Source organism: Salvelinus alpinus, chromosome 19, assembly GCF_045679555.1.
Source record: "Salvelinus alpinus chromosome 19, SLU_Salpinus.1, whole genome shotgun sequence".
Classification (NCBI taxonomy): domain Eukaryota; kingdom Metazoa; phylum Chordata; class Actinopteri; order Salmoniformes; family Salmonidae; genus Salvelinus; species Salvelinus alpinus.
In genome coordinates this window covers 33,854,669-33,976,564 of record NC_092104.1, presented here as the reverse complement: position 1 = coordinate 33,976,564, position 121,896 = coordinate 33,854,669, and the positions used below count along the sequence as shown (strand labels likewise).

General features: G+C 42.1%; 6 protein-coding genes across 12 annotated transcripts; 1 reads left to right on the top strand and 5 right to left on the bottom strand.

Annotated features, from left to right (window-relative positions):
• Window positions 1–231: 231 nt before the first annotated feature.
• Window positions 232–31,253, bottom strand: LOC139545400 (glycerol-3-phosphate acyltransferase 4-like). Of its 2 annotated transcripts, none has more exons than XM_071353125.1 (13): window positions 31,156–31,253; window positions 29,201–29,830; window positions 23,499–23,568; window positions 23,107–23,407; window positions 14,525–14,599; window positions 14,320–14,409; window positions 7,305–7,398; window positions 6,902–7,017; window positions 5,313–5,368; window positions 5,076–5,161; window positions 4,868–4,996; window positions 1,153–1,232; window positions 232–986 (listed from the first exon to the last, which is right to left on the bottom strand). In XM_071353125.1, the coding sequence occupies exons 2-13, from the start codon at window positions 29,372–29,374 to the stop codon at window positions 878–880; spliced, it is 1,380 nt and encodes a 459-aa protein (XP_071209226.1). In that variant the 5' UTR covers window positions 29,375–29,830; window positions 31,156–31,253; the 3' UTR covers window positions 232–877. The 2 variants fall into 2 exon arrangements, with proteins under 2 accessions (XP_071209226.1, XP_071209227.1); XM_071353126.1 differs by having other exon boundaries at window positions 31,161–31,228.
• Window positions 31,254–32,124: 871 nt separating this feature from the next.
• Window positions 32,125–40,274, bottom strand: LOC139545399 (DNA-directed RNA polymerase III subunit RPC4-like). Of its 2 annotated transcripts, none has more exons than XM_071353124.1 (9): window positions 40,171–40,274; window positions 36,668–36,836; window positions 36,522–36,565; window positions 36,246–36,403; window positions 36,011–36,135; window positions 35,741–35,912; window positions 35,380–35,630; window positions 35,135–35,287; window positions 32,125–33,009 (listed from the first exon to the last, which is right to left on the bottom strand). In XM_071353124.1, exons 2-9 carry the CDS (start codon window positions 36,833–36,835, stop codon window positions 32,890–32,892), a joined length of 1,191 nt encoding a protein of 396 aa, XP_071209225.1. In that variant the 5' UTR covers window position 36,836; window positions 40,171–40,274; the 3' UTR covers window positions 32,125–32,889. The 2 variants fall into 2 exon arrangements, with proteins under 2 accessions (XP_071209225.1, XP_071209224.1); XM_071353123.1 differs by having other exon boundaries at window positions 40,116–40,268.
• A 5,043-nt stretch (window positions 40,275–45,317) lies between these two features.
• LOC139545398 (phytanoyl-CoA hydroxylase-interacting protein-like) lies at window positions 45,318–61,679 on the top strand. Its single transcript, XM_071353122.1, has 5 exons — window positions 45,318–45,603; window positions 56,714–56,893; window positions 58,337–58,511; window positions 60,395–60,512; window positions 60,612–61,679. Exons 2-5 carry the CDS (start codon window positions 56,726–56,728, stop codon window positions 61,153–61,155), a joined length of 1,005 nt encoding a protein of 334 aa, XP_071209223.1. The 5' UTR covers window positions 45,318–45,603; window positions 56,714–56,725; the 3' UTR covers window positions 61,156–61,679.
• A 19,115-nt stretch (window positions 61,680–80,794) lies between these two features.
• Window positions 80,795–85,128, bottom strand: LOC139545397 (DNA replication complex GINS protein SLD5-like). Its single transcript, XM_071353121.1, has 8 exons — window positions 84,768–85,128; window positions 84,520–84,606; window positions 84,291–84,404; window positions 84,089–84,186; window positions 83,866–83,954; window positions 83,641–83,731; window positions 81,602–81,706; window positions 80,795–81,228 (listed from the first exon to the last, which is right to left on the bottom strand). Exons 1-7 carry the CDS (start codon window positions 84,873–84,875, stop codon window positions 81,610–81,612), a joined length of 684 nt encoding a protein of 227 aa, XP_071209222.1. The 5' UTR covers window positions 84,876–85,128; the 3' UTR covers window positions 80,795–81,228; window positions 81,602–81,609.
• A 285-nt stretch (window positions 85,129–85,413) lies between these two features.
• Window positions 85,414–93,045, bottom strand: LOC139545396 (AT-rich interactive domain-containing protein 5A-like). Its single transcript, XM_071353120.1, has 7 exons — window positions 92,951–93,045; window positions 91,399–91,481; window positions 88,402–88,567; window positions 88,112–88,164; window positions 87,424–87,521; window positions 87,168–87,327; window positions 85,414–87,042 (listed from the first exon to the last, which is right to left on the bottom strand). Exons 3-7 carry the CDS (start codon window positions 88,553–88,555, stop codon window positions 85,777–85,779), a joined length of 1,731 nt encoding a protein of 576 aa, XP_071209221.1. The 5' UTR covers window positions 88,556–88,567; window positions 91,399–91,481; window positions 92,951–93,045; the 3' UTR covers window positions 85,414–85,776.
• A 9,271-nt stretch (window positions 93,046–102,316) lies between these two features.
• On the bottom strand, window positions 102,317–118,104 carry LOC139545394 (drebrin-like protein B). 5 transcript variants are annotated; one of them, XM_071353115.1, is made up of 15 exons: window positions 117,847–118,104; window positions 114,679–114,734; window positions 110,722–110,834; window positions 110,542–110,616; window positions 108,903–109,049; window positions 108,295–108,372; window positions 107,318–107,469; window positions 107,152–107,206; window positions 106,468–106,542; window positions 105,982–106,117; window positions 105,540–105,656; window positions 105,010–105,126; window positions 104,735–104,814; window positions 104,456–104,537; window positions 102,317–103,796 (listed from the first exon to the last, which is right to left on the bottom strand). In XM_071353115.1, exons 1-15 carry the CDS (start codon window positions 117,927–117,929, stop codon window positions 103,660–103,662), a joined length of 1,503 nt encoding a protein of 500 aa, XP_071209216.1. In that variant the 5' UTR covers window positions 117,930–118,104; the 3' UTR covers window positions 102,317–103,659. The 5 variants fall into 5 exon arrangements, with proteins under 5 accessions (XP_071209216.1, XP_071209218.1, XP_071209217.1 ...); XM_071353117.1 differs by lacking the exon at window positions 105,010–105,126; XM_071353116.1 differs by lacking the exon at window positions 105,540–105,656.
• Window positions 118,105–121,896: the final 3,792 nt, after the last annotated feature.

Sequence of the window (121,896 nt, the reverse complement as noted above, 5' to 3'; positions counted from 1 at the left end):
CAGCTATTGTGAGGTGGCAGACAGCTCAGAAATAAGCTTCATGGTCGATTAGGACGGGAGGCAAAGTGAGTGTTTAGATTATGTAGGCTAGTTTAGATGAGACACCGGTGGAGTATCTACTACACTTCAACAACCCTCAGTCACTGAGAATGTATATTCTCCACATCATAATGTGAACAGTCTTCCACATTCCATGAAGACAAGAACAGAAACAAAAAACAAAACCCAAGCTCCACTTTAACATAACTCCTATATTTTACACGTGAATACAATGCTTAAAATAAAAGGTTTTCATTGAAAAAAAACTATTAAAAAAAGTATTACAAACATTCACGTGGTACCTTGCCATATCAGTCTGTTGGGAACAACATGGTCACAGATTTCCCCTTCAGTACAAGCTCTCCAATACTTCTCTATGCTGCACTGCTACGTCCCCTGGCAGATCACTTGTAACTTAAAAAACAATTATGATAACTGTCATAATACTATTAACAATAAACAGAGACACAGGATAAAAACAAAACATATACATTAACTCAATGAAGGTCATAAATATATTAGTCACTCAAAAGACAGTGTGTTATCTTCCCTGATGGTGAGAGAACTCTTAGTGTGCAGCATCATGACAGGCTGGTGCACTAGAGGCCAGTCCATTGTCAAATCATTAGATACAGAGGACAGTGCCCAGAATGGGCTGTAACAGCAATAAGAACTTAATATGCCAAGCTGAGGCACTGACCGAGGAAGCCAAGTGAAGAATTCCTGACATGAGGGTTGGAGTATTCCAGGTCAAAAAAATCCTTAAGGGTGCAGAAGAAAGTCCATTCTGTTGTCCACAAGTGGGTCTCTGATCATCTCATACTCTGTACGTTTGACTTCAAGAACGACTGCGGTCCTCTTGGGTTCCCACTAGCATTTTGCTGTATAACTTTTGTTGCTCCTCTTTGAATGCATCTTTTACTTTCCCTCGCTTTAAACCGCCGTCCCTACAAAGCAAAATCATTCACAAATCCATTACACAGTACTCTGTGATGCTCACATAGAGATACAGCTGAGCAAATCTAAGCTGGGTTTAAGAATGACACAGACCTGATATTATAAGCCTATAACCCATGTGTACATGTTTACAGATATTTACTATGGGTTACTCACCATAGCAAGTCCACCAGCCCTCCTTGCCTGGCGATAGCTGCTTTGACCCGACTGGCAAACTGGACTGCATCCTCTCCTTCCTGTTCACAAAGGAAAACAAAGATGAAGACCAGGTTGACACACAAAGGGGACTGGGCCACCTGAGCATCAGACATGTGCTGGAAAGGGTCTCAGTGCACATAATGTATGAAGGACCTATCCTATTCAATGGCTACAGCCACTAAGGGGCAAAATTGGCATATTGTAGTACAGTATCAAGTAAATTGACAAACTGGGATATCAAATCAAGCACAGTGCACTTTATGGGCCATGCATCAAGAGGACAGAAGAATCTCTAAATATGGAGTGTTCTGATTCTGTGTGACTATGATCTCTAGGTTACAAAGAGACTGGAGAAGATGGCTGCTCCAAATGTCTGCACCAAGTACTAGTTCCCCTTCAAGCAGCAAGTGGAAAATGTATTCAAAGGTCAGGACACCTCTGAGGACCAGTTGAATTCCTGCCCAAGTTCCTTCAACTCTGACATTTAAAGAAAAATGTCCCAATCTTCCCTCCCTCTGCTTTCTACATCAAAATGGGACCATCGTCGGTCAATGGCCAGGGCCACAAAGCTAGCCAACCCCATGCCTCTGAACATGTTGTTTTAGAAGTGGGTGGTAGTACTCGACCCTTTCCTGTTATTCATGAGCGAGGTCTGACCAAGTTGACATCCACACCCGGCTCAAAATACAAAAATCATTATACCAAGTCACACACATTGGTCATCCACAATCCTGGTACAAATTGCTTTGTCAAACTCTGGTTGTGCAATCAGCATTAAATGTACTGTGAAAGACAACCTAACATGAGACAAACCAACATGTGCATAAGCCAGCGCGTCTAAAGGAGGCAGCCATATTAGCCTCTCAAAATACTGATTTGAATCATATTTCCTTAAAATCAGGGTTGGAAGCTGAGGCCATCAACCTTAAAATGTTCATGAGATGAATGCTGATTTGAAAATCCACTCAAACCAGGATTTATTTGCATCACCAAATGCCAACTCTGGGTAGCTTGAGCATAACCTAGGTAAATCATGCCAGGCTAAGGTCAAAGGAAGGTGTGCATCATATGTATCCATTCAATATGACCTACTGGTGTATTTAAATGATAGATTGTGCAATGGCACTAATATCAGCCACATAAAACAGCCAACTTCAGGGAGGTTAGCTTGACTACACAAATGTTTTTTTATTTCACCCTAATTTAACCAGGTAGGCTAGTTGAGAACAAGTTCTCATTTACAACTGCGACCTGGCCAAGATAACGCAAAGCAGTGCGACAAACAGCACAAAGTTACACATGGAATAAACAAACATACAGTCAATAATACAATACAAAAAGTCTATACACAATGTGTGCAAATGAGGTAGGACAAGGGAGGTAAGGCAATAAATAGGCCATAGTGGCAAAATAATTACAATATAGCAATTAAACACTGGAGTGATGGATGTGCAGAAGATGCATGTGCAAGTAGAGATACTGGGGTGCAAAGGAGCAAAATAAATAACAGAATGGGGATGAGGTAGTTGGATGGGCTATTTACAGATGAGCAATGTACAGGTGCAGTTATCTGTGAGCTGCTCTGACAGCTGGTGCTTAAAGCTAGTGAGGGAGGTAAGAGTCTCCAGCTTTAGTGATTTTTGCAATTCGTTCCATTCATTTGCAGCAGTGAACTGGAAGGAAAGGCGTCCGAAGGAGGAATTGGCTTTGGGGGTGACCAGTGAAATATACCTGCTGGAGCACGTGCTACAGGTGGGTGCTGCTATGGTGACCAGTGAGCTGAGATAAGGCGGTGCTTTACCTAGCAAAGACTCATAGATGACATGGAGCCAGTGGGTTTGGCGACGAATAGGAAGCGAAAAGAGCATACAGGGCGCAGTGGTGGGTAGTATATGGGGCTTTGGTCAAAAAACGGATGGCACTATGATAGACTGCATCCAATTTGCTGAGAAGAGTGTTGGAGGCTATTTTGTAAATGACATCGCCGAAGTCAAGAATCGGTAGGATAGTCAGTTTTACGAGGGTATGTTTGGCAGCATGAGTGAAGGATGCTTTGTTTGCGAAATAGATGCTTAATGAGAGTCTGGACGGAGAGTTTACAGTCTAACCAGACATCTAGGTATTTGTAGTTGTCCACATATTTTAAGTCAGAACCGTCCAGAGCAGTGATGCTGGAGGTGCGGGCAGCGATCAATTGAAGAACATGCATTTAGTTTTACTTACATTTAAGAGCAGTTGGAGACCACGGAAGGAGAGTTGTATGGCATTGAAGCTCGTCTGGAGGGTTGTTAACACAGTGTCCAAAGAAGAGCCGAAGTATACAGAATGGTGTCGTCTGCGTAGAGGTGGATCAAAGAATCACCAGCAGCAAGAGCGACATCATTGATGTATACAGAGAAGAGTCGGCCCGAGAATTGAACCCTGTGGCAACAGGCCCTCCGATTTGACACACTGAACTCTGAGAAGTATTGGTGAACCAGGCGAGGCAGTCATTTGAGAAACCAAGGCTGTTGAGTCTGCCGATAAGAATGTGGTGATTGACAGAGTCGAAAGCCTTGGCCAGGTCGATGAATATAGCTGCACAGTATTGTCTCTTATCGATGGTGGTTATGATATCGTTTAGGACCTTGAGCGTGGCTGAGGTGCACCCATGACCAGCTCGGAAACCAGATTGCATAGCAGAGAAGGTAGGGTGGGATTCGAAATGGTCGATGATCTGTTTGTTAACTTGGCTTTCGAAGACCCTAGAAAGGCAGGGTAGGATAGATATAGGTCTGTAGCAGTTTGGGTCTAGAGTGTCTTCCCCCTTTGAAGAAGGGGATGACCGCAGCAGCTTTCCAATCTTTGGGGATCTCAGACGATACGAAAGGGAGGTTGAACAGGCTAGTAATAGGGGTTGCAAACATTTTGGCAGATCATTTTAGAAAGAGGGTGCAGATTGTCTAGCCCGGCTGATTTGTAGGGGTCCAGATTTTGCAGTTCTTTCAGAACATCAGCTATCTGGATTTGGGTGATGGAGAAATGGGGGAGGCTTGGGCAAGTTGCTGTGGGGGGCACAGGGCTGTTGACCGGGGTAGGGGTAGCGAGGTGGAAAGCATGGCCAGCCGCAGATTTTTTTTAAATTTAAATTCTCAATTATCACGGATTTATCGGTGGTGACAGTGTTTCCTAGTGCAGTGGGCAGCTGGGAGGAGGTGCTCTTATTCTCCAAGGACTTTAGTGTCCCAGAACTTTTTGGAGTTTGTGCTACAGGATGCAAATTTCTGTTTAAAAAAGCTAGCCTTTGCTTTCCTAACTGCCTGTGTGTATTGGTTCCTAACTTCCCAGAAAAGTTGCATATCGCGGGGGCTATTCGATGCTAATGCAGTATGCCACAGGATGTTTTTGTGCTGGTCAAGGGCAGTCAGGTCTGGAGTGAACCAAGGGCTATATCTATTCCTGGTTCTACATTTTTTGAATGGGGCGTGCTTTCCAGTATTCATTTTACTGGGGCTAGTGTGCGCTAATCAAATATCATGTTCCTGCCATCATTAAACAACCCACAATAGCCAGTCAAAAACGCCACTGAGCTTAGGGTCTTGAATCAATGTCAAAGCAAACCTCAAGCCTTTTAGCGATATTTTCAAGAAGATCGATTTTAAAAAGAAGACGGTGAGGTTTTGCCCAGACTAACCTCTCTGGTCATGGGTGGCAGGTACCACACACTGCACACAATGGCCCAGCTGCTCATCATCCTCAGCAGGTAGTTGACCATCCCAAACTGGCTGCTGTTCCAGAAGGCATCTCCAAAGCGGGGGTCATACTGTTGGGACAGGGACATCTGATTAATACTGGGAGACCGGTAAAAACATCACATGCAAGCGCTCGCGACACACACTCACCTTGATGGCCACAGGGTAGACTGTGGAGCCAATCTCAAAGCTGCCTTTTTTAAACATCATTACTGAAGTGTTGTTGATGCAGGTGCCTATGGGGAAAAAATCTGTGTTTACAAATGGGGATAGGAAATTATATTAAAAGCTAACTTATAATCACATTTCCAATGTAGAAATGCAGTAATCAACACTACTGTAACTTATGTTCAAAACAGTAACTAAAGAAAAGCAAAAACGACTTACCTTCGGGGAAAATGAGAATAGGAAGTTTAGTTGTGTCTTCTACATGATCACTCAATCTGCAACACAAGAGGTGTTGTAAGTGTACAGTAGAACTGGGCTATATGGACATATCTATATCCCGATAAATTAACTGAATTCTCACGATAAATAAATAGAACAATAAGTCTAACAATGTGCACCAGTTACTTTTGTATACTTGTAATTGCTACTACTACTTTGAATGTTGTAGTTAGCAATTGCCCAAATTAAAGACTTATTTCAAACTTCACATTTCTCTAGTATAGGCTATCAGTAAAATGTCTTCGATGAGTGGTCGGTTTGGTTGGTGTCAAATTTTTTATTTATCGCCCCAGCTCTAGTGTACAGTATATTGATTAGATACAGCTTGACTAGTCTTTACCAATACACAAACACTAAACCCAAAATAGTCGTTAAATCAAAACATGGTCACAGTAAACCGTCAATGGATTTGTCAATTATCCATTTATACTTAACAAAAAAATGCAAAATGCAACTGAGTTACAGTTCATAAGGAAATCAGTCAATTTAAATAAATTCATTAGGCACTAATCTATATATTTCACATGACTGGGAAAGAGCGCAGCCATGGGTGGGCCAGCCAATCGGAATGAGTTTTTGCCCACAAAAGGGCTTTATTACAGACAAATACTCAGTCCGGGTGGCTGGTCTCAGACGAATCCGCTGGGGAAGACGCTAGATGTGGAGTTCCTGGCCTGGTGTGGTTATATGTGATCTGTGGTTGTGAGGCCGGTTGGACGTACTGCCAAATTCTCTAAAATGACGTTTGAGGTGGCTTATGGTAGAGAAATGAACATTCAATTCTCTGGCAACAGCTCTGGTGGACATTCCTTCAGTCAGCATGCCAATCACATGCTCCCTTAAAACTTGAGACATCTGTGGCATTGTGTTGTATGGCAAAACTGAACATTTTAGAGTGGCCTTTTATTGTCCCCAGCACAAGGTGCACCTACCTGTGCAATGATCATGCTGTTTAATCAGATTCTTGATATGCCACACCTGTCAGGTGGATGGATTATCTTGGCAAAGGAGAAATGCTCACTAACAGGGATGTAAACTAATTTGTGCACAAAATTTGAGATAAATAAGTTTATACATTCTGAAATTTTCTGGGATCATTTATTTCAGCTCATGAAACTAACACTTTACATGTTGCGTTTATTTTTGTTCAGTATAAATTCTTTAAGTCTTTGCTAAGGTACAGCTGAGTTAGCCTGGCTGACACGACTAACGTGGTACACAGCGAGGGAGAGCTGTGCCCCACAGGTCTGCACAGGATTCTTTTTTGTGCGTATATATTTGCTTAGAAATAGAGCGAGCTTTGATTGGTTCTCTCAAACTTTTTATTTTTATTTTTACAAGGGAATAGGCTTCTTTTTTTTTGTGGGAAAGACTGAACCAACCAGTAAATGCACAGCCCCCTTTAGAATTGACGCATCGTGCTGACAACATCAAGCAGCTTCCGAAGCTCTAGTCAGGAGGACAGTTTGGTACCTACCACACTCGAGCGGAGTGACTTCCAACCCAAAAGTGCAGATGTGTATTACTACCTTTTGGCCACTAGATGTCGGTCTTTGACTTCAGAGCGTTCAAACCAAATGTGTGGACAGGCTTTCACCATAGACTTCTGGATTACGCCCATCAAACCACCATGGATTTGCCCAACCTGGAACAGACACACACACAATGGTGTGGTTTAACAAACATCTGATGATACAGGTCAACAATCTCACACCTGCCTCTCTAAAATACAATTTTAATTCTACATTTTTTGGTAAATTCTCAGTAAGAAAATGTGAGTGCTTGCTTCTAAAATATTTTGTGTTATGGTAGTAAGTAGCACACCAGTAACTTTCTAAATTTGACACTAACTCAATGATTGACAGCAGTCATTCAGTACTGTGGTAGGTAAGCATTGTGTCTGACTGCTGTGGTGTTCATCATGGGCCTTACCATTGCATAGCAGCCATCACTGGCCAAGATGATGACGTCGATGGGTGAGGTGTGGTTGGCCACACAGATCCCTCCATTCTTGGGCTTGTTTTCACTGGGAGGATAGATAGAGAGAGAGAGGACAGGATGAGTATCAGGAAACAAGACATTATCAGGAAATGACCATTCCAGTGTAAACTAGATCCTAAGAAACCAGTGGATGATGGAAAATGGGTTTGAGGGAAAAGCCAGGCCCCCTCTCCCCTCCCTAATTAACATGAACGTGAGAGAAGACAAATGATGTTGGCATTCAAAGCCTGACCCCCTGAGCATGTTGGACTGGAATAGGAGGTTACATTCAGGAGATAAATGTTGCTGATCATGTTATATTGTTACCAAAACAGAGCCCCTCTTACACCACTTCAGCATTTTTTGCCCCCAGACTAGGCAGGGGAACATGCTGTAACAGGCCCAGGGCTATATGTAGATTCCCTCAGGGGACATAACCCATACTGAATACACCACATTCTTAGACAGTTTGGCCTATTAGAAACATGTTTATGAGCAGTTATTTTCATACCGATGGATAAGTCTTTGAAAACATTTGCACTTAGGGCCAATTTCATGGACAAAGATGAACCTCCTGGTCTTGGAAATAATGATTTGAATGAGTAGGCCTACGGGTTAAATACAGTCCCTGACTATGGCGGCTCATGTAAAAAATGTTTTTACTGCAAAACAAAGGCTATATTGACACGTTCATATGACAAGTTCCCTCTGACCTAGAGTTGGTGATAAGGACTATTTCTTAATCTGATTAAGACAAGTCTTTTGCAACATTTCCCCTCATTTTCTTCTTTAACATGACTCATTTGAATCAGCATTTAGCTAGTAAGGGCTATGTCAAATAAATGTGACTAATGGTTTTGTAGAGTGTTGCTCTCTAGCATGTATTAAAATCAACACATCAAGCCAAGGCTTTGGGCACTGTCTGGCATTGCCTCACACCACAGAAAATGAGTGTCAATAAAATCAAATCAGAGGACATTTGAACTGTGCAAACTGCCTGCATCATGTCAAAGGGAATGTCCACTTTGTGCTTTTCAAATTTAGCCTATTCAAAACACAAACTGTAGCATAAACTGACTGGGGTAGTGTAGAGTCAGGTAAATATAAATAATCTGATTAACTTCCTGTACTACTTCCTGCTGAGCTGTGCCAGCCAACCCGAACAGTAGGTCTCACCATGGGTCTCTTGACAAACAGTTCCCCCAGAGCACAGGCTATAACACTGTGGGTGTTAAACCCATAAGAGTCTAAGCCCTGTCTAAGCAGGCGGGGGGGGGGGGGGGGGAGTTCTACTAAGTTACATGGAATTGTTTTAAGCAGGTCATACCAAGGATCATTCAGCTATTTGATTTTGAATTTAAAGACCCCTTGAAAGTATTTTTTTTTAAGTATGATAAATTAATTTTGGGTCCTACTGCTATTAGCCCATACAAACATTGAATAATATATTCACTACACGGCACCGAAATCTAAAGGAAGTCTGTTCTAAAGTGTCTGTCCTATATCTGAAAGATGTTTAGAAAATATATATATTTTTAAATGTATTTTGGCACTAAACAGTCTCCATATTCGGAAAGTACAGTCTTGGCCATAAAGATCATCAAGGACAACAACCACCCGAGCCACTGCCTGTTCACCCCGCTATCATCCAGAAGGCGAGGTCAGTACAGGTGCATCAAAGCGGGGACCGAGAGACTGAAAAACAGCTTCTATCTCAAGGCCATCAGACTGTTAAACAGCCACCACTAACATTTAGTGGCCGCTGCCGACATACTGACTCAACTCCAGCCACTTTAATGAATGGGAATTGATGGAAATTATGTAAAAATGTATCACTGGCCACTTTAAACAATGCCACTTAATATAATGTTTACATATCCTACATTACTCATCTCATATGTATATACTGTACTCTATATCATCTACTGCATCTTGCCATCTTTATGTAATACATGTATCACTAGCCACTTTAAACTATGCCACTTTATGTTTACATACCCTACATTACTCATCTCATATGTATATGTATAGACTGTACACTATACCATCTACTGCATCTTGCCTATGCCGTTCTGTACCATCACTCATTCATATATTTTTATGTACATATTATTTATCCCTTTACACTTGTGTGTATAAGGTAGTAGTTGTGGAATTGTTAGGTTAGATTACTTGTTGGTTATTACTGCATTGTCGGAACTAGAAGCACAAGCATTTCGCTACACTCGCATTAACATCTGCTAACCATGTGTATGTGACAAATAAAATTTGATTTGATCTCCAGCCTTGTCCTCGTCAACACTCACACCTGTGTTAACGAGAGAATCACTGACAATGTCAGCTGGTCCTTTTGTGGCAGGGCTGAAATGCAGTGGAAATGTTTTTGGAGGATTCAGTTCATTTGCATGGCAAAGAGGGACTTTGCAATTAATTGCAATTCATCTGATCACTCTTCATAACATTCTAGAGTATATGCAAATTGCTATCATACAAACTGAGGCAGCAGACTTTGTGAAAATTGATGTGTCATTCAAAACTTTTGGCCACGACTATTTCCACATTGTTAAGTTATAGCCTTATTCTAAAATTGATTGAGAAAATATTTAATCTACAAACAATACTCCATAACGACGACGCAAAAACAGGTTTAGAATTTGGCAAATTTGATAAACAGAAATACCTTATTTACTTAAGTATTAGTCCCTTTGCTAGGAAACTCGAAATTGAGATCAGGCGCATCCTGTTTCCATTGATCATCCTTGAGATATTTCTACAACTTGATTGGAGTCCCTTGGTGGAGATGGGAGAACCTTCTAGAATGACAACCATCTCTGCAGCACTTCATCAAATCAGGCCTTTATGGTAGTGGCCAGACAGATTGCACTCCTCAGTAAAAGGCACATGACAGCCCACTTGGAGTTTGCAAAAAGGCACCTAAACAAGATTTTCTGGTCTGATGAAACCAAGATTGAACTCTGAGCTAAATGCCAGGTGTCACGTCTGGCGGAAACCTGGCACCATCCCTACAGTGAAGCATGTATCATGCTGTGGGGATGTTTTTCAGCGCCAGGGACTGGGAAACTACTCAGGATCAAGGGAAAGATGAACGACGCAAAGAGATCCTTAGCGAAGTCCTGAGCGCTATGGAGCAGACTGGGGCGAAGGTTCTCAGACTGGGGCGAAGGTTCACCTTCCAACAGAACAATGACCCGAAGCACACAGCCAAGACAAAACAGGAGTGGCTTCGAGACAAGTCTCTGAATGTCCTTGAGTGGCCCAGCCAGAGCCCGGACTTGAACCCGATCACACATCTCTGGAGAGACCTGAACATAGCTGTGCAGCAACGCTCGCCATCCAACCTGATAGCTTGAGAGGATCTGCAGAGAAGAATGGGAGAAACTCCCCAAATACAGGTGTGTCAAGCTTGCAGGCTGTAATCGCTGCCAAATGTGCTTTAACAAAGTACTAAGTAAAAGGTCTGAATACTTAATTGTTTTATATAAATGAGCAAAAATGTCAACCTGTTCTTGTTTTGTCATTATGAGGTATTGTGTGTAGATGAAATATTTCCCCCCCCTCACATCAATCAATTTCAGAATAAGGCTCTAACAAAATGTGGGGGGGAAATCAAGGGGTCTTAATGCTTTCTGAATGCACTGTACTTCAAAAAAAAAAAATACCGTTCGTGAGTCTTTCCATAGAGGGGTCATAATAGTTTATAGGCCAAACTGTTCGGACGTCACAGACAATTTTGTGATAAGACAGATTGTCGGGATGTCTCATGGTCTGACAAACACTGATCTCTGTCACCTTTCACAGCAGATGTGGAAGTGCGACAGATTTTCATGGGGATTTATTTAATTATGCTAAAACAGATTTCCGCCGGGTGCGAACATCGACTCTAGGGGTTTTTAGTGACTGAACAATGATGGATTTGCTGATGTTTCTCTGCCGCTAGTGCCTTTAGTGAGACCTAGCCTGGTAAAGTCCGTGGCAGCAGTTTGTGCTGGGTTCCTCTCAGGGTAGTCTACCCCAATGTGATCGCCTTGTTTAAACTACCAAACAGGCAAAACATCAATACAGGCCTATGATCAAATCCTACTACTCCGGCTCTGACGCTTGTTGGATGTGGCAGGGCTTGCAAACTATCACGGATTACAAAGGGAAACCCAGCCGCGAGCTGCCCAGTGACTCAAGCCTACCAGAAGAGCTAAATGCCTTCTATGCTCGCTTTGAGGCAAGCAATACTGAACCATGCATGAGAGCACCAGCTGTTCTGGATGACTGTGTGATCACGCTCGCCGTAGCGGATGTGAGTAAGACCTTTAAACAGGTATAATTCACAAGGCTGCAAGGCCAGACGGATTACCAGGACGCCTACTCAGAGCATGCGCTGACCAGCTGGCAAGTGTCTTCACTGACATTTTCTACCGCTCCCTGACCTAGTCTGTAATACCAACATGTTCCAAGCAGACAACCATAGTCCCTGTGCCAAAGAACGCCAAGGTAACCTGTCTAAATGACTATTGCCCTGGAGCACTCACATCTGTAACATCTGAAATTCTTTGAAAGGCTGGTCATGGCTCACATCAACACCATCATCCTAGCCACCCTGAACCCACGTCAATATCAACCCAACAGATCCACAGATGACACTCTATTGCACTCCATACTGCTCTTTGCCACCTATGTGAGAATGCCGTTTTTTGACTACAGCTCAGCATTCAACACTATAGTGATGAGCTTGGAGGGCACTAAGCTAAGGACCCTGGGACTGAACACCTCCCTCCACAACTGGACCCTGGACTTCCTGACATGCCACGCTGGACCCTCGGGGGTACGTGCTTAGTCCCATCCTGTACTCCCTGTTCACCCACGATTGTGTGGCCGCGCACGACTTCAACACCACCATTAAATTTGCCAACAACACAGGCCTGATCACCGACGAAAACAAGACAGCCTATAGGGAGGAGATCAGAGATCTGGCAGTGTGCTGCCAGAACAATGACCTCTCCCTCAACATCAGCAAGACAAAGGAGCTGATCGTGGACTACAGGAAATGGAGGGCTGAGCATGCACCCATTCACATTGACAGTGGTTATAGCGGAGCGGGTCGAGAGCTTCAAGTTCCTTGGTGTCCACATCACTCAGGATCTATCATGGTCCACACACACCAACACAGTCGTGAAGAGGGCACAACAATGCCTCTTCCTCCTCAGGAGGCTGAAAAGATTTGGCATGGGCCCTTAGATCCTCAAAGTTCTACAGCTGCACCATTGAGAGCATCTTGACTGGCTGCATCACCGCTTGGTATGGCAACTGCTGCTTGGCATCCAACCGCGCTACAGAGTGTAGTGCATACAGCCCAGTAAATCACTAGGGCCGAGCTCCCTGCCACCCAAGACTTCTATATATATATCAGGCAGTGTCAGAGAAAGGCCCTAAAAATTGTCAAAGACTCCAGCCACACAAGTCATAGCCTTCTCTCTGCTACCGCACAGAAAGTGTTACATTTACATTTAAGTCATTTAGCAGACGCTCTTATCGATGCACCAGGTCTGGAACCAATAGGACCCTGAACAGCTGCTACCCCCAAGCCATAAGACGGCTAAATAGTTAGTCTGGTTAACTATTTGCATTTACCCTTTTTGCACAAACTAGGGATGCACGATATATCGGTGAACATATCGGAATCAGCCGATATTAGCTTAAAATGCCAACATCGGTATCGGCCCGATGTGTAGTTTACCGTCGATGTTAAAAACCGATGTCAAAGCTACCGTGCATACCTACATGACGTAATGATGCCACGTAAAATTTTGCACTACACGTGCAACACAGCATTCCTAACCTAGCCCACACAATGTCTGCTGTGTGGATCAAGCAGTCAACAAGTCCAGCAGTCATTTGAAAGAGTAAGAACATTTCAGCGAGACAACTCAAAAGGCGAAAACATTAAAAACACCAAGATAATGGAATGAATTACCCTTGACAATCAACCGTTCTCTATCGTGGGTGATGTTGGCTTTCGCCGACTGGTCGAGCACCGGTACACACTACCAAGTGCACTATTTTTTAAATGTTGCCCTACCGGAGTTACACAGTAATAGCGTCACTGCTATTAGCTTCACGACATACATACTCTGGAACGCCGTTTGGGTCTTCACGCGTAAAATAAGATACAGTAGCACTGTCAAAGCTGTACAAAAAAGTCTGCAAACACCGGCCACGAACGATGTGTTTACAATACCGCGTTGGTAATAAAGCATCATTTGTTCAACCGCAACTTCTGGGGTAGCTAGCTTTAGCTTGGTACCTAGCTGGCACCAATACAACCAGCCTGATAACAATGACCAGTAGAAACTGAGTCATTTTCATTATTCTTAGCAATGATTTAGGAATCGTTGTGTGTAAGTATTAGCTAGGTTGGCACCTGTTGTTCGCCTATTGAAATTGATCTTCAGTTCATAAAAACAAATAGCTAGCCAGGTACTTAACCCTGTTGCCCAAAGCTAACGTTATAAGCAGCCAGCTAGCTTCATCTGTCTAGTGAGGCTTGACCGGACTATGTGTTGTGAAGCTAGCCACCGTAAGGTTTAGGCACAATAGTGGAATAGTGTTATTTGACACGCATCTTTTTTGACACGCCAAGACCCAAACGGCGTTCCATAGAAATCCTGGTTGAGAATGAAACGACTTAACGGAACAGCAAATAAGTGAAAGAAATAGGTTTTGATTATGTTTTACTGGTAATGGGGACATACGTAAATGCCAACAAAATAACTTTTTGGTCAGTGTGGTGTGTGTGTGTGTGTAACCTTTATTTAACTAGGCAAGTCAGTTCTTATTTACAATGACGGCCCGGACAATGCTGGACCAAATTGTGCGCCGCCCTATGGGACTCCCAATCACGGCCGGATGCATTAACATGCTTTCTATGTGTATGCCTAGTGGTGTTGCTGCTTACCTGTCGTGGTAGGTGATGATGGCAGTGAGCGCTCTGACACAGATACGGTAACACATCAGATGCACCTGCTCACTGAGGAAGTTCTTCATCCTTCAGGAAGAACACAGAAAACAGCTTGGTACCTAGCAACACCAATGTTACTACCGTAATTACTATGTTACGACTCAGGTAAAAGGAAAGTGTTACAATGATGAGAAATCCTTACCTCCCATTTGGAAGAAACCCGATGATGGATGTGAGAACGACGAGAAGACCCACCCCGGTGAAGGCAAGAGTTACCCTGTCAGAGAACACACAGAGCTCCAGTCAAACACAGCTCAGTACAGCCCATTCAGCCAATTCTAATCATAGGACTTCTGTGTTTGAGCTCATCATGTGCATATCACACAACATAAGACATTTTCAAAGTGTCTTTAACAGACAGTTGCGGCAATGCTTTCACTCCCACTAATGCTAGCTGCCAAGTGGACATGGATTACTCTGGATACAAAATGACGTTGCGGTTATCTGACTGAAACTTTCATGAGGTAGTCACTTGGAATGCTTCTCCAACAGTCTTGAAGGAGTTCCCACATATGCACTTGTTGGCTGCTTTTCCTTCACTCCGCGGTCCAACTCAACCCAAACCATCTCAATTGGGTTGAGGCCGGATGATTGTGCAGGCCAGGTCACCTGATGCGGCACTCAATCACTCTCCTTCTTGGTCAAATAGCCCTTACACAGCCTGGAGGTGTGTTTTTGGGTCATTGTCCTGTTGAAAAACAAATGATAATCCCAAACCAGATTAGGGTGGCGTATCCCTGCAGAATGCTGTGGTAGCCATGCTGGTTAAGTGTGGCTTGAATTCTAAATAAAATCACTGAGTGTCACCAGCAAAGCACAACCACACCTCCTCAATGCTACACGGTGTGAACCACACATGCGGAAATCACCTGCATCTCACAAAGACACAGCGGTTAGAACCAAAAATCTCCAATTTGGACTCATCAGACCAAAGGACAGATCTGCACCAGTCTAAAGTCCATCGCTCTTCTTCTTATTGGTGTCCTTTAGTAGTGGTTTCTTTGCAGCAATTCGACCATGAAGGCCTGATTCACAGTCTCCTCTGAACAGTTGTTGTGTCTGTTACTTGAACTCCGTGAAGCATTTATTTGGGATGCAATTTCTGAGGCTAGTAACTCTAATGAACTTATCCTCTGCTGAGTTAACTCTTGGTCTTACTTTCCTGTGGCGGTCCTCCTGAGTAGGGATGGGTACAGAAACCCTGTATTAAATGGGCCTGGGGCTAAATTATGAAAGACTGTAGTATCGATAAGCTCCGACGGTATCGGTTCTGCTTTCGGTACTGGAGAAATAAAGAAAATACATTTCCTATATATTATTGCTACATAAACGTTATCTTGCACATTCTCACTAACCGTTTCTAATTTGCAATAAGATTAAGACATTTGTCTATGATGCATTTTCGCTATTCCCAATCCAGACGCGAGATCTCGCAGGCGGAGCCTGTGTCTCTCACACAAGAAAGACCCTGCTCTCAATTGTTGACGATGGCGGAGAGAACTAAACATTCAAAAGTGTGGTTACACTTCAGAGTCGATGCTGATAATGCTCGTTGCCACAAGTGTAACAAGACTTTTGCGTGTAAGGGCGGAAACACGAGAAATCTGTCCAAACATCTATCGAAAGTGCATCATGTACAGGCAGAGAAATGCAGTTTGACTGCCTGCTCGTAGTTCATCTCTCATTGTCCAATCTACGTTATGCTAGCAGCCTAGAGCCCACACCTAAATTATGCAAACATGGGTTCATGATCAAAAGTAAACATTAGGTAGCTCATTGTTTAGCTATGGGTGCGTTCATAAATTAAAATCCCCCATTTAAAGATTGAAACTTTTTGGGTCAAGTTGCAGCTACAATGAACCAACCCCCTAATACCGCTGGTCCAAGCCAAAGACAAGCCCAAAGCCCCTTCACACTGGCAGCTAGTGGGAGGATGACCGAGTAGAGGGTGAATGAGTGCCACCTAGCAGTGACCAAGTTCATAGTGAAAGGCCTACACCCCTTTACACTGTAGGGAGATGAGCAAGGCACTCAACCCCAAATATACCCCTCCCTCCTGGAGTTACCTCAGTGACACATTGATTCCTACCTGGTATGGTGTAGAAAAGGCCAATGTGATCGCTGAGCTGAAGGACGTGCCAAAGCTGGCCATCACATCAGACGGGTGCACCGGCCTCTGTCAGGACCACTCACGGTTACAGTGCACTACACAAGCCAAGGCAGTGTAAAACAGAGGTCCTCCACACCAGGGCAGTGTACAAATCGCAAACAGGCGAAGTAGTGGCAGAGGAGATCTCAGACATTCTGGAAGAGTTTGAGATAGAGCCGAGCAAGATTGTAACTGAGTGTTGATAATGCTGGCAATATGCCAAGTTGCCATCAAGAGGCTACACATCCTAAAAATAGGATGCTTGGCAAACACATTGAATCTGGCAGCACAGAAAATCTACAGAATGACTTAAACGGGCAGCCCGAAACAGAGCAGTGGTCGTGTGGTTCAAGAGATCCTCGATGTCCAAAACAGTATTGAAGGAAAAGCAGAAGCTCATTGGTAAGAAGCCAGTTCAATCTATTAAAGTATTATTTAGAAATTCCCACATTTAACAATTTAATTCAATATTCAAGTGTGTGGTAATTAAATGTCTGTTGTTGTTTCAGGCCTTCCGCAACACTTAATCATCCTTGATGTCAAGACCAGATGGAACTCGCACTATCTAATGATAGAAGATTCATGGAGCAGTATCCAGCGATCCAAGCAGCAGCCTTGGACCCACGACTGCGAAAAGCAATGACCAAGGACAACCTGGACCATCTGAAGGAGGAGGACTTCCATAAGGCTGAGGAGTTTGTCCAGCTCATGGGAATCCTCTATACATCCACACTGTGTGTCATGTGAAAAGAATGCCACGTGGACAGAACATACCCGTCCTCCAAAAACTGGAAGAGCACTTCACTGTGAACATGAAGACAGGTTTGTGGCAACCATCAAAGAGAAGGTGTGGGAGAACCTCTCCGAGCACTATCAGGATGAGGACATTCCAGCCTTCCTGCATGAGGTCACAGCAATGGACCCCAGATTTAAAGGGAGGCCGGTGAGTGACACCACCTGGGACAGGCTGAGGAAGGCAACTGTTGAGGCCAATGTGACTAGAGCAACACCAGGGCTGTCAGAGGAGCCGGAGCAGACAGACAGAGCACCAGGAGGAGTCTGAAGGAGGATGAGAGGAAATGGAGGAAACAGTCCCTCCATTGTACAAAACAAGGAGTGCCTTGGAGGAGCTGTTCTCAGAAGAGGACAGGGAGTTGTGAGGTTGACGATCCAACAGGACACCTCGTCCCTCATCGAGCATGTTGACCTAGAGGTCGAGCTCTACAAAGGCCTGCCTCCCATCCCCATGGCTAAAGATCCTGTGATGTGGAGGTGGGAGAAGAGAGCTACTCTGCCCCTCACAAACATTGAAACAAGCTACCTCTGTGCTCAAGCCTCCTCCACCCCTAGCGAGAGGGTATTTTCGACTGCAGGGAACACAATAAGCCAGGAGAGGTCCCGACTTCTAGAGAAAGACCAACATATTTGCCTTCTCTGGAAGAAGAACTGCTAGTCCTTTTGCAGCCTACCTGCATGCCCCAACCGTGTTGCTCTACACCACTGTATTTTCTTTTGCAGGAAAATAGTTTATTTCATTTGTTTTACATTTCCATCATCACAACATGAGTCTATAATAGTGATTTGTTCAAAACATTACTGTTTATTTTGCTGTAAATAGTTTATTTTAAATTTCAGTAAATAAGCAATGTTAATTCTGTCCTTAATTTGTTTTGTTTTTCTGTACATTTTTTTTCTCTCCCCCCCCCCGATAAGAATACCGTTAAAGTACCGGATCGATAAGCAGTATCGGTAAGAGTAGGAATACAGTTAAAATCTTAAGGATACCTATCCCTACTCCTGAGAGCCATCATGGCACTTGATGGTTATTACGACTGCATTTGAAGAAACGTTCAAAGTCCTTGAAATGTTCTGCATGTCTTAAAGTAATGGACTGTTGTTTCTCTTTGCTTATTTGAGTTCTTCTTGCTATAATCTGGATTTGGTCTTTTACCAAATAGGACGATCTTCTGTATACCCCCTACCTTGTCACAACACAACTGATTGGCTCAAACACAAGAAGTAAAGAAATTCCACAAATTAACAACGCACCCCTGTTAATTGAAATGCATTCCAGGTGACTGCCTCATGAAGCTAGATGAGAGAATGCCAAGAGTGTGCAAAGCTGTCGTCAAGGCAAAGGGTGGATAACTTTGTAGAATAATATATTTGAGATTCTTCAATGTATAACTTTTGACTGGTACTGTACGTTCCCTCAATTCTCTAGAATGTAGAGAAAGGGGCAATTCCAGAGGATGCTATGAAATGAATCTAAAAACAGTTATTTTCCCTGTCTTTATAAAACAAGAAATTAATCATTGTTCTCTACAATATTGTAACTTAATATACTTGTACTTGACAGTGTTGACGAAATTAGAAATGTAAATTGCTTTGACCGTTGCTAGTTTAGACTTCCGTCGCATCTCTTCCATATTTGGCATTGGGAGGTGCTCTCATGAAGGTCCACTGACCGAAAGCTCAGCAACATTTAAATATTTTTTTTACTGTTTATCCAGCATTTGGAGATGGAACCATTTGGATAAGTTACCAATGGTTGGACCAATCAAAATCAAACTTGATACCCTCATTATTTTCATGTCCAGATCCATAGCTTTCATTGGCGATCAATCTACATTTAGAGTGTCTATGGCGATTTAAAGGGAAAGAATCAGAAATACACTATGAAAACAGGAACACTGTCTTCGGAGGGTGGATATTGAAATTTAGTCTGTTAGCTTTGTAAATAAATATATATTTAGTACTTATTTTGCATTCCGCAGATTTCATTTAGAAAAAGCCCATGTCAATCACAAACCGGCCGCCGCTAGTTAGCTTGACAGTTGATGTCCAAAGTCAGTCCCGTTGTCACGGAGCAGCGCCACAGAGTTAAGTTAATGCTAAATTCTCTAAACCATATACAGTAGAGGTTGACCGATTAAATCGGAATGGCCGATTAATTCGTGCCGATTTCACGTTTTCATAACAATCGGAAATTTTGGACGCCGATTTTGCCGTTTTCTGTTTAAAAAAAAACACTTTTATTTAACTAGGCAAATCAGTTAAGAACACATTCTTATTTTCAATGACGACCTAGGAACGGTGGGTTAACCGCCTTGTTCAGGGGCAGAACGACAGATTTTTACCTTGTCAGCTCAGGGATTCAATCTTGCAACCTTACGGTTAACTAGTCCAATGCTCTAACCTCACGAGGAGCCCGCCTGTTACGCGAATCCAGTAAGAAGCCAAGGTAAGTTGCTAGCTAGCATTAAACTTATCTTATAAAAAAACAATCAATCATAATCACTAGTTATAACTACACATGGTTGATGATATTACTAGTTTATCTAGCGTGTCCTGCGTTGCATATAATCGATGCGGTGGGCATTCGCGAAAAAGGACTGTCGTTGCTCCAACGTGTACCTAACCATAAACATCAATGCCTTTCTTAAAATCAATACACAGAAGTATATATTTTTAAACCAGCAAATTTAGCTAAAAGAAATCCAGGTTAGCAGGCAATACTAACCAGTTGAAATTGTGTCACTTCTCTTGCGTTCATTGCACGCAGAGTCAGGGTATATGCAACAGTTTGGACCGCCTGGCTCGTTGCGAACTAATTTGCCAGAATTTTACGTAATTATGACATAACATTGAAGGTTGTCCAATGTAACAGGAATATTTAGACTTATGGATGCCACCCGTTAGATAAAATACGGAACGGTTCCGTATTTCACTGAAAGAATAAACGTTTTGTTTGAGATGATAGTTTCCGGGTTCGACCATATTAATGACCTAAGGCTCGTATTTCTGTGTGTTATTATGTTATAATTAAGTATATGATAGAGCAGTCTGAGCGATGGTGGGCACCAGCAGGCTCGTAAGCATTCATTCAAACAGCACTTTCGTGCTAATCCCGAGATTAGGCTGGTGTAACCGATGTGAAATGGCTAGCTAGTTAGCGGGGTGCGCGCTAATAGCGTTTCAAACGTCACTCTCTCTGAGACTTGGAGTAGTTGTTCCCCTTGCTCTGCATGGGTAACGCTGCTTCGAGGGTGGCTGTTGTCGATGTGTTCCTGGTTCGAGCTCAGGTAGCGGCGAGGAGAGGGATGGAAGCTATACTGTTACACTGGCAATAGTAAAGTGCCTATAAGAACATCCAATAGTCAAAGGTATATGAAATACAAATCGTATAGAGAGAAATAGTCCTATAATAACTACAACCTAAAACTTCTTACCTGGGAATATTAAAGACTCATGTTAAAAGGAACCACCAGCTTTCATATGTTCATGTTCTGAGCAAGGAACTTAAACGTTAGCTTTCTTACATGGCACATATTGCACTTTTACTTCTTCAACAGTTTGTTTTTGCATTATTTAAACCAAATTGAACATGTTTCATTATTTATTTGAGGCTAAATTGATTTTATTGATGTATTATATTAAGTTAAAATAAGTGTTCATTCAGTATTGTTGTAACTGTCATTATTACAAATACATTTATATATATAAAATTTAAAAAAAATGTTTAAAAAAAATACATTAAAAAATAAATAAAAAACGGCCGATTAATCGGTATCGGCTTTTTGGGGCCTCCAATAAATCGGTATCGGCGTTGAAAAATTATAATCGGTCGACCTCTAATATACAGTGCATTCGGACGTATTCAGACTCCTTGACTTTTTCCACATTTTGTTAGGCTACAGCCTTATTCTAAAATGGATTTAGAAAATAAATAACACAAAAACCTCATGACAAAGCACAAACAGTTTTAGAAATGTTTACAAATGTATACAAAAGACTGAAATATCATATTTACATAAGTATTCAGACCCTTCACCCAGTACTTTGTTGAAGCACCTTTGGCAGCGATTACAGCCTTGAATCTTCTTGAGTATGATGCTACAAGCTTGGCACACCTGTATATGGAGAGTTTCTCCCATTCATCTCTGCAGATCCTCTCAAGCTCTGTCAGGTTGGAAGGGGAGCATCGCTGCACAGATATTTTCAGGTCTCTCCAGAGATGTTTGATTGAGATCAAGTCCGGGCTCTGGCTGGGCCACTTAAGGATATTCAGAGACTTATCCTGAAGCCACTCAAGCGTTGTCTTGGCTGTTTGCTTAGGGTTATTCTCCTGTTGGAAGGTGAACCGTCACCCCAGTCTTGACGTCACAGTGCTCTGGAGCAGGTTTTCATCAAGGATCTCTGTACTTTGCTCCGTTCATCTTTCCCTTGATCCTGAGTAGTTTCCCAGTCCCTGCCGCTGAAAAACATCCCCACAGCATGATGCTGCAACCCCCATGCTTCACCGTAGGGATGGTGCAATGTTTCCTCCAGACGTCATGCTTGACATTCAGGCCAATGAGTTCAATCTTGGTTTCATCAGACCAGAGAATCTTGTTTTTCATGGTCAGAGTCCTTTAGGTGCCTTTTGTCAAACTCCAAGCGGGCTGTCATGTGCCTTTTACTGAGGAGTGGCTTCCGTCTAGCCAGTCTACCATAAAGGCCTGCTCGGTGAAGCGCTGCAGAGATGGGAAAACCTTCCAGAAGGACAACCATCTCCACAGAGGAACTCTGGAGCTTTGTCAGAGCGACCATCGGGTTCTTGGTCACCTCCCTGACCCCCCGATTGCTCAGTTTGGCTGGGCAGCCTGCTCTAGGAAGAGTTTGGAACCACCAAGACTTCTTCCATTTAAGAATGATGGAGGCCACTGTGTTCTCGGGGACCTTGAACGCTGCAGGAAGTTTTTGGTACCCTTCCCCAGTTCTTTTTCTCAACATAATCCTGTCTTGGAGCTCTATGGATAATTTCTTCGACCTCATGGTTTGGTTTTTGCTTTGACATGCACTGTCAACTGTGGGACCTTGTATAGGTGTGTACCTTTCCAAATCATGTCCAATCAATTGAATTTACCATATGTGGACTCCAAATCAAGTTGTAGAAACATTGCAAGGATGATCAATGGAAACAGGATGCACCTGAGCAAAATGTCAAGTCTAACAGCAAAGGGTCTGAATACTTACGTAAATAAGCTGTTTATTTTTTTATACATTGCTACAATTTTGAAAAACTTGTTTTTGCTTTTTATGGGGTATTGTGTGTAGATTGATTGGGGGGGGGAACTATTCAATACATTTTAGAATAAGGCTGAAACAACAAAAAAGTCAAGCTGTCTGAATACTTTCTGAATGTACTGCATGGTATAGACATGGTTTGTATTGTTAGTATAGTATTGTTTTTCTGACGCAATTACCTATTGAATGGACATTTTTATAAACCTTGAAATAATTATTCATTTTATGGGTGAACACAATACAGGTTACTGTATAGCTCAATTGATAAAAAAAAAATTCTGGTGTTCTTAAGTTCTATGTTGTGTTCCTTACTTTTATTAGTTAGAGCCCTGCCTATGGCCAAATGTTTGTTTGTTTATATGTTCTCAGGAAGAAACATGGAGAAGTGTTTCTGATGTTAGCCTGTCAAACACATTTGTTTCCACATGTCAGAAAACAGAGAGCACTATTATTGAACCAACCAGCACCCCATCTGATCCCTTGAGCTAACCTTGACCCTGTCTTACCTGAGAGGCAGCAGGAAGCCGTAGCGGATCACCACCCCCAGCCCCCAAAGGACCGTCAGCCTCAGGCTGATGTGCTGGAAGTTATAGTTGCTACGGGTCAGCAGGTTCCATGACTCCAGCTCCTCAGCAGAAAACCTCTTGGTCACCTCGTCGTCCATGATACTCTCCACTCCTCGCCGGCAGAAGTAGAAGATGTCAGACATCTCAAACGCAGAAGCGGAGTCCAGGTCCCGGTTACTGCCGCGGCGCCGGATCTCATTAATCTCCTCCTCCAGGGAGGTGGGCTCTTTGGCAATGATGGCTGCAATGCCCCAGGGAGACATGGGAAATGGTTAACACCTATAAACCAGACAAACTCATCAACAACACAGAACACACAGCCTATCACTCACCATTCGAGTAGGGCTTGTACAAGAGATGGTTGTTGTCCTTGGCTCCTCTTTCAATTCTATGCGTGGCCCACTACAAGAAAAGTAAAGTAGACAGGTCAGGGATTTGTCTGTCATTGAAATCCTTGGTCAGGCCACCTAAGTGTTTTTTTGGGTTGCCTAAGTCCAAACTGTAGTTAAAAATATATACACTACCAGTCAAAAGTTTGGACACACTCATTCAAGGGTTTTTCTTTATTTTTACATTGTAGAATAATAGTGAAAACATCAAAACAATGAAATAACACATGGACTCATGCAGTAACCCAAAACGTGTTGAACAAATCAAAATATGAGATTCTTCATAGTCGTCATCTTTTGCCTTGACAGCTTTGCACACTCCTCGCATTCTCTCAACCAGCTTAACCTGGAATGCTTTTCCAACAGCCTTGAGGGAGTTCCCACAAATTCTGAGCACTTGTAGGCTGCTTTTCCTTCACTCTGTGGTCCAACTCATCCCAAACCCTCTCAATTGGGTTGAGGTCAGGTGATTGTGGAGGCCAAGTCAACTGATGCAGCACTCTCCTCCTTGGTCAAATAGCCCTTACACAGCCTGGAGGTGTGTTGGGTCATTGTCCTGTTGAAAAATAAATGATATAGTGGGACTGAGCGCAAACCAGATGGGATGTAGAATGCGATGGTAGCCATGCTTGTTAAGTGTGCCTTGAATTCTAAATAAAAATCACAGACAGTGTCACCAGCAAAGCACCCCCACACAATCCCACCTCCCCCATGCTTCACGGTGGAAACCACACATGCAGAGATCATCCGTTCACGAACTCTGCATCTCACAAAGACACAGCTGTTGGAACCAAAAATATCACAATTTGGAAACGTCAGGCCCAAGGTCCATTGTTCGTGTTTCTTGGCCCAAGCAAGTCTCTTCTTCTTATTGGTGTCCTTTAGTAGTAGTGGTTTCCTTTGCAGCAATTCAACCATGAAGGCCTGATTCACGCAGTCTCCTCTGAACAGTTGATGTTGAGATGTCTGTTACTTGAACTCTGAAGCATTTATTTGTGCTGCAATTTGAGGCTGGTAACTAATGAACTTATCCTCTGCAGCAGCGGTAACTCTTGGTCTTCCATTCCTGAGGTGGTCCTCATGAGAGACAGTTTCATCACAGCACTTGATGGTTTTTGCAACTGCACTTGAATAAACATTCAATGTTCTTGACATTTTCCAGATTAAGAAATGAAGGTCAGTCAAAGTAATGATGGACAGTTGTTTCTTTTTGCTTATTTGAGCTGTTCTTGCCATAATATGGACTTGGTCTTTTACCAAACAGGGCTCTCTTCTGTATACCAACCCTATTTTGTCACAAATCAACTGATTGCCTCAAACGCGTTAAGGAAAGAAATTCCAAATTAACAAGGCACACCTGTTAATTGAAATGCATTCCAGGTGACTACCTCATGAATCTGGTTGAGAGAACGTGAAGAGTGCGCAAAGCTGCAATCAAGGCAATAGGTGGACACTTTGAAGAATCTCAAATATTTTGATTTGTTTAACACTTTTTTGCTTACTACGTGATTCCATGTGTGTTATTTCATAGTTTTGATGTCTTCACTATTATTATACAGACGTAGAAAATAGTAAAAATAAAGAAAAACCCTTGAATGAGTAGGCGTGTCCAAACTTTTGACTGGTACTGTATATAATATTGGAAAAATTTAAATAAAAGCTAGAAAGTCAGGGATAATTTAAAATTCCAAAAACAATGAATTCAGCAGTACTGATTTTGTTATGTTTGAGCAAAAGAACAGCATTAGCCAAGGCAAAAATGCCTTGAATTTCAGGAAATTCGCTTTAAACGGCAACATTCTCTCTAAGCTCCATGACAGAACGTGTACAATTGCAGGAAATTACCTTAAAAATTGCTAAAATGTCTCAGCTACATGGAGAAATGTTTTGAATAGCAAGCAGGAAATGAACACATTTCTCTACACCACCAAAAAAATTTTTAAAGCATTTACACAGCACCAATTTCCACACCCTGCAATGCCCACCTAAACCCCTTTTTGATCCAGAAAAGATCCTGCAGGTGTTAGCCCGTTACTTCCTAGAGAAACATTCTGCCTCAATCTCATTCAGACAATAATCAAATTCTAAATAGACTTTCCATTTTTACTTTATTTCACATAAAATGACCAAAACAGCTTCATGCTTTATTACGGGAATTATGTGGCAGTTTGACAGGTCAGATAATACAATTACAGATAGGCCTACATTGATATGTCCATTATATTTTATCTACAACACTTGAGTTCATAAAGACGTGCAGTAAATTGCGGACATGTTATCAACAAGTGCCATTTCCAATAGGCCAATATTGCACAAGACAAACACAGTATAACATAAAGCAGTTAATTCTACTAGGTTGATAAGGTATTTTGCTATTAGTTTGATATTACTATTCCAGGGCAGCTAGCGATTATGAGGGGAGTCTGTCACCATGGAAATCATTAGAATGATTTGTTCTCTATTTTTTTATTAAATGCATTCACATAGTAATTTTCCGTTTTATGTAGGCCTAAAGGAAAATGCTCACCTAAGCTGAATGAAGTGCAGATGTCCATACTGTATCTGCACACCTAGACAAACACTAAAGTATGAGGCTGGAAATGGACAGTGTTGCCCATACCTTAGCAACAACAGGCAGAGCAGGGAGGAGGAAGTGGGAGGGGATCCGCTGTTCTCAAACTTTTACGTCAACCTCTGGCACTGAGCTGGGAGCAAGTTCACACAACACATCACATCTTTATAGGATCCTGATGTTCACAGACAGGGCGAAGAGCAGCAGAATTCTGCTGCCAGAACATTCCAATCTGCTCAAGCATCTATCTTACACATACATGACACTCCAATACAGTTCTTTGAGCCAAATGGCTAATGGAAGTATCTCAGGGCACCTAGTTAGAAAAATGTAATGTATAGACTGTTCACATTCTAAAAGGCTTTACTAGGCAACAGGCCTTGACAGCAGTTAAGGTTCACCTGATCAACTTCACAACATTCCTCTGACAGGACAGGAAAACTGGACATTTACAAGACTGACCACTTGTGGACAGGATCACAACAACATAGTAAGAGGCAAAGCATCTTTGCTACTAAGCGGTGCCAGGCCAATGTCAACAACACTACAGGACAAAGGACACAGTTCTCTTTAGAAACTGAAATTGACCATCCCAGCTTTTGAAAGGATAACACTGCTCACCGAGGGGAGATTTTACAGTTGGTTGGCCGCAACAAAATCCTTACTGACATGACAATACCATGACATGTGAATCATAAGACTAAAGTGCAGCTTATAGGGACACAAATGTGTTTGCTTTGGTTTAGGCTAGTAGATGAAGAACATAGCAATCCTGTTGAGTCTGAACTGGAACAGGGCAAATCAAGGCCAGCACATGGCTTAGGACAAAGGGGTGTGGCAGCACAGGATTACATATTACTAACCAAAAAAAAGAGCTGTTGTGTGATACCTCTACACTCACTTCATAGCCTAGACTGAGTAGGAGTTACGGGGTCCTCCTTGTTCATTCTCTCCTTCCCATTCTCTAACACTGCAGTTGATGCAATATTGTTGAACAGAAAGTGCTTTGTCACCAATCTGGTATAAAAGCCAGCAGGTATTCCTTGTGAGACTGACCTTCTCTGCATGAGATCTGGTGTACTAACCATGAAGAGAACATTCAGGTTCATACCCTAGATAGCAAGACAATTCCCATAGCCCAGCTCACACATATCAAGATTATGGGGTTACATTCGTGAAATGTTACCAGCAGCAAAGGACGTGATTTTCACGTTGGAGACTTGACTCATCCAAGCAATACCAAAGTCTGTCTTCGCACAAACCAAGAAGGAAAATAAATCGGTCATACTATCACTCACCTATCTTTACCCTTTACACGGAACCCAAACCGGCCGCGTGCGCCATCGTGCATCAATTTATTTTGTCCCCCTACACCAAACGCAATCACGACACGCAGGTTAAATTATCAAAACAAACTCTGAACCAATGACATTAATTTGGGTACAGGTCAAAAAGCATTAAACATTTATGGCAATTTAGCTAGTTAGCTTGCACTTGCTAGCTAATTTGTCGTATTTAGCTAGCTTGCTGTTGCTAGCTAATTTGTCCTGGGATATAAACATTGAGTTGTTATGTTACCTGAAATGCACAAGGTCCTCTACTCTGACAATTAATCCACACATAAAACGGTCAACCGAATCGTTTCTAGTCATCTCTCCTCCTTGCAGGCTTTTTCCTCTTTGAACTTATATGGTGATTGTCATCTAAACTTTCATAGTATTACGACACCGACAGGCAACACAGTTCGTCTTTCAATCACCCACGTGGGTATAACCAATGAGGAGATGGCACGTGGGTACCTGCTTCTATAAACCAATGAGGAGATGGGAGAGGCAGGACTTGCAGGGCGTCAGAAATAGGAATGACTTCAATTTTAGCCCTTGGCAACGCAGACGCTTGTTGACGCACACGAGCAGTGTGGGTGCAATAATTGAATAACATATATTCCTAAATTGATTTTGCGACGCGAGCGGTGTGGTCAGCCTGTAAGCTTACTTCTCTCATAAAAATGCTGGTAGACTAGGCTTGGCACTACTGCGAGCTGAGAATATCTCCCGCTATCTCCCTCCAGCCCATTTATTTCTGCCACTACAACTTTCTCTCAAAGGGTTTGACTGGAAACTGCTCACAGGCTTTCTGTCAACACATACAGCAGAGGATGACAGAGGGAGATAACCTTCTCTGGTTTCATCTCACTAGTGATAGGTGAACAGACAGCTAGGCTAACTCCGAACAACCATTGAAACTTTTGATTAATCATATTGAGAGACACATGATCCCATCAACAGGCTAAACAAGAAAGTGAATGTTGATAATGTAGGGTCAGAAGCACAGATCCCACAAAGTCATGTTCATACCATAAACATGTAGCCAGAAGAAGATTTTTAGTACCCAGGTCTGTACTGTTCTCTCCATAGTTACATAATGAGGAGGAGGCAGGGCCCCTGGTCATCATGTAATCTCCACCCACTGAATGCACGGCTGTCTGGGTACTAGTGGTAAAAGGTCACTGTGAAGCCAGAGTTTTTAATGACTCTCTTGGCAGTGACCCATTATATTGTTGAGTCATTGATTAGAGTGGTGCTAACTTTATGCTTGTGTGCTATTGCTATTACACACTCATTATACCCATCTTATATTACATGTCCTGCTTCGAGCTCTCTGTGACAACAAAGGTGTTTGTCGTGACTTCATGTGAAGCAAATGAAGCACATTGTAAATATGGACCTGAACTGAACTCCCGCAATAGAGAGTTGATGTCGGAGGTGAGGGATTGAAGGTGGGGAGGTGCACATGACCTACACTAAACTAAATCCCATTGCTAAATCCCAGTTTGGGTCAGGTGCACTGTCAAACAAGGAAGTGCCACATCACTGCACACAGTGAGTATAATAATCCATGCACTCCACTCAAGTCTACGTCAGTCATAAATGTTGTGTGACATATGCCTACCATCTATTCTTGATCATTCAAATTAATTATGCATGTGCAAATGTCTGATGTGACATCCTATCTGACCACAAACTGATAACATCTGTGAACCCCTGCAAACAGTCAAGTGGTTCCCACTCACCTCAAAGATCTTCAGTAAGGTTTTCATGTAGAGCCGGCGAATGCCAAAGGACACTCCAAAGATGGCAGGCACGATGATGAAGACGAGCAGTAGGGTGAACCACACAGTGAAGGAGATGCCCAAGAGAATGCACAGCAGGTTATCAAAAGGGTTGAAGTCTAAGAATGGGCCCATCTTGAGGCTTTAGGGGGCAATGGGGAGATCCTACTACACAGAATATAAAGGCTACCCAACAGCAGGAGGAGACAGTGCCGCACTTGTCCGCCTTTTAGGACTCAGTCTCAGTTCTCAGCCAGAGCAGTGCCTTCATTAAGACGTCTGAGGGACCAGACTCCTCCTCACACTGGTCAGTGAATCAATGTCTGTAGAGGACAGCATCTTGCTGCTGTCTCCCAGCTTTATAGATATGTTATAGCAACTGGGCCTTCCAGTCTATCAGTTCAGTTGTTTTCTTTAGCTTCTTATCATTCAAACTTATTCAAACTTATTGTGGGGCTACAATGAATTTTAACTCAAAATTAAAATTCCACTACTACCAAACATTTTTTTATGGACCCTGAAAGGGTTTGAGAATATTGTGCATTGAAAGAATCCAAAAGTTGCAACTGTTTAGTTGAGTATCACATGTACCTGAAAGAGATGTAAACAAAAACACAAGGTCAGGCCTAAGAGCTGGTCGATACTAGGAAATTCGGAGAGTTCCGACTTGCTAACTCGTTGTAGAATGTGTGTCCCACTTGGGAAGTAGCAGAATCAACCAATATGAAGCTTTACGCAAATAATGTAAATTAAAATGAATTGCGCATGATGCTAGCGTGGCGTCTCTCTCCTTCAGATTATGATGACTCAAATGTTAGGATGGTCAGGCCAGCCAAGTATGTTCTTCGTAACATTAGTTAGCTAACGTTAGTTCTTTGTAGCTAGTTACAAGTTCTTGCAATTACTAACAGCACTATATATGTTTAAAAAACGCTACTATTTCCACTAAACATCACTCCTCGCTCCAGTCACGACATGTTATTATAACATCGGAAGCCGGCAAGTTAGCTATGTAACGTTAGCTGGCTGGCTGATAACATTTTGGTGAGGGGCTTGCTATTGCACAGTATGAGAATCGAGAAAATTATGTACGTACATTTTCTGACTGTTGCAATAATTTAACACCATCTCCAGCAGACCAGGAAGGGAGAAATTACACGGATTCTAGCTAATAATGTGTCACGATTCATGCATCCAATCCGTATCACACTTTTAGGCTAGCCAATTAAACTAAACTCCACGAATTACAATGGAGTTGAGCAACTCAACAAATTACGACGGAGTTGAGCAGCCACTGGTGTAGGCGGACTGGATTTCAGCAGCCAAATAGCCTGCATTTACACATTAATTGCGGGCTATTCTTAAATCATAGAGTTGAGTCGGCATGGCAAGCTAGGCTACTAGCTAGGCTAGTATTATGAGTACTCTGACTAGGTGGAATGCAGCTACGACCAGAAGTGACTTTTTCTTAGCAGGTTAGAAATTGCACATCAGTTTAGAAGTAACATAGCAGTTTGGGATAATTAGGTTAAGAAAAGGGTTATGGTTAACTAAAATGCTGTTAGTTCTAACCTGCTGTACTCTCTCACTATTTACCACAGCCACAAAGTCTAAATTGGCTAGCTATATAGTACAAATTCATTAAACGAAACTTTGCTTGTGTGTCTTAATTTAAGATTAGGCATAATGTTAGCAGTGTGGTCAACGTTATGTTAAAAATCACATTAGGACAATTGTAGAAATAGGCGGGGTTTAGACGTGATCACTTTGTGGCTGTGGTAACCATTGACGCTGTACACCATCTATTCACAAACAATATCAAGCAGTCGATTTGTTGTGCTACGTTAGCTTTCTATCGTGGAAGATGAGATACAATTTCCTGAAACGTGGGTAGATAGCTACATTAATGTACTAACCTCACATTGTTGTCTCCACCCGTGGCCAACGGACAGTTGCATAGACGTAAGGTGATGAACGATGATGGTGCGCATCAGATGTTCCTGCGAGAATCTCGTCGGCTTTGTGGTCTCGTTTTTCAGCAAGAACAAAAACATCCTTCCTCGTCTCTAAACTGACATCTGGTGGTAGGACGTGGAAACACCGGCGCATTACTTAATGCTGAACACAAAATACATGTATATAAAATACATAACAGTAGGCCCAGTGAGGGAAATCACACATATGATTTAGTTGCGTAAATGCATTGGTGGAAAAAGTACCCAATAGTCATACTTGAGTAAAAGTAAAATACACCTTCAAATAAAATGACTCAATTAAAAGTCACTCAGTAAAATACTACTTGAGTAAAAGTCTAAAAGTATTTGGTTTTAAATGTACTTAAGTAAAAGTATAAATAATTTAAAATGTCTTATATTAAGCAAACCAGACAACACGATTTATTTTTTAATGTACAGATAGTCAGGGTCACAGTTCAACACTAAGACATAATTTACAAACGAAGCATGTGTTTAGTGAGTCTGCCAGATCAGAGGCAGTAGGGATGACAAGGGATGTTCTCTTGATCAGCGTGTGAATCAGACATTTCCTGTCCTGCTAAGCATTCAAAATGTAACGAGTACTTTTGGGTGTCAGGGAAAATGTAAGGAGTAAAAAGTACATTCTTTTCTTTAGGATTGTAGTGGAGTAAAAGTTGTCAGAAATATAAATAGTAAAGTACATATACCCCAAAAAACTACTATAGTAAAAATACTTAAGTTCTTCAAAATACTTATGCAATCCACACTAGACCCTGATAAATCCTCATCTCGCATCATGTAAAGTTGAAAAGATATATATCACAATGAAAATGTTTGAAGCATAACAAGTGACCTAGACCTTAAAGCTTCAGTGCTAATATAAGTATATGAATACATAAAGCACACAGGAACTTTTGTTATTTTTATTCATCTTACATCCAGTCATTTAGGTATGCGTTTTACAGGATACCACATGGGAAATATTACTGCTCTACTCATCCCTCCCAAGCTTAGACCTGAGTGTGATCTGCTTACAAAACTGGAATAGGACCGGTGGTGTAGAGGGTAAACACAAGTAAATGCAGTTTACCCACCTTTTGTGTGACAGTTTACCGACCTTTTGTGTGACAGTAAAAAAAAATACATTTTAAAAATGGAAGCAGAGCACGTTCATTTTTACAGCGCGACCGGCAATCAGAGTTTACCCACCTATTTTCTTTACCACTACATCACTAAATAGAACATTTGGAATTTGGCACATTCATGTAGGCTAATCATTTTTAATGAGAGAATACTGTACCATCCCTTTATTAGAGTCATTTAGCACACATCTCAAACAAGGTAATCTTTCTCCATCGCTTTCAGCAGAGAAAAATAAATAAAATGTTCTGTAAACAAGCCAACTTTTCTTACAAACTAGTGGTAGGAAATCTGTGTTACAAGACTTTCTATTTCACATTCTGAAACTATCCAGGGACAAGTTACAACAATGGACACCTGAAAAAACATGTATAGGTTTTAGGTGCCATGTTTGCTTGTGGTACTACTGTCCTTATAGACCTTATACAGCACTGCACGGTCTGTGTTATTCTGTATGTGGTCCCCACTGTACTGTAGAAACCCTGGCCTAATGGTGGGTGCTTATATTTGTCCTGGTCATCCTGTCCTGGTTCATCATACTCTGTTCTCCAGCAGGGCTTCGAAGTCTGGCGAGCAGACCAATTTGTGTTTGATGTGACCCAGCACTGACAAGTCACCAGTCCGGCCCTCTCCTGTTCCAACTGACACCAGCTCCTAAGGGGGTGGGGGGAGAGGCAATTATATTGGCACACTTGCACTTTGCTTTAATAATTCCTAATTTGTCTAAAATAAGTTTAATTTGAAAAAAAGGCATCATGAAATCAGCAGTGTCAGGTGTTTTGTGGTCCAATGTTCAACCCAGTGTCCAAATATTGAGTCTCCATTGAAGGTTGTGGGTCTTTCCAGCATGACAACGACCCCAAACACACATCAAAAAGCACACAGGAATTGTTAAGAGGATATGCTGGACTGTTCTTGAGTGGCCAGCGAAGATTCCAGATCTGAACCACATCCAAAACCTATGGCGAGATCTGAATACAGTAGTTGATGGAGGGGCCCCTTCAAAAATTGAAGAATTAGAGCAGTTTGCTGTTGAAAAGTAGGCCATATTGTCAGTAGAATGGTGAAGCAAGCTTATTGATGGCTACGATAAGTGTATTTCTGCAGATATTTTGGCCAAAGGCTGAGCAACCAAGTACTAGCTCCAGGGTGGCAATCATTTTGTCCATTCCCTTTGTCTTTATATTTTTTTATTCAAATTGTAAACTTAAGTTTAAAAAATTAATTGTTTCTGCAATGTTGAAAATCCGATAAGGTGTGGTGACCAAAAGTGTTTTTCAATTTCAACTTATTTTAGAATAGGGAATTATTTAAGAAAAGTGCAAAGGAGCCAATATTAATTGGCCACACCTGTATGTTTACATACAACTACAGGGAAGTGAAGATTTGAAGGGAAATTCCACCCTTTTTCCAACATCAAATTCATCACCAACATCAACATACACTACATGACTAAAAGTATGTGGACACCTGCTTATTGAACATATAATTCCAAAATCATGGACATTAATATGGAGTTGGTCCCCGCTTTGCTGCTATAACAGCCTCCACTCTTCTGGGAAGAATTTCCATAAGATGTTGGAATATTTCTGCAGGGACTTGCTTCTATTTCAGCCACAAGAGCATTAGTGAGGTCAGGCACTGATTAGGCCTGGCTCGCAGTAAGCGTTCCAATTCATCCCAAATGTGTAAGATGGGATTGAGGTCAGGGCTCTGTGCAGGCCAGTCAAGTTCTTCCACACCGACCGTGACAAACCACTTCTGTATGGACCTCGCTTTGTGCACAGGGGCATTGTCATGCTGAAACAGGAAAAGGCCTTACCCAAACTGTTGCCACAACATTGTAAGCACATAATCTAGAATGTCATTGTATGCTGTTGCGTTAATGGGGCCTAGCCCGAACCATGAAAAACAGCCCCAGACCATTATTCCTCCTCCACCAAACTTTACAGTTGCACTATGCATTGGGGCAGGTAGCATTCTCCTGGCATCCGCCAAACCCTGATTAGTCCGTCGGGCTGCCAGATGGTAAAGCTTGATTCATCACTCCAAAGAACGCGTTTCCACTGCTCCAGAGTCCAATGGCGGCGAGCTTTACACCACACCAGCCGACACTTGGCATTGTGCATGGTGATGTTAGGCTTGTGTGTGGCTGCTCTGCCATGGAAACCCATTTCATGAAGCTCCCGACGAACAGTTCTTGTGCTGACGTTGCTTCCAGAGGCAGTTTGGAACTAGGTAGTGAGTGTTGCAACCGAAGACAGAATTTCTTCTTTTTTCTTTTACACACTACGCACTTCAGCACTCGGCGGTCCCGTTCTGTGAGCTAGTGTAGCCTACCACTTCGCGGCTGAGCCGTTGCTGCACCTAGGCGTTTCCACTTTACAATACCAGCACTTACAGTTGACTGGGGCAGCTCTAGCATGGCAGAAATGTTAAGAACTGACATGTTGGAAAGGTGCCATCCTTTGACGGTGCAACGTTGAAAGTTACTGAGCTGTTCGGTAAGGCCATTTTACTGCCAATGTTTGTCTATGGAGATTGCATGGCTGTGTGCTCTATTTTATACACCTGTCAGCAACGGGTGTGGCTGAAATAGCCGAATCCACTATTTTAAGGGGTGTCCACATACTTTTGTACATATAGTGTATATGAAAACATCAGATTTCCATGTTTTGTAGTAAAAAAAAATAGAAAAAGATAAGTGTTTCTGGTGACATCATCCGTAGACACTAATTTTAACCAACTATGAGCAGCCAAAGGTTGTGTTTTCTCTGACCTGGAGGAAAGCGCATGAGGTTCCTAGAGCCACATCTAGTGTGACATGCCCCAGTATGAGCTGCACCCGACCAGACTTCCGAACCAACAGTCGTCCCACCAGACCCTCCTGCAGGTCTCTCAGATGGCAACTGTTCTCCTCCTGCTGCTCCTCCTATTCCACAGAGGACAAACAAACTGGTCGTATACAGAGTACACAGAAGCCTTGCTCTCTGAACCACATATTTAATACACCTGAATACCTACTTGAGATTCACTTTTCAATAGCATGGACTGTCCATCCTCTGACTGCATCTCTGTCTTCACTGGCCTGACCTCTTGGGTGGGCGGCTGCCCTGGTAGAGAGTCAGGGAGCTGGATGAAGAACAGCTCCTCCACTTTGCTCTGACTCCAGGTCTCCAGCAGCTCAGGTAAAACTTCAGGCTCAGGGAGTGGAGGTCGTCTGAAAGTGGGTTCCATCTTCTTGACCTCTGGAGCATCTTCTGGCTCCTGCTTCACTGAAGAGAGGGAGGGAGACAAATGGCCTAGACAGTTATAGTAGATTGTTTTGCTGTTTCATTTGAACTGACATGAATGTTGGTGATGTAAGAGCTGTGATTATAGTTACCCTTGACTGCATTTGTTCCCTCCGTGGCCTCAATGTCCTCCTCAGACTTGTCTGGTTTGAAGGCTATATCAGTGACATCACTTTCTTCCTTGAATCCCCACCCTGACACAGCCAGGGGCAGCTGAACAGGGCAGCTCCTTACATCACTCCTTAGGTGAGGGTCATCCAGGAACTGGTGTAAATTAGTTGTAAATTACTCATAAGTGGACAAGAAACTAAATAATTATTGTACAGACAGTATGATGAGACATAGGTACATGGAGGACTCACATTGTCTCGTTCCAGATTGCGCAAAATTTCTTTGGTCTCTTCCTCAGTCTCCCTCTTCTCCTTCTTAATGTTGATGATGGGTGAGGGACCCACACTTGGTGCATCTCTCTCACCTTCATAGCCGCCTGAAACGAGCACAGGAAGAAAGTTCAAACGAAATGATACATCATTATGGTAATGATACCATATAACAAATGTTATGGAATTCCAGCTGAATGAATGACCCTGATCCTACCTCTTTTCTTCATCATCATCTCTGCAGGCCCTTGCTCAAAGATAGAGTGGGACTGGATGACTTCTGGACGTCCCCGGCCCCGACCACCCCTACCACCTCGCTCACGACCCCGATCATTCTCTCTCCTTTCCCTCCTTTGCCCAGCCTCAACCTTCTGCCTATAGTAGAAGAAAGTAAAACAACTCTGTTAACAACATATGGTCCTTTAGTATGTGCTGGAAAACATTTTCAGTATCATGCAACCACACATATTGTCACAGACAGAACTGAACTTACTCTTCCTTAGCTTTTCTGCCAATAATGTTAGGGGTGAAGGTTTTCTGAAATATAAAACATTGAGGTCAAGATGGACCTAGTTAAATAAATACACAAGTGCTGGTGATAGACCATTAAAAACACTCCATACAATTCACTGAGCCTACCTTCTTCACCCCTCCTAAGGTGAGGTCTTTGGTGCGCATGGAAGGGAAGCGGCCGGTGGAGAGGGTAGCTGGAAGCCGGCGTCCCATCACCAATCCCCTGCCACTCCCTCCAGGCGTTGCTGGAGTGCTAGAGGGGCCACCAGGGTCGCTTGAGCCTGGCTCCGCCATCCTGGACAAAGCAAGTAGGGAGAAAATGGTATAGGAAAGCTAAATGGATAACTATCCACACGGCTTCATTCAATATGTCTTCACAAGAACACCTACAGTATATCTGCATGTAGCCCTTATGACTACAATTCCATTGGGTCATTCCACATATCTATATGCTGCCTGAGGTAAATGCCCTGATGTGACACTGCCCGATATCATGTAAAAATGTTCACAGCATGATATACCTCACAACATAGCCGCAGGAAGTAGGGGTGCAGAAGCACTCCCTGAAAAAAATCTGGATTTTTTTTTTTTTTTACAAAAGTAGTGCACTAGGCCTTTACTAGTCCTGTATTAATTGGATGATATAGCCGCCTGTAGCGCGGGGGGAAAATACGTTAATAAATCGCAGCACCCCGACCCCCGAACTACTTCCCGCGGCTATGGCTCACAATTAATGATTAGCTTTTTTTTTACGCTTGTGATTGGCAGTGAATGATAAAGCTCACAGATTGCAAATTCTCACTGGTCCTTTGCTTGTGCCAGATTCTCTTTTAGCCATTGAGGTATTAAAATAACGCTCTTTGCGCAAGTTTCCACTAGATAACACAGCCAAAGTCAGATTCCACACCCACAAGGTGCAAACTGCCTACAAAATGTGTATTTATTATTTGTGTATCTGTGACATTTACTGCTTTGTTAGGAGCTAGTAACATAAGCATTTCACTGCACCTGCTATAACCGCTGCTAAACTGTGTATGCGAGCAATAAACATAAAGTTCCAAAAGGTTTCTAAAACCATATCGCATGCAAGGATTAATAACGTTTCTAAACGTTAAAACAGAGCGTCAGGATTGTAGTTCACATGGAGCCAGCTGTGGTCCATACCTTCAGCTGAGAACCCAAGAGAGGGACCCGCTGGCCTTCAAATCAAGTTGTATTTGTCATATGCACCGTATACAACTGGTGTAAACTTTACTGTGAAATACTTGCTTATGAGCCCTTCCCAACAATGCAGAGTTTAAAAATAATAATAAAAATACTAACACAAGAGGAATAAAATACACAAGAATGGAGCTATATAGAGGGAGTATCAGTACCAGATCAATGTGCAGGGGTACGAGATATTTGAGGTAAATATGTACATAAAGGCAGGGTAAATTGACTAGGCATCAGGATAGAAGAGAGTAAAATAAAGAACAGAGTAGCAGCATCTACTGATGAGTAAAAGTGTGAATGTGTGTGCAGAATTTGTATGTTTGTGTTGCGTTGGTATATGTGTGTGTATGCGTATTAATGGTACCAAATCTGCGCTGACTATCTTGCACTGACCCTACGCACACTCACTAGACTATATATACACACCATATTAACACACTACATTGACACTCCCACAAACATTCCCCACACACTAGGTACCATTAATTGACTATTTAGCAGTCTTATGGCTTGGGGGGGTTGAAGCTGTTTCTGAGCTCGTTGGTCCGAGAGCCGATGCTCCGGTACTTTTTTCCAGACGGTAGCAGAGTGAATAGTCTATGGCTTGGGTGACTAGAGTCATTGGCAATTGTTCAGGCATTCCTCTGACACCACCTGATACAGAGGTCCTGGATGGGAGGGAGCTCGGCAATGTACTGGGCTGTCAGCACCACCCTCTGTAGCACTTTGCAGTTGAAGGCGGTGCATTTGCCATACCATGCAGTGATACAGCGCTCGACCCGCTCCACAACAGCCCTGTCGATGTGGTTGGGGGAGGGCTCTCCCCTTTCACCTATAGTCCACGATCAGCTCCTTGGTCTTACTGACAATGAGGTTGTTGTCCTGGCACCACACTAACATGCTGAGCCATCGCGCGCATGTTGATTTTGTCCCCACACACCAGACACGATCAAGACAAGCAAGTTGAAATATCAAAACAAACTCTGAACCACCTATATTAATTTGGGGACTGGTCAAAAAGCATTAAACACTTGCCTGCTGTTGCTAGCTAATTTGTCCTGGGATAGAAACATTGGGTTGTTATTTTACCTGAAATGCACAAGGTCCTCTACTCCGACAACTAATCTACAGATAAAAGGGTAAAACTTTGTTTTCTAGTAATCTCTCCTCCTTCAGGCTTCTTCTTTGGACTTTATATGGCAGTTGGCAACCAACTTTAAGGTGCATTACCACTATCAACTGGAGCGTGGACCTCAGTTCATCTTTCAATCACCCACGTAGGTATATGCTCCTAAAAACCAATGAGGAGGTGGGATTTGCAGAGCATTAAGCTTCACAAATAGAACCAAGCTCTATTTTAGCGCCTGGCTACGCAGACACTCGCGAGCAGTGTGGGTGCAATGACTGAATAACATGTGTATATTTATTTTGCAACACTCGCCCACATGACGCGAGTCGGTGTGGTCAGCATGTAAGTCTCTGACATCCTCCCTGTAGGCTGTCTCATTGCCGAAGGTGATCAGGCCTACCACGTCTTGTCGTCAACAAATTTGATGGTGTTGGAGTCGTGCGTGGCCACGCAGTTGTGGGTGAACAGGGAGGGGACTAAGCACACACCCTTGAGGGGTCCCCGTGTTGAAAGTCCCCCTTGAGTTCTCAATAACACTCCCCAGTAGGAGCAGTCCTCCATAGGAATTAATGGAATTCTACAGTATTTCTACTAAATATTAAAGCAAAATTTACATATATATATTTTTTGTAGTGGGGACAGTATCATTAGTCATCTCTAAAAATTATACTTTAAGGAAAATGTTACATTTTTTGTTTAGCTCACATAATGTAATTTAAAAAGTATACATTAAGACAGAGGTGTCAAACTCATTCCACGGAGGGCCGAGTGTCTGCAGGTTGTTTTTTCCTTTCAATTAAGACCTAGAAAACCTGGTGAGGGGAGTTCTAATTAGTGACCTTAATTCATCAATCATGTACAAGGGTGGAGCGAAAACCCGCAGACATTCGGCCATCTGTGGAATTAGTTTGACACATGTACATTATGGTGTCCGCAATAGAATAAACGTTCCAAAAACTATAATGGTAGGGGAGTGCCAAGATGGAGGCTTCAACGTAGCGTCATCTATTGTATATATAAATAATTGGAAGGAATGCGCATAGCTTTATATTTGTCTTTGATACCACATTCTTCAAGTTTTAGAGCCTATGCTATTGGTAGTTAGACAACGTTATAGCTACCACAACTGAGAATCAAGAAGTTGTCAACACATGGCAACAATGCATGCTGGTTACATTAGTTAGCAAGGACTCTGACTGCGTTTAGATATTGTTGTCTTATTACAATTACCTGATTACTTCTACAGATGTTCACCAAACCAAGATTGCGTTTAAATGTACTGTACCCCTTCTATAAGTAAAACCGTGTCAATTTCTTCAGCCAGTCGTCTACTCAAAAAGTCAACATTGACTGCTGTACAGCGCCATGACAGATAGACGTGACGTTGCATCTTGTGTTTTTTGAGGATCAAACATGCGCATGATTTCTTCTTCTTCTATGGTATAAAGGTGCTATACAAACAACCGTTTCATGTGCATGCTGCCTCCTACTGTGCTGGATTGTGCGATCAATCATGGGTACTAATTCTGTACTACAAAGAAAATACACTGAACAAAAGTCTATACGCAATATGCAACAATTTCAAAGATTTTACAGTTCAGATAAGGAAATCATTAAATTGAAATAAATAAATTAGGACCTAATCTATGGATTTCACATGACTGGCAATACAGATATGCAACTGTTGGTCAAAAAAAAGGTAGGGACGTGGATCAGAAAACTAGTCAGTATCTGGTGTGACCACCATTTGCCACAAGCAGTGCTACACATCTTCTTCGCATAGAGTTGATCATGATGTTGATTGTGGACTGTGGAATGTTGTCCCACTCCTCTTCAATGGCTATGCAGTGTTGCTGGATATTGGCGGGAACTGGAACACGCTGTCGTAAACGTCGATCCAGCACATCCCAAACATGCTCAATGGGTAACATGACTGGTGAGTATGCAGGCCATGGAAGAATTGGGACATTTTCAGCTTCCAGGAATTGTGTTTGCAACATAGGGCTGTGCATTATCATGCTGAAACAAGAGGTGATGGAGGCGGATGAATGGCACGACAATTGGCCTCAGGATCTCGTCACGGTATCTCTGTGCATTCAAATTGCCATCGATAAACTGCAATTGTGTTCATTGTCTGTTGTGTTATGCCAGCCCATACCATAACCCCACAGCCACCATGGGGCACTCTGTTCATAATGTTTACATCAGAAAGTGCTCGCCCACACGACGCTATACACATTGTCTGCCATCTGCTCCGGTACAGTTGAAACCGGGAATCATCCATGAAGAGCACACTTCTCCAGCATGCCAATGGCCATCAAAGGTGAGCATTTCCCCACTGAAGTTGGTTACGACGCCGAACTGCAGTCAGGTCACAACTTTTGAGAGAAATAAGCTTTTTGTACTTATGGAACATTTCTAGGATCTTTTATTTCAGCTCATGAAACATGGGACCAACAATTTACATGTTGCGTTTATTTATTTTTCTTCAGTATAAATAAACAAATCCTTAATAACTTCTAACAAACCTTCCCCCTCCACAAAACCCTCCCAACCTCATCAAACATTATCTCTATCATGCTGAGACTCACCCTTAGGATTATTCAGCATTTCAAAAATCATGTCAGCCATGACATCTGTTACCCTAATAACGCCTTTGACGTATCTACAATCATCTTTAACCTGGCATTTCTGCTTTCCACAATCCAAGTTGTGTTGATAACCTTTCCAATGAATGCTATTAAGTAAATTTTATTTACAATCAGTGTCCTTTGACACAGCACAAATATGCGAGCAAGATTTCTGAACAGGCCTTAGTAGAAGCATGAGTTCTGACAGAAGGTCCATTTACTACGAGAGCAGCAATGGTAGCTCCATTGTCCACCTAGTAGTTCCACCAATCTGTCTTACAGCTTCTGCATATGAGACATGATTGTTTCTATATCTCTGGGCCTCTCTAGCTTCTCTCTGCACCTGGCATCCACCAAATGTAAATCAAAACTAGTAGTTGAATTGACCTCTGTACCCAGTGGGTTGGCACATTTTTCCCTCAACTTAGCATAAGCTCCAGGGACATGGCTTTTGATCTTCTTCCCATTGAGAGTTTCCATTTTAAGAATCTTCCCTTGTTGAGCATGACTAACACAGAATATCAGCAGTCTACCATTTCCAATGAACCGGGCTAGTTTTACATCACCTATCTCTTCCTTTACGTAATTTGTTAATCAGATAGTGTGTAGATGCGGCCCTGTGGTGACATCAAACACCATCACAACTTTCCACTCTAATACATATATCATTACTCTTGTTCCCTACCATCCGTCTTCACGCTCTCTGTACTAGAAGCACCAGTACTTTCAATAGCATGGTGTAATGAATACTCAGGAAGAAAAAGGTGTAGATTCACACGCAGAGCGCGGCAGGTGTTTATTTCGCCTTCGCAGAAGGCAGGAATTTTGGCCACAGGCAGGCAATGGTCATACACAGGTAGGCAAATAGGCAGGTGAATCAAAACTGGGACTGAAGTCTATAACTGGTTCTTACAAATGGGCTAGGAAAAGGCTTAGCAGAGTCAAAATGAACAATACCTCACAAAGCTACAAACAGAATGAATCGAACTAAATAAGGAGCTGATGAGACCTGGTGAGTAACTAACACAGGTGAAAGCAGGTGAAATCAACAAAAATGAAAGACAGGGCTACGTTCAAGAACACAAAGAAACAGAACACAAGTGTCACGCCCTGACCGTAGAGAGCTTTTTATGTCTCTATTTTGGTTTGGTCAGGGTGTGATTTGGGTGGGCATTCTATGTTCATTTTCTATGTTTTGTATTTCTTTGTTGTTTGGCCGGTGTGGTTCTCAATCAGAGGCAGCTGTCTATCGTTGTCTCTGATTGAGAACCATACTTAGGTAGCTTTTTCCCACATGGTTTTTGTGGGTAGTTGTTTTCTGTTTTGTGTCTGCACCAGACAGAACTGTTTCATTTTGTGATTTTGTCTCAGTGTTCAGTTTTAATTAAAAAAGCATGAACACTTACCACGCTGCACTTTGGTCCACACCTTCTTCAACAGACGATCGTTACAACAAGGTTGACTAAGAAAATAAATACAGAACCTTACACATGGTCTCTCTTTTTGTGCGCAGGATTTGAGTTTGGTAAGCCTATTTGAATACAGAAAACATATGTACATTTACAAAGCCATAGTTCAACATATTATTTATAAACAAACAATTTGATATAGTTCAGGAATTGCATGAAAACATAATAGCCTAACAAGCCTGCAATATTTGCAGTAGGTGTCACGCTCTGACCATAGAGAGCCCTCGGGGTTCTCTATGGTGTAATAGGTCAGAGCTTGACTAGGGAGGTTTCTAAGAATTTTTGTTCTATGTTGATGTGTGAGTATGGTTCCCAATTGGAGGCAGCTGAATATCATTGCCTCTAATTGGGGATCATACTTAGGTTGTCATTTTTCCCACCTACGATGTGGGATATTGTTTTGTTTAGTGCCTATGTGCGCTACGTACTGCACGTTCATTAATTCTTTGTTGTTTTGAAGTTTCACTAATAAATATGTGGAACTCTACTCACGCTGCGCCTTGGTCCGATTATTTATATAATGATCGTGACAGTAGGCCTATGCGTCAACATGTTTCAGTTCGGCTGGGCTTGGCGAACCGAACAAGTGTGCTTACATACTCCCTTTAAAACCTTTGCTTAGAAAAACTAGAAAGGTGCAATAGTAGGCCTACTGTTTGTCCATTTTGAGAAGCCGTAGCCAGTATACACTTCCTCAAAATAGTCAGAATTAATCTAAGAACTCGAGAAATCTGTATTCATTTTGACGTGCAAAATGTGCATGAAAATGAGTCAACAAAGACTTTATTGAATAATCTCTAAAGTTGACCAATCCCGGACTTTGGCTCCCGAACTTCGGCTAGCCTCAGAAAAAATGTCCGATCAGCCGAAAAAACTTTTACCAAAGTCCAAACCAAGAACATCACATGTCGTTATAATATATGCACAAACAGTTTCGGCTGGGAAGCGTTCAAACGCCTTAATGCTGTGTCCATGTCCTAGTGGAATCTAGGAAACTCCGACTTGCTAACTGGTTGTACTATACGTGCTGTGTTATGTTCAAGCAGTTAGCAAGTTGAAAATGTCAGAGTTTCCTTGTTACGTCCGTTGTTGGAATAAGACCAAGGTGCAGCGTGGTAGGCGTACATTTTCCTTTTATTTTAAATGACACCAAAAAACAACAAAATACAAAACGAACGTAAAGCTCAGAAAGCAACTACACACAAACAAGATCCCACAAACTAAGGTGGGAAAAAAGGCTGCGTAAGTATGATCCCCAATCAGAGACAACGATAGACAGCTGCCTCTGATTGGGAACCATACCCGGCCAACAAAGAAATAGACAAACTAGAATGCCCACCCAAATCACACCCTGACCTAACCAAATAGAGAAATAAAAAGGCTCTCTAAGGTCAGGGCGTGACATTCCTAGTTCCGACTAGCATGTAAATGCGGCATAAGTTGTGTTGTGACCCTGCTGCTCCAGCCACCTCCATCTTGCCCTTGCATGGCTGGAATGTCTAATGATGAATGATTGCATTTTGATGGAATCAGTAAGCTGTGGCTGGCAAGCCTGAGTGCTGGGTGATAACTCACACAGTCCAGTCCTGGGAAATCACAGAGAGTATCTTTAAATAAAGACAATGCTCCAGCAAACAGACTATTTAGTCACCAATGCCCTAGAGAGAATGAACAACTTTTATGAATGTCCAATATGCACTTAATCACCTCACCTAAAGCTGTCTACACATATTTTTCCAGATTCCATTTTGTCCTACGCTGTCTTTATGATTCAATGATCATATGTGTTATTTCAGCCTCAAACGGCCACATAATATAGGCCTGTGGCAATATCAGCTTTTTCATTTTATTTCTTCAAATAATTAGGTTGCTCTTTCCACTTACAGCAGGACCAACAAAAATGTTTAGAATATGCAAGCACATCTCTATCTTCAAAAATATTTTTCTTTGCAGGCATCCAGTACCAGTCTCTTGTCCCATGGATTGCCAAGGGTGGAGGTACTGTGGAGGATTCCCATATGGTATAACTCTATGAGCTTAAGCACTGGACTACAAGCATCCTCAGCTCCCCCTCCATCCCCTCCTGGCATCATCTGATATACAGTATGAGTCTGTGTAGTCAGATGTAGGATGATTTCTCTGTCAGCTACTGTCAGATACGTAAAGCTGCTGTCCCTGTCCCATTAGAGGCATGCTCGTCAGTGATGTGTAATTGCGTTGCCATTTGTCAGCAAGTTGGTGCTGATGTCGGTGAATGGCTTATCCCAATTGCTCATGCACCTCAGCTGCAAATCTCTTGTTTGTGTTTTCAGCATCAGCAGTTGTTTCGCATTAGGCGATGCAGCTGTACAGCAGACCAGTAAATATCCTTATCAGAGCCCAGCTAGAGGAGGAGAGAGAGGGAGGGAGCGTGTGTGATAGAGGGAGAGTAGAGGAAGATCAAGTGAGAGTAAGAGAAAAGGAGTGTTCATTTTACTTCCTAGTCGGTTTTCCTGGGGGAATCTATCAACGACTGCAGAAGAAAATAAAGGGGTAAAATAGAATAGATTTCTGCAGTCATCTTCTCTGGTTTAGGACCTATTGCATTTTTTTGCATAGACACTCACCTACCGCACGGAGGTAAGGCTATATTTCCATCTGATTTCTCTTCAAGTCGGTCTCTTAATGCATCAAGTGTTCAGAAGGTTAACAACACCTATTGTAGAGCCACAGTAAACAGGATTACAGTTTGTTCATTTATATGCTGGAAATTGCATGCTCTTTTTTCCATGCTTATTACCAGGGCATTCTCCATTTACTGTTTGACACTATGTACTGTAGATACATTGATCCACTGATAATGTGAGTGTGCTTAGTGTTAGAATGCCTGTTTACATGTCTTATTATTGAGGTAGAAAGAATGCTTATATTATGCTATCAGGCAGTCAGTGTTTTTGCGGTTAGTGCATTATGTCACGCCAATGATCTTGTAATAAACTGTTTTGAGTCTCAGCTGTGTTACAGGCATTTAGAATTTGCCACAATGCAGGTGTGATTATCATCAGCCCATGTGTAGAGATCTGTCTATGACTGACAGTCATTAATAACCTGGCTGAAATATGTATTAAACAGTCACAATCACAAACAAGCTTTGAGAGATTACAAGAATCACTGTGCAAATAGGATCCTTTTTGTTGATAGCATAATGATTACCACAATTATCACACAATGATTACCACACAGTAATTACCACACAATGATTACCACACAATGATTACCACATAATGATTACCACACAGTGATTACCACACAGTGATTACCACACAGTGATTCAGTGTAGAGTACACCATATGGTGTAGACAGAGGATACAATTAATTTGAGATCACACAGTCCCTCTACCATGACCTGATCTGGAGCAGAAGGCACGTTAAACTTGCCTCTCTGTCGCCTAATTTCCTCAACCTCAGTCAACTGACTGTCACATATGTATGACCCTCCACCTTATAGGACACATCCCATGACTTGTATCTTATATGCACCTGATACCCACTATAGTAGAAAAATGTCAAAGGCTATGTTTACACAGGCAGACCAATTCTGATATTTTCTCCACTAACTGATCTTTTCACCAATCACGTCAGATCTTTTCACCAATCACGTCAGATCTTTTCACAGCAGATCTTTTTCAGAGCTGATCTGATTGGTCAAAAGACCAATTAGTGAAAAAAATATCAGAATTGGGCTGCCTGTATAAATGCAGTGTATGCAGCAGCATTCTTCACCACACTGTCACAGCACAGTGATAATGTATGCATCAGGGTTCTAGATCACTGGAGAATGAGTAATATGCCCTTCACAGTTCCCACTGTGAACACATCACATATTTACATAACAAACACATATATGAGTCAAACTGTAAAATGTGTTACTATCAAAGGCCAGAGGCAAGAATAAGAATATTTATATTCAATTGCTTTACCCCATAGTGCAATTGATCCATGTAGCTCAATAGTCTGTTTTCTTGCAGATCTAATAAGCTGATTATGGGCAATTAGATAGGGAAAAGACAGTGGAATGAAATCTCTCTCTATTTAGCATACTGATATATAATTAAGAGCTTAGGGAGGACTATTTAAATGATGTGGGGGACTTGCGTTTGAACTGTGTTCAGACATATTCAGTCAGAAAGTGGAGCAAGCACAACTGGAAATTAGGAGGCTTTGATGGTTTTCTCTATGAGAATCTCCTCTTGCCCTAAATTCAGTGTGTGTGAAGAGAGGGAGAGGAGCAGACAGGCAGGCAGCAGCTGGGTAACACAGGAGACCCAGGGAGGGAATGTGTTTGGTGCCACAGCCAGCTCCCTCATCCCTGGTGTGAACAAGCTAGCTCACACATTTCACAGCTCTGTGGCTTTAATGAGCTGCCGCCATCATGAGGTGGACCAGAACACAACGGCTCTTCAGGCCACATACAGTGCATAGTAGAGGGGGCTGGTGGGAGGCGCTATAGCAGGACAGGCACATTGTAAATACGGGAATGGAATAAAAGGAACGGTATCAAACACATCAAACATATGGAAATCACATTTGACTCAGTTCTATTTATTCCTTTCCAGCCATAACAATGAGTCCGTCCTCTTATAGCTCCTCCCACCAGCTCCCTCTGGTACACATAGGGCTGTTGCGGTGACCATATTACCGCCACACCGACAGTCATGAGTCATAGTGTTCTACGTGACCGTTGAGTCATGGTAATCTCTTATTCACTCTGGACATGTGTAAGTTGTACACAACTCACTAATGATAGTCAGGGCGCTAATGGTCTGGTACTAAGGGCTCTATTGTCCCTCTAACCACACTGACATCAATGCAAATACAATCTAAAATCACATCAAACACTTCAAAATAGTAGGTGCTTTTAAAACATACCTCACCGTGATTTATCAATTTTAAAACAGGTTGAAACTGAGTGGAAAACATGGAACTTGTGGATGTTGTTTCAAAGCCTAACACAACTAAATGGACAGTGCTTTCTAACGTGATGATTAATTAAAAACAACCATATGCATATTAGAGCTTATGCAAATGCATAGGCCAAACAGTTGAAGTTGGAAGTTTACATGCACTTAATGTAGGTTGGAGTCATTAAAACTCGTTTTTCAACCACTCCACAAATTTCTTGCTAACAAACTATAGTCTACTTAGTGCAGGACACAAGTAATTTTTCCAACAATTGTTTACAGACAGATTATTTCACTTATAATTCACTGTATCACAATTCCAGTGGGTCAGAAGTTTACATACACTAAGTTGACTGTGCCTTTAAACAGCTTAGAAAATTCCAGAAAATTATGTCATGGCTTTAGACACTTCTGATAGGCTAATTGACGTAATTTGAGTCAATTGGAGGTGTACATGTGGATATATTTCAAGGCCTACCTTCAAACTCAGTGCCTCTTTCCTTGACATCATGGGAAAATCAAAATAAATCAGCCAAGACCTGTAGACCACAAGTCTGGTTCATCCTTGGGAGCAATATCCAAACGCCTGAAGGTACCACGTTCATCTGTACAAACAATAGTACGCAAGTATAAACACCATGGGACCACACAGCCGTCATACCGCTCAGGAAGGAGACGCGGTCTGTCTCCTAGAGATGAACGTGCTTTGGTGGGAAAAGTGCAAATCAATCCCAGAACAACAGCAAAGGACCTTGTGAAGATGCTGGAGGGAACAGGTACAAAAGTATCTATATCCACAGTAAAACGAGTCCTATATCGACATAACCTGAAAGGCCGCTCAGCAAGGAAGAAGCCACTGCTCCAAAACCGCCATTAAAAAAGCCGGGCTATGGTTTGCAACTGCACATGGGACAAAGATCGTACTTTTGGAGAAATGTCCTCTGGTCTGATGAAACAAAAAAATAACTGTTTGGCCATAATGACCATTGTTATGTTTGGAGAGAAAAGGGGGACGCTTGCAAGCCGAAGAACACCATCCCAACCGTGAAGCACGGGGGTGGCAGCATCATGTTGTGGGGGTGCTTTGCTGCAGGAGGGACTGGTGCACTTCACAAAATAGATGGCATCATGAGGAATTAAAATTATGTGGATATATTGAAGCAACATCTCAAGACATCAGTCAGGAAGTTAAAGCTTGGTCGCAAATGGGTCTTACAAATGGACAATGACCCCAAGCATACTTCCAAAGTTGTGGCAAAATGGCTTCAGGACAACAAAGTCGGAGTGGCCATCACAAGCCCTGACTTCAATCCTTTTGAACATTTGTGGGCAGAACTGAAAAAGTGTCTACGATCAAGGAGGTCTACAAACCTGACTCATTTATACCAGCTCTGTTAGGAGGAATGGGCAAAAATTCACCCAACTTATTGAGGGAAGCTTGTGGAAGGCTACACAAAACATTTGATCCAAGTTAAACAATTCAAAGGCAATGCTACCAAATACTAATTGAGTGTATGTCAACTTCTGACCCACTGGGAATGTGATGAAATAAATAAAAGCTGAAATAAATCATTCTCTCTACTATTATTCTGACATTTCACATTCTTAAAATGAAGTGGTGATCCTAACTGACCTAAGGCAGGGAGATTTTACTAGGATTAAATGTCAGGAACTGTGAAAAACTGAGTTTAAATGTATTTGGCTAAGGTGTATGTAAACTTCCGACTTCAACTCTATATAAATGAGCCCAAGCCTCAAAACAAACAGAACAAAAATACAAAAATATACTGATTAAGATATCTTTGGTACATAATTGGTCTAGCCTAAATTAAACAAATTCAGAGAGAGCCTACAATTATAGTGCATTTGATTTAGAATAATAGGGCATAGTAACAAGGCATTTTTTATACTAGGCTGACACATTACCTTTAGCTACAGAATATCTCACCACTGTGCGTTTCCATCTCCTCCTCGCTCCTTCATTCCTTTTTCCAGCACGCAGTGTGAGGGGCTGTCAACAGTTTAATGAAATATGTTTCGTTGTGAAAACATGTTACTATTGATGTTCCCGGAGAGATTTCACTTGGTTTCCCAAATTAAGCACTGGGTATCTGCAGGAACAGGGTTGGAGAGTCCATGGCATACAGAGTTTAGGAGAAATATCACCTATCACGCAACAAAATAACTGGAGTAGCTTACCTGACATGAGTGAAATGAACCGGTGGGAAAGTGGCCTCTATTCGCTAATCGAGTGCATAAGGATGATATGTATTTTTTTCTCTTGCCCCTGTTCCTGCACATTTCATAATGGGCCATTCTGAATCTCAACTACTTTTACAAACAGTACCAGTCAAAAGTTTGGACACACCTACTCATTCCAGGGTTTTTCTTAATTTTTACAATTCTCTACATTGTCGAATAATATTGAAGACATCAAAACTATGAAATAACACATGAAAACATGTCGTAACCAAAAAAGTGCATTTTATATTTGAGATTCTTCAAAGTAGCCAACTTTTGCCTTGATGACAGCTTTGCACACTCTTGGCATTCTCTCAACCAGCTTCACCTGGAATGATTTTCCAACAGTCTTGAAGGAGTTCCCACATATGCTGAGCACGTGTTGGCTGCTTTTCCTTCACTCTGCGGTCCAACTCATCCCAAACCATTTCAATTGGGTTGAGGTTGGGTGATTGTGGAGGCCAGGTCATCTGATGCAGCACTCCATCACTCTTCTTCTAGGTCAAATTGCCCTTACACAGACTGGAGGTGTGTTGGGTCATTGTCCTGTTGAAAAACAAATGATAGTCCCACTAAGCACAAATCAGAAGGGATGGCGTATCACTGCTGAATGCTGTGGTAGCCATGCTGGTTACCTGATGCAAGGAACAGATGACTAGCTTTTTTTGCGACTTTCTCAAATCATCAATAGCCTAGTCGCATCACGCAGGCCATTATTTTTTGATTTCTGAAGCATTCTATGGTTTGTATCATTCACAACTAAAGTTACCAAATAACTTTAAATCTAGTTTATAGGTCCTGTTTCAAATGATCAGGTTTAATAGCGGCTTCATTTACATTTACATTTAAGTCATTTAGCAGACGCTCTTATCCAGAGCGACTTACAAATTGGTGCATTCACCTTATGATATCCAGTGGAACAACCACTTTACAATAGTGCATCTAACTCTTTTAAGGGGGGGGGGGTTAGAAGGATTACTTTATCCTATCCTAGGTATTCCTTAAAGAGGTGGGGTTTCAGGTGTCTCCGGAAGGTGGTGATTGACTCCGCTGACCTGGCGTCGTGAGGGAGTTTGTTCCACCATTGGGGTGCCAGAGCAGCGAACAGTTTTGACTGGGCTGAGCGGGAACTGTACTTCCTCAGAGGTAGGGAGGCGAGCAGGCCAGAGGTGGATGAACGCAGTGCCCTTGTTTGGGTGTAGGGCCTGATCAGAGCCTGAAGGTACGGAGGTGCCGTTCCCCTCACAGCTCCGTAGGCAAGCACCATGGTCTTGTAGCGGATGCGAGCTTCAACTGGAAGCCAGTGGAGAGAGCGGAGGAGCGGGGTGACGTGAGAGAACTTGGGAAAGTTGAACACCAGACGGGCTGCGGCGTTCTGGATGAGTTGTAGGGGTTTAATGGCACAGGCAGGGAGCCCAGCCAACAGCGAGTTGCAGTAATCCAGACGGGAGATGACAAGTGCCTGGATTAGGACCTGCGCCGCTTCCTGCGTGAGGCAGGGTCGTACTCTGCGAATGTTGTAGAGCATGAACCTACAGGAACGGGTCACCGCCTTGATGTTAGTTGAGAACGACAGGGTGTTGTCCAGGATCACGCCAAGGTTCTTAGCACTCTGGGAGGAGGACACAATGGAGTTGTCAACCGTGATGGCGAGATCATGGAACGGGCAGTCCTTCCCCGGGAGGAAGAGCAGCTCCGTCTTGCCGAGGTTCAACTTGAGGTGGTGATCCGTCATCCACACTGATATGTCTGCCAGACATGCAGAGATGCGATTCACCACCTGGTTATCAGAGGGGGGAAAGGAGAAGATTAATTGTGTGTCGTCTGCATAGCAATGATAGGAGAGACCATGTGAGGATATGACAGAGCCAAGTGACTTGGTGTATAGCGAGAATAGGAGAGGGCCTAGAACAGAGCCCTGGGGGACACCAGTGGTGAGAGCACGTGGTGCGGAGACAGATTCTCGCCACGCCACCTGGTAGGAGCGACCTGTCAGGTAGGACGCAATCCAAGCGTGGGCCGCGCCGGAGATGCCCAGCTCGGAGAGGGTGGAGAGGAGGATCTGATGGTTCACAGTATCAAAGGCAGCCGATAGGTCTAGAAGGATGAGAGCAGAGGAGAGAGAGTTAGCTTTAGCAGTGCGGAGCGCCTCCGTGACACAGAGAAGAGCAGTCTCAGTTGAATGACTAGTCTTGAAACCTGACTGATTTGGATCAAGAAGGTCATTCTGAGAGAGATAGCAGGAGAGCTGGCCAAGGACGGCACGTTCATGTGAGCACTCGCTCCAGAATGGGAAAAATATCCTTTCTATTTTATTCAGCTAAGTTCAACTATATTCTTCTTACTATAAAATCATATAATATACAGTATAATAATGGTACAGGACCTATAATGATGTATTGTATGCTAAATGAACAAGCCTATGGCCTATGGCATGGCAGAATAACATTCAGTAGTCCAACTCATATTCTGTTCTTCTGAAATAGACTTATTGTGATGGTGTATATTCGATTGATTTATTAGACTATTTTCAAATGTAGCTGTTCCAAAGGCGCATGACAGAGGCTTGTATGCGTGGAGGCCTGGAGACGCTATAGGTGTTTATGTTAATTAACAGTAAATTACCGTGAAACCAGCAGTCTTTTGCATGACAATAACCGGCTGGCAATATTTAATGACCGCCACAGCCCTAGGTGAGCAGATGCACTACAGAACCAGGCAGTATGTACACCCATGTGTGACACAGTGAACCTCACATACTGTAAACCACACACGCAGTCTCTTCACCATCCACTCACTGTAACATCCACTCTCACTAATAAACAAATATCACACAATATAACAGAGATGCTGTCTGTACTACTACTGTTTATTGCTAGCCGCATACTGCTGAGCATCTTACTGTTACAACACATGTTATATGTGTCTGTTCTTATAATCATGGAAATATACCATATTTCGTGTTGTACCAAGCTATTGGCATTATGAGATGGGAGAAAAATAGGACATGGAAGGTAAAGAAGGATGACAGAGATACAAAAAAAATACATTATATGCTAAGTGTAAGGCATGGATAGAAAGATGAGCCGAACAACTTCTCATTTCGATGATTAATATTTAATCCAACTGCTAGGTCTGCATAAAACTTAATTACATCAAAGGCTAGTTCAAAGACAACTCGGGAACATACATGAAACCCAATAACCTTTCCCCAGGTCAAGGATCCTGGTGAGGAGACATTAACATTTATATAATTATACAATGATAATTCCTCTCAGGAATTACTGAGGGTGAAAACATGCAACTGAAAAGAAGCCAGTAGAGTGGAGTACACAAGTTGATGCCTTCCCTGCCTGTCTTTCATACTCACAGCAGCCAGGACCGGAGAGGGAGATAATTGTTTTTACCCTGGAAGGCACATCAATGGCATCATCAATTCAGGAGAGGGAATGTGACAGCTAATCAAAAACAATAGGCTAACCCACAGATTACACACACTCCAGTCTTCAAGGCTATGTTCACCAGCCTGAATCCCCTGGCTGTTATGGGCAAATAAATAAGACCATAGATAACCTTATCCTGTCAATTCACGGTTTTTCTATTTCTTCCAACACGTCAGATGCCATATCCCCTGAGTTGCACTCGTTCTGCTTGCTCAGCTTTCATAGTGCTCTGAGCACCATAGGAAATACATTCAATCAGAGATGACATCCAACTTAAGAAAAGTTTGATTCAATTTTACTCAGAAGTTCTGTTAAAGGCCCAGTGCAGTCGAAAACGTGATTTTCTTGTTTAATGCAGTGCATTCGGAAAGTATTCACACCCCTTGCCTTTTTCCACATTTTGTTACATTACAGCCTTATTCTAAAATGGATTAAATAAAAAAATGTCATCGTGAACCTACACACAATACCCCATAATCACAAAGTGAAAACAGGTTTATAGAAATGTTTGCAAATTTATGAAAATAAATAACAAAAATACCTTATTTACGTAAGTATTCAGAGCCTTTGGTATAAGACTCGAAATTAAGCTCAGGTGCATCCTGTTTCCATTGATCATCCTTCAGATGTTTCTACAACTTGGAGCCACCTGTGGTAAATTCAATTGATTGGACATGATTTGGAAAGGCACACACCAGTCTATATAAGGTCCCACAGTTGACAGGGCATGTCAGAGCAAAAACCAAGCCATGAGGTCTAAGAAATTGTCCGTAGAGCTCCGAGAGAGGATTGTGTCGAGGCAGAGATAGGGGGAAGGGTAACAACACATTTCTGCAGCACTGAAGGTCCCCAAGAATACAGTGGCATCCATCATTCTTAAATGGAAGAAGTTTGGAACACCAAGACTCTTCCCCAGAGCTGGCCACCCAGCCAAACTGAGAAACCGGGGGAGAAGGGCCTTGGTCAGGGAGGAGAACAAGAACCCGATGGTCACTCTGACAGAGCTCTAGAGTTCTTCTGTGGAGATGGGAGACCCTTCCCGAAGGACAACCATCTCTGCAGCACTCCACCAATCAGGCCTTTATAGTAGAGTGGCCAGACGGAAGCCACTCCTCAGTAAAATACACATGCTCGCTTGGAGATTGACAAAAGGCACCTAAAGAACTCAAAGACCATGATAAACAAGATTCTCTGGTCTGATGAAACCAAGATGGAACTCTTTGGCCTGAATGCCAACGGTCACGTCAGGAGGAAACCTGGCGCCATCCCTCCGCTGGAGCATGGTGGTGGCAGCATCATGCTGTAGGGATGTTTTTCAGCGGCAGGGACTGGGAGACTAGTCAGGATCGAGGGAAAGATGAGTGGAGCAAAGTACAGAGAGATCCTTGATGAAAATCTGTTCCAGAGTGCTCAGGACCTCAGAGTGTGGCGAAGGTTCACCTTCCAACTGGAAAACGACCCTAAGCACACAGCCAAGTTAATGCAGGACTGGCTTCGGTACAAGTCTCTGAATGTCCTTCAGTGGCCCAGCCAGAGCCCGGACTTGAACCTGATCGAACATCTCTGGAGAGACCTGAAAATAGCTGTGCAGCAACGCTCCCATCCAACCTGACAGAGCTCGAGAGGATCTGTAGAGAAGAATGGGAGAAACTCCCTAAATACAGGTGTCAAGCTTGTGGCGTCATACCCAAGAACACTCGAGGCTATAATTGCTGCCAAAGGTGCTTCAACAAAGTATTGAGTAAAGGGTCTGAATACTTATGTAAATGTGATATTTCTGGTTTTTATTTTGAATAAATTAGCAAAAAATAATAATAAAAGTAACTGTTTTTGCTTTGTCATTATGGGGTATTGTGTGTAGATTGATAGGAAAAATCTATTTGATCCATTTTAGAATAATAGCTGTAACCTAACAAAATGTGAAAAAGTCAAGGGGTCTGAATACTTTCTGAATGCACAGTATATATTTCCACACTATGAGTTTGGAATAATACTATGAAATTGTGAAAATTATGATAATGTCCTATTAGTGTAAGAGCTGTTTGAAAAGACCACCTGAAATGTCAGCCTGTTTTGGTGGGATGGAGTTTTGGGCTGCCTGGTGACATCACCAGGAGGTAAATTAGTTAATTTAATAAGAAAGAGAGTTTCAAACCTTTCTGCCAATAACAGCTAGTTTTCAGATTTCTCCTCCCCAGACCACTCCCAGACAGTCCTTGCAAAATCCTTGCTTGAGAAATTGCTCTTTACTAAGATGTTTTTTTGTTTTTTTTACCATTTTGATTGAAAACAATCACAGGAGGGCACTTAATTGTTACCCAGAAATAATTTGATATTGGACCTTTAAGCATTGGACCTTTAAGCTCTGACTGTAGGATCCTTTCCTTAGATTTGCAGATGAGGTAAATGAGGTAATGTAAAGCTAGAGGATTGAACATGGTGGCCAATGCTGCCTGGTTGCCAGGCGACTGCTGTTGGTGGATTATGAAGTAAGGAGAACCTGCAGAGACCAGTCAATTGGCTGTGGGCGTAATATAGGGTTGTATATTGTGATGAAGGAAAAGCCAGTGGAGGGCGAAAGAGGGAGGGTGGGAGGAGAGAGAGAAGGGCAGCAAATACGGCAGAGGAGTGGAGATGTGGCCACAGACAGGTCCCCTGACTAAAGGTTAATTGAATTTGGTCTGAGGCATGTTCCGTAGCTGGCAGTGTCATTGTTGTCTAATCTTTTTCCATCTTGGTGTTTTAGCACAGTATTTGTCCCAGCCCTCTATGCATGATGAGGAAGTTGAGAAAGTGAGGTGTTTTAGCACAGTATTTGTCCCAGCCCTCTATGCATGGTGAGGAAGTTGAGAAAGTGAAACTAATCTAACAGTCGATACATCCAATCGTGTTTCATTGATTAGTATTAAAAGTCACAATGGATTTAGAATGATCAAAAATAGCTTCAAAGGAAGGAATTGAGTTTGGACATGGGAAAATATTGCAACGTAGCTATTTCACTGGAGGTTTTTTTATTCTATAAAATGTTCTCAGTCCTGTACCTATAAGTCTTTATTACAATGTTACAATCTGATCCCATCTGATCTCCTTTTTCTTCTTGTTCAGCGGCTAACAACCATGGAGACAGCCCTTTCCACCCCCCATAATATCCAGATCTGTGAGGTGACCTGCGACTCCTTCCGCATCGGCTGGGACATGACCCCTGAGGATACTGCCAAGGCCACACACTTCTTCATCGACCTCAGCCGCAAGGAGGGCGGGGATCCCAACCGCTTCAAGCACAGGGTCTGTCTGACAGACTGTCACTGTTTTTCTCCCTCATAAGACCTCCCCAGGCCCCCCATCCTTCCCCCTTAACTGAATGACCATTACCGTCATGACTCTGACTCCCACTGTCTAGAGCCATGTTTTTAACATCATTCCATCCTGTTCTCCAATAAAAGACATTTCACTACAACATGGGATGTGATATGTTTTGATATAACCCGAGATGGCCTTGCATGAGACAGTGTCTATGCAGAGCTATAGTTCTTATAGATACTGTGTAGTTCAGCACATAAAAGTCTGGTACTGCACTGCAGCAGTTACAACCCAGAGATCAGTGGTAGTGCTGTTTCAGTAACTTCCAGTACACGAGAATGAGAATTGTGTGCTGCAAAACAGCTTCGGGCAAGCAGCTCATTGTCACATTTCTTTCCTCTTCAATGGCTAAAAACTGACAAAGCCTAAAAACTGCAGCTCTGTTCTCTTCGCTATGAACTGTGATTTTATTCCAGACCAATCGCTGAACTGTGCTACTCTACACTACCCATAATTTCTTCCTTTTATTTTCCAACATAATGGAGGTAAAAAATATATAGGCTTAGCTAATTGCGATCATTATATAAAATACAAGAATGATTGAAATAGAAAATGAAGTGACCGTTATTTACAATGGGATCCTTCCGAACAGACAGAAATTATGCATTGCAGCAGATTCAATTGCCTTACTGTTGGAAGGACCTAGGGCTATTATTTGAGGTAATCTCTTATCTTGTGACAGAGGGAGAATGTGAATGATTGAAATAAAAGATGTCATGCTCAGTCATCCCTAATGAGTGCTTCTGAGCATTACTTACCTCTACACCTACAGTATCCACACGTTAGATACTTGATTACCTACTTTGGTAAGGTTCTCTATTTATTGTCATTTCTATCTCATAAGTCCTTTCCATATTTCACACATTTGAGTCAGCAATGCAAGATATTCCTTTTTCTTCGTTTCTGATCAGTTAGTGTCCTGGAGTTGTTCTGTGCTGAATATACTTTAGTCTTATTCTCCCCTCAGCCTTTACAAATCTCCTGACTTCCGTTGTCCAGAGCTGTGCCGAGTGCTTGATAGGAAGCGTGTTTCTATCACTCAGGAATCAAAGTGACACAAACAAATTTGCACCAGGGTGGTTGCCATGGATATGTGGCCCCTCTGAGCTTGTTGCAATTAGTTCTGAGCTTGTTGCGTCTTAGAGCCCCTGGCCAAAACAAAGCCACTAATTTGGTTAGATATACAGCAGCTTAGCTAGACCAGTTTGTACCACAATATGTGGCAGAAATGTAAAATTCACGAGTATGATTACATAATAAGCATTTAGAAACTACCGAAAATTGCCTTTTTATCAATGAATTGCTGTACTCTAGTAATTCAACTAATGAGTTACTTGAATTAACATGTATCTTTGTTTCACCCATTAGGATGTGCCCACCAAATTGGTGGCCAAGGCGGTACCCTTACCCATGGCAGTGAGAGGCCATTGGTTCCTGAGCCCGCGGACAGAGTACTGTGTTGCTGTGCAGACAGCAGTAAGACAGGCAGATGGAGAGTACCTGGTGTCTGAATGGAGCAGGGTGGTCGAGTTCTGCACAGGGGGTATGTCTGCCAGATCCCTACATTTGTTTCCGTTACGTTTTTTAGTTTTTAAAGTGGCTTTGAGATTGTACTTGGTATGAAAAGCACTATATAAAATAAATCTATTATTATTTTTATAGAAGTACAAAGGGCCGGCTCCAGCCTTTAAGCAAGATTTAGTTGGGGGGCACGCCACCTCGCGGCAAAACATTTTAGTGGCCCCCCTCTTGACAGTGAAGAGAAAAAACTCAGTTTTAAAAGTACATTTCCTGCAATGCTACACATTTTGCCATGGGGCGTAGAGAAAATGTTGCAGATTTACAGAAAGTTTTCTGCAATTCCACACATTTTGCCATGGGACGGAGAGAGAACTTTAGCTGTTTTAAAGTAATGACGTTTGCCATGTTTATCCAGCAGCACACCACCGTACATCCCACTGCTGGATTGCTTCTGAAGCTAAGCAGGGATGGTCCTGGGTGGGAGACCAGATACTGCTGAAATTTATGTTCGAGGGCCAGTAGGAGGCACTCTATCTCAATGATTGGGGACATTGCCCTGTGTAGGGTGCCGTCTTTTCAATAAGACGTTAAACGGGTGTTCTGACTCTCTGTGGTCACTAAAGATCCAATGGCACTTATTGTAGACTAGGGGTGTTAACCCTGGTATCCTGGCTAAATTCCCAATGTGTCAATCATACCATCATGGTCACCTAATCATCCCCAGCATCCAATTGGCTCATTAATCTCCCCTCCTCTGCCCTGTAACTATTCCCCAAGTTGTTGCTGTAAATGAGAATGTGTTCTCAGTCAACTTACCTGGTAAAATAAGGTTTAAACAAATAAAAATATGATCTGAGTGAAAATTACTAACGAAATCAATGGGGGCCCCATGGAGGTCAGGGCCCGTGGACACTTGCCCTGCGTGACTAGTCGATATGTGGCCATGATTACTACAAGTTTATTACTACAAGTCAAAACATTGTTAGCTGACATGGCTAATTGAGTGACTGTCAGTGTCACATAACAAGAGAAAAACTGCTGATCCACAACCAAATTTAGAAAATGCACCTGGTGTATTCTACTATTCTTACTCTCAATAATAAGTTGAGACCCCAACTGGGGTCCATATACACTACCATACAAAAGTTTGGGGTCACTTAGAAATGTCCTTGTTTTTGAAAGAAAAGCACATTTTTCGTCTGAAGAATCTGTCAGAATCAGTCAGGAAGCTAAAGCTTGGTCGCAAATGGGTCTTCCAAATGGACAATGACCCCAAGCATACTTCCAAAGTTGTGGGAAAATGACTTAAGGACAACAAAGTCAACGTATTGGAGTGGCCATCACAAAGCCCTAACCTCAATCCTATAGAAAATTTGTGGGCAGAACTGAAAAAGAGTGTGCGAGCAAGGAGGCCTACAAACCTGACTCAGTTACACCAGCTCTGTCATGAGGAATGGGACAAAATTCCCCCAACTTATTGTGGGAAGCTTGTGGAAGGCTACCTGAAACGTTTGACCCAAGTTAAACAATTTAAAGGCAATGCTACCAAATACTAATTGAGTGTATGTAAACTTCTGACCCACTGGGAATATGATGAAAGAAACAAAATCTGAAATAAATCTTTCTCTCTACTGTTATTCTGACATTTCACATTCTTGAAATAAGTGGTGATCCAAACTGACCTAAGACAGGGAATTATTACTAGGATTAAATGTCAGGAATTGTGAAAAACTGAGTTGATATGTATTTGGCTAAGGTGTATGTAAACTTCCGACTTCAACTGTATATACAGTATTTACACACACACACAGTATAACCAGCTCTAGACTATAGATTCAATTGAATATGCCCAAAAAAAGGATTTGAAGCAGGAACTTCATAACTGACAGTTGTTATATGACACAGATTATGCCATGGACCACCTCAAACAGCTCCTTGGCAAAGCGAAGGGTTCTGCTGGAAGATTGCTAAGGTTCTCTATATTCTATCGCAACCAGCACCCTGATTATTTTCAATATGTCAGGTCAGTGCCACACGATTCTCTGTAAATACACACAGGTATATATGGATGTGCTGTGAAGTTCAATAACAAAACTTACAAATGTTTCTCCTCTTCTGTTAGAACTGAGTGTGGGGGACTGATGCGCCCAGCCATGAAAGACAATAGTGGAAGCCATGGCTCTCCTATCAACAGCAAACTGCAGGGAGTCTTCCTCAGCTGCAACACTGAGTTTGACACAGGTCTTCCTCCAAACGACTCCCCCTATGGCCCCCTGCGTTTCCAGATCCCGGCCGGGAACCTGCTAAATCGCAACACTAATCTTTACTTTGCTGACTTCTACTGTATGTACACAGCCTATCACTACGTGGTGTTGGTACTGGCCCCTTCTGGCTCAGAGGGGGATAACTTCTGCCGTAGTAGTCTCCCCCTGCTGGACCTGACTGCCAACCCCTTCCTGACATACATCCCCTCCCAGAGGCAAGGGGAAGAGACCTTGTTCTGCCACGCCAGTGATGTCATCCTGGAGGTGCTGTACACAGAGCCGATACATCTGGAGCAGGGCAGTGTGGTGAAGATCAGTGGCCACCACCAGATGAGCCAGACCACGGCCAACGCCAAGAAGGACCCCAGCTGCAAGGTGTGCAACATCAGTGTGGGCCGCTGAGAGAACGGGCTGGACTGACAGGCTTTAGAGAACAGTGAGGATGTGTGTAGGCATAGCTGCAGATGTAGAGAAATGGGCAGAGCGATTTCATCTGTCTCGTAGTGTAAGGTAAAGTACCACAACTGGGACAGCCCATCTCTTGGGGTATGTGCATGCTGGCTGCCCCATCCCTCTCCGTCGCTACTAGTATTCCAAATCTCCAAAATCATCAATCATCATGTGGACCCAAAGAAAGGCACTATAGATTATGGGTTTACAGTTTGATACAGAGGACCATATGTTTGAGATCCTCCATTGCTAGAGGAAGCTGTGATGTACACATTGTGTAACACTGTATTTGTCAAATAACATTTCGTATGATATACATTTCCATCTTTTCCTTACAGTACCTGTTGGTCTTAGATGATTCCAATATTTCTTGTACTTTAAAACACACTGTCAATTGAATTACTATTTGAAAATGTTCAAACATTATGTTATTTAGTCAATGCTTATGATAAGTGAATAATAAAGATTTGAATTGACTGTAGGATGTAATTTGGTCAAAAAGAGAATGCCCCAAACCAATGCCCACAACAGATGTGTCATGATTCCTGTGATCAGACATTGCTAAACCATTTTCAGAGTGACACAATAGCTGTGAATGGTGCAGTGGTGCAAACAGTGGTGCAAAAAGTACTCAACACTCATAGTTGAGTAAAAGTAAAGATACTTTAATAGAAAATGACTCAAGTAAAAGTGAAAGTCCCCAAGTAAAATACTAATTGAGTAAAAGTCTTAAAGTATTTTGTTGAAATATACTGTACTTAAGTACCAAAAGTAAATGTAGTTGTTAAAATATACTTAAGTATCAAAAGTAATAGTAACAATAATAAAAAATTCCTTATATTAAGCAAACCAGACGGCACAATTTTCTTTATTTTTTACGGATAGCCAGGGTCACACTCCAACACTCAGACACTCAGACATTTTTAAAAACTAAGGATTTGTGTTTAGTGAGTCCGCCAGATCAGAGGCCGTAGGGATGACCTGGGATGTTCACTTGATAAGTGTGCAAATTGGAACATTTTCTGTCCTGCTAAGCATTCAAAATGTAACGAGTACTTTGGATGTCAGGGAAAATGTATGGAGTAAAAGTTGTCAAAAATATAAATATTTAAGTAAAGTACCGATACCCCAAAAAATGACTTAAGTAGTTCTTTAAAGTATTTTTACATAAGTACTTTAGAACACTGATCATGTACACAGGGACCCATTCTGAGTGGGCAGGATGTCCAGTCACAGCTTGCCTCTGCCATCATTCCTTTTGTCTTTTAATCGATAAGTAATGATATTGTGTCTCTGGCTGTCGAGATCTATGGAAGGATAATACCACAGGAACAATACCTGATCCCTATAGCGTCTGATACCAAGCTTTAGTCATGTGGGCATTAGAGAGTACAATACCGGGATAAGATTATCTCACTCTCTCCTTTGAGGGATCAAATTGTTCCAAGTTTAAAGTTTTATTAGTAGTATGTACACATGGTATACACCGTCCAACTAAATGCTTACTTGCTGGTTCCTTGTCGACAAAGCAACAACAATAAGAAATAATAAAATATAAGAATACAAACACATGGCTCAGTAGAATAGAATTAACATCTGAGCTTAAGTATAATACAGGAACGCACAATTTATAGTCCAATATTCACAAGTGTTTTGGGGAAGGGGGGATTGAATTGCATTGCACACTGACACAGAAGTATAGAAGACTAGAAAATATCAGGCTTTCCCTCCAGCCATGTTGGAAATATTGCAAATATAAACGTTTTCAATGATTATGTTTAAAACGGAATAACCACAGAGCCATCTCCAATACTATTCTATTCAAATTACTTTTATTCCAGAAAACAATTTACAGAGCAAGCAGCACACGCTGTGAAAAATATGAAAATCCACATAATTCAAATATAAATAGTTTATTTAATAAGCTGATAAGATGTAGTGCAGTAGCCAGGTCTGTTTCACATTTTAGCATATTAAAGTTCACCTCGGGGTCTAAACAGAAATATTACTGTGAGGTTCAGAGTAACCTAGTGCAGTCTTTCTGTTGTCCAGATTATGCCCCAGGGTGCCTTAGACTTGTCAGAGACAAAGATGCTGTAATTCTGTCCATTGTTATTTTCCCAGAATGGGTTACTGTACCTATCAGGTAGATAAGACACGCATCATTCTATATTTTCATCTAGGAGCTTGGGCAGGGTGATGTCAAATTCAAATGTCTGTGTCAGGTACACCATAGCTTTCCTTCAGGAAATCACAGGGCACTTCTTGGTGGCTGTGCCAAGAGTCAAAGGTGATTGGGATGCACACAGCACTCTGAAAGCTCAGGTTCTTCAAACGGACTGTTCCGTGTAGGGCCAGTGCAGTCACACTGCAGTTCTCCAGGAGAACCATGCCCTCCTTCAGCCTGGCAGGAAACACAGGAAGTCTGCAGAGGGCTGTGGGAAGCCTATATGAAGCCTGCTCTCTTCACTGAAATTCCTGACGGTGCAGTTCGAACCACCCTCTGTCGTTTCCTGGTGCCTCTCTGGGCGTGATGGCTGTGGGTACATCCAGTGCTGCATCTCAGAGAAGACGTTGAATGCTGTTAGGGACAACCCTTTTGAGTCTTAGCCTTGACTTCATCCTCACCAGTCTCCTTCAGAGTCACAGGTGTGTAGGGCTTAGGCTGCTCTGGGAGAGTTGCTCTGGCACAGGGGCTCTGATGCAGGGTCTCAGGTGGTTCAGAGAGGATGCACAAAACAGCTGACACAGGGGTGGACACTGGCTCCAGCACAGCCTTACGGCAATGTCCAGAGGTCCCATAGCCTTACGGCAATGTCCAGAGGTCCCACAGCCTTACGGCAATGTCCAGAGGTCCCACAGCCTTACGGCAATGTCCAGAGGTCCCACAGCCTTACGGCAATGTCCAGAGGTCCCACAGCCTTACGGCAATGTCCAGAGGTCCCACAGCCTTACGGCAATGTCCAGAGGTCCCACAGCCTTACGGTCCCACAGCCTTACAGCAATGTCCAGAGGTCCCACAGCCTTACGGCAATATCCAGAGGTCCCACAGCCTTACGGCAATGTCCAGAGGTCCCACAGCCTTACAGCAATGTCCAGAGGTCCCACAGCCTTACGGCAATATCCAGAGGTCCCACAGCCTTACAGCAATGTCCAGAGGTCCCACAGCCTTACAGCAATGTCCAGAGGTCCCACAGCCTTACAGCAATGTCCAGAGGTCCCACAGCCTTACAGCAATGTCCAGAGGTCCCACAGCCTTACAGCAATGTCCAGAGGTCCCACAGACTGAGGCATGGACTGATCACCAAACATTCATAATTAATACCCTATGAAGGATAAAGATGAAGGTCAATACAAAAGAACAATCTTCTACAGATTCCTGATAAATCATTAACATCAAGATAATATAATAATTATTCTGTACAGGCCATCTTCTGTTTTGGGATATATTCTGTAGTAAGAAGGTCATAAAGGTATAGATGTCAGTTAGAATGACACTATAAAATACAGCAATTAGTCATGGACATTCCGATTCTAGAATTTGCAAAACTATATTTTTGAAGACTTTTAATTAGAAAAACATCACACGTTTCATGAAGCAGCCTTGGACCTATATATGGTGAGTTAAAAACAGTAATTGCAACAGTCAATCTAAAAACGCTGTAACTTAAGGTTTATTCAAAAAAATCCAATCATCCAGTTATTGTGTCTCTCACTTTACTCCTTCCTGGTCCTGTACTGTGAACCTAGTTTCAGTAGTGCCTGCCACTATATACCTCCTTAATCATCATGACATCTCATGTATCCAATGTTCCCGACTCTCCTGACCAATGAAATTAACTTCCTTATCATTCTTAGCCAATAGATGACTAATTTACAGAACAGTAGCTTGGTTTCCAATTAGTGACAGATTTTCACATGAATATTCTAGAATCTGCATAAAGAAAATATGCAAATGTTCCCACCAGTGGTGTGTTTTCACCAAATTGACATATCGTGGATAAAAATCAGTGTGTGACAACATAATGCACACAAAATGTACTTTTTCTCTTAAGTTTTCATGTACCGACTAAAAATCTAAAGTTCAATGTGTTTCCATCGCATCAATTCCAACGATAGTTTTGTCCCAAAACCTGTTGCGTTAAATAACAAATATGACTACTCTGGACTTGGCATTTTGCGTTCTAGCCAACAGTTTGCAGATACTGTGCGAGTAGGCTAGTGTACATGAGATTATTATCGATAAGAGCGAGAATATTTTTATTTGTCAAATGCAGTCAAGCATCCAAGTCACCAGAATAAGACCTTTGATATTTATTGGAAAGGAGTATCAAGACCACTGTGCACTTTCACCACCCTGTGAAGTTCATCCTCATTTATTTCATCCACAGCCTAATGAACTGCATGGTTTCCCAAGTTGTAGTGGGAAGACCACGCACCATATCAAATCAAATCAAATGTTATTTGTCACATGTGCCGAATACAACAGGTGTAGACATTACAGTGAAATGCTTACTTACAAGCCCTTAACCAACAATGCAGTTTTAAGAAAAATAAGTGTTAAGTAAAAAATTGATAAGTAAAACATAAAAAATGTAAGTAACAAATAATTAAAGAACAGCAGTAAAATAACAGTAGCGAGGCTATATACAGAGGGTACCGGTACAGAGTCAATGTGCGGGGGCACCGGTTAGTCGAGGTAATTGAGGTAATATGTACACTACCGTTCAAACGTTTGGGGTCACTTAGAAATGTTCTTGTTTTTGAAAGAAAAGCTATTTTTTTGTCCGTCAAAATAACATAAAATGTATCAGAAATACAGAGAAGACAGCAGCGTAGCCTGGTGGATAGAGCGTTGGACTAGTAACCCAAAGGTTGCAAGATTGAATCCCCGAGCTAACAAACTACAAAATCTGAACAAGGCAGGTAACCCACTGTTCCTAGGCCATCATTGAAAATAAGAATTTGTTCTTAACTGACTTGCCTAGTTAAATAAAGGCGTTGTAAATTACTATTGTAGCTGGAAACAGCTGATTTTTTATGGAATATCTACATAGGCATACAGAGGCTCATTATCAGCAACCATCACTCCTGTTTTCCAATGGCACGTTGTGTTAGCTAATCCAAGTTGATCATTTTAAAAGGCTAATTGATCATTAGAAAACCCTTTTGCAATTATGTTAGCACAGCGGAAAACTGTTGTTCTGATTAAAGAAGCAACAAAACTGGCCTTCTTTAGACTAGTTGAGTATCTGGAGCATCAGCATTTGTGGGTTCGCAACGTCAACAGTGAAGAGGTGACTCCGGGATGCTGGCCTTCTAAGCAGAGTTGCAAAGAAAAAGTCATATCTCAGACTGGCCAATATAAAAATATTAAGATGGGCAAAAGAACACAAACACTGGACAGAGGAACTCTGCCTAGAAGGCCAGCATCCTGGAGTCGCCTCTTCACTGTTGACGTTGAGACTGGTGTTTTGCGGGTACTATTTAATGAAGCTGCCAGTTGAAGACTTGTGAGGCATCTGTTTCTCAAACTAGACACTATAATGTACTTGTCTTCTTGCTCAGTTGTGCACCGGGGCCTCCCACTCCTCTTTCTATTCTGGTTAGAGACAGTTTGGTGTACAAAATGGACCAAAACTTTGCTTTTCTTTCAAAAACAAGGACATTTCTAAGTGACCCCAAACGGTAGTGTACATGTTGAGTTAAAGTGACTATGCATAAATAATAAACAGAAGGTAGCAGCAGTGTAAAAAAGGGGGGGCAATGCAAATAGTCTGGGTAACCATTCGATTAGCTGTTCAGGAGTCTTATGGCTTGGGGGTAGAAGCTGTTAAGAAGCCTTTTGGACCTAGACTTGGCGCTCCGGTACTGCTTGCCGTGCGGTAGCAGAGAGATCAGTCTATGACTAGGGTGGCGGGAGTCTTTGACAATTTTTAGGGCCATCCTCTGACACCACCTGGAATAGAGGTCCTGGATGGCAGGAAGCTTGGCCCCAGTGATGTAATGGGCCGTACGCATTACCTTTGTAGTGTCTTGCGGTCGGAGGCCGAGCAGTTGCCATTCCAGGCAGTGATGCAACCAGTCAGGATGCTCTCAATGGTGCAGCTGTATAACTTTTTGAGGATCTGTGGACCCATGCCAAATCTTTTCAGTCTCCTGAGGGGGAATAGGCTTTGTCGTACCCTCTTCACGACTGTCATGGTGTGTTTGGACAATAATAGTTTGTTGGTGATGTGGACACCAAGGAACTTGAAACTCTCAACTTGCTTCATTACACCCCGTCAATGAGAATGGGGGCGTGCTCGGTCCTGATTTTCCTGTAGTCCACAATCATCTCCTTTGCCTTGATCACGTTAAGGGAGAGGTTGTTATCGTGGCACCACATGGCCAGGTCTCTGACCTTCTCCCTATAGGCTGTCTCATCATTGTCGGTGATCAGGCCTACCACTTTTGTGTCATCGGCAAACTTAATGATGGTGTTGGAGTCGTGCCTGATCATGCAGTCATGAGTGAACAGGGAGAACAGGAGTTGACTGAGCATGCACCCCTGACGGGTCCCCTTGTTGAGGATCAGCGTGACGGATGTGTTGTTACCTACCCTTACCACCTGGGGGCGGCCCGTCAGGAAGTCCAGGATCCAGTTGCAGAGGGAGGTGTTTAGTCCCAGGGTCCTTAGCTTAGTGATGAGCTTTGAGGGCACTATGGTGTTGAACACTGAGCTGTAGTCAATGAATAGAACTCTCACATAGGTGTTCCTTTTGTCCAGGTGGGAAAGGGCAGTGTGGAGTACAATAGAGATTGCATCATCTGTGGATCTGTTGGGGCGGTATGCAAATTAGGGTGGGTCTAGGGATTCTCGGATAATGCTGTTGATGTGAGCCAGCGTTTTAAAGCCCTTCATGGCTACAAATGTAAGTGCTACAGGTCGGTAATCATTTAGGAAGGTTACCTTATTGTTCTTGGGCACAAGGGCAATGGTGGTCTGCTTGAAACATGTTGGTATTACAGACTCAGTCAGGGACAGGTTCAAAATGTCAGTGAAGACACTTGCCAGTTGGTTAGCGCATGCTCGGAGTACCCGTCCTGGTAATTTGTCTGGCCCTGTGGCCTTGTGAATGTTGACCTGTTTAAAGGTCTTACTCACATCGGCTACAGAGAGTGTGATCACACAGTTGTCCGGAACAGCTGATGCTCTCATGCATGTTTCAGTATTGCTTGCCTCGAAGCGAGCATAGAAGTTATTTAGTTCGTCTGGTAGGCTCATGTCACTGGGCAGCTCGCGGCTGTGCTTCCCTTTGTAGTCTGTAATAGTTTGCAAGCCCTGCCACATCCGACGCGCGTCGGAGCCAGTGTAGTACGATTAAATCTTAGTCCTGTATTGACACTTTGCCTGTTTGATGGTTCGTCAGAGGGCATAGCAGGATTTCTTATAAGCTTCCGGGTTAGAGTCCCGCTCAATGAAAGCGGCAGCTCTACTCTTTAGCTCAATGCGGATGTTTTCTGTAATCCATGGCTACTGGTTGGGGTAAGTACGTACAGTCACTGTGGGTGGGGACGACGTCATCAATGCACTTATTGATGAAGCCAGTGACTGATGTGGTGTACTCCTCATTGCTATCGGAAGAATCACGGAACATATTACAGTCTTTGCTAGCAAAACAGTCCTGTAGCTTAGCATCTGCTTCATCTGACCACTTTTTTATTGACAGAGTCACTGGTGCTTCCTGCTTTTGTTTTTGCTTGTAAGCAGGAAACAGGAGGATAGAATTATGGTCAGATTTTCCAAATGGGGGGCAAGGGAGAGCTTTGTACACGTCTCTGTGTGTGGAGTAAAGGTGGTCTAGAGTTTTTTTCCCTATGGTTGCACATTTAACATGCTGGTAGAAATTAGGTAAAACAGATGTAAGTTTCCCTGCATTTAAGTACCCGGCCTCTGGATGAGCATTTCTCTGTTTGCTTATGGTTGTATACAGCTCATTGAGTGCGGTCTTAGTGCCAGCATCGGTTTGTGATGGTAAATAGACAGCTACGAAGAACATAGATGAAAACTCTCTTGGTAAATAATGTGGTCTACAGCTTATCATGAGATACTCTACCTCAGGCGAGCAAAACCTTGAGACTTCATTAGATTTTGTGCACCAGCTGTTGTTTACAAATATACATAGACTGCCACCCCTTGTCTTACCAGAGGCAGCTGTTCTATCCTGTCGATACAGCGTAAAACCTGCCAGCTGTATGTTATTCATGACTTCTTTCAGCCACAACTCGGTGAAACATAAGATATGTTACAAATAACGCGAAATAAGTTACAAATAACGTGAAAAAAAACACACACAATAGCACAATTGGTTAGCGGACCGTAAAACGGCAGCCATCTCCTCCCGCGCCATTATCATTATCATCATTATCATCGCGTGACTCCAAGTTTACTTCGATATGATGGTTATTATATCAAGATTTCCACCACCATATCTCGCATAATCAATTTTACCTACACAAAAAGATCCCACCATGTCAAATGAACAAATGATCTGTCTGCATTTTATATTTATTACCAAAACTTCCTGTTTCCATCACAGCTGTCGTGAATTTTTTTTAATGCACGGTATGACTTTACTGGCATAAAAACTGTTGATAGACACGTGATTAGTAGCTAGGTATCCATCCAATTGGCGACCCATTTTCATGCAAGTAATCAAAAATCCGCATGAAAACAATATTTGCATGTTTCCATGTTTCTATGTTTCCATCAAATTGACTTGTTGCAGATAAAAGGCTATGCATGACGATGTAGTCCACATAAAATACCTTTCGCTGTTAAATTCCCATGTACTGGATAAAAAATACAAGTTAAATGGGTTTCCATCGCATTTTCAACTCTACTGATGGTTTTCTCACACAAAACATTGCGTTATATACAGTGCATTCGGAAAGTATTCAGACCCCTTGACTTTTTCCACATTTTGTTGCGTTACAGCGTTATTCTAAAATTGATAAAATAAGATGGCTCAATCTACACACAATACCCCATAATGACAAAGCAAAAACATTTTAGCAAATGTATTAAAAATAAAAAACAGATACCTTATTTACATAAGTATTCAGACCCTTTGCTATGAGACTTGAAATTGAGCTCAGGTGCATCCTGTTTCCATTGATCATCCTTGAGTTGTTTTTACAACTTGATTGGAGTCCACCTGTGGTAAATTGATTGGACATTATTTGGAAAGGCAGCACTTCACCAATCAGGCATTTAAGGTAGAGTGGCCAGACAGAAGCCACTCCTTAGTAAAAGGCACATGACAGCCCGCTTGAAGTTTGCCTAAAGTCACCTAAAGACTCTCAGACCATGAGAAACAAGATTCTCTGGTCTGCTGTAACTAAGATTGAACTCTTTGGCCTGAATGCCAAGCATCACATCTGGAGGAAGCCTGGCACAATTCCTATGGCAAAGCATGGTGGTGGCAACATCATGCTGTAGGGAATTTTTTCAGAGGCAGGTACTGGGAGACTAGTCAGGATCGAGGCAAAGATGAACGGAGCACAGAGAGAGAGATCCTTAATGAAAACCTGCTCCAGAGAGACAACGACAATGACAATGACCCTAAGCACACAGCCAAGACAACGCAGGAGTCGCTTCGGGACAAGTCTCTGAATGTCCTTGAGTGGCCCAGCCAGAGCCCGGACTTGAACCCGATTGAACATCTCTGAGAGACCTGAAAATAGCTGTGCAGCAACGCTCCCAATCCAACCTGACAGAGCTTGAGAGGATCTGCAGAGAAGAATGGGAGAAACTCCCCAAATACAGGTGTGCCAAGCTTGTAGAGTCATACCCAAGAAGACTCGAAGCTGTAATCACTGGCAAAGGTGCTTCAACAAAGTACTTAGTAAAGGGTCTTAATACTTATGTAAATTTGATATTTCTGTATACATTTTTTTCGTATAAAAATTACAAACCTGTTTTTGCTTTGTCATTATGGGGTATTGTCACGTACCGGCTCGAAGCCTGTAACAAAAAGGGAGACAACATTGAGATAAGGAACAACAAAAATATATTTAATAACTGAAGTAACCTACATACAATAAACAATGGTGTATGTAGTCAGTAGTGTAAGTGAGTGGTTGCGTGCATAGATGTGATAATGAGGGGTGTTGAAAGGTGCCAAAACAAACAAACAAACAAACAAATAAACAATACGGCCACAAAATTGCCACAACCAAAATCCAACAGTGTGTCTGCATGGAGAGAGTCTCCTCAATGAATGGGGGAGAGGGGTATTTATGCCGGGATACACCTGGGTCCAGGTGTGTCCCATTTTGCTGACGACCTTCCCGGCTCCACCCACCGACATCCTAATAAGGAAAACCAGAGCAAAGAGAAAGAATTCGGCAGACAGAGTGGGAGGGTCGTCACAGTATTGTGTGTAGATTGATGAGGATAAAAAACGATTTAATCCATTTTAGAATAAGGCTTTAACGTAACAAAATGTGGAAAAAGTCAAGGGGTCTGAATACTTTCCGAAGGCACTGTATAGAGAGTTTATACAACGGGTGTGTCTAATTCTGAATGCTGATTGGTTAAAACAGCATTCCAGCTGGTGTCTATTCCACAAGTTACCACCGGCCCAAATCTTTGACATTAAAATGCCTATTTACTCTGTTCCATCTGACTGTGCAATCCAATGTCTCATCAGCCCAGCCAGGCATTTTTTATACTTGATCTCCACTATAAAAAGCATATAGACATTGTATCCCATTTCCTTTAAACTAACATTTAGTTTTCAACAGCGGAGATTTATATAAACCTTGCTGTTTGTGTCTCCGACATTTGCAACATTGTTTCAATATTCAAATTCAATCTCCAGCTGTCCCATAGTAATGAATGTTTTGGGAGTCGGGACGAGACAGACAGGCAGGCAGCTTTTATCAGCCAGTCGAAATGGTAATGAATCAGCTAGCATCATTTTTATGGATATGTACAAAGAAATGTCAATTGAAAAAAGGTAAAAACAAAACTAAGTACAGGATTTTAAAGTCTTGAGACAATTATGACTATGCGTGCCATTCAGAGGATGAATGGGAAAGACAAAATATTTAAGTGACTTTGAACGGGGTATGGTAGTAGATGCCAGGCACACCGGTTTGTGTCAAGAACTGCAACACTGCTGGGTTTTTCACGTTAAACCGTTTCCTGTGTACAGTATCAAGAATGGTACACCACCTAAAGGACATCCAGCCAACTTGACACAACTGTGGGAAGCATTGGAGTCAACATTGGCCTGCATCCCTGTGGAACGCTTTCTCAATGTCCCAACAAATTGAGGTTGTTCTGAGGTCTAAAGGGGGGGGGGGGGGGCAACTCAATGTTAGGAAGGTGTTCCTAATGTTTGGTATACTCAGTGTACAGTATATATGCAACTGCACAGGTCAGGTTTCCAGATGAGATGCTGTGGCATATACTACACCACGTAGCTAAAATCTGTCTCAAAGACCATGAGCTCACTGATATGGCAATGTGTGTGAGCCCTTCTCTTTCAGCTGTTAAACTTGGTAAGTCAAAAAGAAGCCAACCTATCATTATTATGATCAAATCATTCAGTCTTTTAAGGACGTAATTTCAGCCACGCCACCCTGGTATGGCTTATAGCAGGGTTCCCCAACTGAATTTGTCCCGTTGGTGGTTTTAACTGGTGATGTGATGAAAATATATCACTTTTGAAATTCTTCAGAAAAAACAAGTGATGATTTTCTCTGTAAACCCCACTATGTCTATCTCTTCAGAATGTATTGCTTTAGGGACATATCATTTCCACACCAAAACCATCTCACACACACAGTATTACTCAATGACCTAGTTATTTAGAAGAGGATGAGCTGCAGTTCCCCATACTGTGACGCTGATGCAATTACTACCCTTGGTTGTTTATATTTTCAATGAGCCATAAAGACCAAACCCTGAGCTGATGACATTGAGCCAACCAGATGTAGCCTAATAACCATTTTTAACCTTTATTTAACTAGGCAAGTCAGTTAAGAACAAATTCTTATTTACAATGACAGCCTACTGGTGAATAGTGGGCTTTACTGCCTTGTTCAGGGGTAGAATTACAGATTTCTACCTTGTCAGCTTGGGGATTCAATCCAGCAACTTTTGGTTATTAGCCCACTGCTCTAACCACTAGGCTACCTGCCAACCCATCCATATGGACAACCTACAACTCATATGGTACCTTGATAGATATATCATGGACTGTGAAATCAAGTATCAAGGCATGTGCTATCAGTGGTGAACTACAGTGCACAATAAGGATGATTGAATGTTAAAGGATAGGCTCCACTTTCTCCAGTCCTCTTTTACTGGTTCTCCCATTCACATGAAATGAAAATACAATACGCATGAAATATCCTGTGCTAAAATGCCTTACATAAGAATGCAATTACCACATTTATGTCTCATAAATAGAAATGCTGGAGAACATATTATTTCCCTGGCCCAGTAAACCATAAAATGTGTAAAAATCAATTAACACATTTCCCCTTCAGGTATCATAACTCATTCCTCATGGATAGAGATTCCATAATGTAGCAGTATAATGTGAAACAAAACACACATGATATATCACAACTTAGCTATTCATCAAGGAAGTGCTTCTGCCAATATATATCCGCAACTGCAGAGGTCAGGTTTCCAGATGAGATGTTGTGGCATGTACTACAGCACATAGCTAAACTCTGTCTCAAAGACCATGAGCTCACTGATATGGCAATGTGAGCCCTTCTGTTTCAGCTGTTAAACTTAGTAAGCCAAGAAGAAGCCAACCTATCATTATTATGATCAAATCATTCAGTCTTTGAAGGACATAATTCCATGCCACGCCACCCTGGTAGGACTTATAGCAGGGTTCCCCAACGGAATTTGGCCTACGGGTGGTTTTATTTGGCCCCCCAAGTCTTCTGGGGAAAAAAGAAAAAGAAAAAAAGGCATTTTTTTGTAGAATTTGTATTGTTGGACATAAGACTGTAAAAACCCCAGGAAATTAGCTCCAAGTGATATTAATTTAAGAAATCTGTTACCAAGTATTCCCATGCATAACAGAGAGACGTGATTGTACGCAAATGTGGGTAAGATTTAAAATTATTCTGTTTTAGTCAAACATATCTGTTTGGGCTTCTTGCATTCAATTTGCAGTCTACAAATGATTTGTAATTAGGTTTTCCGGTCCCCCGACCATCCTGTCATGAATAAACGGACCGCGGCTGAATCTATTTGATGATCCCTGGCTCATAGTACTAAAGTTTAATAGTTCAACTGGTGATGTAATGAAAATATATCACTTTTGAAATGCTTCAGAAAAAACAAGTGATGCAACACACTACCTTCCTATAAAAACCCCACTATGTCTATCTCTTCAGAATGTATTGCTTTAGGGACATATCATTTCCCCACTAAAACCATCTCACACACACAGTATTACTCAATGACCTAGTTATTTAGAAGAGGATGAGCTGCAGTTCCCCATACTGTGACGCTGATGCAATTACTACCCTTGGTTGTTTATATTTTCAATGAGCCATAAAGACCAAACCCTGAGCTGATGACATTGAGCCAACCAGATGTAGCCTAATAACCGGAAGAACCATGACTACTAAAAACGGAGATATTTAACATGACCCATTCTAACTTGCATCACCTTCAGTTCATATTTAATCACAAGCATTTAAGCCCTGCAATATCAGCATTAATGGCAACGTATGATTCAATATTTGTCCTAAATATAGTGGGTAAAACTACAGTGCCTTTTAGAAAGTATTCACACCCCTTGAATTTTTCCATATTTTGTTGTGCTACAGCCTGAATTTAAAATTGATTACATTTAGCTTTTTGTCACTGGCCTACACACAATACCCCATAATGTCAAAGTGAAATTATGTTTTTGGACAGTTCAACAAATTAATTAAAAATGAAAAGCTGAAATTGAGTCAATAAATATTCAACCCCTTTGTGATGACAAGCATAAATAATCTGAATAAAAAAAGAAATGCAACATGCAACAATTTCAAAGATTTGACAGAGATTCAGTTCATATTAGGACATCAGTCCATTTAAATAAATAAATTAGGCCCTAATCTATGGATTTGACATTACTGGGAATCAGTGGTGGGCCGTCAGGGCCTGCAAGGCCTTCTCTGCTGGCCTAAACATCATCAGAATAGAATTTTTTTTTAAATATATTTTCCCACAAATATGTATTAAATTATTCCCCAGAGTAAGAGTTATACTCTTCATTTCATAGCTTTCCTCTTGGTTGCACTGCTTCCAGCCCCAGGTTGAGATTTGGAGGGCTGGTCTTTACGTTAGATCTTTTATCCAATCATATTCAGCCATCATGTGTTGCCAGGGGTCTAAAATCTGCCCTCAGGCCTTCAGAATCAACAGTGCGGGCGCTTGTAGCTTAAAGTGAATGGAAATTAAAATTTTGTGTCAACCAATCAGCTTTAGAGTTGGCTATTGTACGCCTGCTGGCTGGCTCCAGTGTTACACAGGAGCCAGCTAGCAGGCGTAGGGCGTCCACGTCTTTTGATTGGATTACCAATATTGAGAGGCAGGTCCTATGGGCAGGTCTATGCAGATCTAGGAAACTAAATTTGATAAACGAATTAATTCGCGTTCTACTGTTTTTTGAACCCACAATGGCGGAAGGAGGAGAAGATATCGATTTGGTCGAGGATATAATTATAACGCCATTCTCAAGACGAACTTTTCAAGAAAAGTTAGACATTGTAAGGAGAGGTCGCCCGACGCCACAAAGCCTGTCACAGGCGGGAAAGGGGTTCGTTCGTTCGCCACTTTCAAAGTTTCAACTATGAGCGCTGTCAATGGCTCACAGGCTCCGAGAAGCACTGCAAACTGTACTGCTGGGAATGCCTATTATTTGCAAGTGATCGATTTGGTGTTTGGAGCCACACTGGCTTTGCAAACTTGAGTTGTCTAACCAAGGCAGCAACGAGACACCAAAGTACGGCTGGGCACTTAGAAGCAATGGTGCTTTTGAAAACGTTTGGGGACACCAGAGTGGAGCTACAGCTCTCACTCGTCCTGCGTTATGTGACGGACACGGGAGTCAAGGAGCGATTTATCCGGTTTGAAGATGTGACAAGCGGCAAGCGAGCTGATGACATTGCCGCTCTTATTTTCCGTTTCTTGGAGGAAAATGAATGTAGTCTGGATAAAGTTGTGGCACAGTGTTTTGATGGCGCAGCAGTCATGGCATCCGGACTCAATGGGGTGCAGGCTAAAGTTAAGGAGAGGGCACCGATGGCCTTATTCATTCACTGCTATGCACATCGACTAAATTTAGTACTGACTCAAGGAGCCTCAAAGCTTAAAGAATGCAAGGTCTTCTTTGCCAACCTCAATGGCCTTGCAGCATTTTTCTCACGATCCCCTAAGCGCACGCAACTGTCTAATAATCAGTCTTTGGTGAGTAGGCATACAATGCATGTTATTTTTTATTAAATGTGTATGTATGTTTCGCATTTTATTTCGTTAATATTAAATAGCCTATATATTAACAAAATAAAATGGCAAATAGCCTATGTTGCAAATTATTTGTTTTCTTTTATTTTCAGTGAATAGTTATGTGTCTTTATCATCACGGTGAAACTGCTTTGGGTGCGACAATGCGCTGTTTAGTGAACACACTGTATTTATTTTTTTGGGGACTTAAAGCTCAAAGTTTGTGGACCAGAAATGGATAGAAGAAGAATATTAATATAACTCTGTTGCACTCGACTATGTTCTTGCCTATTAGTTGAACTGTACTGTATTGTACTCTTCCCCTGCAATTCTCTGAAAAAAATGTCAATTTCAAGGTGACGCAACGCCTGGTTATACTGCGTTTCTGTCTAAATGTATAGTGTCTAGAGCCATGGCATCTAAATGATGGTAATAACAGGTGGATTAATTCGGGTGGGACTGTGTAGGACCTCACTGAAGGCCCAGGCGCCAGGCCCACGGCACGCTACTGCTGGGAATACAGATATGCATCTGTTGGTCACAGATACCTTACAAAAATAGGTATGGGCGTGGATCAGAAAATCATCAAAACCGTGCATTATCATGCTGAGACATGAGGTGATGGCTGCAGATGAATGGCACATTCCTGCAGTCCGCATGCCAATTGCACACTCCTTCAAATTTTTAGACATCTGTTGCATTGTGTTTTGTGACAAAACTGCGCATTTTAGAGTGGCCTTTTATTGTACCCAGATCAATGTGCACCTGTGTAATGATCTTGCTGTTTAGTCAACTTCTTGCTATGCCACACCTGTCAGGTGGATGGATTATCTTGGCAAAGGAGAAATGCTCACTAACGAGGATGTAAACAAATTTGTACACAACATTTTAGAGAAATTTGCTTTTTGTGCATATGGAACATTTCTGGGATCTTTTATTTCAGCTCATGAAACCAACACCTTACATGTTGCATTTATATTTTTGTTCAGTGAAAGTTCAGGAGTAAAAGATTACTTATCAAGTCACATAATAAGTTCCATGTGGACTAGTGTTTAAAAAATGTATTTTATGACTACCTCATCTCTGTACCCTCACACACACAATTATCTGTAAGGTCCCTTAGTCGAGCAATGAATTTCAAACACAGACTGAATCAGAAAGACAAGGGAGATTTTCCAATGCCCTCACTTAGACGAGCCCCTATTGGTAGATGGGTAATAAATAATAAAAAAGCATACACTGAATATCCCTTTGAGCATGGTGAAGTTATTAATTACACTTTGGATGGTGTATCAATACACCCAGTCACTACAAAGATACAGACATCCTTCCTAACTCAGTTGCTGGAATGGAAGGAAACTGCTCAGGGATTTAACCATGAGGCCCATAGTCATCTTAAAACAGTTTGATGGCTGTGATAGGAGAAAACTGAGGATGGATCAACAACATTGTAGTTGCTCCGCAATACTAACCCAATTGATAGAGTGAAAAGAAGGAAGCTTGTATACAGAATAAATAATTTCCAAAACTTGCATCCTGTTTGCAACAAGGCACTAAAGTAATACTGCAAAAAATGCGGCAAAGCAAGTAACGTTTTGTCCTGAATACAAAGTGTTATGTTTGGGGCAAATCCAATATGAAACATTACTGAGTACCACTGTCCATATGTTCAAGTATACTGGTGGCTGCATCATGTTATGGATATGCTTGTAATCATTAAGGACAGAATTTTTTTCAGGTTTAAAAAAAACAGAATGGCGCTATGCACAGGCAAAATGCTAGAGGAAAGTCTAGTTCTGTCTGGTTTCTACCAGACACTGGGAGATGAATTCACCTTTATTTCAGCAGCACAAAAACCTAAAAAGACAGGGCCAAATCTACACTGAAGTTGCTTACCAAGAAGACAGTGAATGTTCCTGAGTGGCTGAGTTACAGTTTTGACTTACACTGAGTGTACAAACCATTAAGAATACCTTCCTAATATTGAGTTGCACGCCCTTTTTCTCTCAGAACAGCCTCAATTCGTTGGGGCATGGACTCTACAAGGTGTCGAGAGCGTTCCACAGGGATGCTGGCCTTGCTGACTAAAATGCTTCCCACAGTTGGGTCAAGTTGGCTGGATGTCCTCTGGGTGGTGGACCCCTCTTGATACACACAGGAAACTTTTGAGTGTGAAAAACCCAGCAGCGTTGCAGTTCTTGACACACTCAAACCGGTGTGCCTAGCACCTACTACCATACCCCGTTCAAAGGTACTTAAATCTTTCGTCTTATACATTCACCATCTGAATGGCACACATACACAATCCATGTCTCAATTGTCTCGAGGCTTAAAAATCCTTCTTTAACTTGTCTCCTCCCCTAATTGAAGTGGATTTAACAGGTGACATAAATAAGGGATCATAGCTTTCACCTGGATTCACCTAGTCAGTCTGTGTCATAGAATGTTTTGGACACTCAGTGTAAATGTACTTGAAAATCTATGGAGACCTAAAAATGGTTGTCTAGCAACAATCAACAACCAATTTGACAGAGAATAATGGGCAAATGTTGCACAATCCAGGTGTGGAAAGCTCTTATAGATTTACCCAGAAAGACTCACAGCTGTAATCCCTGCCAAAGGTGCTTCTACAAAGTATTGACTCAGGGGTGTGAATACTTATGTAAATGAGACATTTCTGCATTTAATTTTCAAAAAATTTGCTAACATTTTCAAAAAACATGTTTTCACGTTGTCATTATGTGGTATTGTTAATCCATTTTAAATTCAGGCTGTAACGCAGCAAAATGTGGAATAAGTGAAGAGGTATGAATACTTCCTGAAGGTACTGTACAGTACATAGTTTGTATGTGCATTTCATAAATGATCACACAACTGAGATGTTTTTACTGATGCATAGAAAGAGAGGGATACTGGGCGTCATTGGATGTGTGTAAGATTAATGCATGTAATGATGCAGGCGTGTTCTTCTCATCTACAAACAGCTTGTGTCTTTGTGGACCGTTGGTGCACAGCTTATGGCTGATCAACCATTATTTACTAGGGGGCAATTTGAGACAAGGTCCTATTCCTAAAGACCTCTTAAATGTGTACTAAACGTAACTGAAAATGTATTCTATGTAATCCCCAAAAGTAATTATTTATCATGAGAGGACCATAAACAATAACGCTGCATACTCCAAGAAAGGTTAAAATCTCACCTTTCTGGTAAAAATAGTTAGGTGTAGTCAGTTGAGGGCACAAGCTCAAATACACAGTACAAATATGATACATTTCATATTCCACAAAACTGTATGCATAAGACTTGAAATGCCTTGTATTTTTTCTAAATATAGTATAACTGTAAAAGAGAAAGTGTACATATTTTCTAAAGGTCTCTCTTGATCTAAACGTCTGCCCCCAACACTGTGAACATCTCAGAGCTCTAGCTTGGCTTCCAGAACTCGTTAGGAACTCACCTTTCATCTCATATAAATCTTGTCCATCTATGACAAACAGAAATCTATGAATAACTTTAGATTGCTGGCTATAAATCGACCTCTGAATGTGCTACAGTGACGAATCGAGTCTCCTGCTGCGTTACGATGTAAGGATTCCAGGAATATGCATTGTTAGCAGCTGTGACGTGGGGTTCAGCCAGGAGTTGACAGTCGGAAGACTTAATTAAATGGTAGGAGGGATATCCCAGCTTCAAGTGGTGTCAGATTTCTTATCATGCTTCACAAAGGCAGAAGAGACATACTCCTGTATGTGTGAGAATCAGGGCTACTGCTCAATGCAAGCCATTTTGTGTCCACATATCGATTTAAGCGATCGGAACCGGCTCCAGAAACACACAGGTCCCCAAAACAGGGGACTTGACATCATACCATGGAGTCAAAAGTATTAATATCAGTCTGTCTAAAAACATAAATCTAGATCTTTATTTCTATTGGTCTAAGCAATTCTAACACCCAGATTTGAAATAGACCACATCATATGACCAAGGCAGCAACAGCACGCCAAATACAAATTCATGTATGGCAATGGCATGCTTGTACCGTGGTTGGAAAGCAAGAGTATTCTCACATATAATTGCAAATGGCATTCTCTACACCATTCAAATCACATTTATTGTACAAGCAGCAAACACACTCACTATATTTGTTTGTACCACTCAACCTAATAATGTACATGTAGATAACATGATTGTATTCCTGTCATCCTCAAGTCTCTCTCACTTATAGCCTCCTATATATCCAACGATCACCATTACAACTATAAGCAGGCTTCATGCGAGAGATATGAGTGTCCTCAGGTACGTAAATCAGTAACATATTTGCAGACATTCCAGTTCATGCCCGGCTCCTGAAGAGTTGGTAGTCCACAAATAACGCCCATATAGCCCTCCTCAATGTACTTCAATCAATATAGGCAATGTTCAATGAAGGGAGTCAGTGTTCCTCTGGTCATCATCCATCACAACTGGAGACTAACAGCTGCATCTGAACCAAGGACAGAGGCACCTAAAAAAGACCAAATAGATTATGCCTATGTTATTACAGAGACAGATCTGCAAACATGCTAACATAATATACTGCCTGTTGTGTTGCAGTTCAGAGGCAAATTGCCTCATTGTTGTGTTGGTAATGCGTTGTTCAAGCAAACGTTCTAAGAGAGAGAATCCAACTTGGTTAACTGCCAAGAGACCATGTTCAGGGCAAAAAGCAAAGGCTAAAAATTAAAATGATGACAGTACAAAGCAGTCTATTATGTAAGATTTGGATTGGAATCATGCACACTCCAACATATTTTAAAAACACAGTATGGATGTGTGTGTGTGTGTGTGTGTCATAGATTAGATATGAGGGAAATCAGTGTGGCCTATTAGTTGAGTACCTTGACAGTTAAATTAGCTGTACTGCTCCACTTGAAACCAGAGGTGCTATAGTGCGATACCGCATCAGATGCTGAGAACCCTCGTCAAGATCCACAACATACTCTCTGAAAGAAAATAATGGACAAAAAATTTCAAATAGCAAAAGACCAGGAATATCAATAAATAACAAAACAATGTCTGTGGAGTACACTGGTATATTCTTGCAGACAGTAACAGTAAATTGAAAACACATATACAGTGGCTTGCGAAAGGATTCACCCCCTTTGCATTTTACCTATTTTATTGCCTTACAACCTGGAATTAAAATCGATTTTTGGGGGGTTTGTATAATTTTATTTACACAACATGTCCACCACTTTGAAGATGCAAAGTATTTGTTATTGTGAAACAAACAAGAAATATGACCAAAAAACCCCAGAAAACTTGAGCATGCATAAAGTCAATACTTTGTAGAGCCACCTTTTGTAGCAATTACAGCTGCAAGTCTCTTGGGGTATGTCTTTATAAGCTAGCTACTGGGATTTTTGCCCATTCTTCAAGGCAAAACTGCACCAGCTCCTTCAAGTTAGATGGGTTCCACTGGTGTACAGCAATCTTTAAGACATAACACAGATTCTCAATTGGATTGAGGTCTGGGCTTTGACTAGGCCATTCCGAGACATTTAAACGTTTCCCCTTAAACCACTCTAGTGTTGGTTTAGCAGTATGCTTAGGGTCATTGTCCTGCTAGAAGGTGAACCTCCGTCCCTATCTCAAATCTCTGGAAGACTGAAACAGGTTTCCCTCAAGAATTTCCCTGTATTTAGCACCATCCATCATTCCTTTAATTCTGACCAGTTTCCCAGACCCTGCCGATGAAAAACATCCCCACAGCATGATGCTGCCATCACCATGCTTCACTGTGTGGATGGTGTTCTTGGGGTGATGAGAGGTGTTGGGTTTACACCAGACATAGCATTTTCTTTGATGGCCAAAAAGCTCAATTTTAGTCTCATCTGACCAGAGTACCTTCTTCCATATGTTTAGGGAGTCTCCCACATGCCTTTTGGCGAACACCAAATGTGTTGGCTTATTTTTTTCTTTAGCAATGGCTTTTTTTCTGGACACTCTTCCGTAAAGCCCAGCTCTGTGGAGTGTACGGCTTAAAGTGGTCCTATGGACAGATACTCCAATCTCCGCTGTGGAGCTTTGCAGCTCCTTCAGGGTTATCTTTGTTGACTCTCTGATTAATGCCCTCCTTGCCTGTTCTTTGAGTTTTGGTGGGCGGCCCTCTCTTGGTAGGTTTGTTGTGGTACCATATTCTTTACATTTAAAACAAAATTGATTTAAATGGTGCTCCGTGGGATGTTCAAAGTTTCAGATATTTTTCATAACCCAACCCTGATCTGTACTTCTCCACAACCTTGTCCCTGACCTGTTTGGAGAGCTCTGTGGTCTTCATGGTGCCGCTTCCTTGGTGGTGCCCCTTGCTTAGTGGTGTTGCAGACTCTGGGGCCTTTCAGAACAGGTGTATATATACTGAGATCATGTGACAGATCATGTGACACTTAAATAAAGTCCACCTGTGTGCAATCTAACTAATTATGTGAGTTCTGAAGGTAATTGGTTGCACCAGATTTATTTAGGGGCTTCATAGCAAAGGGAGTGAATACATATGCATGCACCACTTCAGTTTAAAAAATATATATATTTATTTATATAAGTAATTTTTTTCACTTCACCAATTGACTACTTTGTGTATGTCCAGTACATGAAATCCAAATAAAATCTATTTAAATTACAGGTTGTAATGCAACAAAATAGGAGAAATGCCAAGGGGTGAATACTTTTGCAAGGCACTGTATACAGACATATGCTGCCACCTACTGGATATACAGAATACCGCATGAATAACATCCAAATCATGACTTTATTCTTGAATCTTGATACTTCATCATCAAAATGAGATAGTAGTAAGCCTTTCCAAATAAAAATGGAGCTGCTCTCGTGAAGCTGTAGCACCCATCAATCAGTCCAATGATCATATGTGATACTGTACCTTTGGTCGTCTGTCTCAGGTTCCACCAAGATGTTTTCCTGTCTCGACCTCACACGCAGGAACACAAAGGAGTCCAGACAGGGCTCTGGCACTGGGTACACATCATTACACATGGGAGTTAATCAATGCTTCCATCCTGCACATTAAACATTATGCCACTGATATTTTATACAAGCAGCCCATCAGAATATTGTTTACAGTAAATAATACCTTGCCAGGCCTCACCTGCTTTTAGCATATCCACTGTCTGTAGATTTGGGGGCATGTGTTTCAGAGCTACAGCCTTCAGATAGGTCTCTGTGTTGGCCAGATATCTGAATGGAAGAGATGGAACACAGCACATACGAGAAATAATAATGGAAGTAAATAAGACATTCGAACAACGCACACACTTTCGTCCAGCTACAGTCATTATAACCGCAAACGGCAACGTCACCAAAACACTCACTCTTTGGCAAAGGCAAACTCCTCTGGAGACAGGAACGAAGTATCTCCCTCTGCTCGAGATTTCTCTTTCTCCAGGACATGAGGGAAAAACTTCTCAATCTACATAGGTAACAAAGGACCAGAGAGAACGGTGTCAATCTGAGCGTTGATTTATAGTCCCTCTCATAAGAACATCATCAAACACCATGCTGGGATGTTGTTACCTTTTGGAGGCGAGAGCGGAGGTAGCTGCTGAGGACATAGCGAATCCTGTCAATCTCCATGCGGTGGACACTGGCTTTCATATCACCCTTCCTAACCCGCTGCAGATTGTCCTCCTGTCAACAGAATCACACAAGGTATTAGTCCTGTTATTATTACTGGAACCTTCATGCTCACAGAGACACAGCTGCTGCACCCCTCAGTTATGCAAGGCACCCCACTACCATTTACCATGTGAGTCAGCTGCTCCATCACACACTCCACCCTCTCTGACTTGTTCTCTAGAAGCTCAGGAGAGAACTTCTCATTCAGCCAAGCCTGGGGACAGAGGAGCACACACACACACACATACTTTATGATAGAGTAGCAGCAGTGACAAGGTCTTTTTTTGTATTGACAGGATCTGTGCATTGCAAAACATGTGTGTCTGGCTACAGTATAGTGAACATTGCTAGCTAGCTAGTTAGTTAGTTATCTACCTCTTCCAGTTTCCCAATCAGTTCCGATGGAGTCATCACATCTTCTTGGCCGTCATCTCCTCCGCTCATGTCGCTGGCATCATGATCATCAGACATCGCATCCGACATGATTGCTCTTCAGCGGACTTGCTTAGTCTACAATAATTATTCAACGGCTGACCAGAAAACGTTGGTACTCTGCTGAACTACGCAGAATGTTAACATTCTACATTACAACTACAAATAACAACACTGTAAAGCTCGATTTCGACAGCACAACACAGAAACAACAAACGAGAAACACACACTTCCGGTTAAAGTTCGCGCCAACTGAATGCAATGCATGAAGGCGTCGGAGACATTCAAATGTGCGCAACAAACGCGCAGTGTTTGGTTCACGCCTACAGTAAATACAATACAAGTATTATTTGCAAAACTATGTTTATTTCAGCTCAGGCATTGCCCTGTGCTAGGGACATTTATGAAATATTTAATTTAATGAACAGTAGTTTACTTTCCATGGCTCAAGTGCTATGTCCCATTTCTCAAACATTTATCATGGAGCATGTTAATTAGAAGTTTGATTTGGCTCAAAAGTAATTAAAATATTGTAGGAAAAAAAGAACATGGTTACTTACCAAAGAATGCAGGCTAGGATGAGACAGGAATTATTTTAGATTTTATTCAGAAATGGAAAAATAAATCTGTGTTGTTTCATATATTATATCAATGTAAAATGATTGGATCATACCATAAAAGCACATGTGCATAGCAGTAAACCTCAAAGTTATTGTTACAAATACAGAAAGTATAGTCCTTTTTATCAGTGCAATTCTGTCAGTTGCCAAGGAGGGGAGCACATCTCAGCATAACAATCACAACAATGTTTCTCTGTTGATCACTCACATAGAATGCAGCGGTGTTCGAGGCAAGTTTTGAAAATGTCTAGAACGAAGCAGGTACTGTCATTATCTCTGTTTGACTTGTCACATTGTCATTAGGCCTTGAGTCTGAGAGTGAGGCTGGGCTATCAAAGCCTGGTGTGAGGATAATGCACACCAGTGATGCTGTATCCAGTATGGGGATTACATATAGGAATGTGAAAGGGATAGGAGTAGAGAGCAGGCTCATAAGAGGAAGTATGGGTGTGTCCCGTTGGGACATGGCGGTACATAGGGCTGGTCTGGGACTGGGACAGTCTGACGTGGGTAGGTATAAAGAGAGGGTGTACAGGTGGCTTCTGCCCAGAGTCTCCCCTTGTCCTGTCATAGGCTGGGATGAGGTAGGACACTGGGATGCTGGCATTAGGGTGGAACACAGGCTGTTGAGTTGGAAGTGGCTTGGGCAACATTGTTCTGGACTTCTCCTTTTTCTCTGTCTGATAATGTCGAGGGACCATCTGTAGTTTCTTCTTATAGATCAGACGGTCATCATGCAACATGGGCCTATTTGGGTTCTGATGGAATGTGTAACCTGGCTGAAAGGGTATAGGCCGCAAAGACTCCATAGACTTGGGATAAACCTTGGTGAAACTGGAGGTGGATGGAACCAAGCAAGACCTAACAGTATATGTGCAAGACGTTGGTGGGGGTATTTGATGAGCTGGATGTCTGTTACTCCCATTGCAGACAGGGCTCCATACAGAGTTTTTACTTCGATCTTTGATAGAGACAGTTTCAACTGGTAGGGGGCTGACCTGAGGGAAATCTCTTTGTCCTCCAGGGAAGCCAACATATTCCTTGACATCAGGGCTGCAGGTCTGAGGCTTGTGGACCCCACTGTGGGCAGATATAGGGTTGCTGGAAAAATGAAGGGGTACTTCTGGTTTTGGTACTGGGGGCCTGTCTTCAGTTAGTGCTGGACAGTCCTCAGAAGAGATGGAGTAGGGGGACGGGCTACGGGAGGAGGAGGAGGACGGAGGGAGAGGAGAGCCCTCAGAGGTAGTGCGTGTCCGGCTGGGAAGGAGCAGCCCTGGGGACTGGGAGCAGTGGATCACAGAGGGTCTGCCCTTACAGTCCCCCTGTCTGGCGCTCTGGGAGTCCTGGGACTCGCTCAGGCTGGCCTGGGCCATACGCTTCTTCTTCTCCAGAGGAGAGATGATATCTGCAGCAGCAGACTGGAGCTGACTTCCTCTCCAGGGGCATGAGGTAGGGCCCTGGGCTGGGCGGGATAGCGTGCATGCTGAGGAAGAGAGGTCGTCACACACGGTAGTCTCACTGATTGGTGGAGGATGGTCTGGGTGGAGGCTTTCAGATGGAGTAGTCCATGGAGACAATGGAGTAGAATGTACCTGGCCCTGGAACAAGACAACATATAGAGGTAATTTCCACTCATACAGGTGGGGTACATAGGCAGGAGTAATAGAGAACAGGAAGTGACTTTGTTATGACAATGGCCATTAACAGGTAAAAGGTGAGGTACCTCAGAGTCTGTCTCCTTTTCCAGATGGGGCCTCTTCCTCTTGCCCTCAGACTTGCTCCCCTTGCCGTCTGGACTCCTCTTATACTGTTTACGCGGTTTACTTGGAGGCAGAGGTTTGTCCTCCTCCCCCCTCAACTGTCTCTCAAAGGGTAAAACAAGCCTGTATTTAACACAAACAGATGACACCATGAAAACAGGTAGAGATGGAGTGATTTGACTGACAGGTTAGCGGGAGCAAAGCAGTATCTGTCCTCACCTCTCATAGTGTCTGCGGGTGCAGGTAGCAGCGCTGGTGCTGCCTGGGCTGCCGCCCAGCTCATCATACACATTCTTCCACAGCCGCCGCGATGTCACCTGTTGCATCATACACCATAGTGAGCAAACATGCACCTTTAAGACACTAATCCAGAATCACTATTCCTATATTTGACGTACAGTATAAGACAATGTTTAATCTGTCTTTTGGAACTAATTAAGAATATATGGAGGGAGCGTAAATGAATGGCCCATTACTAAAATAGAGAACAAGGTCCTATTGGCCAAGCTCCTGTGAAATCTGACTCAAGTGGCATTTCAGAGAAACCCTTCCTCTCTCAGCACATTGGGCGTGTACACATGCCACAGAGTGGAAACTTCATTCAGCCAAAGAGAACAAAGCAGTAGAACGGTAGGCTACATGGCCAGGTTCATGTTGGCAGTCTAGTGTGGACTCGGCTCTTAATGTGGTAGGAACAATCATGTTAACATCCTGTCAACTAAAGCTAATGTGCCACACAAGATGCTAAGCTGCGTGGTCTCTTTGACAACATAACAAATATATACAATGAGAGTAGCTGTCACTGCCATCTCTGTATGTATGATCAACAATCAAGTCAAGTGTAAAAAAACAGCAACAACCTATGTCTGGTATTGAATGATTCTGTACTATATATGGGTGTACTCACAGAGTCGTAACCGCTAAGCTTCTCAACAGCTTTGTAGATTTTCCACAGGTTAACTGCAAGTAGAAACCATATGCATTTGAACTCCATGGGGACATTGAACAATGATATAATTAATATTGTTCGCTATGAAGCTATAGTATGATGAGATGGTCTTAACACATGCATTTACTTCAAACTACGCTCGAGATTGAGGTGCTCTGAAGAGCAGAGGAAATGAATCTATATAATAATGTATGCAGATAGAGATTGGGTGATAAAGCTATGGCTATATGCTTTAAACATGGACTCACTCTGCTTAAAGCCCAGGTGTGGTATCCTCTCGATGGGTGTGCCACGGTCCTTCATGAAACAGTGCAAACCTGCTATGAAGGACCTCTCCTCTGTCTCCATTGGGCTAGAACTGGGCCTCTCCTCACAGTCACTGGCCGAGTCAGAAATCTCCATCGCTGCAGAATTCTACGTTAGAGACCACCAGATCGACAAAAGAGGGAGAGAAATTATAGAAATGTAAATCCAATTCCAGGAATGCATACTATTACTTTACATGTAAGTCTTCAAAACAGAACTGCAATGAGCAAATAAACCAATCTTACGATAGGAAATCATTTTTTTGTTGTTGATTGCAACAAAGTCTCAGTCTGTTCTCAGACTACTTGTCCTTTCTTGGACAACTAGAATTGAGTTGCCTTTTACCACCCCTTTCAATAAGTAACCATACATCCTGTACAAAAGGGAAACCAACAGACATATGGTCTGGACCTGGTAATAACAAATATGAAGGTATGAATCGTTTTTTTACACCGTATGAAAGTCCTCTTTCCCCCACAAAGCCTTTACTCACAAGCTCTTTGTTATACATTTATTTTCCACTGACATGAAAGTGAATGGGATGAATGTAATTTAGAAATGACAAAGACTGAGTAGCGTAGGAAGTAGTTCACATGATTAGAATCTGTTCCATGCAAAAAAAGTGAGGTAAAAAAATTCTGTTTGCAATTATCAGTAGTGCTATTGGTGAAGCATAGAGTTGTTTTCAGAGGCATATTTCAGGAATTGATTATTATGAACTCTGTTTAAGCTTTGTGTAAGCAAACACTAACGAGTAGAAAAGTCACAACATGCGGTGGATACCAAATGAGAAATGAAACAGTAGAGGCAAGCAGAAATTAACCCCAGCGCTCACCAATAAATGTCCTCAAATTCACTGCACTCGTCAGGATGAGAAGTGTCTATGACACTTTAAACTGATCAAACTGACACTTACTAACATTACAAAAGTATAGGAAGCTGAAATTCCCAAAACTGCTGATACCGTATCATAATTTGTACTATAAATATTGTAAAAAGATCATTTTTGGCAACAGTCCAAATTCTGAATGGGAAAATATCGGTTTTGTGCAACAGCATACAGGTTCAATTTGCACAGGGTTCTGGACAGATAGTGTTGAGGTTTGATATTTTTTATTGCATTTACATCAAATGAGAGTAGAAAATGAAAACATATGTTAAATACAATATCCCAGTCTGAATCACCAAATACAGAGACTATTTTGTTTCGGTGGTGTATGCTGCACTGTAGGCAAAAGTCAACCAGAGTTTCATATTGAATCAGGTTCCTATCTGTGGTTACTGGTTCCGAGAAGCGGGACCCAGTGGTGAGTCATAGTGAAGATGTAGGCCCCTATTTGGGATAGCACTGACTGACTCACAGCTCTTTACAGCTGTCCCATAGACACAGTTCCCAGCTACAACAGCCCATCTTTCATCCATGAGCCTCCACCAACACCATGCAACGCTCTCTCACTTTCTTCTTCCTGCCTTGACTGGCCAGCTGCAACTCTTTCTCTTGCTATGGATAGATGAGTTACGTTGCTTTTTAGGTTATTTTCAACAAAATATATTTTGTTAAATGGTTAAGTACTTTACAGAGTTGTAGAATAATTGTTAATGACATACACAGCCATCTTCACATCTAATCTGTTAGTCAATGAGTTACACTGCAAATTTCATAAGAACAAAGACAAAGCATTTATGACTGGAATATGGATTAGTCATATAGGGCAATACATTTCCAGAAAATATTCAATAGTATTTTTCTAAAAACGTAATGCATTAGTTGCACATGACTATTGAACAGGTTTATAGTAAGTATTATAAGATAAGCAAGCCAGTTGTTAATTTATATGTATACTATATTGAATAAATGCATTCTATTCATGGCTGGACCACAAAACAGAGAGATGTCAGTCAGCTCCATGTGACATTGGTTTCATACAGGAAACAACTGCAGTCCGAGTCATAAAGCCCAGCATACAATATACATCACAGTAAACCACACACTAAAATAAGCATGAATATCGCTGTGAAAGACTGTCAGTAAACAGCCTCTACATTTCCCCCACATTCACATTTAGGAAAAGGGCGTAGGAGATGTTGATGTCAATGTGTCAACAAGACTCACGTTGATTGATGCCAGGTTGATGCTATCAACAGGCCACTTGTCACCACAGAAACCACAGTCTTTCATCTCAGATCAGTGTCTTGGAAATTTGATGCTTCTCTGCTCTAACTTTTATTTTCAAATCTTCAATTACCAGAACTGTGTCTGAGTGGAACTCCTGCAGTTTCTGTATGTGTAGATAGATAGTGCAATTACAGGGAAATGTGTACGTATATTCTTTCACACTCCATAAGACACCACCCACTTAACTCCCACATAAAATAATCACCTTCCTCCTATTACTCATTTGTGAATAAGCTGAAACGTTCAGATTTGTGATATTGCAACATGACACTTAGCAATATTATTTCCTATGATGATGACAAAACAAAATTGTGAATTTATGCCACAATGAACATACGCAAACCATAAACATAAAATACACTCATCAATAACAAACACTCGACTTTCGGTAGCCTCTGTACTTCACATTCCATAAAAATAAATATTTGTAGAAATCATTCCCTTTATATATATTTGTGTTTTCAAATTGTATGGCCACATATCAGACATATCAGAGAAGACATGCATGTGACTTCAGGTGACTTGGGGTTTTGTTATTTTACAACTTCTGTAAAGAAGAAGAAAACATAAACATTTTCGGAGAAAATTCATCCCTTTACATAAGCCTAATATTTGCTATGCTTATTTGATGTTTGAAGAAATAGAGAACTGAAAGCAGTGGGGAAATTAAACACAAATAAGAAATGAAGGATGTGAGCGTACTGAAAGTGTCTCAAGCTGCCTGGAGTCCTTATGAGTGATAAATGACAGTGTCCCGTCTCACCTGGTTCAGTGTCCCCTCCACACCTCTGCCCTCCTCCTTGACTTGTCTCTTACTGATGTCTCACTCCCCTTCAGGATCTAATACTGTCACAGAACACAGGGGGAAAAAACAGTCACAACTATGTGAGAGCACACACCCTCCACTACATACAGGGCATGTGTTAACTGTAAGCAAAGAATGGTGTATGTCCCATATTCATCATCAGGCAGACCAGGTGATCCAGAACAAGACACAATAAAACGATACCTATGTGAAAGGCTGATTCTTTAGTTCCCCTATGGTTGCATTTCCAGTCCTGTGCCAGCAGCAAGAAAGAGTACACTTGTGATCTATCACTGAATATTTTGTAAACTAACACACACTTCAGTACCGACAAAAGAAAATGCATTTCTAATATAAAACCACATGGTTACAAAACCACTTCCTGCTTATGAGTCTAACCGCAGTTATGTGGTACCCTTCCTGATATGAAAGCATTACAACGTGAATGAAAATGAGAAATGTAATGTAAAAGGCAGACAGTTTAATTAGATTTTCAGTTTTTCATTTGCATGTGTTGGTGAATAAATGAAAACAAATGATCATACACCAAACCCCTCCATCATTTTTAGGTACAACATGTCTTTGTTAGCTGCTGAAGAAAAACCCTTATTCCTGATCCAAATGTAGAAGACATAAAAAGGTTGAAAGCGAATCGGTCCATGTTCCATCCTGACAACTGTCAAACGTATTTGTCATTGTCCATGAACTGTGAACAACCACATTCTTATCTCTTCCTCACCCAATATATGCTTCTCTTTCGAGATCAGCCATTTCCTGAGCTGTGGTTTACAGCATGAATCATGCTTTCTATAGAACTTCTCTATTTCATCTGTTCAAATATGTACTTTGGTCAATGTATGAAGGACTTTTTTAAAGAAAAAGATATGTAATTAAGGTACTTGCAATGAATCACAAGTATTTCTCTATGTCATACAAATTCATCTACAGTTTAAAGTAACCTGCTTAAGTCTTCATAAATTGCAATTGACCATATCTGGGTTGTATTCCAGTGTTATAAGCTCCAAACCAGTAATTAGAAATGCTCTTAATATTTCTATATTGCTTGAATGAGGCATTTCAAATGTTTCTGCTTAGTGCTTTTTTTAAACGAAAAAGTTAATTTAGTATACAAATTATAACATTTGCATAAACGTCCCTTGTCATGTATGAACGTACATGCATGCATGTAATTTATGTCTCTATTAAAAAAAACTTTGTCAGTTAACTTGCATCCTTACAAAAGCCTACCTGCCCCAGGTAATGTAGCCTACCTTAAGCACAATTTCACAACCTCCCATCACATTTTATTTCGTATTATAAAAATTTGAATGTGTGATCGGCGTTACAAAAAACAATAGGCTGTTGTCTGATTGCAAATGTTATTAAACAGTGCCACAATTTCCAGCCTACATCATCATTATAACTACGTGTATTTACCAAAACATTTAGATTCTTCTCCAACTAAAACAATGAAAGCTGATGGTACTTAACATTTAAAAAAAAAACTTACTCATTACAAAACAATACGTTGAATCCCGAAGATCGTTTACTTTGTTTCAGCACAACCTTATTCAAGAAGCGCCTCTAATTCAGCACACCTCGAAATAAGGCGTCTTCAGTGGATCATCATTGGTTCGTCATGTCTCAAGGGGACAGCAAGTGAGTCTGGGAGTTTGAGTTTTTGATAGCAGCATTCTGAACACCCAATAGTAGGCTCAAGGCACATTGAAGCAGTTTTAATAATTGTTTACTATCATGTAGCCTTTCTCAAATTGATTGTTTTACTAGACTAGTCTACACAGATGGAAAAACCAAAACAGATTATATATTTGATCATTATATAAGTGCACATGTTGACCTAATAGCAATAAAAACAACATTTTGTCTAGATAGTCATTGAAATGAGCTAAGATTAGGCCTACATATAAGCCTAAACTAAATCTGACATTCTGATCTTTTCAACAAAACTGTCTCTACCACACTGAAATGTGCATTTCACCTATGGGAATGGTTTGCTGAATCATAATTTATCTATGCATAACCTTAGGAGGTATTCAACAAAAACCTAGCAAATCAAATACAGCTGTCAATATTGGTGCAGTATACTATTTATCCAGCTTTGCTCTAGAGACATTTTTAATCTCAGTGAAATGCATAGGCCGTAGTCTTCCACTTGTTGCAGATAGAGTATGACATTTGGATATATGTTTAACCTTTAAATGTCAAAATAACAAACCTATCAGTTGGCTGGCCGGATCTCACAGGGAGTTTTTTGAGACAAAACACTTGTTTCACTGCTGTTTGAAATAAGGATGGGTGAAAAAGAATTACCTTGATTCAACCCGCTACATTAATTCTTCCATTTTATATACTAATGACTTGGGCAGGTGCTGAGCACTCTCACAGAACTTAGCTTTTGTCACATCAAATGGTTAAGTAATATGTAATAACTGTATTACTGTTGTTACTGGTTCGTGCAATTGTGTTATTGATGTCAGTTTATTAAATATTCAATTTGACTCACAATTTACTTTTATTAAGCTGATGAAAACATGGACATTTTTTATACACAAAATACATTGTGTACAAATCACTCGGAACACCTGCTCTTTTCATGACATAGACTGACCAGGTGAATCCAGGTGAACGCTTTGATCCCTTACTGATGTCACTTGTCACTTAAATCCACTTCAAATCAGTGTAGATTAAGGGGAGCAGACAGGTTAAAGAAGGATTTTTAAGCCTTGACAATTGACACATGGTTTTTGTATGTGTGCCATTCAGAAAGGTGAATGGCAAGACAGTGTATTTAAGTGTCTTTGAACAGGGTATGGTATCAAGAATGGTCCACCACCCAAAGGACATCCAGCCAACTAGACAATTGTGGGTATCCTTGGAGTCAACATGAGCCAGCATCCTTGTGGAATGCTTTCGACACCTTGTAGTGTCATGCCCCAACAAATTGAGGTTGTTCTGAGGGCAAAAGGGGGTGCAACTCAATATTAAGAAGGTGTTCCTAATGTATTGTACACAGTGTATATACAGTTGAAGTCAGAAATTTGAATACACTTAGGTTAGAGTCATTAAAACTCGTTTTTCAACCAATCCACAAATTTCTTGTTAACAAACTATAGTTTTGGCAAGTCGGTTAGGACATCTATTTTGTGCATGACACAAGTCATTTTTCCAACAATTGTTTACAGACAGATTACTTCATTTATAATTCACTGTATCACAATTCTAGTGGGTCAGAAGTTTACATACACTGATTTGACTGTGCCTTCAAACAGCATGGAAAATTCCAGAAAATGATGTCATGGCTTTAGAAGCTTCTGATAAGTTAATTTACTTACTTTGAGTCAATTGGAGGTGTACCTGTGGATGTATTTCAAGGCCTACCTTCAAACTCAGTGCCTCTTTGCTTCACATCATGGGGAAATCAAAAGAAATCAGCCAAGACCTCAGAAAAAAGACCTCCGCAAGTCTGGTTCATCCTTGAGAGCAATTTCCAAATGCCTGAAGGTACTACGTTCATCTGTACAAACAATAGTACGCAAGTATTAACACCATGAGACCACACAGCTGTCATAACGCTCAGGAAGGAGACACGTTCTGTCTCCTAGAAATGAATGTGCTTTGGCGCGAAAAGTACAAATCAATCCCAGAACAACAGGAAATGACTTTGTGAAGATGCTGGAGGAAACAGGTACAAAAGTATCTGTAGCCACTGTAAAACGAGTCCTATATCAACATAACCTGAAAGGCAGCTCTGCAAGGAAGAAGCCACTGCTCCAAAACCGCCATAAAAAATCCAGACTACGGTTTGCAACTGCACATGGGGACAAGATCGTACTTTTTGGAGAAATGTCCTCTGGTCTGATGAAACAAAAATAGAACTGTTTGGCCAAAATGACCATGGTTATGTTTGGAGAAAAAGGGGGAGGCTTGCAAGTCGAAGAACACCATCCCAACCGTGAAGCACGGGGGTGGCAGCATCATGTTGTGGGGGTGCTTTGCTGCAGGAGGGACTGGTGCACTTCACAAAATAGATGGCATCATGAGGGGAAAAATTATGTGGATAAATTGAAGTAACATCTCAAGACATCAGTCAGGAAGTTAAAGCTTGGTCGCAAATGGGTCTTCCAAATGGACAATGACTTCCAAAGTTGTGGCAAAATGGCTTAAGGACAACAACGTCAAGGTATTAGAGTGGCCATCACAAAGCCCTGACTTCAATCCTATAGAAAATTTGTGGGCAGAACTGAAAAAGCGTGTGCGAGCAAGGAAGCCTACAAACCTGACTCAGTCACACCAGCTCTGTCAGGAGGAATGGGCCAAGATTCACACAACTTATTGCGGGAAGCTTGTGGAAGGCTAACCGAAACGTTTGACCCAAGTTAAACAATTTAAAAGGCAATGCTACCAAATACTAATTGAGTGTATGTAAACTTCTGACCCACTGGGAATGTGATGAAAGAAATAAAAGCTGAAATAAAACCTTCTCTACTATTATTCTGACATTTCACATTCTTAAAATAAAGTTGTGATCCTAACTGATCTAAGACAGGGAATTTTTACTAGGATTAAATGTCAGGAATTGTGAAAAACTAAGTTTAAATGTATTTGGCTAAGGTGTATGTAAATTTCTGACTTCAACTGTACATACATGATAGCATTCAAATAGATACAACTCAAATAGATACAATGCATTCGGGAAAGTATTCATACCCCTTGACTTTTTCCACATTTTGTTACGTCACAGCCTAATTCTAAAATGTATTAAATAATTTCCCCCTCATCCATCTACACATAATACCCCATAATGACAAAGAAAAAACAGGTTTAGAATTTTTTGCAAATGTATATAATTTTTGTTGTTGTTGAAATATCACATTTACATAAGAATTCAGACCCTTTAGTCAGTACTTTGTTGAAGCACCTTTGGCAGCGATAACAGCCTCGAGTCTTCTTGGGTATGACACTACAAGCTTGGCACACCTGTATTTGGGGAGTTTCTCCCATTCTTCAATGGTTCAATTCCAGGCTCTGGCTGGGCCACTCACGGACATTCAGTGACTAATCCTGAAGCCACTCCTTGCGTTGTCTTGGCTGTGTGCTAATGGTCGTTGTCCTGTTGGAAGGTGAAACTTCGCCCCAGTCTGAGTTCATGAGCGCTCTGGAGCAGGTTTTCATCAAGGATCTCTCTGTACTTTGCTCTGTTCATCTTTCCCACGATCCTGACTAGTCTCCCCACAGTATGATGCTGCCATCACCATGCTTCACCGTAGGGATGGTGCAAGGTTTCCTCCAGACGTGACGCTTGGCATTCAGGCCAAAGAGTTCCATCTTGGTTACATCAGACCAGAGAATTTTGATTCTCATGGGCTGAGAGTCCTTTAGGTGCCTTTTGGCAAACTCCAAGCGGGCTGTCATGTGCCTTTTACTGAGGAGTGGCTTCCATCTGGCCACTCTACCATAAAGGCCTGATTGATGAAGTGCTGCAGAGATGGTTGTCTTCTGGAAGGTTCTCCCATCTCCAAAGAGGAACACTGGAGCTCTGTCAGAGTGGTTCTTGGTCACCTCCCTGACCAAGGCCCTTCTCCCCCGATTGCTCAGTTTGGCCAGGCAGCCAGCTCTAGGAAGAGTCTTGGTGGTTCTAAACTTCTTCCATTTAAGAATGATGGCGGCCATTGTGTTCTTGGGGACATTCAATGCTGCAGACATTTTTTGGTACCCTTCCCCAGATCTGTGTCCTGACACAATACTGTCTCGGAGCTCTACGGACAATTCCTTTGACCTCATGGATTGGTTTTTGCTCTGACATGCACTGTCAACTGAGGGACCTTATATAGACAGGTGTGTGCCTTTCCAAATCATGTCCAATCAATTTAATTTACCATAGGTGGACTGCAATTAAGTTGTAGAAAGATCAAGGATGATCAATGGAAATAGAATGCACTTGAGCTCTTTCTCGAGTCTTATAGCAGAGAGTCTAAATACTTCCTGTCAGGTCCATAAATATTTGGACATTGACCAAGTTATTATTATTTTAGCTGTCTACAACATCATATACCAAAGCATATTGGAGTTGAATGAATATGAGCTGAAAGTGCAGACTTTCAGCTTTAATTTGAGGGTATTTACATCCAAATCGGATGAACAGCGTAGGAATTACAACACGTTTTATATGTGGTCCCCTCCTTTTTAAGGGACCAAAAGTAAATTGACATTTGGTTGCTTAGCTGTTTCATGGCCAGGTGTGTGTTATTCCCTCATTAGTTAATTTAAAAGTAAGCAGATAAAAGGTCTAGAGTTGATTTCAAGTGTGGCATTTGGAATCTGTTGCTGTTAACCCTCAATATGAAGTCCAAAAAGCTGTCACTGCCAGTGATGCAAGCCATCATTAGGCTGAATCTAAACAAACCCATCAGAGAGACAGCAAAAACATTAGGTGTGGCCAAATCAACTACAGTGGGGCAAAAAAGTATTTAGTCAGCCACCAATTGTGCAAGTTCTCCCACTTAAAAAGATGAGAGGCCTGTAATTTTCATCATAGGTACACTTCAACTATGACAGACAAAATGAGAAAAGAAAATCCAGAAAATTACATTGTAGGATTTTTAATGAATTTATTTGCAAATTATGGTGGAAAAAAAGTATTTGGTCAATAACAAAAGTTTCTCAATACTTTGTTATATACCCTTTGTTGGCAATGACAGAGGTCAAATGTTTTCTGTAAGTCTTCACAAGGTTTTCACACACTGTTGCTGGTATTTTGGCCCATTCCTCCATGCAGATCTCCTCTGGAGCAGTGATGTTTTGGGGCTGTTGCTGGGCAACACGGACTTTCAACTCCCTCCAAAGATTTTCTATGGGGTTGAGATCTGGAGACTGGCTAGGCCACTCCAGGACCTTGAAATGCTTCTTACGAAGCCACTCCTTCGTTGCCCGGGCGGTGTGTTTGGGATCATTGTCATGCTGAAAGACCCAGCCACGTTTCATCTTCAATGCCCTTGCTGATGGAAGGAGGTTTTCACTCAAAATCTCACGATACATGGCCCCATTCATTCTTTCCTTTACACGGATCAGTCGTCCTGGTCCCTTTGCAGAAAAACAGCCCCAAAGCATGATGTTTCCACCCCCATGCTTCACAGTAGGTATGGTGTTCTTTGGATGCAACTCAGCATTCTTTGTCCTCCAAACACGACAAGTTGAGTTTTTACCCAAAAATTATATTTTGGTTTCATCTGACCATATGACATTCTCCCAATCTTCTTCTGGATCATCCAAATGCTCTCTAGCAAACTTCAGACAGGCCTGGACATGTACTGGCTTAAGCAGGGGGACACGTCTGGCACTGCAGGATTTGAGTCCCTGGCGGCGTAGTGTGTTACTGATGGTAGGCTTTGTTACTTTGGTCCCAGCTCTCTGCAGGTCATTCACTAGGTCCCCCCGTGTGGTTCTGGGATTTTTGCTCACCGTTCTTGTGATCATTTTGACCCCACGGGGTGAGATCTTGCGTGGAGCCCCAGATCGAGGGAGATTATCAGTGGTCTTGTATGTCTTCCATTTCCTAATAATTGCTCCAACAGTTGATTTCTTCAAACCAAGCTGCTTACCTATTGCAGATTCAGTCTTCCCAGCCTGGTGCAGGTCTACAATTTTGTTTCTGGTGTCCTTTGACAGCTCTTTGGTCTTGGCCATAGTGGAGTTTGGAGTGTGACTGTTTGAGGTTGTGGACAGGTGTCTTTTATACTGATAACAAGTTCAAACAGGTGCCATTAATACAGGTAACGAGTGGAGGACAGAGGAGCCTCTTAAAGAAGAAGTTACAGGTCTGTGAGAGCCAGAAATCTTGCTTGTTTGTAGGTGACCAAATACTTATTTTCCATCATAATTCGCAAATAAATTCATAAAAAATCCTACAATGTGATTTTCTGGATTTTTTTCTTCTCATTTTGTCTGTCATAGTTGAAGTGTACCTATGATGAAAATTACAGGCCTCTCATCTTTTTAAGTGGGAGAACTTGCACAATTGGTGGCTGACTAAATACTTTTTTGCCCCACTGTATTTGGTACATTCTTAAAAAGAAAGAACACACTGGTGAGCTCAGGAACACCAAAAGGCCCAGAAGACCACGGAAAACAACTGTGGTGGATGACAGAATAATTATTTCCCTGGTGAATAAAAACCCCTTAACAACAGTTGGACAGATCAAGAACACCCTCCAGGAGGTAGGCAAATCGGTGGCAAGGTCAACAATCAAGAGACTTCACCAGAGTAAATACAGAGGGTTTACCACTAGATGTAAACCATGATAAGCCTCAAAAAGAGTAATACCAGATTAGTTTGCCAAAAAACATCTAAAAAGCCTGTACAGTTCTGGAACAACATCCCATGGACAGGTGATTCAAAGATCAACTTGTATCAGAATGATGGGAAGAGAAGAGTATTGAGAAGGGAACTGCTTATGATCTGAAGTATACCACCTCATCTGTGAAGCATGGTGGAGGTAGTCTTATGGCGTGGGCATGTATGGCTGCCAATGGAACTGGTTCCCTTGTATTTATTGATGGGGACTATTGACAAAAGCAGCAGGGTGAATTCTGAAGTGTTTAGGGTTATATTATCTCCTCAGATTCAGCCAAATGCTTCAAAACTCATTGGACGGCACTTCACAGTGCAGATGGCCAATCCTTTTTTTAGGCAAAGAAGTGGAATGTTCTGCAATGGCCAAGTCATTCACCTGACCTGAATCCAATTGAGCATACATTTCACTTGCTGATGGCAAAACTGAAAGAACAAGCAGGTACTGAAGACAGTTGCAGTAAAGGCCTGGCAGAGCATCACCGGGGAAGAAACCCAGCATCTAGTGATGTCTATGGGTTCCAGACTTCTGGCAGTCTTTGACTGCAAAGGATTTGCAACCAAATACTAAAACTCACAATTTAATTTATGATTGTTAGTTTGTCCAATTACCTTTGAGCCCCTAAAATTGGCAGGCTATGTATAAAAATGGTTGTAATTCCTACACGGTTCATACAACAATTTTGGCAAAACTCTTCAATTAAAGATGAAAGTCTACACTTAAAGCACAACTTAATTGTTTCCTTTCAAATCCATTGTGGTGGGGTACAGAGCTAAAATGATGCAAATTGTGTCACTGTCCAAATACCTTATTTACATAGTCATACATTTGTAAAAATGTAATAAAAAAAAATGTTCTTCGCTTTGTCATTATAGGGTATTGTGTGTAGATTGATGAGGGAAAAAAATTGTTTAATCCATTTTAGAATAATTCTGTAACGTAACAATGTGGAAAAAGTCAAGGGGTCTGAATACTTTCTGAATGCACTGTACATGTAAATCTTAGAGACATAATGCATGCCACATGACATATTCACGTTAATACCAAGTTAAACTGAGCGTTTACAGTGAGAAATTCGATGTAAAAGATCCCATGACATTTATCTCAGCCTTTCAGTGAAGAGGGTCAGCAGACTTAACAGAAACAGTTCAGATTTTTTTTTGCCATTCCTATCAGAACGGTCTCTGGGTTTGACTCACAGAACGGTCTCTGGGTTTGACTCACAGAACAGTCTCTGGGTTTGACTCACAGAACAGTCTCTGGGTTTGACTCACAGAACAGTCTCTGGGTTTGACTCACAGAACAGTCTCTGGGTTTGACTCACAGAACAGTCTCTGGGTTTGACTCACAGAACAGTCTCTGGGTTTGACTCACAGAACAGTCTCTGGGTTTGACTCACAGAACAGTCTCTGGGTTTGACTCACAGAACAGTCTCTGGGTTTGACTCACAGAACAGTCTCTGGGTTTGACTCACAGAACAGTCTCTGGGTTTGACTCACAGAACAGTCTCTGGGTTTGACTCACAGAACAGTCTCTGGGTTTGACTCACAGAACAGTCTCTGGGTTTGACTCACAGAACAGTCTCTGGGTTTGACTCACAGAACAGTCTCTGGGTTTGACTCAAAGAACAGTCTCTGGGTTTGACTCACAGAACAGTCTCTGTGTTTGACTCACAGAACAGTCTCTAGGTTTGATTCACAGAACAGTCTCTGGGTTTGACTCACAGAACAGTCTCTGTGTTTGACTCACAGAACAGTCTCTAGGTTTGATTCACAGAACAGTCTCTGGGTTTGACTCACAGAACAGTCTCTGTGTTTGACTCACAGAACAGTCTCTAGGTTTGATTCACAGAACAGTCTCTGGGTTTGACTCACAGAACAGTCTCTGGGTTTGACTCACAGAACAGTCTCTAGGTTAGATTCACAGAACAGTCTCTAGGTTTGGAACCCATCATCAAATGGCCTTTCTAGTTACACTTTGTATTCCACCGTTAGAAAACAAATATAGGCCTATACTTTCAGTTCTTCATTTTTTGTGTGACTTTAGGTGTCTTGTAAGTTTCAGCCATTTTCAGTAATATGATGAACTAATCATTTTAGAAAGTGCACTTTGGGAGGCTTTTAGGCATGTCTTTTCAGTTGAGGGAAAAAAAGTGAGATCTTATCTTAAACGATGGGAAAAAACGTTAACTTAAAACTTGCCGTTCTTGTGAAACTGAAACTGAAGTAATAACAAAAATCCCCGGCCGTTACCTTTATGATCTCATTCCAGGAAACTGCTCATAGAATGAATATATATATATATCACAACTAAGGTTTATTATGTATGAGACTAAAAGTGATACTCCTAACTGTAGCAACAGTATCAAACAGTACCTGCTCCTTGAATGTCCCCAATGCGTTCACTCCTTGCACACCATTCAATTCTCAGCTAGCTTCTACTGCCCTCCCATGTTTAAATCAACTTACTGCCGCCACAACCAACATTTACAAAAGATACCGTAAGACTTGTACACATTTTACTTGAACTCTTTAATTATGACGAAAGTATTTGCATTACAATATACTCTTGAAAAACAAGGCCAACGGATACATCATGCACCTTGAAATTACAGTGACCCTTTTTAAATTTCTTAATCTTTATTTAAAGTGACAATGTCCCACAAACTTTTTATTGCAATGATTTCATTATAAGTTAAAAAGCAGGGAAGTTGCATAACAGTTATGAAGTTTCCACACAGATTAGAATTAGAGAAAGCACTTTCCAGAGGACAGCATCATCACCCCACTCCTTTACCCTCATTTGGCAGTCTCACATGATAACAGCATCTGATCATGGCTCTCTTAAGCCTGCTAAATTAAGCCATTCACAGACCTGCATTTTGATGGAAGCTGGACTGTGAAAGACAGGTTAAGCAGAGACAAATTGTACCCAAGACACAGATAATGACAAGACGATTCAACAACACGAGAGGAAAGATTACTCTTGCCTTGTTTCGTGTAACTGGTCCCTGAAACAGTCAGTCATTAAAATTCTCTAGGGACTAAAGAGGGCAGGGAGGGAGGGTATGTGGACAAGCTCTGTAGCATAATCATTACATATTTAAAAAATAATAATACTTTTGCACAAGGATATGATGAATGTGTCATTTTCACCCCCATCTTTTCTTGAATTCAGCCACACAGGAGAGCACAGCAAATATAGGACATTTTGGTTTTCAAATATTCAACTGCAATACCAAACTATGGTTTGAAATTCAAGCAGGATTATTTAAGCAAACTCACATAAAACGTCAGTCTAAGGAAAAGGCAAAAAAATGATATTTGGTACCGTTATGTGAGCTATGAAATGTTATTATCCTGAACATGACATGAGTGAATGATACAAATAACAAAAAAAAAGTACACCTGGAACAAAACTGGCTTCACTTTAAGATAAGTGATGTACAAGTGCTATTAATGTTCACAATGGAATCTTGAATTGAAACATTAAAAAAAGGCTGACAATTTACTGCATCACAGAAGGTAAGAGATTCAGTTTGGGATTGGCCAGTATATGGGTTTTCATCAAAACCTAAACAATGCCACCTAAGTTCTCACAACATAAATGAAATAATGGAATTTCTCTCTTCAACAGGGATAGATTTGAGCACCCCCTGGTCACTGTTCATACATTGGTCCATAATGTGAAGGATACAGTTCAGCAATTGACTCTGAAAAGTTCACTGTTGAGTTACTTCTGACATGCTGTGTTCTGGAGCTAGCAGTTTTCCTACTGCCAAATTCTTCTGGGGGGGGGTGTTCTCTTCTGCCTCCTATATGCTGATCTAGTGAGCGGGCAAGGTATGGACTTAGACCAGCTCCACGTAATTGGCTGGGAACATTCCAAAATGACCATCTGGGCCATAGCCCCGCCACCAGCCCTCGTCAATCATCTCGATGCCATTGAGGATGTCATCAGGATCGAAGGAAATCTCTGTCTCATCAGCTGTGAAATGAAAAGAGTAATACCTCAGATCACCATGTCCATTCGGAAATCTGTTGCTGTATTATTGTAAGGTGTCTATTCCGTCGCCAATGTTTGTTTCCCTGATTTCGTGAACCCCACTTAAAAAAAACAGAAAGTATGTAGAAAGGATAATGGACCTACATATTCTTTTATAAGATAATATTTGAGAACTAACAATCACCAAAATAAAAACGAGAGAATCAGAAATTCCCAAAATGTCATGGCATGTGGTTCCCATTGATTTTGTTATGTTTGAATCACCCAGATAGCATAAAAACAAGGCATAAGACATTGCAAAGTGTAGAATTGCAGGAAATTAGCTTTGAAACTGCAGTTTCTCTCAGCGCCATGGCAAAATGTGTAGAATTTCAGGAAATTAGCTTTAAAACAGAAACATTGTCTATGCGGCCAAGAAGAGTGCCTCTAAAACCATGCCTCCCCCACAAATTTGCCACAGTTGCTGAAAAAAATTCTAGGGTAACCACTGCTCACTGACTGCCAGTTTCCATCTAGCAGTTTCACCCACATTCTCCATATGGGAAAAACATCACGGTTACACGTTGTTCACACAGAGACCCAGTTCAGTGGGCCGAGTGTCTACTGTAAATTGTCAGTAGGCTGTGACTAACAATGCTTACCAGCTTGGTAGTCGTATAGAGCTCTGGCACAGACGCCTCGGTCGGTCTTCTTTGCAGCCACCTCATTCGTGTTCTCTTCCACCTGAGCGAACAACAAGGGGTGCTATACCTCTGAGAATGATCTTCACATTTAAGTCCAAGCACAAATATTTACCAAAGTTCTCTTGACTTGAATGGCATTTCAATAATGATTGTGATATGGGATTTTCTGATTAAAAAGTATACTACTGCTGTTTACAAATAATGAATCTCACTGCTCATGTGCTGACAAATATTTACCTCTGGGGGCTCCTCATAGAGGTTGTTTTGGGCTGGCTCTGTGGCATGGTTGTGCTCAGTGGGAGCTGCCGTTGCCTTTACTGAAACAGAAAAAGTACATTGTCTTTATCCGAAAAGGAATACCTCTCTACCAACAGGTGGCAGCAGCAGCACCAGGGATCCAGAGTACAAAGTAATTATGAAATGTGTCCAGAGAAAGGGTCATGATGAAACATAGATGAGATGAATCGGACTGTTGTGTGTTTAGACTGAGGTGTGTGGGGAGCAGGGCCCACCTTCATCTTGCCACTGATCCTCAGGGGTTGCATCCTGCTCATCCAAGCACTCAGACTGGCATGGCTCACCCACACTGGGAGTGGATTCATCCACAACGGGCTCATCCACATTGGGTTCTTATTATGACAACGTACACAAATGATATACGAGCACAGATACACACAGTGTACAAACATACTAAAGCATGCACTCAAATATTTAGACACTGAATAATTACAAAACCATCTGTCAAGTCTCATGGAAAACAACAAGACACTGGATGAGATTGATGATGTACAGTGATCTAATGATGGACATGGCCTATGAGCCATGAGGGTGATGTTACATTTAATTAACAAGAGATGAAAGGGAGTAGCATCAGGTTAATCATTTAGATTGATGGATTTAAAGCGAGTAGCATCAGGTAGATATTTGACCAAAACACAAACATAGCAATTGTATGTCACTCAGTCACCTACGTGTGAAGTATGTGTGTGTGTGTGTGTTGGGAAAGGGTCAGTTTGTGTCAGCAGTATGAGTGAGCTCAGACCTGCAGCAGGGACAGGAGAGGCGGAGCCTGCTGGCAGAGGGGAGGCTTGGCGCAGGGGCAAGCGGGACGGCTCAGGCTCGCATGGTTGCTTAGAGAGAAAAGGGCTGTTCAAACGCCCTGAGAAACACACACCAGAGCAGACAGACAGGTTGGCCGGGAAGGTTACCAAGCAGAGCAGAGACAACACAAAGCAGATGTGGACTAGAGACAAGATGTGATACGAGACAATGAGTTAAAGTTGATGAAGGCAGAGTAATGCGACAAGATTCTCCTCCTGCATGTTTCAACATGGCCCAGACAATCCCCTGATCTCACTGCACGACCACATCCCCCACCTGACAGAGCTAGAAAGCCCAGCTAGGAAACACTCAAGGAAAAAACTATTTTAAGAACTACACTATTCAATACAACTGTTTGCTGTTTATATACATTGGTGGCTTACCTGGCTGGGGGCTGGCAGGGGTGTGGGCAGCAGCAGGGGTGTCGGTGTCTGCAGCGCTGGGGGCCATGCCCTTCTCTCTCTGCTTGAACATCTCTCTGGGGTTCATAGAGCGCTGGGAGATCAGGGAGGCCGCCTCCTGAAACACACCATGTGGTCAGACAGACACACTGGGTATTGTATAGCCATAGCAACATTCCAGATGTTCTCTTTAATAAAGAACACAATACCATCTACTGTATGCATAAAGGTGTTCTGAATGATGTTCAAAGATGAGAAGTCATGACCACAGTAGATGGTAGTAGAGCAGAAAGAACGTACAAACAAGAAAATGAAGGTAAGTGAAGCTATGGCGAGTTTAGATTCAAGCAAGAAACAGATTTGGTTGTGTCAATGGAAAGGGAAGCAGGAAACAGAGGGTTCTGAGTCACAGGGTATAGGGAACCTTTAAACAATTATTAAACCTACAGGGGGCCACAGTTAACTCACATTGGCTTTCTCCACAGATTCACCACGCTTCATCCCTTTCTTCTGAGCTGCCTGGAAGTCCTTCTCCTGCTCCTCCTGATGATGCACCACACATAATTCAACACTACCCACGAGGCTACACCTACCGGTTCTGTATAGTTTGTTCTTGTGTTATATTTACATCCTAAATGTGTGCCTTCACATTTAAAACAGATAATTTAGGTGGGGTGCAAACCTGGGTTCAAATATCTCAATTACTTTTATATACATTTCAAAGAAAGTGCTCAGATAATTTTTTGGGGAAAAAAACCTAATAGTTGAATATTGGAATGCATTTGGAAATAAACTTGGAAAGTATTGACATGTATTTTAAAATATACTGACTCAAATACACTCCCATGCATTTAACCCAGGTATTTAAATAGTATTTGAAAATACATTTAAATAGTAGACTATTTATAGGAAACTATTTGAAAATACTTCCAATAGAAGTAACTGAGTCAGGCTACATTATTTGAAAATATGTAGGCCTATTTAAATAACAAATACACATGTATTTGAACCCAGTTCTGGCAGGATGCATGTTGCATAAATGGATCTGCTGCCCCCTACATGAGAATGAAACACCAGTTAAACATAGCGGATTTGATTTGAATTCACCTCAGTCAGCCGGCCTGTCCTGCTGTGAGTCAGCAGACAACTCACCCATTGTTGTTTTTCATTGTCTCTGCTCTCAGCTTCCTGCTGCTGCTGGAACTTCCTGTTAAACAAATGGGAAAAGCAGACTTAATGGAAACCTGGCTGTCTTAATAAGGTCAACTCGATAAGATAACCACCTCCAGCTAAGTTTACTAACCACCATTTTACTCACTTCTGCTGGTCAATCATAGAGGCCCTCTCCTTGTCTCTATTCTCTCTGAGAGTTGCCTCCTTGACCTCTCGATCCTTCCGATCTTTCTCCAGCTTCTGGCGCTCTTCGTCTGCCTTGCTGCGCTCCTCCCGCTGCCGCTTCTCCTCATCTTTCTGAGACACACAGAACACGAGACCAGGTTAGGGTATTCACTGTCATAAAGGACTATTTAATCAGAACAAGCTGAGCAACACAAGCAAATCTAACCAGTATTTGTCATTCAGCAGATGCTCTTATCCAGAGCGACTCACAATTAGTTCATTCATCTTAAGATAACCAGGTGAGACAACATCACAATCGTATCAAGTACATTTTCCCTCATGAGCAAAGTCAGTGCTAATAAGAAAAGCATGTGAGAGTTATTTAAGATACTCTTCAGAGGTAGGTTTTCAAACGTTTTCAGAAGATGGGCAGGGACTCCGCTGTCCTGACTTTAGGGGGAAGCTTGTTCCACCATTGGGATGCCAGGACAGAATAGTTTTGACTGGCTGAGTGGGAGCTGCCCTCCTGTAGGGGTGGGAGGGCCAAGAGACCAGAGGTGGCATGCTTGGTTTGGGATATAGTGTTTGAGCATAGCTTGAAGGTAAGGAGGGGCTTCACATTGCTGCTCTGTAGGTAAGTACCAGGGTCTGGAAGATGATGTAAGCTTCGACTGGACGCCAGTGGCGTGTGCGGAGGAGCGTGGCGACATGGAGAACTTAGGAAGGTTGATGGCACAAGCGGGGAGCCCAGCCAACAGTGAGTTACGTGCAGTATTCTACATGGGATAGGACAAGTGCCTGGATTAGGACCTGCGCCATTCCTGTGTGAGGTAGGGTCATACTCTACGGATGTTGTAGAGCATTAACCTGCTGGAGCCACGCCAAGGTTCTTTGCACTCTGGGAGGGGGACACCATGGAGTCCCTGTAGTGGCAGTAAGGTGTTGGGGCTGACTCACCTCTGCCTGCGCCCAGAAGTTGTCTTTATTGGTCCGTTTGATTTCAGACATGGCGTTGGTCTTCTGATACACAGAGCCCTGTCACAACAAAATACAAGCGTTAGTTAAACACAACAAAAAACAAATTGGCACTCATAGACACCAACCCCCCACCTAGATCCAGTACTGACACAGCATGTCGGTTTATTATGCCGAGTTAACAGGCTTTAAACAGCCTGTCCTGGCCTGGCCTCTCTGGCTCCAGCCCTGGCCAACAATCATGAGCTCAACTAAGCCCCTGGATTCTACTGCACATGAGTCATTGTAAACAACCAGCTCTGCAAGTCACAACATCCAACATGTTGGAAACAAACCCACACTGAGAATCTCTCATCCGCAGCCTTGTGCAATGAATCTTACCAAAAATGTCCACAGGCAGACAAGTGATTAACCGAAACAAATTAGATATGAGAATTTATCTGACCACAAAGCAACTTGCCTAACAGTGCAACCTGCCTGTACAAAACATGTCTACAGACACTTAACATCTGATGAAACAAACTCAATGCATAACTAAAATGTTCTGATTTTAATTTCTAAAAGGATAAGATGATATATTTGGTACGTACCACAGGTCCCTGGGGACCAGCGTCTCGGAACTTGTTGGACTCTTTGTGGAAGCTGTAGTTGGCCCCTGATGCATTGGCCACCTTTTGCATAATAGCCTCAGGTTCCACATCCTCCTCTGCACGGGCGTTTATTGTGACATGGGCTCCCTGGAATTACAGCAGACATTTTAGCTACAAACAACACACGTCACACATTTCAGCCAGATAAGGCCATGAAAGGGCTGTCAACAGGAGGGATATTTGATATGACAGCCACCACCCATAGGATTTGTTGACATGCAGTTAGCAAGGTGACTTTCATGATAACAAATCACTTCAAGAGCCGATTCAGAAACCACAACCAATAATTCACCATAAGTAGCATCCAACTTCTGCTTAACTCTAACACTCAAAAGCTATTACTGGCACTAACAGGGGTGTCAGTCTTTCCTGCAATTGTTCTTAATTTCATGTTCTGTTGAGGTTAGTGTTGCAAGTGTATATGCACAAATGTATGTTGACGCCCCTTCAAATTAGTGGATTCGACTTTTTAAGCCACACCCGTTGCTGACAGGTGTATAAAATCGAGGACATAGCCATGAAAACTTCATAGTCAAACATTGGCAGTAGAATGGTCTTACTGGAGAGCTCAGACTTTCTACGTGGCACCATCATAGGATGCCACCTTTCCAACTAGTCAAATTCGTCAAATTTCTGCCCTGCTAGAGCTGCCCCACTCAACTGTAAGTGCTGTTATTGTGAAGTGGAAACGTCTTGGCGCAACAACGGTTCATCCACAAAGTGGTAGGCCACACAATCTGACAAAAAGTGACAGCCAAGTGCTGAAGCTCGTAAAAATAATCTGTCCTCGGTGGAAACACTCACTACCGAGTTCCAAACTGCCTCTGGGAGCAACGTCAGCAAAATAACTGTTCGTTGGGAGCTTCATGAAATGGGTTTCCATGGCCGAGCATGACAATGACATTCTAGATGATTCTGTGCTTCCAACTTTGTGGCAACAGTTTGGGGAAGGCCCTTTCCTGTTTCAGCATGACAATCCATGCACAAAGCGAGGTCCATACAGAAATGATTTGTCGAGGTTAGTGTGGAAGAACTTGACTGGCCTGCACAGAGCCCTGACCTCAACCCGATTGAACACCTTTGGGATGAATTGGAACGCCGACTGTGAGCTAGGCCCAATCGTCCAACATCAGTAACCGGCATCACTAATGCTTGTGGATGAATGGAAGCAAGTTCCCTCCGCAATGTTCCAACATCTAGTGGAAAGCCTTCCGAGAAGGGTGGAGGCTATAGCATGAAAGGGGAGACCAACTCCATTCATGTCCATGATTTTGGAATGAGACGTTCAATGAGCAGGTGTCCACATACTACGCAATTACACTACATGACCAAAAGTAGTTGATTTGATCATTAACTAAACATAAGCAGTCTGTATGGAGAAAATGCCAGGGGTACTCAACTATTAGCCTACGAGGTCCGGAGCCTGCTGGTTCGGTTCTACCTGATAATGAATTGCACACACCTGGTGTCCCAGGTCTAAATCAGTCCCTAATTTGAAGGGAACAATTTTTAAAAATGCAGTGGAACTGGCTTGGAGGTCCAGAGTTGGAGGGGTCTAAACCATGCCAAATTATATTACCTTGAGAAAATTAGCTATGGAGCTGACATGATTGGCACATAGTCCTTTCCTGGCGTCTTTCACACCTTCTCCAGTCTGAAACACAAATACTCATAAGATTCATTCAACCTGACAACCTGATTTACAAAATACAGAGGAGTGCCACCTTTGGAAGAAAAGGGAGTGTAGTGCAGCACTCACCCAGTTGATCAGGACGTATTTGCACAGGCCAGAGTTTGGGTCCTCGACACGGCAGAAAGCGTACATTATTTTACCGCTGCTAAGTTCCTCCACCAGTTCCTCCAGTCCACCATCTGAACACACCAGTATCGGGAACATTGTAGAATTTATGTTCTATGCAAAGTCTGTCATGTACATTACTGTGTATAGCCTACATTATGTACACAATATATGGCAAATGACTCCCTTTTTCAACATGCTCTATTTTTGACAGTGTGTGTGTGTTGTAAGTAGGGTTGCAGATTTTGGGGAATATTCAGAGGTGGAAACTTTCCGTGGGAATTAAATGTAGATGTTTTTTTTTGCATTGGATACATTTACCATATCATATGGCGACAGAAACATAAACATTTGACCTGATCATAAGTAGACATAATTGCAAATTATTAAATCCTTCCAATAGAAAAAAATTGTTACAAATTTAACTTTTAATTAAATGAGTTGACTCTTCACATGGGATGATTTCACTGAACAACAAAAGAAAGGGAATATTGAATGATCCGTCGCATCTCCCAAAAACATTTTCAACATACACTACCGTTCAAAAGTTTGGGGTCACTTAGAAATTCAAGTTTAAAGAAAAGCACGTTGTCCATTAAAATAACAAAATTAATCAGAAATACAATGTAGACATTGTTAGTGTTGTAAATGACTATTGTACCTGGAAACTGCAGGTTTTTAATGGAATATCGACATAGGCGTACAGAGGCCCATTGTCAGCGACCATCACTCCTGTGTTCCAATGGCACGTTGTATTAGCTAATCCAAGTTGATCATTTTAAAAGGCTAATTGATCATTAGAAAACCCTTTTGCAATTATGTTAGCAAAGCTGAAAACTGTTCTGATTAAAGAAGCAATAAAACGGGCCTTCTTTAGACTAGTTGAGTATCTGGAGCATCAGCATTTATGGGTTCGATTACAGGCTCAAAATGGCCAGAAACAAAGACCTTTCTTCTGAAACTCATCAGTCTATTCTTGTTCTGAGAAATGAAGGCTATTCCATGCAAGAAATTACCAAGAAACTGAAGATCTCGTACAACGCTGTGTACTATTCCCGTCACAGAACAGCGCTAACTGGCTCCAACCAGAATGGAAAGAGGAGTGGGAGGCCCCGGTGCACAACTGAGCAAGAGAACAAGTACATTAGTGTCTAGTTTGAGAAACAGACACCTCAAGTCCTCAACTGGCAGCTTCATGAAATGAAGTGACACCATAGGTGAAATGAAATGACACCATAGGCCTTGTTAATCTTTGCACACGACAGGATGCTCTTTTCTGCATACTTGGGGTCCAACTTGTACGCTGCGGCGTGTATGGGCTTCAGGCAGAAGTCTTCACGCTTTTTGATGTATTTCAGAACTACAGTTTCCTCTGCTTGGAGCAACAGTGAAGTGGGCAGGGCAGTACGGATTTCTTCTCTTACATCTGCAAGCAGAGTCTGAACATCAGACAGGATGGCATTGTCTCCCTCAATCCGTGCAATGGCTACTGCTTTAGGTTTCATACCACTCTCTCCCAAAATACATCATCCAGGAGGATCCTCTTGATGGGATTGTCCATATCGGCAGACTATGATATGACCATTTCTTGGAGAGACGCCTTCCCCCCCAGGACTGTCAAACATGATGACAACACCACCCTAATGGGTGTTGCTGGGTAGCTTCAATGTGGTGCTCTTATTCTTCTCACTTTGCTTGGTGAGGTAGATTGCTTCTATAACTTGATGACCCTTCACATACCTAACCATTTCCTTGGCTCTCTTGTACTGTATCCATTGTTTTCAGTGCCATGATGGCCTTGAGGAGCAGATTCAATGCATGAGCAGCACAGCCAATGGGTGTGATGTGACGGTAGGACTCCTCCACTTTAGACCAAGCAGCCTTCATGTTCGCAGCATTGTCTGTCACCAGTGGAAATACCTTCTGTGGTCCAAGGTTATTGATGACTGCCTTCAGCTCATCTGCAATGTAGAGACCGGTGTGTCTGTTGTCCCTTGTGTCTGTGCGCTTGTAGAATACTGGTTAGGTGTGGAGATGTAGTTAATTATTCCTTGTCCACGAACATTCGACCACCCACCAGAGATTATTGCAATACAGTCTGCTTTCTCTATGATTTGCTTGACCTTCACTTGAACTCTGTTGAACTCTGCATCCAGAAAATGAGTAGATAACGCATGTCTGGTTGGAGGGGTGCATGCTGGGCAAAGAACATTCAGAAATCTCTTCCAATACACCATGCCTGTGAGCATCAAAGGTGAACCAGTTGCATACACAGCTCGAGCAAGACATTCATCAGCATTTCTGACTATGTTCCTCCATTGAGTGAAAAAAAAACTTCTGATTCTAGGAGAACCATGAGCTGTTGCTATCGATAAAGTGTCTGATTCATCCCTTTCACCTCGAATAGAAGTAGAGGGACTTTTGTCAGAGGTCGCTTGTTGTGAAAACTGAGGGAACTTTATGCACTTGGCCAGATGATTCAGCATTTTTGTTGCATTCTTCACATATGAGTTGGCACAGTATTTGCAAATGTACACAGCTTTTCCTTCTACATTAGCTGCAGTGAAATGTCTCCACACATCAGATGGTGCCGTAGCATTTCCCTGTAAAGATTAGGAAAAAAATGAGTGAGAAAACCCCAAATACAATTCCATATGCAGATAAATAGTTAAGCAGTTAGATTAAACAACTCCTTTGCATGATAAATGTTTTAAAATGAAACATGTATGGAAACAGGTGAATTAACACTCCTCAGTTAGCAGGCTCAAGCAATCTAAAACCTACATGGTAGCAAAAACTAACCATCAGAAATTGTTAACAAGTTAGAAATTATTTAAACACACTTTGCTGTAGGCTACTATTTACTAGTTAACAAAAAATCATTCATGTCATATAAAATATATTCACCCCACCCAGTATTGTAATCAAAACTTACCAGAAAGCATGTAGTCCTTAGCTCAGACAGTGTAGTAGTGTGGGCTCAATAGCATCTCAGTGTGCAAGATCTTGAGAATCAGCTGTACATGTGATGGAAGAATACACTGTGCATGCAGAAGGTTGCAATTCCATTGAATTGGGGATAGTTTAACCAAAATATGCCACAAGACCTAGAATTGCCTTGTGTATCTCACAAAAAAAAGTTCACTGTTATAAGCAAACATTTTTTGATGAATTTTTGAAAAAAATCCGGAATTTTACTGCAAAGTTTCCAACCCTAGTTGTAAGTATCTTGATTAATCGCCCTGCCCCCCGAAAAGGCGAATAGACCAGCGTAAGCCTTTTTGTATACCACGTCAATTAATTATCAGATCTATGCAGAAACAGAGTGCTCATTTTCTTTTTATTCCTGGATAGTCACCTGTTGAAGTGTCCTGGGGCAAGGATTCTTTTTGGGATTTTCATGTCCCTCAGTCAAGCACCTGATTCTCTTATTTTTCAATCTTGGCTAAAGCGCGTTTGGGTACACTTTCTACTTAATGATAGCTACTTTGAGGACATTTTTTGCCAACTTACTATGACTGACATGTGGTCGTCTCACCTTGCTACCTTAAAATGAATGCACTAACTCTAACCTAAGTCGCTCTGGATAAGAGCGTCTGCTAAATGACTAAAATGTAAATATTTTCCTCTACTACATTACACATGCTTGGTTATCTTTCTTTTCACATATGCAAATAGTTATCTTCTGAAAGAAACCTGTCTGGGAGACTTACCCAAACAATAAAAATGTGCCACTACTGCAAAAGATTAACATTTACCTTTACTTGCATCTTTTAAATTGCCTTACAGTGCTTTGAGAGCAATTCAGTTGCACACCATAAGTGAGGGTGATGATCTCAGACAACATTGCAGACTCAAAACCAAACAGAATATATTTACATGTTGGAGCCTTTCTTGGATTCTGTCTACCACACTCACCTCCCTTCTCTGCCAATCGTATATCATTAGTGTTCCCCTCGTAGGTGAACAAGGCCCTGCAGAGAAGAACACCAGGTTACAGGATCACACAACCATTGCAAAATTGTAGATTGGTAGCCTAATAAGCAGTTTAAACAGACTGTCAGCATCAGTATTCACAACCACACGTAGCAAGCTATTGCAGAATAGCATCCTGAAGCAACCTGGCTAAGTGATGTGCCTTACTCAAAACATGACACTTGATTGAACTGCATAACTTCGGATCGGAACCATTAAAGCTGCAATATGTAACTTTTTGGGTGACCCACCAAATTCACATTGAAAAGTGAGATATAGATCTATCATCCTCATCGAAAGCAAGTCAAAGAAGCGGTAGATCTGTTCCATTTCATGATAGCCAAATTGGTAGTTACAGCCTTGTTCCATCGCGGCAACTCCCATACGGAGGCGAAGGTCGAGAGCCATGCATCCTCCGAAACACAACCCTGCCAAGCCGCACTGCTTCTTGACACTGATCGCTTAACCCGGAAGCCAGCCGCACCAATGTGTCAAGAGGAAACAACATACAACTGGCAACCAAAATCAGCGCGCATGTGCCATGCCCGCCACAGGAGTTGCTAGAGCGCAATGGGACAAGTACATCCCAGCCAGCCAAACCCTCCCCTAACCCGGAAGACGCTGGGCCAATTGTGCACCGCCTCATTGGTCTCCCGGTCGCGACACAGCCCGGGATCAAACCCGGGTCTTTAAAGAAGCCTCAAGCACCGCAATGCAGTGCCTTAGACCACTGCGCCACTCGGGAGTCTATGTGAGCTATTTCTATGCTTCCCGTTCTTAAGTTTCATTTTTGCATCTTTTACTTTCGGTTTTGTACATCAGCTTCAAAGAGCTGAAAATACTATATTTTCGGGTTTAGATGGTACACTATACTTGCTTGTATTGTCACATATACTGAAATTAGGCAAACTATTAGAATTTGAACAAACAGGAAATGGCAGAGCGATTTCAGCATAGTGCAACTTAAAGTGTGCAAAATGTAGAGCTTTTGTAATAGTGCATTACTATGTATACGGAACAAAAATATGTAAAGCGTTGGTCCCATGTTTTATGAGGTGAAATATCCCAGAAATGTTCCATACTCACAAAAAGCTTATTGCTTTAAAAATTGTGCACACATTTGTTTACATCCCTGTTAGTGAGCATTTCTCCTTTGCCAGGATAATCCATCCACCTAACAGTTGTAGCATTTCAAGAAACTGATTAAATAGCATGATCCTTACAAGTGCACTTTGTGCTGGGGACAATAAAATATCACTAAAAAAAATGTGCAGTTGTATCACAATACCAGATGCCTCAAGCTGAGGGAGCGTGCAATTGGCATGCTGACTGCAGGAATGTCCACCAGAGCTGTTGCCAGAGAATTGAATGTTCATTTCTCTACCATAATTCACCTCCAATGTCGTTTTAGAGAATTTGGCATACATCCAACCGGCCTCACAACGTGTAACCACGCCAGCTCAGGACCTCCACATCCAGCTTCTTCACCTGCGGGATCATCTGAGACCAACCATCCGGACAGCTGATGAAACTGTGGGTTTGCACAACCAAATTATTTCTGCCCAAACTGTCAAACCGTCTCAGCGAAGCTCATCTGCGTGCTCGTCGTCCTCACCAGGGTCTTGACCTGACTGAAGTTTGGTGACATAACCGACTTCAGTGGGCAAATGCTCACCTTCGATGGCCACTGACACGCTGGAGAAGTGTGCTCTTTACAGATGAATCCCGGTGTCAACTGTACCGGGCAGATGGCAGACAGCATGTATGGCGACATGTGGGCAAGCGGTTTGCTGATGTCAACGTTGTGAACAGAGTGCCCCATGGTGGCGTTATAGTATGGGCAGGCATAAGCTATGGACAATGAACACAATTGCATTTTAAAATCGATGGAAACTTAAATGCATAGAGATACCATGATGAGATCCTGAAGCCCATTGTCGTGCCAGTCATCCGCTCATGTTTCAGCATGATAATGCACAGCCCTGTACACAATTCCTGGAAGCTGAAAATGTCCCCATTCTTTCATAGTCTGCATACTCACTAGACATGTCAACCATTGAGCATGTTTGGCATGCTCTGTATCGACGTGTACAACAGCATGTTCCAGTTCCCGCCAATATCAGCAACTTCGCACAGCCATTGAAGAGGAGTGGAACAACATTCCACAATCAACAGCCTTATCAACTCTATGCAAAGGATGTGTCACGCTGCATGAGGCAAATGGTGGTCACACCTGGTTCTGATCCATGCCCCTACATTTTTTTTTAAAGGTATCTGTGACTAACAGATGCATACCTATATTCCCAGTCATGTGAAATTCATAGCTTAGGGCCGAATGAGTTAATTTCAATTGACCGATTTTCTTTTTGAACTGTAACTCCGTAAAATCTTTGAAATTGTTGCATGTTGCGTTTATTTTTGTTCGGGGTAATTATATGGTGAGAAATGTCTAAAAACACGTATGAGAGCATCCTCTTTTAGTTAGCCAAGTCTGGTCCCCATGCCATGGTTGACCTAAAGAACTTTTAATTCAGCAACAGGATGTGTGCTACGACTAAAACCCTCTGGGTTTGATAAACCCAGTCTTGTCAACTAAAGCAGGTTAATTAGGGTCATGTTTAAACACCGACACCAACAGGTTTTATTTGAACAGTGACACAGAAAATTAACTTGATGTTCCAGAAACGTATATTCTCTAGTACAAATTCTGACTAACATTAGCCAAATTAGTTAGCTGCATACAAGTTTAGGCATTGCAATGTGAATGAATCCAATAAAATAAAAAAACGCAAACAGGTAACTCAAATAGGCTAACAGTCATGTTATATAGCACCATCATTAACTAGTTAGCTAACGTTAGATAGCTAGTTAACAAGCTAAGGAAATTGCCAGACAACAAGGTCATCAGATTTACCTCGAAGAAACATGGCAATAATCATCATACTGCTTCGTTGTAACACAATTCATTTTCATTTCACAACTAGCGAGCTAGCTAACTGATATGATAGCTAAGTACGAGAGGAAATACATGTTAGCTAGGGAGCTAGCTACTTAAACATAGCGGATGCAACATGTTATGGCGAGGCAATTAAAGCTAGCTACCGTCCTTACCAGTTGGTGTTGGATTTCTCATCTACAACCTCTTTGTAAGCATTTGTCAGGGAAATTCCGTTTTTACTTAAGTTCACTGCCATCTTTCTTTCGCGCAAACACTTGTGCTAGCTGTGAAACGCCCGTCCTAGCTACTTTATGGAGGAAGTAGAATAGAATCGAATCACTACTGAATGAAAGCTCGGCACACAGGAAACTCGTCTCATAACATCATGAACAGAACCAGAGATATCTCTGACAGAACATTCCACCTCTTCCACTCTGACTAGGCGCCCTCTGATGGAACATTGACGTGAAACTGGTCATCTTTACAGTACTATTTCTGTACCATGTATGCAAGTAATGTATATACTGTTTTTATTTTCCATACACTGACTAGGCTACATGCAACCCCACTTTTTGTCTTAAAGTACACTTTGTTTACTTTTCTGCTTGTAAAATAAACTTGACACGTTGAGTTCTCTGGGGCAGCTACAGTTAGCAGGATGTAGTGGGGCCAAGCGTTCTAGATAAGCGTATAATCTTGAGCGTGTGGCTCAGTTGGTAGAGCATGGCGCTTGCAACGCCAGGGTTGTGGGTTCAATTCCCACGGGGGGACCAGGATGAATATGTATGAACTTTCCAATTTGTAAGTCGCTCTGGATAAGAGCGTCTGCTAAATGACTTAAATGTAATGTAAATGTATTATTGTTTATGTTCCAAAAAAGGTTTTATAGACCTAAAGTAGAAACATCCCTAATCTCTGATATTAGTAACAAAGTTGATCTACCCCTGGTTACCCAGCCTGTTAGACCAGACATGGAAAACTACAGAGACAAGGGAGTATATACACTGCTCAAAAAAATAAAGGGAACACTTAAACAACACAATGTAACTCCAAGTCAATCACACTTCTGTGAAATCAAACTGTCCACTTAGGAAGCAACACTGATTGACAATAAATTTCACATGCTGTTGTGCAAATGGAATAGACAACAGGTGGAAATTATAGGCAATTAGCAAGACACCCCCAATAAAGGAGTGGTTCTACAGGTGGTGACCACAGACCACTTCTCAGTTCCTATGCTTCCTGGCTGATGTTTTGGTCACTTTTGAATGCTGGCGGTGCTTTCACTCTAGTGGTAGCATGAGACGGAGTCTACAACCCACACAAGTGGCTCAGGTAGTGCAGCTCATGCAGTATGGCACATCAATGCGAGCTGTGGCAAGAAGGTTTGCTGTGTCTGTCAGCGTAGTGTCCAGAGCATGGAGGCGCTACCAGGAGACAGGCCAGTACATCAGGAGACGTGGAGGAGGCCGTAGGAGGGCAACAACCCAGCAGCAGGACCGCTAACTCCGCCTTTGAGCAGGAGGAGCACTGCCAGAGCCCTGCAAAATGACCTCCAGCAGGCCACAAATGTGCATGTGTCTGCTCAAACGGTCAGAAACAGACTCCATGAGGGTGGTATGAGGGCCCGACGTCCACAGGTGGGGGTTGTGCTTACAGCCCAACACCGTGCAGGACGTTTGGCATTTGCCAGAGAACACCAAGATTGGCAAATTCGCCACTGGCGCCCTGTGCTCTTCACAGATGAAAGCAGGTTCACACTGAGCATGTGACAGACGTGACAGAGTCTGGAGACGCCGTGGAGAACCTTCTGCTGCCTGCAACATCCTCCAGCATGACCGGTTTGGCGGTGGGTCAGTCATGGTGTGGGGTGGCATTTCTTTGGGGGGCCGCACAGCCCTCCATGTGCTCGCCAGAGGTAGCCTGACTGCCATTAGGTACCGAGATGAGATCCTCAGACCCCTTGTGAGACCATATGCTGGTGCGGTTGGCCCTGGGTTCCTCCTAATGCAAGACAATGCTAGACCTCATGTGGCTGGAGTGTGTCAGCAGTTCCTGCAAGAGGAAGGCATTGATGCTATGGACTGGCCCGCCCGTTCCCCAGACCTGAATCCAATTGAGCACATCTGGGACATCATGTCTCGCTCCATCCACCAACGCCACGTTCCACCACAGACTGTCCAGGAGTTGGCGGATGCTTTAGTCCAGGTCTGGGAGGAGATGCCTCAGGAGACCATCCGCCACCTCATCAGGAGCATGCCCAGGCGTTGTAGGGAGGTCATACAGGCACGTGGAGGCCACACACACTACTGAGCCTCATTTTGACTTGTTTTAAGGACATTACATCAAAGTTGGATCAGCCTGTAGTGTGGTTTTCCACTTTAATTTTGAGTGTGACTCCAAATCCAGACCTCCATGGGTTGATAAATTTGATTTCCATTGATAATTTGTGTGATTTTGTTGTCAGCACATTCAACTATGTAAAGAAAAAAGTATTTAATAAGAATATTTCATTCATTCAGATCTAGGATGTGTTATTTTAGTGTTCCCTTTATTTTTTTGAGCAGTCTATATATATATATATATATATAGTTGAAATCTGAAGTTTACATACACTTAGGTTGGAGTCATTAAAATTTGATTTTCAACCACTCCCCAAATGTCTTAACAAACTATAGTTTTGGCAAGTCGGTTAGGACATCTACTTTGTGCATGACACAAGTAATTTTTCCAACAATTGTTTACAGACAGATTATTTCACTGTATCACAATTCCAGCGGGTCAAAAGTTATCATACACTAAATTGACTGTACCTTTAAACAGCTTGGAAAAATCCAGAAAATGATGTCATGGCTTTAGAAGCTTCTGAGGCTAATTGACATCATTTGAGTCAATTTGAGGTGTACCTGTGGATGTATTTCAAGGCCTACCTTCAAACTCAGTGTCTCTTTCCTTGACACCATGGGAAAATCAAAAGAAATCAGCCAAGACCTCAGATTTTTTTTTTAGACCTCCACAAGTCTGGTTCATCCTTGGGAGCAATTTCCAAATGCCTGAAGGTACCACGTTCATCTGTACAAACAATAGTACGCAAGTATAAACACCATGGGACCACGCAGCCGTCATACCGCTCAGGAAGGAGACGCGTTCTGTCACCTAGAAATTAATGTACTTTGGTGCGAAAAGTGCAAATCAATCCCAGAACAACAGCAAAGGACCTTGTGAAGATGGAGGAAACAGGTACAAAAGTATACATATCCACAGTAAAACGAGTCCTATATCGACATAACCTGAAAGGCCGCTCAGTAAGGAAGAAGCCACTGCTCCAAAACCGCCATAAAAAAAGCCAGACAATGGTTTGCAACTGCACATGGGGACAAAAAAAATGTCCTCTGGTCTGATGACACAAAAATAGAACTTTTTGACCATAATGACCATGGTTATGTTTGGAGAAAAAGGGGGACGCTCGCAAGCCAAAGAACACCCTCCCAACCATGAAGCACGGGGGTGGCAGCATCATGTTGTGGGGGTGCGTTGCTGGAGGAGGGACTGGTGCACTTCACAAAATAGATGGAATCATGAGGAATGAAAATTATGTGGATATATTGAAGCAACATCTCAAGACATCAGTCAGGAAGTTAAAGCTTGGTCACAAATGGGTCTTCAAATGGACAATGACCCCAAGCATACTTCCAAGGTTGTAGCAAAATGGCTTAAGGACAACAAAGTCAAGGTATTGGAGTGGCCATCACAAAGCCCTGACCTCAACCCTATAGTGGGCAGAACTGAAAAAGCATGTGCGAGCAAGTGTAACAGTATAACTTTAAACCGTCCCCTCGCCCCGACACGGGCGCGAACCAGGGACCTTCTGCACACATCAACAACGGTCGCCCACGAAGCATCGTTATCCATCGCTCCACAAAAGCCGAGGCCCTTGCAGAGCAAGGGGAAACCCTACTTCAAGTCTCAGAGCAAGTGACGTAACCGATTGAAACGCTATTAGCGCGTACCCGCTAACTAGCTAGCCATTTCACATCCGTTACACAAGGAGGCCTAAAAACCTGACTCAGTTACACCAGCTCTGTCAGGAGGAATGGGCCAAAATTCACACAACTTATTGCGGGAAGCTTGTGGAAGGCTAACCGAAACGTTTGACCCAAGTTAAACAATTTAAAGGCAATGCTACCAAATACTAATTGAGTGTATCTATGTAAACTTCTGAC

What these genes read in the sequence shown, in the direction of transcription:
- LOC139545400 (XM_071353125.1), bottom strand. Translation starts at nt 29,374, where the DNA reads ATGGGCCCATTCTTAGACTTCAACCCTTTTGATAACCTGCTGTGCATT. An exon ending in CCTTACTGAAGATCTTTGAG is followed by an intron (nt 23,569 to 29,200) that starts GTGAGTGGGAAC and finishes CTTTTCTTGTAG; the next exon opens with TGGGCCACGCATAGAATTGA. An exon ending in GGGTTTCTTCCAAATGGGAG is followed by an intron (nt 14,410 to 14,524) that starts GTAAGGATTTCT and finishes TTCTTCCTGAAG; the next exon opens with GATGAAGAACTTCCTCAGTG.
- LOC139545399 (XM_071353124.1), bottom strand. Translation starts at nt 36,835, where the DNA reads ATGGCGGAGCCAGGCTCAAGCGACCCTGGTGGCCCCTCTAGCACTCCA. An exon ending in GGCAGAAAAGCTAAGGAAGA is followed by an intron (nt 36,404 to 36,521) that starts GTAAGTTCAGTT and finishes CTTCTACTATAG; the next exon opens with GCAGAAGGTTGAGGCTGGGC. An exon ending in GCAATCTGGAACGAGACAAT is followed by an intron (nt 35,913 to 36,010) that starts GTGAGTCCTCCA and finishes AATTTACACCAG; the next exon opens with TTCCTGGATGACCCTCACCT.
- LOC139545398 (XM_071353122.1), top strand. Translation starts at nt 56,726, where the DNA reads ATGGAGACAGCCCTTTCCACCCCCCATAATATCCAGATCTGTGAGGTG. An exon ending in GGTCGAGTTCTGCACAGGGG is followed by an intron (nt 58,512 to 60,394) that starts GTATGTCTGCCA and finishes TATATGACACAG; the next exon opens with ATTATGCCATGGACCACCTC. An exon ending in GATTATTTTCAATATGTCAG is followed by an intron (nt 60,513 to 60,611) that starts GTCAGTGCCACA and finishes CTCTTCTGTTAG; the next exon opens with AACTGAGTGTGGGGGACTGA.
- LOC139545397 (XM_071353121.1), bottom strand. Translation starts at nt 84,875, where the DNA reads ATGTCGGATGCGATGTCTGATGATCATGATGCCAGCGACATGAGCGGA. An exon ending in GAGTTTGCCTTTGCCAAAGA is followed by an intron (nt 83,955 to 84,088) that starts GTGAGTGTTTTG and finishes TCTTCCATTCAG; the next exon opens with ATATCTGGCCAACACAGAGA. An exon ending in CCTGAGACAGACGACCAAAG is followed by an intron (nt 81,707 to 83,640) that starts GTACAGTATCAC and finishes ATTTTCTTTCAG; the next exon opens with AGAGTATGTTGTGGATCTTG.
- LOC139545396 (XM_071353120.1), bottom strand. Translation starts at nt 88,555, where the DNA reads ATGGAGATTTCTGACTCGGCCAGTGACTGTGAGGAGAGGCCCAGTTCT. An exon ending in AGCTTAGCGGTTACGACTCT is followed by an intron (nt 87,522 to 88,111) that starts GTGAGTACACCC and finishes ATGATGCAACAG; the next exon opens with GTGACATCGCGGCGGCTGTG. An exon ending in ACCCGCAGACACTATGAGAG is followed by an intron (nt 87,328 to 87,423) that starts GTGAGGACAGAT and finishes TGTTAAATACAG; the next exon opens with GCTTGTTTTACCCTTTGAGA.
- LOC139545394 (XM_071353115.1), bottom strand. Translation starts at nt 117,929, where the DNA reads ATGGCAGTGAACTTAAGTAAAAACGGAATTTCCCTGACAAATGCTTAC. An exon ending in CTGGTCCCCAGGGACCTGTG is followed by an intron (nt 108,373 to 108,902) that starts GTACGTACCAAA and finishes TTGTTGTGACAG; the next exon opens with GGCTCTGTGTATCAGAAGAC. An exon ending in CCCTGCCAGCCCCCAGCCAG is followed by an intron (nt 105,657 to 105,981) that starts GTAAGCCACCAA and finishes TGTGTTTCTCAG; the next exon opens with GGCGTTTGAACAGCCCTTTT.